Source organism: Mytilus galloprovincialis, chromosome 10 (assembly GCF_965363235.1).
Source record: "Mytilus galloprovincialis chromosome 10, xbMytGall1.hap1.1, whole genome shotgun sequence".
NCBI classification, from domain to species: domain Eukaryota; kingdom Metazoa; phylum Mollusca; class Bivalvia; order Mytilida; family Mytilidae; genus Mytilus; species Mytilus galloprovincialis.
In genome coordinates, this window is record NC_134847.1 from 49889819 (window position 1) to 50033997 (window position 144179).

Consider the following 144179-nt stretch of genomic DNA (forward strand, 5'->3'; position numbering starts at 1 on the left):
ATAAATAAAGGTTTCGTATGACATATAACGTTCGTGAAATATCAAGAAAGTTTATTATTAGACAAATTATATCTCATGAAAAACTTTTGAAAAAGTCAAAGGATATTAAAATTTGTGTCTATATAAACAAAACTTTTGTTTTGTGTTGGGTCTACAACAGTTGTTATCCATTCGTTTGATGTGTTTGAGCTTTTGATTTTATTAGGAACTTTCTGTTTTGAATTTTCCTCGGAGTTTAGTATTTTTGTGATTCGTCTTTTTACTATTATAAATAAATAAATCAGGAATGAACGACGGAAAAGCCAACAGTTTCTGTACCCTAGGTTTATTCAATTTCTATTCATGAAATAAAATATTTCAAAGACATGCTGCTTTGACCAATAAGTCATAGCTATCCATTACAACAGACATACCACGCTACACACGAATGCAATATATATCTTGCCATGCTTATGTCAAAATTTACATTTGGATTTATATCAACGAATACTTTTACATTTCAACAAATCAAATGACAAATGTTCCTCCTAATATACAAGTAGACACAGCTACATACATGGTTATTAGGTTTCTACATTGACGGGTATTGCACTAACATACAGTACATGTGACAAACCGGGTTTGTATTAATATGTCCAACACAATGTTAAAAAAACAACAACATATTTTTAAACTTTTGATGTTCTCACGACTCTTTAAGTTTTGGGTTTTACAATTGGCGTTGTTATTTTAGTTTCGACTTATGACTTCATCTTCCCTAAGACAAGATTTTTGTATTTACGTTAGCCTTTCTTTTTTATGTAACAAAGCGATATCAAGTATATAAATTTATCTTTTAGTTTACATATCATATTACTTTTTATAAAAAAAATTAAATTTGTTCGGTTTGTTTTGAAATTGCTTGTACACTACACTTCTTGTAAATCATAATCAAACTTACCGCTGTCTTTAGGCTTTCTCAAGTTCTTGAAAACTTAAGTAACTGATAGAATCAATAGCAATATCACACATAGAATATCAGCCTGTGAACTTTGTTTGGCAAAATACTGGAATTTTATGTTTGCAAAAAAATGTTTAAGACGTACCATAGCAACCGCAAAATTTTGTTTTAAACTTGATGTATATCTCAATTGTTAGAAATTTTTTACAATTCTAATCTTTTAATCTATCTTATTTCATTTCCAAATGATGTTGATGCTTAGATAGATTTGATTGTTTAACTGTTTTAACTTCTTTTAAGACGAAATGCACTTCTTGGGCACTAAATTATAAACAAGATAACATTGGGAATGGAAATATATAAAGGCTACTTTTTGAAGACCGTACTTTGGCCTATAATGTTCTACTTTTTTTTAATATTGTGAATTGGATGGAGAGTTGTGTCATTGGCACCCATGCCACATCTTGTTATATCTTAATGAAATACAATTGAGAATTTGTATATAAAAAAACCATTTTACTGCATTAAACCTGAGATATAGAAGAAAAAAAAATTAATTGTTTTTTTTTCGTGTGCATTCAATCAATCAATGTTGGATCTAATAACTTTTGGTGTTAGATTTATCAGATTTTTGTTATATTCAGATTGAAACTCAATCATTTCCGATAAAAACAAAAAGGATGTGTTGTCTTGTTTTTTACGGTCAATGCTTGGTTAAAGTATTAAACAGCAATGCGCGTTATTAGGTTTTCAAGTTGATTGTATCTTTTTGAAACTCGCGAGGTTCTTTTTTTTTATACGAAAGGCCTTGCCAATGAGAAGTAAACAAAGGAAAAGAAATGATAACAAAAAAGAAAATAGTAGATGTTTAAAGGTAACAGTAAGTACCAACACTATCAAAGAGTGCAATAGACCGCATATGATAATAGTAAGGCATGCATAATTTTACTTTGAAATGATTTAAACCACCATGGGTGTTAATTTTATTAATGTGCAAAAGAAGTATTATTTGATCATACAATGTTAGCAATCAATATTATAAAACCTACCTTTTCCCCATATCTTTTTATTGACAAACACTATAGCTATAAATGAAGATTTTTAAAAGACAGCAAAATTTATATTTTATTTAAACAGTGAATTTACAGCCTTTGTTAATATGCATACATACTCATTTCAATACTTAAAGTAAACATTTTAGTCATTTAAAACGTCCAAATCTAAGATAGGGATAAGTTTATTGATTTACATTTCGTTGTAGAAGGAATGTGTTAGTCGATCGGACTTGCTGATTGACAACACTGATATTTTTTAAGAGTTCTTACTAACTCCTTCATGACATAACGCGCATTGATATATGATGTTGTCAATACAATTACATAATGAACACTTTGAAATTAAGCTGAAATTCTCATGGTTAACTATATGTAGTCCATGAATTGATTATCCTACAAGATAACATGAATCTATACTCGTTAAAATGTAAAATTTTAAAAGTACCGAACGCCGAACGCCGAACGCCGAAGAAATATCAAAACGGAAAGTGCCAGTACCAAGTCATGTCTCTTGAGTTCAAAAGAATAAGCAAACTGTGATTAATGCTACACAATGCACTTCATAAAATTTGTGACATGCTTGAATGACATGAATTTATTTAGAGATCGAATTTGCTGATACATAATAATTAAATACAGTCTCCTGGTTGTCAACTGAAGCCATTGTCTTGTGCAATTTATTGTTGCCTGTTGTTAACGTCAATTGACGAACAAAATGTCATAAATCGGTTAAAAAAACTTACTGTTGATAAGATATTAATAACGAATATTTTGTCAACACATGATTTAGTATTGATTCGCGTCACTTTTTTTAATCTGCAAGATTACAGATAAGATTCATCTTAGTATACACCACACATGACAGTTATTTAAGTAAACATAATTACTTGCACCTATTACATTCCAGTCTATTTCAAACTGTTGAGAGGTACATTTGAAGGTAAGTTCATTACAACTCAAATATAGCATATTAAAATCAGGATGATTCATATGTAAACTTGTCTGAATTACATATTAATTGAACGAAAAAGAAGTATATTTTAATTGTTATAAAACGTTAATGAGACTTTTGTCCAAATGTTATGTTTAAACAAACTTACACTTTTGATTATCATTAATTTGGAAAAGCGGCATTTTTTTCAAAAATTAGTCGCGGTCTGCTGATGTGTTGATTCACATACGTCTTTCTAAATAATCATTGCATACCTTGTAAGGAACTGTAGTTTCTGCAACAATTTACGTGTTAATTTCTTGTATTTGGTCAGTTTTGTGTCTCTTCATTTTTATACAAACGTTGATACTGTGTGTGGTTAAGCTTTCCGTGCATTTAGAATTGCAATTTGTAAAGTTGTTTTATGTACTATATGACTTATACAACCTTAGTCAAAATTCGAATTTCAAATTCAAACATATGATCCATATAATGTATGTATACTCATATCTTTTTTTCAAAACAAATGTGAAAATCATGCAATATACACATATATGATTGTGTGATTCAATTGATTGTCTCATTTATTGTTTCAGTATACAAGGTCATCAACATGCTTTACGTAAGTATTACCAAGTATTGCTAACACTAAAAAAAATACCTGGCATTTCATGAAAAGTAATAAATCGATATATATAAGGTCAGTATATAGACGTCTGGCTATAACATCAATATACTATACAGTTTTGTTCATCAAATATGCATATAACACAAAGGTGTCAGTATTCACCTCAGAAACTTACAAAACCTTTAAATAGACTTATTAAGAAGGGATATAATTACGATACTGTTGTCAAATCATTAAAGATTGCATATTTTGGCGTTAATATTGAGTCACTGATAAGGTCTTTGCATCGGAACTAAACACATTTATTCTAAAAACAGTTGTTGGCATGACACGGGTTATGTTCTTCTCATATATGTTATGATGGTATGATACTAAACCCCTAACGGAAAGGATTGTGCCTGATGTTCATATGATGAAATCATAATCGTTCAGTCAGTTTAATTGAAGTCTGGAGCTGGCGTGTCAGTTAACTGCTAGTAGTCTGTTGTTATTTATGTATTATTGTCATTTTGTTTATTTTCTTTGGTTACATCTTCTGACATCAGACTCGGACTTATCTTGAACTGAATTTTAATGTGCGTATTGTTATGCGTTTACTTTTCTACATTGGCTAGAGGTATGGGGGGAGGGTTGAGATCTCACAAACATGTTTAACCCCGCCGCATTTTTGCGCCTGTCCCAAGTCAGGAGCCTCTGGCCTTTGTTAGTCTTGTTTTATTTTGGTTTTAGTTTCTTGTGTACAATGTAGAAATTAGTATGGCGTTCATTATCACTGGACTAGTATATATTTGTTTAGGGGCCAGCTGAAGGACGCCTCCGGGTGCGGGAATTTCTCGCTACATTGAAGACCTGTTGGTGACCCTCTGCTGTTGTTTTTCATTTGGTCGGGTTGTTGTCTCTTTGACATATTCCCCATTTCCATTCTCAATTTTATATCATTACAAAGGTTAGTATGTATTCCAAGGACTGGATTGTGCAGTTTGAGTCAGCGGTCTTAATTAAACATCAATAACCGATAGAAACATTAACTATAAAAGGAAAATAGTGGAACAGCTCGAACATTTAAATGCAGCATAAATAAAAGCAAACATACATTAATAAAATTGAAAATGGAAATGGGGAATGTGCCAAAGAGACAACAACCCGACCATAGAAAAAAAACAACAGCAGAAGGTCACCAACAGGTCTTCAATGTAGCGAGAAATTCCCGCACCCGGAGGCGTCTTTCAGCTGGCCCCTAAACAAATATATACTAGTTCAGTGATAATGAACGCCATACTAATTTCCAAATTGTACACAAGAAACTAAAATTAAAATAACACAAGACTAACAAAGGCCAGAGGCTCCTGACTTGGGACAGGCGCAAAAATGCGTCGGGTTAAACAGGTTTGTGAGATCTCAACCCTCCCCCTATACCTCTAGCCAATGTAGAAAAGTAAACGCATTACAATACGCACATTAAAATTCAGTTCAAGAGAAGTCCGAGTCTGATGTCAGAAGATGTAACCAAAGAAAATAAACAAAATGACAATATAACATAAATAACAACAGACTACTAGCAGTTAACTGACATGCCAGCTCCAGACTTCAATTAAACTGACTGAAAGATTATGATATCATCATATGAACATCAGGCACAATCCTTCCCGTTAGGGGTTTAGTATCATACCATCATAACATAAATGAGAAGAACATAACCCGTGTCATGCCAACAACTGGTTTTTTAATAAATGTGTTTAGTTCCGATGCAAAGACTCTATAAGTGAATCAATATTCACGCCAAAATATGCAATCTTAAATGACATGACAAATGTATCGTAACTATATCCCTTCTTAATAAGTCTATTCAAAGGTTTGATAAGTTATGAGGTGAATACTGACACCTTTGTGCTATATAAAGAATATTTCCATAAACAATTGGATGTGAAATACCTGAACGTATAAGAAGTCTGCATGTTGAGCTATATTTACGAATGATTTCCTTATACCGATGATAAAATTTAATAAATTTTGACTAGTTTGTGATATCGAAAACCCTGGTGTAATAATTTTTCAGTAATACATAAATTTCTCTCGTTAAAATCTAAAAATTGTTACATAAACGAGCGTATCGTACATGTTGAGATATATAAACACCGTAAGATGGTGACAAGGGAACGTCACCATCTAAAAATAGATAATTAACAATAGGAAATGAAAAATCATCTCTTTTATCATAAATTTTAGTATTCAGCTTTCCGTTAGTGATATAGATATCAAGATCGAGGAAAGGGAAGTGGTCATTGTTAGTATTAGCTTTATTTAAAGTAAGTTCAACAGGATAAATTTCTTTAATATACATACTGAAGTCGTCATTATTGAGAGCCAAAATATCATCCAAATATCTAAAAGTATTATTAAATTTATTTATCAGATGTTGTTTCGATGGGTCTTTGTTTTTTTGGTCATAAATTATAACTCATAGCAATACAAAAACAGGTCCGCAATAAGTGGTGCACAGTTAGTCCCCATTGGAATTCCAAGAATCTGACGATATACGGAATCCCCAAAGCGAACAAAAATGTTATCTAGTAAAAATTCAAGGGCATATATAGTATCAAAGCATGTCCAATTGACATAGTTTTTGTGTTTATTGCTACTAAAAATGACCTAAAAGAGTTTGAACATATATATTTGCATTTTGACTTTTTAAATGCCCAATTAATTAGGTGTGTGAATTTTTTCTTAATGAGAATGTGAGGCAATGTGGTATACAGGGTAGAAAAATCAAAACTTTGAACAGATTCAAAATCACCAATATAAGCATGCAATTTATCAAGTACTTCCAACGAGTTCTTGACACTCCAAAAGTAATTAATTCCACTATTTTCGAAGACCTTATTTGAACAATTTATTATCAGGTTTTTAATTGTACCAAGTGTGCTGGTAAGAAGAATAGGCAATTTAGTAGTGGAACAATGGCTTGAAGACGAAATAAATCTATTTTTGTAAGGTGTGTTGTGTAGCTTCGGAAGCCAGTACATAGTTAGGACTTTCATTGTATTTGGCTCTGCTTGTAAAGCGGTAGCTAAAAGTTTATGTTTGTTACAGATGTCGTTTTCTGAAAATGGAGTCAGTTGGAATGTTGGTGAATTGGTGAATAAGCCTGGTACCTTCGAAACTATGATAAACCTGTATAGAGGTATTTTCCTGTCAGAACGATGGGTCTTTCGTTTACAGAGCCAACTAGAAGATAGGAAGTATCAAATAAATGAGCTTCATGGCGAATCGTTGATTAATACGAAAGCCGAGAAGGATCATTCAAAATTCAAAATTCAAAATTTAAAACTCAAAAATCCTACATTAATCTATCATGATTCCCCGCGCTTACGAAAGCCAAAAAAAGATCGCACTTTACACTTTAATATACTACTGAAAGCTATTTTATAAACTTTGTTAAGAACACGAACCCATTGAAACAAGGCAAAGGGTCCGTTAAACCTTCATAGGGATACATCTAACTTTACCATTTGAAACCCTAGGTAACACAGCGTCCTTGCAAGTAGCAACCCTCTATCAAGAAAATAGGGAAGGAAACCCGAGCCTTATACTACAACAGCTGGAAAGGCTTCACTGAAATGGAACGTTCACAATGGAAACATTGAAATCATCGCTTTTTCGTAAAGTTTTAGATGTCAACCGACCCTCGATGTCAATTTCTGAATGGTATCGTTATTTCAGATTCATTGATATAGATTTAAATAACCTAAGTTGACGATTAATTTACAGGACCTTCCGTCATAGATATGCATGAAATATTTACAATTGGCGGTTAAGCAAACAACAACCAATCTCTTATAATAACCTAGTTTTCCAACAGAAGAATCTAGTTATTAAAATATGTCTATACAAAAGACATATTTTGTGTATCGTTTATCAAATTCTGATAATTTTATGTTGTTATATCAACAGAATTCGTGTTGAGTTATTGACGATTTTTCTTTATGTAATTTGGGAGTTACGGTCTATGATTGACGAAAGATGATACTTTTAGCATTTACTTCAAATTGTCGACTTTAATCTTGGAATTATCAACTTTAATCTTGGAATTTCCAACTTTAATCTTGGAATTATCAATTTTAATCTTGGAATGATCAACTTTAATCTTGAAATTTCCAACTTTAGTCTTGGAATTATCAGTTTTAATCTTGGAATTATCAACATTAAACTTCAAAGATTAAAGTTGATAATTCCAAGATAAGAGTTGGAAATTCCAATATTAAAGTTGATAATACCTAGATTAATGTTGATAATTCCCAGATTAAAGTTGATAATACCAAGATTTATGTTGATAATTCCCAGATTAAAGTTGACAATTCCAAGATTAAGGTTGGCAATTCCAAGATTAAGGTTGGAAATTTAAAGATGCAAGTTGATAATTCCAAGATTAAAGTCGACAATTTGAAAAAGAAACTTCGATTTTTTTTGTGGGGGTGTGCTATGTTTGTCTAAAACAATGTACACATTTTTATATAATATCAACTTATATATTTATATATGGTACCTTTATTTATATATTAAAATAAGAATGTGAACCGCCATGACATTTCTAGGCTTATGGAGGTAGAACGTCATTGTTAGAAAAATTATAAACATGATAAATATCGAGATTCAACGAAATACGTATTTGTGACGAAGAGATAAACACTTTCCTTGGCTTCTTTTTGCGGACTCCGAACTATTCATCATTGAAGAAGTTTTACTTTTTCGTTTGAATCTACATTTTAAATTGATACAAACAAAAAATCAAAATTATCTGCTCTATAGATTTTCTTTCATAAATGGAGTCTGAAAGATATCCATAATAAATGCACCGTATCAAATGCATGTAAGAGAACACCTACTGTTACGCGTCGCATACTATGTATATAGACATGCATAATAAATCTAAATTAAAAAAAGGAAATCTTAAAGCTTACTTTGACAAATTTTAAACTAACTTCGTTTCAACAAGTTTAAATTACATGTTCTAAAATAGAGCTACAAAAAAATGCTCTGCTCTATAGATTTTCTTTCATAAATGGAGTCTTAAATACATTATATATCCATAATAAATGCACCGTATCCAATGCATATATGAGGACACCAAGACTTATAAACTGTAACGCGTCGCATACTATGTTTAGAGACATGCATGATAAATTTAAATTAAAAGACAAATTTAAAAAAAGGAATTCTTAAAGCTTACTTTCACAAATTTTAAACTAACTTCGTTTCAACAAGTTAAAATTACATGTTCTAAAATAGAGCTAAGAATTGTGTGTATTGTAGTAAATTTAATTCTTTGAAATTTTATTCAAATACGCTTTTGAACATTACTAAGAGCCAATAAATACAATAATTTTGTATTTTATATATTAGTGCCTTCAATAAATAAAAGTCGTCACAGAACAGCCCCATTTTCATACCGGTATTCGAAATGACTCGTTTCATTGCTATTAAAACAAAAATGTCATATGACAGAGAGTTTTGTTTCGGAATATTATATAGATAAATATACAAAAAGCAAATTTTAGACAATGTACCCTCCTAAGCCTGGAAGTGGCTAGTCACATATAGTTAACGGCGTTTTTTTCTCACAATGACGTTCTACTACCATAAGCCTGGATATGTTGTGGCTGGTCACATATATGTAAATATATACACTCACACCACATCTTTCTATATCTAAAGAATGACCTTTACTTATAAAGTCCCTGATTGATTCAAATCCCACAATTGGCCATTACGATTTCCATAACATATTTATAAAATATATGTAGAACATACCCCAAATCAATATAAAAACATGAAAGAACAATGTATATCAATATAGAATGTCATTAAAAAAGTAGTGTCATAAATATAAAATCTCGCAAAATTATGGCCAATATTTTTGGCATATCCACGTATACCCATTATTGGGAAGTTACAGCCCTCCCCCTTTCATGGATATTCGGATACGTGAAACTATACAAGACTTTAGATGCACGTCTATTTTTCTGTAACATTTTACAAAAAATGTAGCGAGAAAATAATTATAATTACTTGTAGATTAAGTATACGGAGAAACACAATAAGTTATGGACTAGAAGTAAAATATCAGTCATTTTTAAGATTAAAGTTGATAATTCTAAGTTTAATGTTGGAAATTCCAAGATTTAAGTTGAAAATTCCAAGATTAAAGTTGATAATTCCAAGATTAAAGTTGATAATTCCTAGACTAAAGTTGATAATTCCAAGATTAAAGTTGATAATTCCAAGATGAAATTTGGAAATTCCAAGATTAAAGTTGATAATTCAAAGATTAAAGTCGACAATTTGAAAAAGAAAAGAAAAAAGGATGGCGCTTATACGCTTCCATAATTTATATATTCAGAAAAGATATATACACATTATTTGTAAAGTTGTATATGTCATGTTTGTTGTACCTCTTGGAAGTTGGATTACGCAGGAAAATATACTGTTCTCAGGATTACGCAATGTCAAATTTATCATATCCTATAAAATATATGAAATTGAATATAAATATATAATGGAAGTCTTGCATGTCTTGGGATCGCCCAGAATCCATGAATACTATAGAAAAGTCCAAACAAGCACCAAATTCTTTGATAATAGTTTCATAAAACTGTCACAAGTACAAACTTCAGGGCCGTAACTGAGACTCCTAAACGGAGGAGGCAGGGGTCTGGGGGCCGCCGAATGAGACCCCCTTGTAGTGGGGGCCATGGGGGCGAAGCCCCCTTGCCGAAAATTGTAATATTAGGGTTTGAAATATGTCTTGTAAATTCCATTTTTATATCTAATTTATCGTTTTTTGTTTCATATTTACTGTATGAAGAAATGCATTAGGCAACCAGAGCCGGCTGCTAGACACTTGTCTCGAATATTATTCCATTAAAATGTGTATTCATTTACAGTAGGGTAAAAAACTGTTTAAAAGTAGAAAACTGAAACCAGTTTGATTATCTAGTAAAATAGAATACTCATTAAGATAATCACATAATCACATTATCTTAGACTAGTGTTTAAAATAGAAGTAAAATTTTCCGACCACTGTGTTTCCGACCTAAGATAAATATTTTAAACAGAAAAATCGTTTTCTAAATTTTCCTTTTGCTTTCCGACATATTCTCATGCACAATAACAAATGATAAACGTTCAGAAATAATCAGTTTATTCTGGGTCATTATAAATCAGTAAACTGGTTTATTGTCACACTGCACGACAACACGTTGTTTTAATACACAACACACAACGCGTAGAGGGACCGTCTCAAAGCATAAATTATATGATTGCGTTATCATTATACTTGATATTTTATAAACATTCACATTATTAAAACACATGTGTTTTGTCAAAAGGCAAATAGGTTCTAACATCTGAATGATTTTTAAATGCAACCTAGTCTTTATGGTTTTACTTTCCAATCTTCAAATGAACTTTGATTGTTCAAATATACAATGTCACGTGGTAGCCTATCCACAGAGGGACCGTATCAAAGACATAGATAACTACCTGTATAAATGATCTAAAATTGTCGAGATATTCCGAGCATCTTGATTCCGAGGTATATCGAGTGGCCCATAGACACTTCCAAAAGTCGCCAATATATAAGCGTGAACCCCTCACGCTTAAAATAGTTGAAATTTTATATTACAATCAATTCTAATATGACGTGCTTCTTTCGCTTTGTAAACAACACCGTGATAAAATTCTCCATATATCTATACTTAGCGCAGACTCAGAGATATACATAATAATGGCTGTTACAATATACTTCCCACGCAAATCCACATGTATTGGAACCTATTTGTAAACCATTTGCCGATTTTATTTTTTTTTAAATTGTAGTTAAAAAAGACAAAATAACTTATTCTAATTCGGATGCATAATAAAAAGAAGTAATGCACAAGAGCTCGGAGAAATCAACAAAATAAAAATAAAGTAAAATTCCGCGAAAGTCTTTAATGTTTTTGACGCATTTAAGTCATTTCAAAACATGACGTCATACAAATGAAAACGCTACAGTTGAACGTTTTCTGAAAAGTGAACCATCGGAATTCGTATAATATTGTATTAAAATTGATTTGTAAGGTAGGTTTTGTTTTATTTTCTATTCTATTGCATTTTTCGCATATTTACTGATTTCAGCAAGTCAACATGGCGGCTCCTTAGTTACAAAATGTCAACTTTGGATTTGTCTTTTGTCTTTTTTAACTACAATTTAAAAAAAAATAAAATCGGCAAATAGTTTACAAATAGGTTCCAATACACGTGGATTTACGTGGGAAGTATATTGTAACAGCCATTATTATGTATATCTCTGAGTCTGCGCTAAGTATAGATATATGGAGAATTTTATCACGGTGTTGTTTACAAAGCGAAAGAAGAACGTCATATTAGAATTTCCAACAATCTATGGCTTCCATGAATTATTTCTTAAATATAGTATGTCAAAACTATGTAAGCATCCTCTACAATGAAAGAAAAATTTTCTTTTCGGACACAATGCGAAATGCTTAATTTCTAACAGCATAAAACTCTCAATCTGTTCCCTGTGTGGATATAAAAAAAACAACGCTATGGTCTACATTCTTCGACTGCCTATTCTCTAATTTTACACTTGCCAACAATCATCATTCACTACACCGAAAAGTGGACGACATATTTTTTGTGTTGTATAAATGAGGATGGTGCACATTCTGTATATGCCTGTCCCAAGTCAGGAGCCTGTAATTCGGTGGTTTTTTGCTGTATATCAAATTTTTTTTTTTCGTCTGAATTGTTTTACGGGGTCTTTTATAGCTGATTATGTGGTATGGGTTTTACTCATTGATGAAGGACGTACGGTGACCTATAGTTGTTAATTTCCGAGTCATTATAGTCTCTTGTGAAGAGTTGTCTCATTGGCAATCATACCACATCTTTTTATTTTTATATTATGAAAGATTCTCGGGTCATGAAAAGAAGAAGAAAAAAAAACAATCGAATAAGAATTGAAGTGACACTCGATATCTCTTTCTCCCGGAGTAAAAGTGATAACAAGAAATGTTTCACTTGTCTGACTTAATGTCTGCGCATATCCTTTGAAAAGTGTTATAATGTTTGTTTTGCACAATTATATTATTAATCTACGGTATATTTTATTAGATCAATTGATCAGATTAAGACAATATTTGTTGTGTCTGGATTTCAACTGCAATAAAACTGGATTATCTTTCTTGATTTGCGAGTTTTGAATTTTGAATTCTGAATTATGAATGATCCTTCTCGGCTTTCGTAGATTAACTATACACTACTCCATCTTTAATCATATTTTTAGAAATTTGATTCAGAAGCAATACTTTCCTCAGTATAAAACACTTAAATACTCCATCCCTTTTCTCCAAAAACACGTTGTTAACAATGAGTTTGATTTTCGAAACAAATGATATGTTAATTTATCGATACAAGCTTAAAAACGGAACACTATGCGAGACAAATGTAAAAGTGTAAACAATTTTAAAACACTTTAAAACAAGCCAAATTTTATCACAGATAATATCAGATTTAAAAAAAAAAAATGTATAATACAATCTTGTTGATTCTCGCCGTTTTGAAAATAGTTATCTGACATATAAATGTCCGTTTCGTGCCAGTGCGTGATAGTTTATTTAATTGTAGTCGACATACCTTTTTTCTTCGCTTTAAATTTACAGAATATAACGTATATGACTTATGATAGCTAGGAAATCAGCCAATTATTGTGTTGGATTACATACTATTTCAATACAAAAACTTACCAAAACCAAGCAAATGAAACGGCTTGTAAAATAATGTATGTACCAACAACATTAGAGTAATCTTCGATTTGTGAATATTTATCAATGTTTTAGGCTTTGAACTAGCTGTTAGTTACTGCAAGTACTCTTAGATCTGTTTGTAAAGATATGAACTCTTTGAACCAGAATAATTAATGGGATTTCATATTAAACTGTTTTTTTCTTACCAACAGCTTGATTTATCAGCAGTAGAAAAGTCGCTTGAGGTTGGAAAGTCCGTGTCCTTTAAAGTGAACTGTGACGACAAAAGTCTGTTATCTGTTAAAGGGTAAGTATCGTAATTTTGAATTTCATCTCCTGGTAGAGAAACATGAAAAACGAAAAAAAGTAAAATCACAAAAATACTGAACTCCACGGGAAATTCAAAACGGAAAGTCTCTAATCAAATGACTTAAACAAATGATAAAACACATCAAACGAATGGACAACAACTGTCATCTTCCTGACTTGGAACAGTCATTTTTAAAGGTATAAAATGGTGGATTGAACCTGGTTTTATAGCGCTAAACCTCTCTGTTGTACGACAGTCTCAACAAAAATTCCATTATATTGACAATGATGCGTTGACAAAATGTCACAAATAAGGTTTCAACAACAACACGCACCCTATTAAAAACTGGGGGTGATTTCAGGTGCTCCGGAAGGGTAAGCAGATCCTGCAGCACCAGTCGTGTTGCTCATGTTATGACAAAGCGGGTAAATAGTATGATTCGGTAAGTCAAATTCGTGAACAGGAAACGTGAAGGCAGTTTCGACATAAAGAACATATCCGATATCATTTGTATAACGGACATTCCATATCAAGATAGATTTGCGTTGGGTCGCGTACATGTAACATGTTATTTACGAAGTGTCGTTTTGGAAGACTGCGCAAGATGAACATATAAACACATCAAATGAATGAACAGCAACAATCATATTCCGTATAACCGTTAATAGGTTAACAAAAATGATAACTTTAGATAAAAGTATTGAGGATTATCATTTTGTTATGAAAAAGCCTTGCATTATATATTGAAATACCCTTACTCGTAGTGTTCGCAGAGAAATAATCCTCACGAACGCATGGCATCTATCCAATTAACATTATTTAAACACCGTTTAGAAAAAAATAACAGTTGTTTGCATGTTACCTTTAAAAACTCAGTTCTGGTGGATTGGTTCAAATGTGGCCAATTGCAAAGTAGCGGGTTGCGATCAAACAATCCTACGATTGGGATAAGTAAGTTCCCTCGAGATCAAATGGTAGTTTACTTCATTAACTAGGCTCGTTAAATATGATAGCATTTATTAATTTTATTATTATTTGCATATACAATAACAATAATGAACACATACAATGCAACCATTGTAATAAAAGTGCTTATCATAATTAATAGCATGAATAGAATTGCATAGGTTTCAACCTTTAAATACATGTGTATCAATGATCTGTGGTTATGTTGTTTTCATTACAGGCCACCAGAAGCCTATCTACGGTTGCAGGATTTTTTAGCGGTGTTGAAGAGCCTTTGGTCGCCTTCTGCTGTTTTCTGCCCTAGGGTCTGATTGTTCTCTCTTTGACATATTTCCCATTTCCATTCTCAATTTTATCTTCTATATTTTGTCTTCCTTTCAGTGGATTTTGTGTAAATGTTCAAGCAGACCATAGTGACTACGAAAATATTGCATTTCATTTCAACCCAAGAGCACCGACATCAAGAGTTGTATTGAATACACGCACTGATAAAAAATGGCAAACAGAAATATACATCAAAGACAAAAATGTGAAGAGTGAGTACTTCGACCATCCCTTTGATTTGAAAATTGAAGTCAAGACTAAAAATCACATTCTCATTTCTGTGAATGGAGATTTAAAAACAGGATATGACTGTAAAGACGATATAACAAAAATGAAATATCTTTGTTATTCAAGTGGTGTAAGCATTGCTCTTGATGAATGAGGGACAATGACGTTTTTGATTTTTTAGTTTGATTTTTTTTTAATGTGAACTTAGACTAAGTGAATCTGATATAATAATAAATTTATATTCCTTTCAGTTGTTTTAATTAGTATTATTTTCAATGTAATATAAAGCATACAAACGTAGAATTTTAGACGTCACATTGATAACAAAAAAAATGTCGAAGTAGTGCAAATCTGTGTATAAAGTACAATCACAACGGTTATGTGAAAAGACATTATAAACAGTCTTCGAAAGGCATGACCTTATGCAATGCTAAAAAAAATAAGTACATAAAATCGACGACAATTTTCCCTCTTCAAAATATTGACTTACATAATGCGGTTATGTTGCTTGCAAATTTAAAGCACACGACTACTGCAGTATAGTTTATTGAGACGAATCCTACTTTACAAGTAGAGAATTGTCAATATTTACACATATAAGTTCAATGTATGTGAACCTAGTATCCTATGTGTGCGTAACTCCTTTTAAACGTTTCTTAGTAGTGGATACTTTAAGTTTGTAAAATAATGTTAAAAGCAATCTACCGAATAACCAAATGTTCTACCTGAACAAGGCAAATGTTGAAAGTAAAGCATATTAAATTATACCGAAAACTATTTTTTATTTCAAAATGTGTGCATTTAGTTGGAATGTACGTTGTACATGCAAAAAAGCTAATTCAGCGCATTATATATACAAAGTGCTGTGCTCATGAAATAGCAATTCATGATAACTTTACACAAATTGCATAAATATACTGACTTAAAAATCATAAAAGTTACTCTATGACATATAAGGTAATTTAGATTTGTGGAAGAAGAAAACAAAGATTTGTTATTATCCTTTCCAGAAAGGGGTCTTAGTTAGCATAAGGCATGTACGCTAATGATCAAAGGACAAGAGGTGAACAATAACAGTTTAACCATTTAACATACTGCCTTCTATAATGAAACTGTGTTTGATTTGTATGTGATGTTGATATTTTTCATTCTGATGTTTGATATGAATATATATAAACGAAAAGATGTGGTTTGATTACCAATGAGATAGCTCTCCAAGAGAGAAAAAATGACGTAAAGATTATTACAATTATATGTCACCTTAATAATTAAAAACAAAACTAACTGACAAATGTAATCAATTTAAAAAAAGGAAACTAGCTAACAGCATGATCTGTGTACAAACAAATATAATAAACAGCAACAAACAATAATCACTGAAATACAGAATATTGTATACTTTTAGACTGGGTATGAGTGGAATAGTAAGTTTATTGTCCCCGAGTTGCAACTATTGCCCTAGTTGTATCCGAGGGGACAATGAAATTACTATTTCATGAATATCCAGTCAGTAATTAAGTGTTTTATTATATCGTAGAAGACAACAGACAATAAATGGCGGGGGGAATAAATTATCGTTATATATTAAAATAGAAAGCCAACATATTGTTTAATGTTTACTTCATAAATATTCGGACATGCTAAGTCTACGTCCTGCACTGACTTCAAACCTAGATAAAATAGGTAAACCGCGACGTCGTTACTCCCGCAGTATTTTCAAAATCCTCCAATCACGTAGCTGCATTGAAAATTCCACAAAATATATAATGACGCTTGCGGTGAAATAGTTTTATCGAGGTCCAATAGTTGGAAACTATTGACTGATCCAATAGTTCAACACTTGTAATTTTAAAAAAAATAGTCAAAATATTGTGTTCTTATTTTATATAGAACACGATAACTGAGGAATAATAAAAGGTGATGTTAAACATACTTACACCCTCACAATTCCTACCTTAACCTAGGCCAGTAGTATAAAAACACAACATAAGAACAAACAATTGAACAGACAAGGCTTAACTTAACAGATCGATAAAAAGCAAAAAAATAACTTACAAAAACATAAAAGACACAGATCTGAGAGTTACCAAAACAACTAATTATAAGCTATATATCTAAAACTGAACTAAAGCATCTCCGTAACAATTACATCGTAGGATTTTGAATCCCGTTTGTAAAATGTTTTCTATAAGTACTTCAAAAACAAAACAAAATAGTAACGTTTTTTATTTAATTTGAGGTAAGGAATCCTTGACTTAATTAATATTACTACATACATAACGTTTATTAAATTTCAATACGTCACTGCAGACAACGGCATAGTTTGTTGTACCTCTGACAATGTGTATGCATCACCAGCCCAATAGTCAGCACTTCGATGTTGACATGAACATCAATTATATGGTCATTATTATAAATTTCCTGTTCAAAAAATTATAATTTATCGAAAAACTAAGGATTTTCTTATCCCAGGCATAGATTACCTTAGCCATATTTAGCATAACTTTTTAGAATTTTCAGTGCTCTTCAACTTTGTACTCCTTTGGCTTTCTCACTTTTTTTATTTGAGCGTCAGTGATGAGTCTTATGTAGACGAAACGCGCGTCTGGCGTACTAATTTATAAGCCTGGTACCTTTTGATAACTATTTGAAAAAATACTTTGTAAGAAATATCACAACCTGTAAATATAACTTAAGTAAGGAGGCTATATCAAAAGCAACCCAACAATGCAGTAAAAGAAAGGCCAATCAAAATATCAGATTTCCAGTTGAACATACAAATATGAATACATACACATAGCTAAGAACATATCTTACATTTAAACTTAATATTGCACTTTTGACACTACAGAGACCCTGTTCTAATTTGACATTCAAGGCCAGGAGAAAGCACTGGCAAACATACGAACACTTTTACAATCATATGCCGGTACTATCCAAACGGAATATATAAGTACATGTTTTACGTTATTGAAAGCATTTTGTTTATTAAGACATTTTGAGGCATGGTAAGTGGCCGGGTCGGCGGTTTCAGGGTTGTATGTGACGGGTTCACATATCCTATCTAGGAAATATTGCATTCACCTAGGGTTATATAAGCGGATTTAGATCAAGCTGTCCAAAAAAGTTTGGTTCATGTTTTATAAGGAAGATCAGCAGATTGGCGGGTTAACAGAGCGTGCAAATTATTAAATTATTAAATGCTAGTAAAGCTTTAAAACTGTGGTACAAAATAAACGTACAAGATGGTATGAACCAGTTAAATTAACAGATAAGACAAATATACTAGGAGAACTGAATGCTTTATTCTGCATTGTATGGTAGTGATAGACTGTCCGACTCGGAGGACACACTATGTATTCAAGTGATGTCAGGATGTGCAATCAGATGTATTATATTTGTACATATATATATATTTGTTTGTTGTTTCATTTTTTTCTGCAATGAGATAGTGTTTATAGATTAGTTATTGTACAAAACATTAGTCTATAATTTTTTGTTGTTATCGTCGTTTTGTGTATGGACAGCTCAAATTCAATTAATAACGGAAATGAATCGTTTACGTCAACAATCCGTTTACAGCTCGTTACACATTACACTAGATTGATAGCGTCAAACCCTTCCTTAACCTATGTTAGGGATGTAACAGTACAAAATAAGAGTACACTATAAAAATCAATGAAAACGGCTCATCTCAACGGATTGATACAAAGCAAAAACAAAAACACACACTGGACGTTGCAGAAATTACACACCACATCAAAAAAGACACTGCGAAAAGATCTCCGAATACTTGTCCATTTCTTTGTGTGTGTATAATATATATCAATTAATACATGTTATATCCACCTGAAAATCACAGTTTTTGGTAGGGTTTCTCTTGATCAATCTTTGGTTTTCTGTAATGTTTTGTTTTGTTTGTTGCATGTTTGTATGTGAGAAATCTGTTTAATGAATATAACTTATTAATTTTTTTATCAGTAAACCGCATATTATTCTATGTATCATATTATTGTTTTTTTACCAAACTAGGCATTTAAACTAAACAAAGAAAGTGATATCACTTATTAAGTTGGAAATTATAAAAAAAAAAACATTTTCAACGGTTTTGCCGCCATTTTAGAACCGGAAGTCACTCTTTTTGTTCATGTATGTGTTTTTTTTGTTGTACTTTAGGAACTGTAATTTACGTTTTATCAAAACTTACATAGGATTATACCTATAACACAGCTTTCAAGGATTTACGAAATGTAGCCAATTGGATATGACGCCATTTGCAAAATGAGCGGTTGCCATCCTGAAAAAATGAAAGTTTTTATGGCCAGCAGCTGCTTTTTTCGTTAATTATCATTTAGTCAACCTTTATACCAAATTTCATGCTTGTATCACGATTTGCACAATTATTTCTATAATATCTCGACGAATCGTTTACGATATAATTAGTTATCAAAGGTACCAGGATTATAATTTTGTACGCCAGACGCGCGTTTCGTCTACATAAGACTCATCAGTGACGCTCATATCAAAATATTTATAAAGCCAAACAAGTACAAAGTTGAAGAGCATTGAGGATTCAAAATTCTAAAAAGTTGTGCCAAATACGGCAAAGGTAATCTATGCCTGGGATAAGAAAATCCTTAGTTTTTTCAAAAATTCAAAGTTTGGGAAACAGGAAATTTATAAAAATGACCACATTATTGATATTCATGTCAACACCGAAGTGTTGACTACTGGGCTTGTGATACCCTCGGGGACGAATCGTCCGCCAGCAGTGGCATCGACCCAGTGGTGTGAATAGTTATCAAAGGTACCAGGATTATAATTTTGTACGCCAGACGCGCGTTTCGTCTACAAAAGACTCATCAGTGACGCTCATATCAAAATATTTATAAAGCCAAACAAGTACAAAGTTGAAGAGCATTTAGGATCCAAAATTCCAAAAAGTTGTGCCAAATACGGCTAAGGTAATCTATGCCTGGAATAAGAAAATCCTTAGTTTTTTCAAAAATTCAAAGTTTGGGAAACAGGAAATTTATAAAAATGACCACATTATTGATATTCATGTCAACACCGAAGTGTTGTCTACTGGGCTGGTGATACCCTCGGGGACGAAATGTTTTCACCGCTGGTTACACATTACACCAGTTTCACTGGTGCAAATCCTTAACTTAACCTAGGACAGTTGTGTAACAGTACTTGAAAAGAGCTCATCTCATCAGGTCGATACAAATCAGAAAAAACATCTATCAAATACAACTTTCAATTGAAAGGGGATGAAGAAACCTACGCAGTCTCATGATGTTAAACATCCGGATAATATCTACCTATTGTCCAAATAAGGTCATGAGCCATGAAAATGTATTTGATCTAATGCATATAGTATCTTAAAAAAAACTTTACCAGGAAAATTAAACATATGACTTATGAACCACCAAAATGAGGCAAATGTACATACCAGGCAGATCTGTACACCTTTCAATCAATATATGCATAACATATAGTTAACCAATTGCTTAAAGTTTCTGAGAAACAAACTTAACCATAAACACTTAACATTGACCTTCCATACAACAAATATAGTTGACCTATTGCTTATAGCTTCTAAGAAACAAAATTAACCATGAAAACTTAACATGGACCTTCCATACAACAAATATAGTTGACCTATTGCAGTGCTTATAGTTTAAGATCAACTGTTATCTGAGATATGACTCGATTTTTGTAATTTTTATTATACAAATGTTGAAATTAAAATAGCAATGCTTTAACATGTTTCATAAATTATGCAAATATTCCAAGTCAATAAACCATGACTGGGGTACATGGCTAAACAATCTTCATGTAAATGAGATGTGTCAAAGCTAATACAACTGCATACCAAATACCATTGACTTATTATGAGTCGTTCTATTTAAACAAACCTAAACAGAAACATTAACTTGAAAACTATGTAAAAGTTTCAAAGTCAATGAACCATGAAGAGGGGGTTGTCCATATAATATCCACCGAAACGATACTTGCAAATACCAATAAATTTGCATACCAAAAATCATTGACTAAACATTAGCAGTTCATCTTGAAATGATCTAATCAAAATCTAATATATGGGTTTTAAATCGATGGACAATGACTGAGAAGGCGGGCCCAAATATTCTCCATGGTAATAAGATGTGCAAATGCTGAATACTGAATACCAATTTGCATTTGGCTACCCTTAATGGTTCCATTTTAACTGACCTAATCACAAACTAATACATGAACCTCCGCGGTCGGGTTGTTGTCTCATTGTTGGCACATTCCCCATTTCCATTCTCAACTTTATGTTAACTTGGCAAAATTTTCTGTCAATAGACCATGACTAAGGGAGCGGAGCCAAAAAATCTCCACGGAAATGAGATATGTCAATGCTTATACAACTGCAAACCAAATATCATTGACTTACCAATAATGGTTACCCATAAACTATACCTAATCACAAAATAACACATGTCAACCAGGTGCTCCGCAGGGCGCAGCTTTATACGACCACAGAGGTCGAACCCTGAACAGTTGGGGCAAGTATGGACAAAACATTCAAGCGTGATACAGCTCTGACTTTGGATTGTGATCAAATTTTTTGACATTACATGGTTTTTTTTTACACAAAACAAATGTCAAGATTTTACAAATCAATTAAAGATTTCTTCTTCAAACTTTTTAAATCTAAAATTAAATAGTTGACACAGCATAGGTTTCTGACACAGAATGAATGTGGTCTAATGAACTTAAAAGTTTGTTTTTGCCTTTGAGCAATTCACTATGCGGTTGAATATTAATCCTCTCAAAAAAATGTTTGAAGAATTTTTTTTTTATTTATGAAATCTGAAATGAGAAAAATTTAAACCCCCCCCCCTTTTTTTCACATCCCTGTTTCCCTTTTTCCAAAACTAATATCAATTCAAATTTCTAATGGAGTTTGCAACAATAACTACTCTTTTAAATACATCATAAAATATTAAAATGTAAAATAAAGTGCTTGTTATCACTGAATGGTAAAGATTGGTTGGTAGTAAAAGTGAATATACATTGTTTATTGTATAAAACAATAAAAAAAACTTCATCAGCAACATTTTATATTGGCAAATTTCCAATGAAGTTATTTACATAAAGTTATTGGCAAATAAAAATAGAAAATGACATCATAGTCATGTCAAGCAAATGTCCAACATACATTATCTAAAAACATTTTAGATAAGATAAGGAAAAAAAGCTTCATCAGCAACATTTTATATTGGCAAATTTCCAATGAAGTTATTTACATAAAGTTATTGGCAAATAAAAATAGAAAATGACATCATAGTCATGTCTGGCAAATTTCCAACATATATTATCAACTACTATTCTATACAAAGAAAGATAACTCCAATTGAAAATTAGTTACTATTGCACAATATTGTGCAATTAGATATTTCTTGCTATTGTGCAATACTGTGCAATTGAAAATTTCTTGCTATTGCACAATACTTGATATGGAATCCTGATTTGGACCAACTTGAAAACTGGGCCCATAATCAAAAATCAAAGTACATATTTAGATAAAGCATATCAAATAAGCCCAAGACTTTATTTTTTGTTAAAATCAAACTTAGTTTAATTTTGGACCCTTTGAACCTTAATGTAGACCAATTTGAAAACTTGACCAAAAATTAAGAATACACAGTTAGATTTGGCATATCAAAGAACCCATTTATTCAGTTTTTGATGAAATCAAACAAAGTTTAATTTTGGACCCCCATTTGGACCAACTTGAAAACTAGGCCAATAATTAAAAATCTAAGTACATTTTTAAATTCAGCATATCAAAGAACCCCAAGGATTCAATTTTTGTTAAAATCAAACCAAGTTTAATTTTGGACCCTTTGGACCTTAATTTGAAAACGGGACCAAAAATTAAGAATCTACATACACAGTTAGATTTGGCATATCAAAGAACCCCAATTATTCAATTTTTGATGAAATCACACAAAGTTCAATTTTGGACCCTTTGGGCCCCTTATTCCTAAACTGTTATAGTCCAGTCGATTTGTGAAAAAATTGCTCAGATTGTGGTAAAAGCATCAAATTTTGCAGAGTGTTAGTTGAGTTCATAACAAACATTTATAGATATGGACCCAATTTAGAAAATCAAAATGGCGGCACTTGGCGGCCATTTTAAAATAATCTACAAAAAAACCAATAAAGATTATAAAAACAAATATGAAAAAAATATATATTTCTTTACCAATTTTGATAACCTTTCGTATATTCTAATGACAAAGACCAACTGAGGACAATTGAAGTATTAGTGGCCATCTTGAATGGTGGTCATTTTGAAAACGTAAATTTCCAACATATCATTAATCGCTCTCCTAAATTGTTATTTGAATTTATACTAAAAATGTTGATGCATTTACAACAAGTTTTGATAGTCATTTATTTATGACTGTTGCTATTCATATATAATGAATTCACTTAGTGGTCAAATAAGACATGCATATGTTGACAAAATAAATGTATCTAAAGAAAGACATAAATTATTTTACTTGCAGTTTAAATAGCATGTAAGGCTTAGTTACTTTTACCACAAAAAAATGCGTATATACAATATGAGTTATGACCACTTTATATCAAAAAGGAAAAATAGGTATGTATTGAAATCAATGGAGCTGAAAAACATTATAAAAAAATAGACTGGAAAGAATTCCGAAATGCTAAGAGAGGACACGCGAGGTTTTACAATGCCAATCAAATACAAAAAGAGGAAACGTAGACATTTGAGTTGGTAATCAGTCATTTGTTTGTAAGTATACAACTGTTCCAAGTTGATGAAGGCCATGTGATGGGAGAAACACTCCAAATTCACAAGTCAAAAGGGATTAATCCTGTTAAAGCAAAACTTCAGATCGAAAAAAAAAGTCTTAGATGAGTCACTAATTGAAAATACCAGTAAAATAACCAGACACAGATATGATGAATCAACAAGAACAATGATTGCAGGGAGGTTTTTTCTTTTTTTTTTTGTGATGAGGTATCTGACTATCATCATGAAGCATCGACAATTATGATCGACAATAAAGTACGTGACGGACTACTCACCATTGTTCGTTTAGCCAGACTAAGTGCTGGAGATTAATATTTCAGGAGTAGATAACATGCTAAATGTTTGTTAAAACTGCAGGACAAGGCAATACAACAGAATTCAAAGACACACAGTTGGTAAATCAGGAATCTGTTATCCATGAAATGGGGCTTGTCAAATTGATAGAAAATAGTCATAGCTCACAGTCTGGAACAGGTATTGTTTTAATATTTGAAATTGCTGATATCGGTAAATTGTACAGTAAACGATTTTAGTAAATATGAGTTGTCATGGAAGGAATGATTAATACAACACTTCTGAATGTCATCTGCCATAGATTATATGCAAGCACATATGAAAGGTTGCATCTTTCTCCTGATTTGCAAAGAATATGTTGGGGAAGTTTTGAAACAGGCCATGTCTTATAGGGTTGATGGTAAAGGCCTTATCATAGTCAAAGTAACTAGAATAGTTGAAAAGTTAGGTTTGCTACTATAAAAAGGTTTTCAGTGACATTTAATGTAGGCTCCAAAATGAATCAGTTCCACAAACATTGAGACATGCTACTCTCTTTTTTAGGACTGATAAGTTGCAGTTGTATCCTCTCGATGACGAGTTGCACAATTGAACTATTGCTGAGAAATGATAAGTGGTGTCTGCCAATCATTGATAATACTGGACTGTCTTGATGTTTGGTAACCCTGTATCATTCTTACTATGGAAACTTACGTCTGTTGAACTGATTAATGTTAACAGCTGCTTTTGAGTGTCCCTTAAAGCTATGCTTAGTATCGAGCATAAATATTGTGCCTGCTATGGCTATGCGGATGCCTTCATTTTCACCCTTTTATAAAGAGGTCTGTTTCAGAGCTTCACGAATACCTTCGTTGAAAATCAAGAGAACTAATTTACCTTGCTGGTATGCTTGCAGATACCGTATAGCGGGTTATTTTCGCGGATGTAAAATTTCGCGATTTTCTTTAGATAAGGTACGCGAAATATTTTGGCTGTTATTATTTTGACGGATTCAAACCTTTTATCAATACCTTTGCATGTTCACTTTTAATTTAGCGGAATTTATTTTGGCGATTTCGTTCTATCCGCGAAAATTAGCGAACATTTACACCCCGCGAAAATAACCTGCTGTATCGTACTAGTTGTTTAAGGCGTTTACTGTACAATTTTGCGTGACCTGCAAGCTTGGATATTGGTACAACATCTCTTCCAGACCGTGTACCGTCAATGTATTTTATTATTATGGAAAGCACAATTACAATGATAAAAGATTCCTTGCTTTCTTTCTGTATCTTTTATCCTGCCTATTTGCTATGTTGCCAAGTTTTATCACTCAGTGATAAAAACACTTATAATATCAAAATTAAACCATCTATTCCTGTCCATACCTAGTCCAAATAGCACAAAGCTTAAACAATTTACTGAAAAAATATTTTCCTTTATTTGGGATAACAAACCAGATAAAGTCAATAGAGACACCTTATCCAAACCGCACTGTTTAGGAGGACTAAAAATGATTAATATTGAAAACTACATAAAAGGTCTTAAACTAACCTGGATAAGAAGAATAAATAGAAATAATTCAAAACTAGTAAAACTATTCCTCTTTTCAGAAAATCTGAATTTTTTGGAAATGCAATTTCTTGGTCCTTATAAAAAGTTGAATAATCCATTTTGGAAAGAAGTATTTGATGCTTGGCAAGATCTTCAAAATGTACAAAATAACTCTCAAATTAAAACATGCCCCTTATGGAAGAATGATGGAATAAAGATTGGTAACCATTCAGTATTATATAAAGATTGGACAAAAAAAGGGGTTTGGCTGATCAATGACTTGTTACAGGAAGATGGAAACTTTATGACTTTTGATCACTTTAATAATGTATACAATATTAAAACTAATTTTCTCACATATCAAGGCCTAATTTTGTCAATAAAAAAGTATTTAAAAGAATATCAAATATGTCCAAATGACTTAAAGAGAGAAAACGGTCCAGTTTTGCCCTCAGTATTAAAGGTTTTTTTTAAATCCCAGAAAGGTTCAAAAGATATGTATAATATTTTGAATGGTAAAAAGTCAAATCCTAAACAAAAATGTGAACAAAAATGGTCATTAATTCTCAATGCGAACTTCAATTGGAAAAATATTCATGTATTGCCCTTTTATATTACAAAAAATTCAAAATTGCAGTGGTTTCAATACAGAATAATACATCGAATTTTAGGCACCAATGAACTTCTCCTTAAAATAAAAATTAAAGATACAAATATTTGTAGTTTTGGGTGCGGAGGGGTCGAAACAATAGAACATATATTCTGGACTTGTCCATATATATCAAAATTATGGGAAGACCTTGACTCCTGGATATTTGAGAAGACAGAAATAGAACTAACTTTAAATATTGATTTGGTTTTATTTGGTATTTTAACAAAAACCGATAAAAATGATATAAGAAACATAATACTTCTGTTAACAAAATTCTACATTTATAGAAGCAAATTAGCTATGGAACAAACCAATATAATAGCACTTAAAAATTATTTAAAGGAAAACTTATTAATAGAAAAAAATATATTCTATAAAAATAAATTACTCAGTAGGGCAGAAAACTGCTGGAACCCCTGGACTCCTTTATTATCATAAAAACAAAAAACAAAAACCAAATAGACTCCACATATAATGTATATATTTCGTATCCAAACAACCTCTGTCTTAAAATCATTATCTGCAATGTATCAAACTAAAACTACTGTGTCTATTAAATAATATATTATACTAGAACACACCCGTGATATCACGGGTACGTGACTGAATTATAGTATATAACTATGAGCAAGCCTTATTTTAGTATTAGTATTGTCATCTGATAAAGTCATGCCGATTATAAGATACACAGTTTTTCTCTGCTTTCAAGTCTTTCTGTTTGAACCCGTCGAACTGAAACAATAATATTAATTATTTGGAAAACAAAATGTCCTGGAATGGAGTATTTTTTAATCAACAGCATTGTCCTATATAAGTTATAAATACAGTTGAATTCTTTGCTTCGCTGTTTTACGTCATGCCCACTAACAAATTGAAAACTGTACCTATACGCCTTATTTTTAGTCCAGATTTTTAGCATTCGTATTGTTATCTTAGAAAGTCTTACTAATTAAAATACTACAATAGGTAACAATTTGACAATTTAGTAGTGTCAACCCTGTGGTTATGACCCGTGTATATAGCATATTAATCCTGAAAACAACGTTTGGTGGTGCGCCTGTCAGATGCGGAACGTACATATAAGGTAATTATAGGTAACAGGTGAATATACTATTGGTATCGGTAGCGGACTCGACCCGGAACTTCTTAATTATTGGCAATATTAATTACATGGAAAACAAAAGGGCCTGGAGTGGTGTAATTTTTAATCTACACCTTTGTACTATATTAGTTATATATAAAGTTGAATTCTGTGATTCGTCGTTTTTACGTGATGACGGCTAACAAATTGGACCTCGTAATTTTAGTATTATAGATATCTTCTTTTTAGTGTATATAACTATTATGCATACAAAAGTGTGTAACTTATTATGTTTATGTGCAAATAAGAAAAAAAGAAATTTAATACAAAAAACAATATATATATATATTTTTTCTAAACCTGTTCATTTGTTATACAGATAATTATGTTTGGAAAAAATCTTAATAGTAAACTTCTTTCTTTTTGAAATTACTGACATGGTATATTTTTTTATTTTTTTCCAAATATTGAAAATTGAATGTATAATACTAACAAATACTAACAACTGTATAAATATGATATTTACTAATGTTAACGAGGCCGGGATAAGGTACCGGTACTTGATGTTTTAAACTAACAAATGTACAGATTTCAATAAAATATGATAAATTTAAAAAAAAAAAAGTTTTAAATATCACTCATTAAGCAAGATACTAGTGTTTTGACTTATCCAGCACTTACTTTGGCTAAGAGAACATTGTCTTGTAGCACAGGTGCACAGTCATGTCCTACATAATAATGTCGATGCATCATGGTGATCTTCAGATACATCACAACAGAAAAAATACACTGCAGTTATTGTTTTAAGTGATCCAGTACCACTTTACCACTTTACAGTGTCGTGTTGCTTATTGTTTTCTTTCAATTGGCAACTTCTTGACGTTTCACACATTCCTTCCAGTCTATTCGTCTATTATGTTCTTCTGATATATGGCTCTAGTGTTTTCGAAATCTACCATTTTTATCATTTCCAACAACAACTTTGGGTCATAAATTAAATCATATATACGTAATTTCTGTTTCAAAAAGTTACTTAGACAAACGAGTAGGTACATGTAACAGAAATTCTGATACTTAATAGTAAACTTCTTTCTTTTTGAAATTACTGACATGGTATATATTTTTTTTTTTTTCCAAATATTGAAAATTGAATGTATAATACTAACAAATACTAACAACTGTATAAATATGATATTTACTAATGTTAACGAGGCCGGGATAAGGTACCGGTACTTGATGTTTTAAACTAACAAATGTACAGATTTCAATAAAATATGATAAATTTTAAAAAAAAAAGTTTTAAATATCACTCATTAAGCAAGATACTAGTGTTTTGACTTATCCAGCACTTACTTTGGCTAAGAGAACATTGTCTTGTAGCACAGGTGCACAGTCATGTCCTACATAATAATGTCGATGCATCATGGTGATCTTCAGATACATCACAACAGAAAAAATACACTGCAGTTATTGTTTTAAGTGATCCAGTACCACTTTACCACTTTACAGTGTCGTGTTGCTTATTGTTTTCTTTCAATTGGCAACTTCTTGACGTTTCACACATTCCTTCCAGTCTATTCGTCTATTATGTTCTTCTGATATATGGCTCTAGTGTTTTCGAAATCTACCATTTTTATCATTTCCAACAACAACTTTGGGTCATAAATTAAATCATATATACGTAATTTCTGTTTCAAAAAGTTACTTAGACAAACGAGTAGGTACATGTAACAGAAATTCTGATACTGATTTCTTAATTTTGTAAACAGGTGCATGCCTTATCTGACCACTTTATGAATATCCAATTTGAATTAGCAAAAAAAGCGTAGATGCAAACAGTGAATTAATAAAAAATACCGAATAATGATATATTGGAAATTCATATTTTCAAAATGGTCATTATTCAAGATGGCTACCAAAAAAATCAATATCTGAAGTCCTCAGATGACTGTCCTTGTCATCTGTGGTGAATATACCACATGACTATATAATACCTTCCAACAGCAAGCGCTTAATTTATCAGTCAAAGTAAACACGGTTTCCAAGGAAATGCAAATGTGTAAAGGCATTATTAAGTTGTAATTCTATGTGTAAATGAGATCATTTGAGCAGTTGATTTTCTTAAAACATTACTTCAATGATATGAAACTCATTATGTCTGCAATCAAGGTTTTTGAAAGTTGTTTCAAATGAACAATATCAACAAAACGAATTATCATGTAATGTAATCAGCCAAATATTATAAATGACAGGTATACAAACATTTTTTTTTTGTGCTTTATTTGTATTTTGAAATAAAAACCTCCTGTTATTCTTTGTTGAACAAGCGGTAGTATGATATTGCTTTTAGCATAATAGTTTATTTTAGGATCCTCTTCGCGGTCCGCGTTTTAACTATGTCGATAAATTTTGGCCATTAGAGACAATGATTCAGATTTTAACAACTGAAGTTTCATGTGTTGGCTTTGATAATCTAGATAAAAACAATAATGTATATGTCGGAAAATATATAGTAGTTTGTACCCGCTACGAGACAAGAGAATTATCTCTGGGGAAAAGGGATTTGGGGGGGGGTCTCGCTTTTTGTCCTGTTTTCATAGCTCATACAAATACATTTGTATATTTACAAGAATGTACATGTAATGCATATTTATCTTTACCGAATTATGACTTAATAGCTCTACCATTTTTGCCATAAAAAGTTCAAGATTCTTCAAGATGGCCGCCATTCAATATGGGTAACATTTAATAAAAATGTTGTTCAACAAGACAATTGGAATCAGCACTGTTATTCTATTGACTAGGTTTCATGTCAATAGCTTCTCTAATATAATTTTCATGATTTTTTTTATTAATTTATAGAGGTCAAACGTCCGCCATTTTAAAAATGGCAGCCATTTTCGACAATTTCGACTTTCAGAGTGGGTCCATAGCTTAAAATGTTGTCAATGACATATACTACTATGCCAAATTTCATGCTTTTACCACAATCTGAGCAATTTTGTCAAAAAATTGCACAAACCGACTGGACTATTAGGACCAAAACTCCCAAAATCAAACCCAACCTTCCTTTTATGGTCATAAACCTTGTGTTTTAATTTCATAGATTTCTATATACTTATACTACAGTTATGGTGCAAAAACCAAAAATAATGCTTATTTGGGCCCCTTTTTGGCCCCTAATTCATAAACTGTTGTGACCTCAACTTCAAAAATCAATCCCAACCTTCCTTTTGTGGTCATAAACCTTGTGTTAAAATTTCATTGATTTCTATTTACTTATACTAAAGTTATTGTGCGAAAACCAAGAATAATGATTATTTGGGCCCTTTTTTGGCCCTTAATTCCTAAACTGTTGGAACCAAAACTCCCAAAATCAATCCCAACCTTCCTTTTGTGGTCATAAAGCTTGTGTCAAAATTTCATAGATTTCTATTCACTTAAACTAAAGTTATAGTGCGAAAACCAAGAAAATGCTTATTTGGGCCCTTTTTGGCCCCTAATTCCTAAAATGTTGGGACCAAAACTCCCAAAATCAATCCCAACCTTCCTTTTGTGGTCATAAACCTTGTGTTAAAATTGATTTCTATTCACTTTTACTAAAGTTAGAGTGCGAAAACTAAAAGTATTCGGACGACGACGACGACGACAACGACAATGTGATAGCAATATACGACCAAAAAATTAAATTTTTTGTGGTCGTATAAAAAGCACAAGTTTTAAAGTAAGTCAATTGACCATGACTGAGAGGCCAAGGCCAAATAATCTCCATGTAAATGGGATGTGCTAATGCTAACACAACTGCATACCAAATATGATTCACCTTCTTGTGGTTCACCATTAACTAGACTTTATCACAAACTAATACATTGTTGACGATGTCGACGCCAACGGAAAGGCATACCAATGTCTCGCTTTTTGACTCCGTCAAGGAGAGGCAAAAAAACAGAACAAAAGACAAAAAACTTAACACTGAGCAATGAACAGTTAAAATGAGGTCATGGTGAAATAAACCTGAGAGACTAACATGTACATCATATAATATTCCTGTACACCAAATATAGTTGACCTATTGCATATAGTATTAGAAAAAACAGACCAAAACGCACAAATATAACTATAACCACTGAAACATGAAAATGAGCTCAAGGTCAGATATCACATGCCAGATTGACATGTACACCTCACAATCCTTCAATACACCAAATATACTTTACTTATTGCTTATAGTATCTTAGATGTTAGATCTTAGATATGGACTTGATCACTAAGACTTAACCTTGTTCAATGATCCACGAAATGAGGTTGAGGTCAAGTGAAAACTGTCTGTCGGGCATGAGGACCTTGCAAGGTACCGATATACAAATACAGCTATCCTTTTACTCATAATAAGAGAGAAATTAACATTACACAAAATATTAACAGACAAATGAACTGATGACCGAAGGCACACACAGACCAAAAAACATAATGCACCTCTACTATAGTAGGCATGGCATAAAAACCCACATAATACAAATACTAGGTTCAGTAAGCTGTCTTCAAATTGATCAGTTGATTGTTGCTTGTTAAGTTATTAACTGTCAGTGGTAATTACCTGTACATGTAGGATACTTAAACCAGGAACATATATATATATATATATATACTGTTCCCAGCTTAATTACTGATTATTTTTTATCATGAACAACATTGCATACGATTTTTTTTTATTGGTACATTGTAATAGACAATAACAACATTGTTACATTTATCTGATCCTTCTAACTTTATGAATGAAGTAATGCCACATAAAATTGAAAAAAGGATATTACAATTTGTTATTAATTTAATAGTACATTGTAATATGTCTGCATAATATCAACTTATTTTTCTTCTTTGATTGGAATGCATATCATTTATACATGTATATTCCTGTTTCTTTTTTGTACATTAAAACAAATGAACTTAACTGATCTGTATACCATAAAATATCTAGGACCAGACATAGAAGACCCTGAAGTACATGTATGACTATCCTATTACAATTTGCATAATTACATGTTTCTACACAGAATGTCAGACAAAAAGTCATAGACAAAAATGAAAGTCACAGGACAAAATATCACAATTTAGTTTTGAGATTTTTTTTTTGGGTATTATTTGAATAAAAAAACAATAATTTTCATAAGCATTTTTGTATTTTCTTGAACTACAATGTATCCGATGTATAAACATGACACAAATGCATGATAAAGCAACTTGTAAAAAAATTTCATTTATGAAAAATCAAGTATGTAAGGGAAAAAATTATCAAAGTGGCTTGGTACTTATATAGCTTTATCATGTTTATGCATGGTGCAAAGTAATATACAATTTTGCATACTTTGTTTGATGAAGATTTGATCAATCTTCATTTATCATGGGTTATAAACTATTTCCTAGCTGTAAAATGAATATTTACGTAATAAAAAGAAAAAAAATTCAAAAACAGCCATAATTCTTACAATTGAGCTGCGTGGGATAGAAATCGGCTTTATGCAAGTGCACATAGACATATACATGTATACAACTTTGATTAGTTTTCGGAAAACTTAACATGTTCAACTTCAAGTACAAAATAAAAGATGAATTTTGGTCTGAGTTATAGGGTTCTTATCACAACTCAATTTTCAAAAATTTCCAGACTTTTGATTGAGATTTAATTTCAAGCCGAAATAGGATAACAGATATATTGATAGTCACTTGCATAAGGTCGATTTCTATCGAGTGGAGCCCATATATTGACATAATGATAAACAAATTATTTGTGCCTTTTTGCTCTGTGACTTTCTGTCTGCTTATAATATAATTACCATCTACATAATTAAAAAATCTTATTTATATAAATATCATTTTTTAAGATTTATAAAAATTTATAATAAAAAAACAACCAAATGCATTAATAGAACAAAGAGATCTAGACAAGCTTACAATTATGAAAACAAAACATATTAACAGTATAAATTAATTTTTAAATCTTTAACAGAAACGTTCATTGCACATTGCTAATTGGAATATATTTCTGATAATCTTTATCACGTAAGTCCTCCATCAAACTCATCCTCATCATCATCTATTTGAACCCTTGATTTTCCTTCTGTCTCTGAGACTGGTTTACCACTACCTTTCTTTCCTATGCCCCCTGGTATTACCATAGACTTGGCTAATTTAGCAAAAGCATTATCCATAAATTTAATGTAAGGTCTGGTTAAAACCTCTACAGCACTTTCCTCATCCCCATCATTATAAGCAGACAATAATTCATCAATAATCCCAGCTTCCTCGGAAGCTCCAAGTGTACCATGGCTCATCGATTGTTGAAAAAATTTCCCTGCTTCAACTGGATCCCCATTGTACAGGTAAACTAGAACTACACCAACCATACATCTGTTAATCTTTGGAAAGTTCTCACTCTGAGCATGGAAATCAATTTCTTTCTTCAAAGCCTCTAATGCTTCTTCATACCGTTGTTCCTTAATTAATAATAACGCTGATTTCCCGATAAATTCAGCACATCTTCTTGGATTATCTTCAAGCTCAGAAATATCACAAGCATTTCTGTACAATTCTGCTGCTTTAACAGGATGTGACAGTTCTACCGATTTTGCTGCTTTCTCTAAACATAATGCCGCTGTATCGGGAGTGCCATTCTCTTGGAACAACCTTGCTGCCTTGGTTAGCATATTGACACAATCCTCAATCTCCTTGTTTTCTTTAGCGATAAGTCCTGCTTGTTCATATGATTTTCCCGCATGGAATGGTGAATTCATTTTACACTGTATTTCTGCTGTTTTGACATATGCTTGTTTAGCTTCTGTTAACATCTTGGCATTTCTATAGCAAGTAGCTGCTTGAGTATACTCTGATGCGGCTCCATCTAAATCTGGAGTCCATTTCATAAAAGATGTCTTGAGACATTTTTCAGCTTTGCTTAAATGTTCTTGTGCTTCTTTTTGTCGTCTTTGTTTTGCATCGGTCATTTTTTTCCTATAAAATAAATAAACAAAAATAATATAAGCAATAAATGAATGAATGTACATGTGCAGTAAGTTACATGTACATGTATTAAAGAAAAAAAATGTCAACCAATTCAAATGAAATTAAAAAAAGTCTGAATTGTGTCAATAAAAAATAAATAACAATAAATGTTATATCAGGAATGTATATGGCAGCATTTTTTCAAGGATGGTTGACTTTCTGAAATTGTTTATTATCTGACCCCTTATTTTATTGATTTAGTATTTACATTGTGTCATAGATCAAATTTATTTGTTCAGTGTATATTCACTTATTTGTTTTCATCATGTTCATATGTTTTTTGATTGAGTTATTAAGCAATTTCAATTTATATTTTATATTAGTATACTTCACCTCAAAATGCCATATTTTGATTGGCTCATATGAGGGTGTTAATTTACTCTGTCACATATGGCTGAGCGGGTGAAAATTATTTTGAATGTTATCATTTCTTCCAGACCAATCAAAAATCGATAATTCAATTTTTGTTGTTTTTTCTTATGTCTGTAACCTTGTTATGTACGTCACGTCATAGAAAATACTTTTAAAATAAAATTAATCTGTAAAAGACAATAACGATATGATATGTAGGACATTCAGTATAATAAATTAAATAATACATAGCTGACAGGGTGATAGAGCAGATTGGTACCCCTCGTAAAGGCATTGTCAACCTTGGCTTTATCGCGGTTGAAAATGTTTTCTCTAGGTAACAATCTGCTCTATCACCCTCTCATCTATGTGTTATTTACATGTATATAGTGTGTCTTTCTATGTTGTGATGTTACACTATTGTGTCAGGTAAGGGTGAAGGTTGGTACCTATGAAAAGGTTTAAACCTGCTGCATTTGTTTGCAACTGTCCTTAGTCTGGATGTGGTTCATAATTGTTTCTCGTTTTTTATTTACATTAGAATGTTGGTTTTCTTGTCCGAATGGTTTTACACTAGTTATTTTTTGGGGTCCTTTGTAGCTTGCTGTTTGGTGTGAGCTAAGGCTCTGTGTTGAAGACCTTACTATGAGCTATAATGGTTTACTTTTACATATATTGAGACTTGGATGGAGAGTTGTCTCATTGGCACTCATACCACGTACATCTTCTTATATCTACATGTATGTACATAAAAACAATATGAGAAACAACAACTGAATACTTCGAAAAGGCATATACAGAATGTGGCTGGTTATTCATATTAGTGATACAGTGTTCTCCCAAGAAATTCAATACAAGAGAAATTTGCTCATAATTTTTTTATAATCACTTATACTGGCTTGACTGGAGTGTTAAACATTTTTATTTCTGAAATTGCTTGTTTCTGTGATTTAAAACAAAAGTATCTATATATGTGAAAACTTTCAATTTTTCAAAGCGGAATCACTTAAAAATGTGATTTTGAAATCACTTGCATATAAGACATATTACCCTAACTGGCCTCACTTATCATGCTTATTAGCCACAAGAAAAATTTAAGCAACAAGAAGAATCAAGTAGAAAAACAGTAACAACAAGAAAGTTTATCATGTTTATTTACTATTCAAGCAATAGATTTATAAAAAATGAATCATCTGATTTAAACTAATAAAGGGTCCATAAAAATGGAGAAAATGGCAATTATTTTTTTTTAATAAAAGAAATGTGCATATTAACAGATTCTTTTTTGGCATTAATGATCATGATGATTGTATACATTGTATATACTGTTCATCGCAATAAGTCAGTCTGTTGTGCAGATTTACTGTATCTTTTATCATTATATAATCTAAGGGAGTTCATAATCAGTTTACATGTAAAACAACTCGAACAATTTTTTATGGGGTCAAATTAAAAGCTGGAGGAGGGTTACTTAAACATGTTAAATACTAATTCTGTGTAAACCTTGTTTAATCCTGTTTTGTTTACCAGTCCCTGGTTAACTAATTTTTAATACTCTAACATTTATAACTTTGACAAAGTAAACAGTTTTTTTTTTTATCTTAAATCATTTTGTCAACATGGTCAAGACAAAGACTCGTCCCAATAGATAAAAATCTATTTTTTGAATTTTTTGTTTAAATTCTGTTTCACATTCAAACTAAATCCTGAAATCTCTACGACATTTTGCTCATCATGCTCATTCCTGAAAATCCTGAACCTAAACAGTCAAGGGTCTCACTTAAATAAGTTATTAGAGAAAATAACATACATGTTATTATTGTGGGATAAATTATCAAAAAATATGAAATAACATATGTATGTTACATCATCGACAGTTTAGAAGGAAACATGCTTTTCCAGTATGCAATGGTATGAGGATAAAATGAGTTCAAATTAAATAATATATTTATATATGGGTCTCTTAATTTGCACAATTTCATTTAAACTGCAGTTTATATCTTATCCAAACAATATTGCCTGTTCTGAACATGTTTCAAAAAAGCAAAATAATGCAAATCAAAAATTCTTCTAGTAAATGTTACCAACTATCCTTGTAAGACATACAATCTAGACCAACAGCTAAGAACTTTAAAGTGTCAACAAAAATAATCTAAAAATGTTGGTTTTGGGCATTTTTTAAGTTGAAACAGAAGTCATGGAAGTTATATGACATTGAAGCTTAAAAGTTGTAGAGTGCCTTTTGATCAAATTTTAAAGTATTTTTTAACACAGGGCATTGAAAATGTACTTTTTCAACGTAAACAAATTAAAAAACTTGTGTGGATTCTTTCTTGTTAGTTGATTGCAAAATTATATATACACTTCTATTGCAAAAACCATATTTTTATTATATGTATTTTGAATCATAATGTCGGACTACAAAGAATTCGATACCAAAACTATATCTATATTGAACTCTGTACTTGCTGTCGTGGCAGACCTCCAGACACAATGCGGAAAGCTTGAGCGCGAAGTTACTAGGATATCGCAACTTGAGCGGAAATTAGATCTAATGGTAACACGAATAGAAAACGTAGAACAGAAATGCGAAATTGTGTTTAACCGAAATAAAATGATCGAAGAAAAGGAAAAACAAATGGGTACGGTTGTGCATAAAATTATAGATCGCTGGAAAGAAAATATGTCTAAAATATCATTGTTAGAGGAAGCAGAAAATGTTAAAGAAAACACATTCGATATGAAATGCGTCAATGAGCGATTGATTAATATTGAAAGCGATGTCGATGAGTTACAATGGAGATCAATGACTAACAATATCGTAATATCTGGAATAAAACAGGAGCCAAATGAGAATACAGAAAACATTGTAAGAAATTTTATCCGCAAAAATCTGGGAATAGGGGAAAATGTCAATTTGGTTTCTGTACATCGTTTTGGAAAACAAAGTCAAAATACTAGTATTCAAAGAATAATGACTAAATTTGTATCTTTGAAAGATAAACAATTAGTTATGAGGAACTGTCACAAATTAAAGGGGACACATATTTCTGTCAGAGAACAATTTCCGGTAAAAATAGAAAAGAAGAGGAAAAAACTATATCCTATATTAAAGCAGGCAAAAAAAGACAGAAAGAAAGCTATTGATAAGAGATAAGCTGTTCATAGAAGGGGAATTATACGAACCAAGTGATGACAGTGAACCAATACACACAGATAACAAAGAAACGAAGAACAGAAACACTCAAAATATCGATGCAGATAAAAGTCCGTTCATTAATTCAACGCAACCCAGTGATTTCTACCCATGGAAACAGAAAAATCAGAAGCGGAACAGAATTGATTCTGACGAACCTTATTCGTACAGCCTGGCCAATATTAAATCAATCCGAAGTGCATGAACTCTATCAATAATCTATCTTAAAAATTTAACTCTACGCTAGTACTATCCTGAACTTGCTTCACAAAAACTGAAAACCTCTTTTTCGATAAAAGGGTTGCGTTATTTTTTATTTGTAACATTTATTGACCAATGTATTATTTTGTATACTACATTTTGTTGCTCTTGTTGCACACAATGTGCCTGAGTGTATTAATAAACTTGTCTTGATGTAATTGATGTATAAAAAAAAATCAAATGACTAAAATAGACATAATGATTGATGGGGAATGAACTAATAAACAAATTAACACAATGGTTTGTTATAATTGAAAGTTTCAAAATTTTAAAACTGTTTCAAGCCAATTCCTGATAAAAAAAAAAAGTGAACTAATCTAAATTGTTGACTAATTACAAGATTCAAGCTTGAAATCTTGAATCTTGATAAAAAAAAAGTGAACTAATCTAAATTGTTGACTAATTACAGATGATTATTGGAAAACTTGTGACATGGGCTGGATGCCTTGTAAAATCAAACAGTGGACTAGCGTTTTTAGAAACTGGACACGTTTTAATAAAATGAATGATGATAGAGTAAATAAAAAAGTGTTTATATGGGGTAACACATGTAAAAAATTTTAAAAAATTGGCATTTTAGAGTAAAACATTTAAGTTTAAAGAACTTGATATGGAATATTTGTGCAATAGTGCTATTTTGAACAAGGATTTAGTTAAGAATATTGAAAATGTATGTTTTGCAAAATTTAAGGAAGAATGGTATGACAAGATTATTTCAGATGATAAAAATAAATTACGTTCATATAGAATATTCAAAAATGTATATGGCATAGAAAATTATTTAATTTTTAATATACCAGGTAGATACAGGAGTGCTTTAGCAAAATTTAGATGTGGTGTAGCACCCAACAGAATTGAAACTGATCGTTATCAGTCAGAGATATAACTCTATAGGGTTATTACAGAAAATAACTTGCGTGTGTTATTACAGATACGTTTCCTTAAATTTTCTAAATCTGTAATAACATATGTTTGTTATTTGTAAAATTATTTAATCTATAGTGGACTCTAGGGAACTCTTGAGACTTTGCGCAGAAACTAAATGCATAGCCTTGCTAATTAATTTTTAAATGGAATTAATACATTTTTGATTAACCATGGTTAATCAATGAGACAAGGCTATTAAGGAATTAACTTAGCTGTGATAACAAGGCTTAGTTATTAAAGGAATGTAACTTATTATATAAGACACTTGGGAATTACTGAGAAACTTGCGCAGAACCTCATTACATGCTCTGGTCATTATTTCTTACAATAAATTAAAATACATTGTAATTAAGCATGATTTATGTCTGAGCAAATGATTTGAAGTGATATAGAGAAGCTGTGATAACACCCTTTAGTTATTACAGGCATATTTTTTCTGTAATAACATATAGGTGTACTATTCAAAATTGGAATACTATGAACTGTTACATCTTTCAATAGTTAAGTATACATAAAGACAATAGTAATATCAATAGAACTTGTATACATTTTAACTAAACTTATGAAGTATATTGTCCCTTTGAAACATGTAACATACGTATGTTATCACATTTCTTTGATTTTTTAGTCCACAATAACAAATGTATGTTATTTTCCTGTAATAACCCTATAGAGTTATATCCCTGACTGGTTATGAGAATATTAATATTGAAAATAGATTATGTTTTAACTGTACTGATGACGTTGAAGATGAATAACATGTTTTGTTAAACTGTCCTGTATACATTCAGATATTCGTAATGTTATTTTTAACCATGCTAGTATTGTTGATGAGATTTTTTTACATATATATATATGTCCGATAATGAGATATTTATATTTCTTTTTACAAATGAAAATATGTTATTTTATACTGCCAAAATCTGCTTTGAAATTTTAATAAAGCGAAAATGTATTTTATATTCATGATAGTTGACTTAAGTTGTATTTGTGTTATAATTTAAGAAAAATTGTTTTATAGTCTCTCATAACTCTTTATAGAGTGGCTCTTGTTGTTAATTTGTGTTTTAAAAAGCTGTATATTTTATATGTAACAAGTCATTGCAAGTGTTGAATAAAGTATTTGTCTTGTCTTGGAAATTTGTCTTGGAAATTTATCAAGTTAATTATAGGCCATACTGGAATACCTTTTATATTCATATTTCATTTTTTTTAAGATCTTGTTAATCCATTAATCATTTATCTTTCAGATATAATTTACAGAATCACTTTAAGTAATGTAGATCAAAAGTAATAGGCAATAAAAAAATCTATCATCTTTATATCAAACATCTAATATTTATACATTTGTATATCGAATTATGAGGTCAAATATTTGTCATGTTTGTATACTAAAATGTATATTGCAGGGTCAATATAATTATGTAAGACTGAGGTTGATAAGTAATGTGATCAAATTGATTGACAGTTTAGGTGGTGGGGCATTGTAATTAAAGGTCTACCTTGTCTTTGATTGTTTAGTGATAATGACAGTTGTCAATCATACTAGTATTGTATTAATACCCAATTACCTAATCAAAATGTTTTTAAAAAAAGCCTGCACATCAACACACCTTTTAAAATAACATACATTCTTGAATGAACTGCTCCAATAGGATACCCATTTTTTGCAGTTTATATACATGTGTATTATGTGCACATACATGAGAACCATGAAGGGAACTATATTTCAGTGTTAATACATTTAGTAACAGTAGCTAACCTTTCATGTTGTTAGGGAGGCCGGTGCCTTAGTAAAGATTTAGAACAAGTTCTAATCTTTCCAAAAACGTACATGTATGTGATATCAATATTTGAAAAATAAATATAATTTTTTTAATTTATATTATAAATATAATTATTAAACACAAATCCTTATCTTAACCACCATAAAAGTACATGTATGCGTACTCCTACCCCCCTCTCTGTTGTAATCTTAAACGAACTATTATCATTTTCAAGTTCCCGTTCAAATTGATATGTTGCGATTCTTTTAATTTAAACATGAGTTCCTTACAGAGATGTTCATGTTGAATTACTAGGATATTTAAAATTAGATCATCAGCAGGGGTCACCACACTTCAAAATTATAGGGAGAAGTCACTTCTGCATGGCAGCCAAACAGGGAGAAGTGAAGACCCAACAGGGAGACTTCAGGGAGAAGTTTAGGCCCAACAGGGAGACCCACAGGGAGACTTCAGGTAAAATCTACAGATCACGTTTATACTTTTTATGAATAAAATTTTCTAAGAATCTATACCTTTTTGTTACTTTTCTAATCATTTTTGCATGACAATTGCTAAGGAAGTACATTTTGTAAGTCCTGGTGTGGTGACCCCTGTCCAGTAGTTAAGGGCATACAATACAGTTTTGAACCTGTATTTACAAGTTGATGGAAATTTGCATATAGGCTATTTTTTACCTGATTAAATCATATGTAATAAAAAATATACCTTCATGTGCTACTTTTTGAGTAAAATGAGGTCGAAATTTTGTATATTTGCTCAAAATTCAAATTTGTGTCCGTATTTTCTTTTTCGAAAGAAAGACATAACTTTTTTGTTTTAAAAGATAAACACAAATTGTTTTTTGTTAAATAATTGGTAATTTCTGTATTTTATCAGTATCATTAAAAATTATGCAATTTTTATTCCAAAATAATTCTATATTTATCAAATGTTCATAAATAGAGGAAAAAACATCATTTTTTGCTGCATGTTTATCAAAATTAAAAAAATTGCGCTATTTACAGTTTTATAAAATTTGGGTCACATAATCTCCTTGCAAAATGAAACAAATTGCTGTTTTAAAAAATAGGGGTCCATGCATTCGTTTTCAAATTAAATCAGTTTGAATGATAAAAATCAGTCGAAAAATGCATCTTTTCCCGATATGTCATAGTTTGACGTCGCGAAAATAACATTTTACATTAGCAACTTCATTACCTTCCCTGTAACTGTATCATATGCCCTTAAATGAATACTGGTAGTAGTCCAAATTATTATGACGTCTTGAAATGCTACAATTGTGTATTACAGGCAGGATTAAAAATTTAAAATAACCTTCCAAGACGTCATAATTATTTGGACTAGATGAATAGAGGTCTTTTGAATCTGGGACAATCATGACAATTATACTACTCAGGGCCTTAACTACCTATGAGGCAGGGGAGGCAGTTGCCTGCCCTGAATTTTCTACACCATTTTTTTTTGAAGTAATAAAATGAAATATTGACAATATGTACACGAAGAACTTGAATTTATATTACAAACAACACAAGTTTACAGTTTTAACAGTGTTATCATAATATGTGATATATCTGTTATTTTCCGGATTTTTTTTACCGAAAGTGAACCGTTTCAGTAAAAAAAATTTCGTGTGGCCGTCCGTCTGTTATTCAGTATTCGTACGAGAACACATATGAAACTTTACTTTCGACAATTTTGAATAAAACTTAACTATTCACATTTATTTAGGGGCTTCATTAAGCAGAGGAAGTTCCCTTTCATCTTTATGATATCGGAAATTTGTTACCGGAAGAATCAGCTGTTGGGTCATTTTTTTAACGTCTCCCGGCCGATTGTACGAGAACATTATGGTCAATGCCTTAGTAGTTAAACACTCCCATTCATTGAAGTAGAGACTTTCTAATATAAGTATAAACTAGTTTAGAAAGTCCTTGGTTGTAGTTATATACATGTCTGTTCAGCTTTCAACAATATTGAAATTCAAGGTCCTTGACAAAAAAAAAAATATCTTGCTTTCTATGATCTTGCTTTATATGTTTTTTTTTAACTTAACAGTTTGATTTCTAACAAAAATATCTTTAAATACAGATAATAATTATTTGTATAAAAATTGCTTCAATGATCCAGCAATACTGATGTTTCTCAAAGTAAGGAAATCGAAGGAAAGCGGGTGATTTTTAGCCATATTGAGAACTAAATCTGCGGTCACAATGTATTTAATGTTGATAATCATGATAATTATAGATCAAACTACGGCCTTCAAGACAAAGCCTTGGGTCACCCCGAACAGCAATCTCAGTTTGTTTTTTGCATACAAATTACTTCCAGGTTCAAGCAATACTGATGTTTATTAAAGCAAGTAAATCGAAGGAAAACAGGTCATTTTTAGCCATTTTACTGCGAGAAAAAAAAACGGCAGGGGGGCTGTGCCCCCCAATCCCCCTATCTTTGGGCCTCAGTCTGCGGCCCCCAAACCGCTGCCTCCCCTGAATTCGAACCCTAGTTACGGCCCTGCTACTTAGTATATTAATTAGATCTAATTAGTCCAAGTTTGAATATATAATATACGGAGACTTGAAACAGTCAAATCTGTGCCAGAAAAAAAATTAAATAGCCTTGCCAGACGTCATTATTATTTGGATTAGTATGTTGGTACTTAGAGTAATTTTCTCAGTGTAAACACAGTAGTTTATATAGAATATAATTTATATTAAGAACCTTTTTAGAGGCTAAAAATGTTGTAATCAATATCAATATTTCAGCTTTTCTCTAGTACATGTATGTTGGTTTACTTTGTTAATTTCAGTCGACCATAAACACTTACAGGTAAATAAATATTTAGTGTGGTCTTTTATAAACTGGAATCGCCTTGTTTTAACACAACACTCAAACAAAGTCTTCTACTTCTTCGTGTTCGTTTCTCCCCATAGGATGTTGAACAGTTACTTCCCTTTATCACTCTTCTGTCACTTGGTCTACTTTGACATTTCCGGAAAGAAGCTTTGCGCAAAAAATCTAAACAAAATCTCTAGAGCAATTTCGCAGTATTTCAAAACAATTAGATTGATAGCCACATGTCTCCTCACTTATTAATTCCTTTATAACTTCCGTTTTGGCAGCTTTGAGTCATAATCATTTGCAGAATTCGTCATCCAAAAACACGTATTTATAAACACATCAGTCACCTGCAAGAAAATTGACATCCTGTGTGCTTTTCGATTCTTTATTTAGCTGTTCAGTCATGTCTGGATTTTTAGATAACTGCAACCCAAGATGTGAATGTATAGAATTGGGAGATAGGAGAAATTTATTAGTCTCAATTGTATCAGGATGCTTGGTAAATTTATTAATCTTGGGTTTTAAAATATAAACAGGGTACATGTACCAGGTCCCTTCGTGCCCAAAACACTTTCGCACCATACTCTTCAAACCCCCAAGGTTTGCCTCCTAGGTCAATACACCTTATCGCTATTCCCGGCTGACCTGAGAATCTATCCGGCTTGAACTATAGACATCATACAACAATCACTTTTCCATTGTGGCGTCAGATATTTTGTATTATTATACTTAATTTTAAAACGCCATATTTTGATTGGCTAATACGAGGGTGTTAATTTACTCTATCACATGGCTGAGCGGGTGACAATTTTTTTGAATGTCACCCTCTCGTCCAGACCAAAAAAAAAAATAGATAATTTAAAAGACAATGAATTGAATGTACATCAAGTAATCAAAAGCAATGCTTAAGTTCCACGTTTTGGCTCAGACTATTATTTGACTCAAAATAAAAAAATAAAACTTCTTGCCTCACTTTTGTTATTTTTTTCTAATACCCGTGACGTTGTTTGTAAATGTATGTGACGTCATAGAAAATACTTTTAAATAATTCTTATATGATTTGCATATCTATAAATACTTGAATTGGATTGGTCAATTAGAATTTTTCTCTAAGTTTACACTTCGATAAACCATGTTTCCAAAACTACTTTTGTAATCTATTCATGCGCGATACACAAGCTTGCAGTGATCCCAGGATTTTCAGAAAATTGAGATTAAAAAACAATTGCATAACAGTTGTGACTATTCTAGTGCATATATAACACCAAAAAAAAAGAAATACATTTATTGCACTAAAGCTTCGAAAATGTACAAAAATTAAATTTAATAAAAAATCCGCGAAATTTCATGAGGGATTTGGCGAATTTACGTCATGGCAAAACACGACGTCATACTAATGGAAATTTTCAAGGGAAAGATTATTTCGTTACGTGTACGCTTCAAATTTGGATAAAATTTAATTAAAATGAAGTGTTTGAGGAAGGTGCTATTTCATTTAAGATTCCGTTGTATTTATCGGATATTTATGGTTTTTAGAAAGTCAAGATGGCGGCGTACTCCTTTGTTACGACTTGCCATTGTGCTTTTGATGGTAAATATATATAGTAGCCATAAAAAAAAAAAATGTTTGGCTGAAGAATTATAAGGATTAAACACATTTTTTCTAGAGGTTATTGATGTGTAAACCGGGGCTCTTACTCACAAACTCAACATAAAAGTCCATTCAGTTTGTGAGTTAATCGCCCCGGTTCACACATCAATAACCTCTAGAAGAAATGTGTTTAATCCTATAATAAAAGTAAACGGTAAAAGACAATAATGATAGGACATTCAGTATAATAAAAAAAATAACACATAGTTCGGGGAACAATCTGCTCTATCACCCTCTTTGCTATGTGTTATTTATACAATGTATATTATGACGTCAAAATATTACGGGAACCTGATGATGTCCAGTAAGTATAATGGCAAACCAATAGCGATAAGGTGTTTTGGGACCCTACACATTTTCACCCAATTTTTATTCAAATTATTGCAGATGATTATTAGATATTTTTTTTATAATTTAGTAATGTTCACATGGTACATGTATGTACAATGTATATACTGTACCAAAAAGAATATATATTTTCCTGATTAAAATTTTAGAAATTATAATATGAAATGTAATTAGTTTTATCTATTTGATGATTAATTATTAAATGTTAATTATGTACATGTATGATTACTGCTATAATAGAGGATCAACTGAACTTGGCGACCACAATTATCTTATACTTGTATTGTTAACAATACTTATGTATAACTAATGTACTAGTACACTGTATTTAAAAAAAAAATCAATAGGGGTTTGATATTTTCATATGTATGCGTTTTCTGACCAACTTGTTGGTGTTTTTTTTATTCTAATGCATTAAGCATTTTTAGTCAGATTATGAGATATATAAATTGAGACTGTTGCTATATATACAAATGTTATACATATATTTCTCTAATTCTATAGAAATTTATACCTTTCCGAACCCATTGTATAAAAAAATTTAATCAATGTGAGGTTGCGGGTGATCTCAAAAGATCATAAAATGATTTTAAGGGTCATAACCTCTTTAGCTAACTGGATGAATCAAAATATGCTAACAGGTGTTAATGAAATTGACAACTTCGTGGAATGTGAAAAGCACTCGAAGGGGATTTTCGTTTAACCAAAAAATAAAATTTATTTTTTAATCATTAGAGAAAGAGATTCTTACATAGTTACTCGTGGATTATTGGATTTAGCCAAGGCTCTGACTTTAAAATTGATAATTTAACTATCTCGATTGGATAAATCTGATAATCCACTCGTATCAATGTTAGAATCTACATGTATATTTATTTGTGATAACAAAAACATACTTAAATTACCACAGAATAAATTACACATGAAATATACATTTTTACATACATAATTCATAATCATTATAATAACAAAAACATACAAAAATGTGCACAAATGACATCTGTTCTAAAAATACAAATGATGTCATTACACATGTTAAAAGTCATATTTATATTCGGAGTTATCTACCTTTTTCATAATTTTGACCAGCTGAAGCACTCCAATTTTCCTGCATCCTTGAAAGACTCATTGGGAGGCCTTGAGCTTTTTTCTGCTCGTTAGTCCAGTACTGGTTGTTTCTCTGACAATTTCTATGTTTTCATTCACAGTTTTATATAATCACATCAATTGGTGCATTCTTGAATACCAACAAATATATTTTGCTTGATTTTTTTGTTTTCTATTAAAACAAAGTGAATAAGAACACAAACACTTAAAGGTGTACAAATGGTGTAGCAAAAATTTTTATTAATTTGGTTCCTTTAATTTTTCATAAAATTTGGACAAAATATTTACTTGGCCCTATGACAAACATATAAAAACTTCAGAAAACTTGAACCACACACATTTTCAGAAATTTTTGGTGGACAGATAGCAGTTTTACTAACACCAATTTTGATAATTGAGTAGCTTAATATTTCACGAGCAATAGAACGTAATTAAAACGTTCAGCTGATTTTTAGAGAGTTATCTCCCTGTAGTATTATGTACCACCTTAATATACATATTTACGTGTGTATGTACAAATGTATCTCATGACTCTGTTTGTTGTGTTAATAGTTTACATTTGATTTCAGTTTTTTACTGGATGGTGGATTGTTATAGATGCTGCAGCAATTTATCCAGATGAAGAACAATTGCACAAAGCCTTTCACACATGTGGTGCGGTAGGGACTATAGCATTTTTCATGTAAGTTTTAAATATATATGTAAAATAGAGGTAAAAGATAACAGAGAGACTTCAAAACTCGTAATTGGAAAATATACAGACATTGTCATGGCAAAAAACAACCAGAGGACAAACAACAGTAGACAAAACACATCTTAGAAAATTAAAGACCACAGCAACATCAACCAAAATCCTTCATTACAAAACACATCTTAGAAAATTAAAGACCACAGCAACATAAACCAAAATCCTTCATTACAAAACACATCTTAGAAAATTAAAGACCACAGCAACATAAACCAAAATCCTTCATTCAAAACACATCTTAGAAAATTAAAGACCACAGCAACATAAACCAAAATCCTTCATTACAAAACACATCTTAGAAAATTAAAGACCACAGCAACATAAACCAAAATCCTTCATTACAAAACACATCTTAGAAAATTAAAGACCACAGCAACATAAACCAAAATCCTTCATTCAAAACACATCTTAGAAAATTAAAGACCACAGCAACATAAACCAAAATCCTTCATTACAAAACACATCTTAGAAAATTAAAGACCACAGCAACATAAATCAAAATCCTTCATTACAAAACACATCTTAGAAAATTAAAGACCACAGCAACATCAACCAAAATCCTTCATTACAATACGCATCTTAGAAAATTAAAGACCACAGCAACATAAACCAAAATCTTTCATTCAAAATACATCTTAGAAAATTAAAGACCACAGCAACATAAACCAAAATCCTTCATTCAAAATACCATATGAACTTTCATGTATCGGTTCAAGTGCATAATTTTCAAAACTCAATGGACTAATCATTTACTTGTCCTTAATCTAAAATTTAATTATACATGTATGACTACAGATTAGTACATGCAGCTGTAAATTGTGTGTCCCCCCAAACAAAATAACTTGACATTTGTTCCTTTACTGTATGTTTTAACATGTTTAAAGATTTAAAACAGTTTTGGATTCACCTTATTCATGAATCATGTTATTTGTGTGGTACAAATATTTTGTTGATATGAAGGATCAAGGCGAACCACATGTTTCTGTGTTCAGTAAATATGGTGAAAACAAAAATTTGAGATGACAAACACATTATTTTTGTGCTTTCAGGATAAATTCTGTATCAAATGGACAAATTAGAGGAGATGCCTACAGCACTGGATGTATGGGACAAACCGGTAAATATTATTCATACTCTTAGCACTTTTATTATGGGGGATGACATCTAATCTTTGATTTGACAGTTCGATATATTTATCTTCCACTTAACAATTTCAGTCAACGAAAATAAATGTCAATATTATCAAAAGAAGGTGTGAGGTAAATGTCAATGAGACAGCAACCGAATCATATAGAAAACCAGTTGACATCTCAATATAGGTTTCACCTTTACTATGGATTCTTTATAATTTGTTGGATACCCATTTTGTGGATATTGTGGGTACAGGTAGCCACTAGTTTGACTTTTCAATGAATTGTGTATTTTCTGTAGGGTTGTATGCAGACTTTGCAAAACCATGAAATCAAATATCCACAAATATGTTGGTTTTTCTCATCAGTCCACAAAAATAAATGAATTCACAGTTCGCATATTTCTGTATAAATGTCAGGTGTAATTCTCAATAATTTTTATCAATTTGCACATTTAACTGTCTAAATTGGAATTATCAGCCTCAACTCACTGAATATGTAGTACTCTACACATGACATGGTCGTAAATGTTAAATATATCACCACTGCTCACCAGCAATGATCCCTTTGTTTCACAGTCAATAATTAAACACCCTTATAATGTGTTTACTGTAGTTATTTTACAATATTTGATAGATTGGTCCAATCTTTCTTTTTATTACAGGAGCTAGAATTTGGCTGTTTATTGGGTTCTTGCTTGGATTTGGAGCGCTGATTGGTGCTTCTTGGATCCTGTTTGGATTTTACGTGGTTAACAACAAAGGTATTTATTCACAAATAATTTAAAATATGACATTATCAAAAGTTATGCAGAATATTTATTGCAAGCTTTGTATTTATAAGCATGTTGTGTGACCTTCACAGTAAAATTTAATCTGTTTAAGCTCACTTGGCCAATAGGATTCAATGTACAAGGTGAAATATTTTATTTGTGGCCTTATGCTGTTTTCTGCTGTTTGGTTTGTTTGTTGTCTCTTTGACACATTCCCTGTTACCATTCTCAATTTCATTAGGGAATTTCGAAAAAAGCAATCTTTCAAAATTTCAAACTTTGAATTATATTGAGATGTGCTTAAAGTTCAAAAGATTAACCTTGAGGTATATATATATGTACATGTATATATGCTGGCATATTTATGCCCCACCTACGATAGTAGAGGGGCATTATGTTTTCTGGTCTGTGCCTCCGTTCGTCCGTGCGTCTGTCCGTCCGTCCGTTCGCTTCAGGTTAAAGTTTTTGGTCGAGGTAATTTTTGATGAAGCTGAAGTCCAATCAACTTGAAACTTAATACACATGTTCCCCATGATATGATCTTTCTAATTTTAATGCCAAATTATAGTTTTGACCCCAATTTCATGGTCCACTGAACATAGAAAATGATAGTGCAAAGTTCAGGTTAAAGTTTTTGGTCAAGGTAGTTTTTGATGAAGTTAAAGTTACATCAACTTGAAACTTAGTACACATGTTCCCTATGATATGATTTTTCTAATTTTAATTCCAAATTAAAGTTTTGACCCCAATTTCACGGTCCACTGAACATAGAAAATGATAGTGCGAGTGGGGCATCCGTGTACTATGGACACATTCTTGTTTTATACTTATTGTATAATGAATGAACAAAAGCACCATATTCTTTCCTTTCTGCTGGTATATTACTTTAGATATTCTAATGATTTATTCTAAAATATAGATATGATAATGCTGATGACAACAAAATATTAGAAGTTTTTAATTTTGGATAAAAATAAAAACAGATTTTCATATTTTGCATTTGGCAAGATTTTATTGCTTGAACATGTTGAAAGTCAAAATCTTGTACAAATAGAACATGGGTTTTGAAATTACCCAAATATTAAAGTTCAGAAAAAAGGATGGATTTAAAAAAAAAAATGATGGATATAAAAAAAAAAGATTGATATTTTATCAACTTTACTCTTTAATCAGTTGACTAAAATGCAAAACGCACCAATGATTTCTACTTAAAAGCTATCAGTTTTCTTAAAAATAAAAAATTTCTGATACATACTGTTATTGGGATAATTTGCTCATAGCGGGTTTTTTCAATCCTGTATTAACTTTAGTTTTTGATTTTTAATAAGATATGTATAGGAATGTAACTGTCACAACTACACCTATTGGTAAGTATACAAAGCTATTACATGCATGAAAGGTATTATCCTTCCTCTAAAGAAATACTATTACAAACTTTTTTTAGGACATATTTTATTGCTTCATTTATTTACAGGTATATTCTAAAATATAAATCTGATGTTCAGTAGTTGTCGTTTGTTAATGTGGTTCATAAGTGTTTCCTGTTTCTCCCTTTTTATACAGATTAGACTGTTAGTTTCTTGTATGAATGGTTTAAAGCTAGTTTAGTAATTTTTTGGCCCTTTATAGCTTGCTGTTAGGTGTAAGCTAAGGCTCCCTGTTGAAGACCGTACTTTGACCTATAACTGTTTTCTTTTACAAATTGTGACTTGGATGGAGAGTTGTCTCATTGGCTCCCATACCACATCTTTATATATTATTAAACTTATTTCAACCAAATATACCTATTCTTTTTTAAATACCATAAAGAGGTCAGTGATGTAAAGTGACAAGATTCTGTGATTCTGTCTGTCTGTCTGTCAATCCTTGGAAACGATCTTGTAACCACTTCCTGTTTGCAACATTCTATGTACAAGGAACATTTTCCTCAAACTTTTTATGGCTTCTTTCAAAGGGAATGATTTAAATTTGGTCTGCAGCTTGATAATATAGAGTTATGTGTAAGAAATTTTAACAACATAATGTAACCACTTCCTGTTTGCCGAAAGTTTTATATTTGTACAAGGAAAATTTCCTTCAAACTTTTATTGGCCTCAATTCTCTTGAAGGGTATGATTTTATATTTGGTCTGCAGTCTTATAATGTTGTGTTGTAGTGTGTTAAGCAATTTAATTGTCTGTCATGACATGCATGAATTCATTTCGTATGTGCCGATAGTTTGCAATTTTACAACAATGAACATTCAACATACTCAATGTTCAAGGAAAATATTTTGACAAAGTTTTCTTGGCTTCAATATGATTTAAGGGAATTGTCAGTTAACTTTTTAATATAAAGCTTCAGTGATGCATGTTACCTCCATTAATTGCATCCAGTGATGCATGTCCCGGCATGGTATTGGTCTTGTGTTGTTTTTTATAGGGAGATTTTTTTTATTTTTATCTTAGTACAGAAGAACAAGATGCTTTTATTCTCAATTTTGTAGTGGAAACACAAAGAGCATAAAACTACATGTAATATAGTATTTTAGATAACAAAAAGAAATAATCAAGTATGCATACACAGAAAAAAACTATCTTAACATTATAAACTAAAAGATATATATATATTTATAATAATACAGCAACAATCCTCAATCAATCTACAATGTATCTAGGCATGAATCAGTTATATATATATTATATACATGTATGTAGATGTAATACCACTTAATCATAGTGCATAACATCAAGTTGCATACGGTATATTTTTATAGCAAATTGTGTCAAAATTATGTCCCAAAAAATCAAAATCAAGATTTTCATTGTAAGAGTGCATTATTATGAATAATGATATCATGATTTATTTTAAAATGAGAAAAATGGAACTTGGTGATTATTGCAATAAAAAAAACCTCACATCACAATCATTTCTGAATTTACAGTTGTCAAAAATTCATTTAAGAAAATAAAATTTATATCAACTAACACAATGTTTGTTTTTCAGATAAACCAGAGTGGGCAGGTGTAGCAATATTTTTACAGAATGCATTGATATTCTTCAGGTGAGAATTGAAAAATTAAACAATTTTTTTTTAATTGGATCCAAAGCTATTACTTAATGTAGTCTAGAATTGGCATGATTTGGAGTATGAATATGGTATATATATATTCCTTTGTCTTTCAATGTAGGTCTTATGTTGATTTTTCAAGATGTACATTTTTTTATCTATGCAAAAAAAAAATTGTGGTATATACACATCGATTCAGTCTCTCTTGTGTCAAAAATAATCTGACTAAATTTGTTTTTAAGCTGTTTTGATTTCAGGATGATTCCCAAGTGACTTTCCTAACATAAAGCCTCACTAAAATTAACATACATATCATGTATGTTTAAAAATGTATATCATATAAGTTATTTACATGTAAGTTCTGACCAACTCAGTTAAGATATTAATTCATATTATACTTTTTTTTTGGGTATAATGTACCACATATCACCTAAAGGGGTAAAATTCAAATTCCTTACATCATCATCATTGACATGCCAACTAAGATCATTGAATAACTCTTTAAAACAAGTGTATTGACTCTTTTGACATGTTTAAAATCTTAATTTGATTATGCTATGGCTATTTATTAATAATTACATTAGCTGTTAGTGTATGTTTCATTATTATACATTATTCTGATTGGCTAACTGCACATCACATATAAAATCACAATAAAACTTATCATTCATGATAACACAAGGTCCCACAATAAAGTGTGCAGGTGAATTAAATTAAAAAACTATAAAACTCCTGTTTTCATGATCCTAGCTAAAAAATGTAATAAGTTTTGAATGCTTCTTTTTGTAACTTCATAGGCTTCCACGCTTCATACAAAATGTACTTCGGTCAACACCTTTATACCCCAATGAAGTTACAAAAAGAAGCATTCAGTTCTTAAATGTGGTACATATTCATTATTGAAATTTCTTATAGTGAAAATATGTAGTTTGAAATTGTGAATTATTCCCCTTTGGCTGAAATTGCGAATTATTTCCCCTTGGTTGAAATCGTGAACTATCACCCTTTGGTTTAAATTATGAATTATTTCCCTTTGGTTTAAATTGTGAACTATCACCCTTAAGTTTAAATTGTGAATTATTTCCCTTTGGATTAAATTGTGAACTATCACTCTTTGGTTGAAATTGTGAATTATTTCCCTTTGATTGAAATTTTGAATTATTTCCCTTTGGTTTAAATTGTGAATTATTTCCCCTAGGTTGAAATTGTGAATTATTTCCCTTTGGTTAGGCCTTTAGATTTGTATACAAAAAATAGACCAGAGAGATTTGACGTTTTTTACTGAACCAAACAATATCTGAATCAACAATTATTGAATATTTAAATTGTAGTTGGGATGCTTACTTTACTTTAAAAACAAAGATTTTACATACATAACTTGATATAGACACTTATATATAGCTGGAGACCTAATGTAAACCTTTACATGTTGTTCTGTCTGAAATGGTGTCTCATTGATGTATACTACACTTCTCTCTACTTGTAAAAGTATATAATAACTTATATGTCATTATAATTTTCAGTTCCTTGCTGTTCAAGTTTGGGCGGACTGAAGATCTTTGGGGATAGAGGAAGCTTATGAGGAAGGATAATTGATGTTACTGTTACCCATTTTTTTTATAAATTGTGGCTTATTTTATGTCATAAAGCTATCACTAGAATCAGTGGAGAGATATTAATTCTCACGATTTAAAAACAACAGTGAATGTCAGATCAGTTTCATTTTTCTGTTCATGTTACTTTTGCATGGCAATGTCATTGTATACATTATTGTGGTGTCTTCAATATTTTGGAAGCTTTGTACATAGTGACATGTAAAGTTTTTTTGTGACAATTTGTATGATGTACAATAAATTCAGAAATTATTGCAATGTTTTAGCAATGCAAATAATCCACATAGTTCGGTATTGCAATACATATTTTCACTTAGAACTAGCATTGTGATATTTGATCCATATATTTATATCTAGATTTTCCTGAAATGCAATATTTGATCTTGCAGTATTGTCCTTACTTTGAAAATAGTAAAAATTCTGAATTTTTAATATTGGGGATGGAACCAGTTGTACTTGCTAACATACCGTGCATTCCTGAGAGATTGCATTATGTTTCTAAAGACAGCTTATTTCAACCATATTCCATCACTTTATTCAAAAGTAGATCTATTGAATATTGATAAACACATTTTTTTAGCCCAAGACAACTGTTAGAGCCATTTGCTACTTATTTCTTTTCTAGATTCCATCCCTGTTATATAAAATATATAATCATAAAGATTAAAATCTTATTGTGTCATGTGATAATGTTTTAATATACATTTACAAACTTGCAGTACATGTCTCTCATTTTTTGTTTAAATAGTTACCTACTACCTTAATATATAATACGCAAATTGCAGTGGAGGATTTTTTTTATTTCTACATTGGATGTGATAGAGGCATTTACACTTTTGGATATTTATGTAAATTTTCTGGAAATGACCCTAGATATTGGTCTGAAATTTTCTGATAATGATATGTTGTACAAAAGCAAAAAATATATAAATTCAAATCATATTACTAGTTCTAAGTTCTTTGACTACAGTTATTCTGTTTAAGAAACCTAATATGTGTCAAATATTTAATAACAACCCAAATTCAGACCGGTATCAAGCACGAATATTGTGTCCATTTTTGCCCCAACTGTTCAGTGTTGGACCTCTGCGGTCTTATCCAGCTGTGCTTAGTGAAGCAATTTATTTAAATTGTGAATTTAAAATAAAACTATTTTTTTGTTATTTTGAGCAATGGCAATCAAATTTGCATACAAGTATAATATACCTCCTGAAAAATAGTTAAATATCGAAATGTGGTCCTGCAACTTATGGCAGTATTTGTCAGATTCATTTTGCCAATTAAGATATATGATGTGATCAACATCTTATGAAGAATTTTGCTAAAACTAATTCTATCAGCCACCTGGAAATTCCAGAGAGATCAGAGTTGATGGATGCTCTATGTTGAAGGATTCACTTAAAACTTTGACATGAAGAACAGCTATAAGAGTATTATTCCAGCACTTTAGATTTATATTGTGCTTAGTGGTTTTATGTCATGAATTAATATTCTTTGGATTTTCATTTGCAATGTTACTGATAATGATTTACATTGAAATATATATACATATTGTTATATAAGCATTGAAACTTACTCAAATGGGAGTAGAATAGCTGTGAAGAATAATATGCCATATTTGTTTGTCATGGTTTGCACATTACTATTTTGATGAACAAGAATGAAGCTGCATAGTAACTTATTAAATCTCTAATTTTTTGCATGTTATTATATTAATTGGATAAAAATTTTATCAAAAGAAATATCTCATGAATTTGATGTAAATATGCTTAAGAATTGTATTTATTCCCTGACTGTTTAAAATGTATTTTCATGTAAATATAATATTCAAGTTTATTAAGTAGATTTTTTTTTTTAAAGTATGTATAGTTCAAACCTTTTGAGTGCTAATAGTAATAATAATGTATTATTCAAAACCCATTGTCGCATTATTTTTACTTTTACTCTCTTAAATGATATTACTCATTGATACAATTTATTATTGCTTAAGTGTAAATTGTGTATTTTCACATTTTTTTCAATCAGCTCGAAAAATGCAGTACATAGATTATTCAAAAAACTTTTATCAAATCATTTTTTTGTAAATGACAAAAGGTTTGGCAGAGAATATGGATGGCCTCACAGATACAACATATTGTTCAGGTCACTTTTCATTTAAATAATCAACAAGCTAATAAAAAATAAGGTCTTTGTTTGACAATCACTATCCCACCAGCTTAATTTCACCTTCACATTTCAATGACCCTAAGTTATGAATATTCATTACATAAAGTTTTCTCCAATCAGAAACCAGTATGTGTGCATTCAGAAATTGACATCAAATTATATATCTCATTGGGCTGTTTCACTTTTAAAGATGTAACCAGAAAAAAATGGAAGCTTAAATATGATTGGTTCAAAATGTTTATGTCTTGGGATTATTGAAATGTGACCCAATCTGCAAAATTATAAAATATTTATGACAATAGTGTAGTGAGTGGAAAACTGAGATGTCATTTTGATCAGATTAATAGATCAAATTATATTTCTTATCATTGACCACTCATGTTTACATTGATTTTTTAACTAAATGTTTGTTTTAATATCCATAGAAAATAAATAATTTATGTTAATGAGCTTGTTTAAATTTATTGGTTATATTCAGTTAGTCCCAATGCCTCAAAAAGCACTAAAAAGGCTTTAGACGTTCCAGCATTCTGGGACTTTATTATGTGTAAGGTAAATAGAATATAAAAAAGATGTGGTATGATTGCAAGTGAGATAACTCTCCACAAGAGTCCAAATGACACAGAGAATTAACAGTTATAGGTCACCGGATGGCCTGTAACAATTTCCAAAACCCATACCGCATAGTCAGCTATAAAAGGCCTTGAAATCAAAAAGAGAAAACTAAAGGCCTCATTAATGTACAAAAAATGAAAGAAAAACAAATATGTGGCACAGCAACAAATGACCACCACTGAATTACAGGCTCCTGACTTGGGACTGGCACATACATACAGAATATGGCCCGGTTAAACATGTTAGTGGGATCCCAACTCGCACCCTATTCTGGGACATAGTGTGACAGTACAACATAAGGAAAGACTATAAAATTCAGTTGAAATAGGCTTAACTCATCAGATGGATACAAATAGAAATACATATAACAAAAAAATGTGGACGTGACGGTGTACTTGTACCTCCCAACAACAAAAAGTCTCTAAGTACAGATCTCAGAGTACTTGCAGTTACTGACAGCTAGCTTGTTCATAGCTAATAACAACTTATATAAATGATCATGCATCTTAGACTAAATTATCAATAAGTACACATCCAACATCCAAGGGATTAAGACTGAAAGTCATAAACAGTGAGAAAAACATGACCTTGTACATGTGCAATGCCAAGATTCAGGAGTTAACAGATTATTAGATTCATGAAAGCGCATATGAACATAACAATACTATTTAGTTTGCTTAAAATTTACTGATCACAAAGTCAATATTAATACCAATAACAACAATATTCAAAGATCTAATTACGGTGTTGAATTGGTAACCTTTTAGAATAAGTTTGTTTAAATAAGTTATGACTTTACCGGTAAATGAATAAAAAGTCACAGAAAAAAATGTCACTGGGGAAAAAAGTCACAAAATCCAGAGGAAAAAAAATCATAGGAAAAAAAGCGTCAATATATGTTTGAGTAAAATAATTTATCAGAAGTATGTTGGAATGCACATGAAAAGTCACTATGTACATGTACAGTACTGGTACATGTAATTGCAATAAATAATTAAAACTGGAGTTTTTGAATTCATAAAAAAAGTCATAATATATATCAGTATCAGATCAATTATTTTAAATGGTACATTTTTATACGACCACAAAATTTTTGCGGTCATATATTGCTATCACGTTGTCGTCGTCAGCGTCATTTGAAGACACTCGGTTTCCAAACAATAACTTTGGTATTTATAAGTGAATAGAAATCTATGAAATTTAAACACAATGTTTATAACCACAAAAGGAAGGTTGAGATTGATTTTGGGGGTTGTGGTCCTAACAGTTTAGTAATTAGGGTCCCAAATAAGCATTTTTCTAGTTTTTATACAACTGCCAAAAAGTTTTTGGGATTGTATAATGGTATGATGTTGTCGTCGTCTGCGTCTTCGTTGTTGTCTGCATCATCTGAAGACACATTTGGTGTCCAGTCAATAACTTTAGTTGAGGTGAATGGATCTCTATTGAATTTAATGAAAATGTTCAATACCACAAAAGGAAGGTTGGGATAGATTTTGGAAATGATGGTCCCAACCGTTTTGGAATTAGGGGCTCAAAGAGGCCCAAAACAAGTATTTTTCCACTTTCAGGTTATTAACTTGTGTATAAGTATTTCGATTGCTCTGAAATTGTACCACAATGTTTAATACCACAGGTAGAAGGTTTGAATTGATTTTGGAGTTTATGGACCCAAAGGCTTATGAATTAGGGGCAAAAAAAGGGGCCCAAATAAGCATTTTTGTAGTTTCCAGTAAATAACTTGTGTTCAAGTGTATAAATCTTCTGAAATTATACCATAAGTGTCCATAATACAAAGGGATGGTTTGGGGGCGGGGGGGGTTATGGCTCAAATCATTCAGCAATTTGGGGCAAAAAAGGGGGAAAACAAGTTTTTATCTGGTTTAAGGACAATTTTGACAATTTAAAAGCAGTGTAAGGGAGATAAGACAATTCTATTTAAAGATTATTGTTATATATTTGTTTGACTACCTCCCTTACACTGCTTAAAATTTATGTATTAAGAAATGATTATAGTCTTGAGACGATCAGCTGTAAACTTATTTTTAGAAGTTACTATAATAATTAATTAATACTAATTTGAACCATGATTGTATGTTATTTTATATTTTAATATTTTATGATGTATTTAAATGAGTAGTTATTGTTGCAACTCTTTTTGAGGGAATTAATATTCAACAGCATAGTGAATTGCTCAAAAGCAAAAAATAAATTTTAGGTTCATTAGAATACATTCATTCTGTATCAGAAACCTATGCTGTGTCAACTAATTAATCATAATCCAAATTCAGAGCTGTATCAAGCTTGAATGGTGTGTCCATACTTGCCTAAACTGTCCAGGGTTCGACCTCTGCAGTCGTATAAAGCTGTGCCCTGTGGGGCATCTGGTTAGAAAATATTTTATGGAATGGTATATGGATCTCTCTGAAATTATACCACAAAGTTCCATACCAGAAAAGGATGGCTATGATTGGCTTTGGGGAGTTATGGCTCAAACAGTTTAGGAATTGGGAGCATTGAGAGTAAAAACAAGGGTGTCCTGGTAAATGGACCATTACTTTTAAAAGTAAGATTTGGATTACCTCCCTTACAATGGGTAATTATGGTTGCAAACTCCATTGGAAATTTGAATTGAGATTTTGACAATATCTTGAGGGAAAGGATTTTTTTTGAAAAAAGGGGAGGGGTAGTGAAAAGAAATTATAGGGGGGATTGTGGGGGGGGGGCAATTTTTTCTGAAGAATTCAAAAGAAAATTTCTTCAAATGTTTTTTTTTTACCAAAAACGGGTTGTGTTTGGGGGAGAGGAGTAGGGTTTGGAGGATACAAAAATATTGGGGGAATTTTTTTTTTATTTTTTGGGGGGAGTGGGGTCAATTCACAACAGCTTAATATATTGCACAAAATCAAAACAAAAGGGGGGTACAAAATTTTAACATTTTTTTTTTGGGGGGGGGGAGGGGGTCAATTCGCAGCAGCATGGTGTATTGCACAATAGCAAAAATGAATATAAATTCAAATCATATAACCAATTCTAAGTTTTTTGACTACAGTTATTCTGTGTCAGAAACCTATTATGTGCCAAATATTTAATTCCAATCCAATTCAGACATGTATCAAGCGCGAATATTGTGTCCAATTTTGTCTAACTGATCAGGGTTGGACCTCTGCGGTAGTATCCAGCTGCGCTCGGCAAAGCAATTTATTATATGTATATGAAAAGGTAACATTATAGAACAATTGAACTAAATCAAACAAATGCTATGATTTTTTTTCTTTCTTACATGTAAAGTAAAAATGTAGGTATAATTGTGTGTGTTAAGGATCTTAGGAATTAATATAAAATAAGTGGATGATAAACCAATGGAAAATAAGGATGTCTATAATTTTATTAACTAATCATCTTTTCATATTAAATATATATTTACCAGTGTCATTTTCATAAATAATATAAAAGATTGATGAACAATCTATTTATGATATTTCAAATAGATTCCTTCAAGTACATTGAAATACTGACTATCATGACTATATATAATAGTACTATTGAAACTCATGGATCAGTATTTTTTATATTTTACTTTTTCGTAAGTACTGACTCTTGTAAAATATCTATTTTCAATGTTCATTATTGAATCCTACAACATTGACACAGACAGAGAATACGATAAAGTTCACTATGATTGTCTAAAAAAGAATTTTCTGAAAAAGAATTAGATTAATAAAAGTTCACTTTCATTGTCAGAAAAAAAAATAAGATAAAATTGACTATCATATCTGAAATAGAATAAGATAAAGTTCACTATCATTGTCTGAAAAAGAATAAGATAGAATTCACTATCATTTTCTGAAAATGAATCAGATAAAGTTCACCATCATTGTCTGAAAAAAAAACGATAATTAAAAGTCCACTATGATGGTCTCAAAAGTCATACACTTATTATTATGTCAAAGATATGATGCTGTATCTGCATCCATAACTGGTGTCATGTTTTGATCCTATAGAGTCCCTGGTTCAGGTCAGCTAGTCTGTTATCATTTTCAATATATACTTTCTTTTGCGTTGACAACATTTACCACCTGCTTATTACTGGATTATTCTTAACTCAATAACTGCTTGCTTTGTCTTTAGTAATTTTACTTGTGGTTGTCATGATTGTGCCCATTCCATTAGTAGTTTTGTAGACTATGTTATTGCGAGTATTTGATGTAGCTGGACAATAAGTGTGGTGCATATCATGTATATTTCATCATATATATACAAAAACTGAAGAAGATTGTAGTATGATTGGCAATGAGACAACTCTCCACAAGAGACCAAATGACAACCATGCACTGAATGATAGACTCTTGACTTAGGAAAATGCACATACATACATAATCTAATCTTGATTTAATTCTGAGCTGGTTCCCACTGTACATTGGATTCTGCATTTCGGTAAACTGAATTTGATTTAAAATTATTAGTTTATATGTTAAATCATGGGCATTTTTTGTATATAATATTGCTTTTTTATTTGCATGTTTCATATTTAGTTTAACAAAATTTATCATAAAGAATTACAAATAAAATGGCGTTTTAACGTATGTTTTTCCTTCTCGCCTTTTTGTAAAAAAATTAGCTTAAAATTTTTATTTTAAAACCACAATATGAATGTGCGTTAGTTTGATGTGGGTTTTTTTCTGATGTCAACAAAATAATGAAGACTTTTGAACCGCGCTGGCGGTGACTTTTGATTAATAATGTATGTGTTTTATCAGGGACTATTATACGGCTTAGTATTAATAGTCCCATACTAACTTCAGTATAATAGTCCCAGGTTTGATATGGAAATCAACATCGTTCATCTGCGAAACAAAACGAATTCTCCGGTTACAGATTATTACAATTAATTTTTATAAGTCAAACTTTTTCTAATAGACATAGGCGGATTTGGGGGAGGGGGGCACCCATCTGTGGGAACAATTTGATTGAGTTTACAGGGAATCACTGAGTATGACTTGAGAGGGCCCTCTCTTAGGCAGTCAGTGTGCTCCCTCTAATGAAAATTTCTGGATCCGCCACTGTAATCATTCCATGCATTGTATTTCGAGAATAAGAAGCACGAATACCCTCCATTACGTTACGAAAATCTAATCTAATTATCAAATACATGTATGTACATATAACGGTACTTTTTGTCTACATAAAGATGCCGTCAATCCGTCATCTAACGGTAAATACATGGGAACTTCTTGTGTAAGGACAGGTGTTAATCCTATCGTTTTGTCCAAAGTGGTAATTTGGGATTACCACAACAATACTTAATATTTACATTGATCCTACCTTACAAATTGTCGCACACGTGATAATCCTGTTAACATACAATAAAAATAAATTAAATCTTCATATAAAGAAACACTATTCATTAAATCTCCCGTTACTGTATAAGAATTTTGTAACTTTTTATTTTAAGGATTTTCACCTTTTTTCTATGTATCGCATTTCTTTGTCATCTCATTACGAACATCAACTATTTAATAGAGGGACACCTGTATTGCGGTTTCTAGTTCTTCAAAAGGTAACACCTTTCCTATTTAATTTTCTAGTCGCAAATTAGAACAGGTGAAACTGTGACATAATTTTATTTCAAGTTTGAAGAAATATAACCTGCTATAAAATTCTCCTCTTTTAGTTGACACAGTTTTGAATTGTTTTCCTCTTTTTTTCTAAATATATTTATGAGATTTGTACAAAAGATTGAACATCTCCATCCTTTTAGATTTGTCATTTCGACAAATTAAATGTTCAGTAAGAAATAACATTGGTTTTTATTTACAAAAAAAATCCGAAATTTGCATCCATCCCAGCTCTCCAAAAAGTTTGTTGGACGATATTATATCATTACGCTAATTTATAATAATTTGAATTATAATTGATGCTACACTTTTTAAAGCTTAATTATATCAATCTTTTTGCACCTGACAAATTAGTAAAACAATAAATGAAATGTTGTAAACATTTGAAATTCGGTTTCAGAAAAATTTGGCCTGACTTCTTTTCTTACTAAAGCTAAATCATATTATGGAATCAGTGGACATAAGAACAAAACTATAGTTTATATACTAGTATCTTAATTAAATTTCAGCACGATAATAATTCTGTGACAATTTAGTTTAGCATGCGATTTATTTTTTATGTATAAGATAATGTATTTATTAGTACAAAATGTATTATACATGCATGTAACAGACTGTATGTAGTACAGTATGTTAACTGTTACTCCTTATTTTGTGTTAATTTTTTGGTTAAGAAAAAAGATGCAATCTCGCGTCCTTTACATTCAGTTTATACAGTAGCATTAAAATATGTTTATTTTTTTTCTTTAAATAACATAAAATTATTTTTATTTAGTCTTTCGGCGATATCATTTAAAGTATATTTTAACACTATAAGGTATGGGGGAAAACTGGTGTCAGGATATTTCTTATGTCATCTACTTGACCAGAATTTTTTTTTTCAAATTGAATTGGGGATCAGTACTTTTTTTTAGGAAAATACATCCCCCACCCCCAACCCCCATGAAATTAAATGGTCGTTTCCCTAAAATATGTGTTATGCACGTCGTTCATAGACATCCTTTAATGGGGCGCATTTTTGGTGCAAACGAATTTCTTCCGCGTAATTATGCGTTTGCGATGAAAATATTCTTTCGTTCCAAGATATTGTTTCATACTGTCTTTTTTTTTTTATATTCAACGGAATTGTTTCATACAGTTGGTTTTTTTATTTTATATTCAGTATGTATCATGTTTTGAAATATTTTATTTCAAATGAATATGAATCGATTTTATATCAAGAAAGGCACCCGATGCAATCGATGAATTAACTATAATATATAGATGACGGCTGTAAAAAAAAAATCATAAATAAATATATCTTCCAAATATATTCGAATCGTAATTCGTTTTTTATACAAGTAAAATAAATTTTCATAAAAAAATTAACCTTACACACTTCATTAGTTGCTCGTTGCTGAACGTCCAACGTCAAATAATTCATGAATATTCAGAGCAAGAACGGGAATTTAAAGGATTGTGAACCAACTAAATGGAAAACCAGACATTTTTTTTTGGAATACTTGAAGTATTTTTTCCCTAGTATTTTGAAATGCACGGATCATTATAATTTACGCTTTGAGATTTATCATCATATAAAAAAGAAGATGTGGTATGATTGCCAATGAGATAACTGTCCACAAGAGAACAAAATGACACAGACATTAACAGCTATAGGTCACCGTACGGCCTTCAACAATGAGCAAAGCCCATACCACATAGTCAGCTATAAAAGGCCCCAATAAGACAATGTAAAACAGTTCAAACGAGAAAACTAACGGCCTTATTTATATAAAAAAATGAACGAAAAACAAATATGTAACTCATAAACATCCGACAACCACTGAATTACAGGCTCCTGACTTGGGACAGGCACATACATGTACTTAAATAATATGGCGGGGTTGAACATGTTAGCATGAAAAAAATCCAAAAAAAAAAAAAAAAGAACCACAAAAAGGCCATTCCTGTGACCCAAAAAGTTAAATGTTTGCGTCCTAACACGAAACTATAGGCGAAAAACAAACCAAATTCAGGAAAACAAAAAAACACTGCTTGGATAATTTTTATGGTTAAATGTCCATCATATCCAATCAAAGACGAAACTGAACAGAGAGGTGTGAATTAGACACATTCAGTTAAATGGTCAATTGTCCACTTTGTAATGACCGCTGGTCTGAGAAACCTAATTATGTCAAAGCCACGCCTTATTAAAATTGTACGAATTTTGTTAAAATACTTTAATGCAGGATAAATATCGCTACAAACAAGACGTAACATTTGTAAGAAGTGTACAGGCCTTTTTTAAAGTCTTATTTAGGTGATATTTGTAAAAAAAAAAATAAATAAACAAAATGAGTGATTCGGATGAAAGCAGCAATGCCTATATTGACATAATCGGAGAAGGAATAAGCAGCAAAAAAGACGACAAAAATGTTCCAGAACGGAGGAAGAAATCTAGTTATACATTGAGAGGGCTAAGTTCTGATGAAATTCAAGATCTGCGAACGAAAATTAATAGAAGGGAAAGAAAACGAATGCATGACTTGAATTCGGCCTTGGAAAGTTTACGAGAAGTGATGCCGTATGCCAAAGGACCATCAGTAAGAAAACTTTCTAAAATAGCAACACTTTCATTAGCAAGGAACTATATTCAGATGTTGAATAAATCGGTTGAAGAAATGAAACAATTATTGGATGAAATATACAGATCAAGTGCTGCCACACACAGACTTCATGGTGGCACATTGCCACCTTATGGTCACAGCTATCATCAACTGAATCGTCAGTTTACCATGATGCCTTCTGTTCCGCAAGAAACTGGCCAGATAATTTCGCCAATTAGGAATGCAGCGACATCCGGGTGTTCTGTTGCTTTTTGTCCGTGCAAAATAACGACACAAACCCAAGGATGTGGCAATAACATTTTGAAAGACTCTCGAGATCCTGCACGCGCAAATTTGTATGATGCACGAAATATGAACTTGGATTTGCACAATTATTTTCATTACCATGGACATAATCCAACTGTTAAAAAATCAGAGAACATTTTTATGGGACCCAGAACTGGATTGTGAACTTAATATATTACTTGTATTTACTCTGTAAGCTACATAATTATGTATATAAATCTTAGTGAATTAAATATGCAGGACACATTTAAAAAAAGGCTTTTAATTATCATTTATATACTAGGAATAATTGTAAAGTATGTTTATTTTCGAAAACTTGTTCTTGTTATTTTTAAACAGATGCTTTTCTTATCTCATATTAATGTTTATACGTAAAATAAATTTCTAAATTCTGGAATAATCAGGGGCGGATGCAGGAATTTTCGAAAGGGTGGGTGCTAACCCAGGGCAAAAGGGGGGGGTGCAGGGGGTGCAAAACATATGTCCCGATACAAATGCATTGATCGGCAAAAATAAAGGGGGGGTGCGCACCCCCGGGACCCCCCCCCCCCCGGATCCTCCACTGATAATATTATTTTGCATCAGAAACTATAATAGTAATAGCGATGATAATAATATATTCATAATAAAAATGGTACCTTAAATAATGCTCTCGTAAATAGCGATTGTTTTATATATTTCAGGTGAATACCGGATCTTGTTATAATTTTTTTTTAACAAAACACGTGTCTGAGTTAAAGGCAGGTGAAGTTGACACGGTAGTATTTCCTGGCCCATAAGGGATAATGATAGATTTTTTCACCACTTTCTAAGACTTCTAACATTGCAAAAAATTCTACATTCACAGTTGACTGAACTTGAGTACTTTCCTTTTACTATTCAGAAATGAATTTGAATGTGTATCATGACCGTTTACTTTTTTTGCTATTCTTAAAAAACCTAAGGCCACTATAGTGCCTTCAGGTTTTTTATCATGCAGTGAATACACAATTAAAAAAAAGTCTCAAAAATTCATTTTCATCTGTTTGTAAAATTATTTCATATTTTTCTACACCTGATTTATCCCTGAGTTTGAGAAATTGTGTCCAGTTGATACTGTATTTTTTTTGTCCAATCACACTGTTTAGATACATTAACACAAAAGAGCAACCTAAATTCAGGAATGCAATTACTACCGTGCCACCTAAACACGCTCTCGTGGTATTTTATTGTTCTGATCATAGGAAGATATCTATTTCCCTTCATTAATCATTTTAAATAATTTCGACCGGATCCTGACGCTTTTAGGGTCGTATGCGTTTTCCCTTCATTAATCATTTTAAACAATTTCGACCGCATCCTGACGCTTTTAGGGTCGTATGCGTCTTTCGCGTGAATACTCTTTTTTTCTTAAACAAACGAAATGAAGAAAGACATGCGGCATGATATTGTCAATGAGATACACATGTGGATGTACTAAGTCAGAAGCCTGCTCAGTGGTTGTCTTATGTGGTATGTTTGATTTGTTTTATATATTATTATCTAGAGAATAAGGTGTGTCCGATATCTCTGAGGATCTGATGAAGGATCTTTCATTTCCGTATTCTTTGATTTATTTTAGCCGCTGTTTTTCTCTATATTTAATAGTTTGCCCATTTTCTCTATTCTTGATTTTTTAGCACCGTTATTGATCGTTATTCTCCTTTAATTTTTTTTTGTTATCCATGTTTCTGTATATAGCCCAGATATATTTCAAAATTCAAGAGTCTATCCTAAATTGCGGTAAATTATATGACCTTCCAAATCAAACTCCGGACAGTGATCGTTTAATATCGTTTCAATTCATAACATCACTGAAGAGACGTTATTGGTCGAAACCGATCCGGATATGGAGTTCCAATTTTTTGCACATTATGTTTGCGGTATACCATGTTTTTCGCAAGTTTATTGTTTTCTGTTTGGTAATAACTTATTAATTAGGATCCATTTTTTTACATCTGGTGATCCGTTTATTTGGCAATCGATTCATTTCAATTGTACATGCAATGCCTTTTAAAAGATGGAAATTATATTAATTCCGCCGACTCTTAACAAAATTTATAAATAGATATAAGACGATGTGGTATGAGTGCCAATGAGACAACTCTCCATGCATCTCAATCACAATTTGTTAAAGTAAACCATTTTAGGTAAAAGTACAGTCTTCAACACGGAGCCTTGGCTCACACCGTACAGCAAGCTATAAAGGGCTCCAAAAACTATTAATGTAAAACAATACAAACGTGAAAACTAACGGTCTAATCTATATAAAAAACGAGAAACACTTAAAAACCATATATCAACAAACGACATCTACTGAACATCAGAATCCTGACTTAGGACAGGTGCAAAACAATTGCAGCGGGATTAAACGTTTTAATGGTACCAAACCCTCACCCTTATCTGAAACAATAGTGTAACATCACAACATAGAGAGACACACTATAAAATATCAATTGAAATGGCTTAACTCAATCAAAAGACATATTACCAAAAGTGAACATACACTGAACAAATATATTTGGTTTATGATACAATGGAAATAAAAAATCAATCAGGATTGATTATAAAATTGAAAATGGAAATGGGGAATGTGCCAAAGAGACAACAACCCATCCATAGAAAAAAACAACAGCAGAAGGTCACCAACAGGTCTTCAATGTAGCGAGAAATTCCCGCACCCGGAGGCGTCCTTCAACTGGCCCCTAAACAAATATATACTAGTTCAGTGATAATGAACGCATACATAGTGAGTGAAAGTCTGAAGTAATTTATAATGAATTCCTTAAAAATGGCTTTATTGCTAATACAGTCACTTCTATTTTCTCTAATAATTTGTCCAGATCCAGATCTACATGAAGGATAATATTTATCATTAATTTTTCTATGACACACCATCATTGAATACATATATTTCAACCCACATCACCGAAAAAGCCAAGTTTCTATTCCGGTCTAAATCTACATTGCATAATAATAAATTAAACGTTATTACATTTATTTTCCTAATGCTTGTAATTTAAAGGTGTGGTTGATTAAACTACAAAAAGGGCAAAGATGATTGGCTGTTACACTAAACGCGACCGTGTATTTTGTGATTTGTTGTTGTAAAAAATACATAATATGAATGAGAAACCCGTTGTTTTAATTATTTTTGAAGACCTCAGAGTTTTGGTCATGTTTGATTCATTCTTTCTTTAGTTTGTTTACTTTCTTCAGTTTCGTTCGTTGTACTATTCATTATTCGAAAGTCTATCAATATGATAGAAACATGCATGGCACGGCGAGACAAATTTTAAAAACTGTTTTAAGCGAGTTATAAATCTAACTTTTTAAGGGAAATTCGACACAGTAAATTTCGGATCCATGACAAGCTACTAGCAAAATCAGCAATAATATTTGAATATCATGCATGTCTGCTTTATGGTTGGGTTGTTGTCGCTTTGACTCATTTCCCATTTCCATTCTCAATTTTATGATATAAACGTGGTTACTAGTATACCCGTGTATATTCAAGTAACCATCTATGAATCGCTTGCATTTTAAATTGTAAATATCATCAATATTAAAGTCATTTAAAACTATTTTCAGTTGTTGCATTCTACATCGGAAATGATTGCACTTACAGTAATAATTCATCGCATTTATAGTTAAAATTAATCACATTCAGTAATCAATATTATAGATTCTGCTGCTTTAATTGATGTTTTTTTTTTTACTTTAAGCCTGTTATCATACATTAACAAGTTATATTCTAATGAAATTGTGTTAATACGTATACATTTAAATCAATTATTTTGTATTTTTAACAAGTAAACAAATGCAGTTTTTCTCATCATCATCTATTCTTCAATAGACATACTCACATATACAACAGTGAAAATAAACTAACTGGATTCGGAATCGCACTTTACATAAACTGATATTCTGAATCCAGATTTTCCCAATACCTTATAGTTTTGAATTCAGAGAGAAAAAAATGACTGATAACGTCGAAAAACTAAAAAAAAAAATTTGACTCAGACAAAAACTTTACCCCCCCCTTTTTTGGAGTTAAATGGTTGCTGTGTCTGTTAAATCTTTAATAGCCATTTTACTGGCGTTTACAATTTTAAACCACAACTATGTTTTGAAATTAAGACAAAACACTTGTCATTGACTCGCATGTATTTTGTATATTAAGCGTGTATAAAATCTTGTTAAATAATATTGTTCAATATAAGTAAACAGAGACATGAATTGTACGTCAATGAGGCAGCAACCTATCGACCTAACAAGTCTATGAGGCAGCAACCTATCGACCTAACAAGTCTATGAGGCAGCAACCTATCGACCTAACAAGTCTATGAGGCAGCAACCTATCGACCTAACAAACCATCTATACGGTCTTTTTCGATATACAAGTGTGTACATGTATACAACTTATGAATTCAAAAATCGCCAACAGTCATTAATTTTGCAAGATACTATCAAAGATCTAACATTTGAGAAGTTGTAATACTAAACATTTTGGTATAGATTACAAAACTCTTAGAAATTCACACTAAGTTAGTGAATATATTCAGGGGAAATTATACCCTACTACTTTATACAAATATGTTTGATCATAGGTATATTAGCATGAAAAAGTCAAATAACAAAACTACTGAAATTCAACACGAAAAGCCCATTATCAGAAGGCAAAATTAAAAGCTCAGAAACATCAAACGAATGAAAAACGTCACATAAACAGTACTAGTACTATTACTTCAGTTAATACGCATTTCTAAAATGAATATAAGATAGAGAAGTCGAAATTACGTAATCTAATTGAGTAAAGCTAAGGTTGTTAACCGTCATGCAGTCACGATCTGAAACTTGATTTATCTATTCTGTTTATAAATCTTTATAAATCTTTTGTGATGGGCTCCTATCTTTTACTCATTAAGCATATTAGATGAGAATCGAAAAAAAGAGCATTATTAGCGTGTATTGTTTGTCATGAATTGATCAACAATATCATGTTCCATCAAGAAAATTAAATTCATTTAGCTTCAAAGTAAATTTAAATTTCTAAAAGTTTTTCCAAAACATTTACCATGTGGACTAACATCTTTGTAATGCTATACAAAAAAATAGTCCATATTCAGGAACAATTCCTACATATGCTAATTTTGTAAAAAAAAATATGTTGTCATAGTTCAAAATTTACCATGAGTAAAACGATACGTAAAATTACAAACACACAAAATGTGGACTGAAATTTCCATCTTATATATTTGCAATGCTATACCAAAATTTTATAACCAGGAACGACCAGTGTTACATATGTTAGTTTTTGAAAAAAAATAATACTTTACTTGTCATGGTTCAAAATGTGGATTAAAACAAAACAAGTTAAACGTAAAGTTACAAACACACAACATGTGGACGTTTTTGAATCACAGTTTATCACGTCTGTTAACGCGTCGGCGTCATGCTGACAAAATTAGCATGTCCATGTTCAGAAGGTGTCGTAGTGGCGCTATAAGTGATTTAAATACCAGCTTCAACCTTTTAAATACTGAAAACATCAATTATTAGACTAATTTATCCATTAAGCACCGCTGTTGCATTTGAGCAATATTTTCATCTTGATAAAAACATGAAACTATCTGATGACATGTTTGTGATATGAGAATATTTGAAAAATTACAAGTGTCAGTAGTCCATATGTCAAATATTTGACCGAAATCATAAAAAAAAGTTATGCTGAAAACGATAAAATTTTGATTTTTGTACAAATGGGTTGAAATGAAAATTTATGAGTACAGTTGCAAACTACAATGTCAACAATGTGAACAGTAATTGATTGCTAAAAAAATAGATCTACTGATTTTCTAGTTCAATTCCTGAAATTTAAGTACTACAAATATATCACAGTATTAAACATCACTTTTGAATGTGAAATACGATTACATTGGGAAAAAATATTAAAAAAAAAGTTATCAAATATTATTCTAATCTTACTAAATGTTCTATTCCTGTATTTTTAAGCATCGTTTTATTTGAAAATATCAAGCTAAAATATTGTTACAAGCACTGTAGATTGTTTGTTCGTGGTATGGTATGGTTGGCAATGATATCTATCTACCAAAGTTCAAATGATGTGAATGCAAGCAGTCATATGCAACCATACGGTCTTCAACAATGAGAAAAACGCATCCCGCATAGTCGGTTGTAAAAGGCCCCGGCATGAAAAATATGAAACAATTCAATGAAGAAAACTAACAGCCTAATTTTACAACAAAACAATTTACGAAAATCAAATATATAACAGACAATGATCCAACAACAACAACTGAACTTCTGTAAAAGGCTCCTGACTTTGGACAGGCACATACAGAATGTACGAGTTATATAGCACAACATAAAAAAGAACTATAAAAATCTGCTGAAAAAGTCTCAACTCATCAGATCTAAGGACAAAACATGTATTTTATTCTATTGTATTTTAATTTTCGAAACGATTTACAATGCATGTTGAAACTTTGTTCTTTATCAATACGTTGCTGTATCGAATAAAAATAATTAAAACATATTCAATGACAAATTTGATAACGACATAAACAAACAAAAAATGTATATAATACGTCATTGTTGTAGTACACCTATAAATAAAAACAGATATTTTTGTAAAGTTTGTGGATATTCGTGGTCGCTAAATTGAAGAATTCACTAAAGGCCAAATTGCAGAAGTTTAAACTTGAAAACCTGCTGACCGTACATATTATTGAAACAATTCGAAAGAAAGAACTTCCGAGATTCGATAAAACGTTTTTGTAAACAGAAGAGGCAGCACAGAAACACTCCAAACATAAATGAAGAAGGGATGGCACAGATTGTTATTCCGCACTTCACTACAAAGTTAAATATTTTGCCAACAGCTATTTCGGCCAATTAAAATGTTTAACTATTTGTGTGACTCTTGACTATGATACAAACAAACATCTGTTCAAACTCTGTTCAAACTCTCGGATGTCCTATTCAACATCAAACCGCCAGAGCCGTTACTACCTGTTTAACTGATTATTTGTTGGATAACATATGGTATCCAGCCTTGAAGTAATAAATAAAATAAAGAACTTGAGAGAATATTGAATGCGCATAGACGGTCCGAGTACGAATATAGTCCTTAGTGTGGACAGTGTGTTACTTGCCAATTTTTGTTATACCCCTTCCAAATTTATTTCTCCATGTTTTATGCCTCATATAGCAAGTTGGGGGGCGAAATGACACTGTAAAAAAATTTGGGTCATAAATATTAATGTAAAGTAGTGATTAGGTCCAGCTGAAAAAGGTCAAAAATTAGCACTTCGGAAGCTGTCAAAAGATTTCAAGACCCCATTAACATAAGATTGTCCATATTTTGAGTTAGAGCTGATGAAGTTTTCTATAATTTTGATATAATTTGTCCCAAAAGTAGTACAACACACTGTAAAAATATTATTGAGAAAGCGCAGGTGGGATTTTTTTAATTTTCATTTATTGTCTAAAAGAAATGCACTACGAAATAACTGTGTACTCGGACCAGACGACCTTGATTTCATACCATAAATGTAACGTTTTATTGTACATGGTTTTTTTTTCAAACTGATCGAAGTGTTCTGACTATTTTTGAATAAATCACATGTTTTACATAAAATTGTATATAAGAAATTAACATTGAAAATATTTTAAGATACATCTATTGCAATGATTAAGATTCAAAAATATGTATATGTATAAAAAAGAAGATGTGGTATGATTGCCAATGAGACAACTATCCACAAGAGACCAAAATGACACAGACATTAACAACTATAGGTCACCGAACGGCCTTCAACAATGAGCAAAGCCCATACCGTAAAGTCAGCTATAAAAGACCCCGATATGAAAATGTCAAACAATTCAAAAGAGAAAACTAACGGCCTTATTAGTATAAAAAAAATGAACGAAAAACAAATATGTAACACATAAACAAACTGAATTACAGGCTCCTGACGTGAATATTTGACTAGCATATAGTGCGTTGATATTTTAAACTTACCGCTGTAGTTGTAGCAAGGGTTTGTTATAAAAATAAGAACTTAAAGATAAATATCTCTATACATAAAAGTTTGTATTTTGATTTGTGAGAATAAAGATACATAGATGTTGTATGATTTGAAATGAGAAAAGTATTCCCGAGAGTTCAAATGATTAAGTCTATATGAAGGTATGTCACAGTATAGTCAGCTATATACATTTTGAAAGACGCCGGCATAAAAAATCGGAAACAATTCCATCAAGAAAACTAACGACATAATATATATAATAATACAATTTAAGAAAATTACAAATACGACAGAAATTGCTTGATCAATGCTGTCAACACTGTGTAGTTTAAATCATTAATCTTGACAAACAGTTTGTATTCGGAAGTTTTCTGTTATTTAGAACATCAAATATCCTTAGTAATGATTAAATACGCACAGTTAGCTTTTAATTAAGAGTGAATAAATGTAAAAATGATTAGTATAGCTTTCGGTCGTGTTGTTCGTTGCTGACAAACAATGATTTGTCCCTTAAACGTCCACATGCTATCTATAAAGTCATTTTAAAGGCGTTTACTACACTCATTGTTCAAAAACAAAGATATAATCCCCTTCCCTTTATTTTTTTTATATTTTTGTGTTGCTTCTTATTCTATGAGAGAAATTTTGAAGCGATTATAACAGAATTCAAAACATCATAAAACACATACAATACTTTTATACTATTATAGTACATGATAAACCGGATAAAGAGGAGGTAAACGGAATTTTCTTTTTTAACAGACACATCTTCAAATACTGAAAAGAATTTGAATGTATTTCAAAAATCCTATTTTACGCCCGATATCACCACAAGGATGTGCAACATGGCCATGACTGTGTCATACGCCTTAATTTAGGTATTAATATCCTGTGGAAATAAGGTGTTTAATTAGGGTTGGTAATCCTTCTCTGTTCGATTGAACAAATTAGGGTACTACAACATTTTCAGATTTTCCTTTAGAGAAGATAAGAATGAATATGTTGTCTGTCGCCTTATCATATAATTAGAATTTTACGTGCTTTCTAATCATGCAGCCTTTGGAATGGAATAGATATTATTTGATAGAGATGCGTTCTATTCACGAATGGACTGTGTTTACTTGTAAAAGAAAACTACGCTTACAATGTTTATACCGGGAGGGGCGCTCAAATTGTACCTATTTTGACAAGTTTTTCACCTCTGTTTTTTGTAAGAAAGAAACATAATAAGTTTTCATTATGTGCAGATTTTTTTATTTTATTTACCATTTGCAAATTTCATTTTGATTTCATACAGAATCATATAGAAAAATGAGATTTTAGCCTAGCACTAAACGACACAGAATTCTGTAATGAGGAGTATATGAATTGAATACACAAATAATTGATGTATTGTTTTTCTTCTCTTTATTTTGAGAATAAATTCATAGAGATTGATGCTAAATGTGCATTTTTAAGAAATGAAAGCATGTGACATATTTTAAATGCTCGTTTTGGAAATTTTATTTGTTGACGACGATGCATGCGACATTTCGTACATAGAAAATTGACAAAGTCGGTATACGTTAGTTGCACGCCAGAGAAACGCTAAGCAGTCGTTGCATAAGTTTGAAGTACGTCGAAATATTAAGGTAAAACTATACGCTTGGTGAACGCTACAACAAATTTTTAAGCAGCATAAAAATTTTCATCCATCTCAAGCGTGTGTCTAGCGTATACCTGTACGCTACACGCACGTAATACATATACGCTACAAGCGCTTTGAAAACGCTATAGATAAGTTTGAGACACGTTGTATACGCTTTAAGGTCGTTCAACGTTAACTAAAACGTATGCGTGTACAATAGAACGTGCAAGATACGACCGGGGCGAGTCTCAAATATGTTCAAGAAACTTTTTTCCTTCGTAGCATGCATTCTATCTACGTTAGACAAACGCCAGGCATACGCCAACATTCGTTTTTTGAACGCCCGACAAACGCTTAGGTACGCTTCTCGTACGCCCAATACACGCTTATAGCTCGTTGTGCACACGTTACAGATATGATTGGCAGGTTGAATGTATCCAAAATTACTAGCGTGTTGGTAGCGTACATGCTTTTTTAATACGCCCGGCGTACGTCGGAGCTATACGCTGATGTCTGACGCCGGTATTACATAACGACTTTAAAATATACAAACACCCAAAAATAAATGTTTTCTAAGAAAAACTAAAAGACTGTAAAAATGGGTGGATATTGGGTTCTGTAACGTTACATGGGGATATAGAATTAATGATTCGATCCATACAAAAATAAGATATTATATTTATCAAATCAACTTTGGAAAAATATATTTGTCGGATGGGAATTTTGGAAAAAACTTTGAAGTACCGTATATAGGTATATGATTTTGAGAAACTTTATACGTTGAGAGATGTTTATACCGATGTATATATATATATATATATATACATAAACCATTTGTCATATTCATCAGTTTTTTTAACGTTACACACGCTGTTCCTACAACCTTTATGATTTAAAACAGAATCTTCAAAATTTCCCCCGCACAACAAAAATCAAATGTTGGCAAACACTAACCACTATAAAACAAATTCAGTATATGTTTTTAATTATGTTTTTATAGCTCTTAGTCATATATTTAGTAATATCTTATTCTAGTATATTTGAGAATTAAAATAACAAAGCTATGTGAACAAAACGAATGTCCAACATTACATTTTTGAACAACTGTTTTAACTTTTACGTATGTTGATCCTATTTTTCATTCTCTGATCTTCCTGAAACTTGGCGAGAATAACGACGTGTGTCGGTTCTTTGTGGCGTTAAAGCCGTTAATTTGCCCAATTGCATTTGACTCTGTGGCTGCATATTGAGCTGGAATAAGAAAAATGTCCAACGACGTTTTTCGTTGACTCACCGACTGAAAGTGACTTTTATAAGTAAATACAGCAGGAAATGTCTAAAAACAGCAAGACAATAATAACATCCACCAAAAGTACAAATATTTGCCTCATTGTTCGTGAGTTCCAAAATTGTACATTGAATTCTATAAAATCTGTCAAAGCAATCAATGCAGACTTTTTACATGATATTTCAACAAGTTATTTATAATTTATCAAAACAAAAGTTAGGTACACGAAGAGTACAACATGTCTAGTTTCTTTTTTGTTAACTAATTGTTTGGATCTCAAAGGAATGAAATGCTACGAAACATTACAAAACGGTAGTCATTTTGTCCAAACGTCTGAAAACGTCGGAAAATTCGAAAAAAAAACGCTTATTTCCAACGTAAGATGTATGTGCTTTTTAATTCAATTACTCGGAAAAGAGATTCGATAGTTATCAAAGGTACTAGGATTATAATTTAATACGGCAGACACGCGTTTCGTCTACACAAGACTAATCAGTGACGCTCAGATAAAAAAAGTTGTGCCAAATGCGACACAGATTAAAATTTACTATTTTATAAATCTTTTTTTCTTCTTTTTTTATTTTCTTTTTTAGCTTTTATCGATTTATCTATCTCATTACATGAAATTAAATTGGTCAATTGAAAAAAAGAAATGCGTAGCGAAGCTAAAACACTTGTCCATAAATAAGAACAACTATTTGTTCAACGAAGTATATTTGACATTTGTTTTCGTCTTGGCTGATATAAGGTTTGTTTTGATTAATAGTTATCAAAGGTACCAGGATCAATATGCAAACTCATAAGGTTTCAATTATCCGACTTCTGGAAATTGCCTGGGAAATAAGTTTCTAAGTAAACGATACAGAAACGTAAAATGTCGTTGTCAGGTGAGTAATTTTGTTATCTCCGTATTTTGATGACATCTTGTTTTTAATTTCCACTTCATCTGAATATCATGGACACTTCCTCTTAATTTCGTATTACTTAATATGTTGCATATTTTGTTGCTTCGTACAGCGTTTTCACACATCGGAAATATATTTATATATGACAAAGCCGTTAGTAAAGTATAACAATGTTAGAGAATCTCATTTACTAGAAGTAGGACAAGAAGCTAGGCGGTGTCACAAATTAATAATTACTTCGATTTTTACATCTTAGTTTGTAAAAAAGAACAACGGTTTAACGGATTATCTGCTCACATGTTATTGAATGTTACTTCTTTGAATATGTGCTATTTTGAAAAGAGGTAAAAAAAACCCGCCCTAATATTAACATGGAAACCAACTTTCTTCAACATCAAAAACATATATTGATTTATAAATCGATCACTTTATTTTGCAATACAATGTCGAGTTTTAATGACATGATTATTTGTTGAAAACAAATTTGTTCTTGTAGTTTTAGGTGAAAATTTATTCCAAAAGACGAAATAAGCTATAGTTATCGTTTTAACGCTGATGACAAAACTCATAATTATTGTAATTAATTCATATATTTTAAGAACGTCAAAGACGAATTCAATGTTATGATTATTTCATATGAAGTAAAGAAAATTATTGTTAAGAAAAAAAACCTGGTTTGCATACGTCGATTAACGCTAAAAGAAGAACAATAAAATAACTGTAAGAAGGTGATCATGATCTACGAATTTTCGCGCAGTATATGATTACATATTGTGCATTTATGAAAAGATTTTAAAGAAATCAATGATAACACAAATTAGATAAAATTGATTGAATGATTTTTTTTTCAATGTTTACATAATCTTACAGTATGACAGCTGCATATTTTAAGAATATAATGAATGCGTGTTTCTAACGGGACGCAAAATTGTAAATGCCAAAAGATGGAGCAAAACCGCTATTGTTGACACATTTTGGCAAAATTTTAGCATTTGTTCAAATAAATGTACAAGTGAGTAAAATCATATGTTTAGGGACATAGTGTGCGCTCGTTTACTTCGTACTTTGTTTGGCCTTTTAAACATTTTTTGATTCGAGCGACGAAACGCGCTTCTGGCGTATCTATAAAATTTTAATCCTGGTATCTATGATGAGTTTATTTACAACCACTGAGTCGATGCCACTTCTGGTGGAGATTTAATTCCCCGAGGGTATTACCAGCTCAGTAGTCAGCACTTTTGTGTTGACTTGAGTTATCATTGATATGTTCATAAAAATAAATAAACTGTTAACAAAACTTTGAATTTTTGAAATACTTAGGCTTTTCTACCTCAGAAATAGATTACTTAGCTGTATTTGGCAAAAATTTTCGGAATTTGTGGTCCTCAATGCTCTTCAACTTCCTACTTTAGTTGGCCTTTTAAACATTTTTTGATTTGGTCGTCACCGATCAGTCTTTTGTAGACGAATCGCGCGTGTGGCGTTTATATAAAATTTTAACCCTGGTTTCTATGATGAGTCTATTTACGTGTTTAATCCAAACACATTCTGTATGTGCCTGTCACAAGTCGCTAACCTATCCTTCAGTGGTTGTTGTTTGTTTTTTGTTTATTGTTTTGTACATATTTTCTGGTTTAAATAATTTAACATTTGTTATTTCGGGGCCTTTATAGCTTGCTATACGATATGGCTTTGTTCATTGTTGAAGGCCGAACAATGACATACAGTTTGTAAATATCTACTTCATTTGGTGTCTGGTAGAACAAAAAACAACCGAAAAAGACCGAACGACAATCAATAATATAAAAAACACAATATAGAAACATGAAGACTAAACAAAACAGTTCCAAACAAAAACAGGGTGTCGTCTAATGTGCACAGGAAAGCAGGTCCTACTCCGAATGTTGCAATAGTCGTGTTACTACTCATGTACGATCATGTACGATCAAATCGGATATTAAGTCTAATTCGGTAGGTCACTTTCGGATAAAAGAAAACCGGATTTTGTTTACACCAATTGGAAAATATCCGTCGCCATCAGTGAAACGGTTATGTAATTACAGTAAAACAACTTATAACTGCATCAGTAAAATAATCTAAGGAATGATTTCAACTAATCTTATATTTCAACTATTGTTCGCCTCTCATCTTTCAATAACTTAAACTAGTGACTGATTATCTAGCACATACTATTTATAAATTGCCTTACAATAATTGTGTTTGGTTGGGCCAATTGAGTTGGAAAATGCCAGCATGGTTGCGATGTAACATTTATTTGTATTTAGTACTTTATAATGTAATCTGATAGATTCCCACCGAGGATGATAAACTGAACCGTCGCTTGAATAGAAATACATACATGTATTAGAATATTAGTTAACTGGCTCCCGAACTGGGACATGCACATTGTACTCTCGAAGCACACATATTTTTATAAAATTTAAACGTGTGTGTGAACACTAAATCCAATGAATGTAACAAACAAACAAACAAACAAACAAATAATTTATTAGAGTCTCACCTCTTTAAAACATTTGATATAAAACACAATATAATATGAACAATTTACAAAAGAGCCACTCTAAAAAGAGTTATGAGAGACTGTAAAAACACAGATTAAAATACATTTATATTACATCTATAACATATATCAATATATCTTGGCATAAAACACCATACTATTAAAAACAATTATACAAAAGAAAACAAACAACATTATATACACTTATTACGAGTATAAAATACACTTTCTTTTAAAAAGTACTTCATGGCAGATTTTGGCTGTAAAATAACAAACTCTATCGTCATGAAACATAAATAAAAACCTTTCTTCACTACTTAAATTACTAAAACTACTTTCTATATTACATACACTGTTAAAAAATATCGTTCGCAAATCTGCATATTCTGGGCATTCTAATAAAACATGTTTTTCATCTTCAATTATATTTAAATCATTTTTTCTACAATTAAAACAAAACCTTTCATTTACATCTTTACCTTCATATCTGCCAGTTTCAATTTTAATCGGAGCAACACCTGCTCTAAATTGAGCATATGCACTTCTATATTTACCAGGCATAGTAATACTTAAATATTTTTCTGTACAATAATTTGATTTAAATAACCTGTAAGTACGTAATTTACTGCTTTCATTAGCTAGTAAATTTAAATGCCAATTATTTTGGTACATAATAAATAGTTTGTTTTCAATATCTTTAATAACAGACTTGCTCAAAATACATTCAATATTACAATACTGATTTAGATCAAGTTCTTTAAACTTTGTATTCACTCTACAGTTCCAATTTTTTACTTTATTAAAACTGATATTATTACTCCAAAGAAAAATTGTCTTATTAAGTCTGCAATTAGACATCTTATTAAATCGTGACCATGTCCTAAATATGGAAACCCATTGTTTAACAATACATGGTTTCCATCCCATATCTCCATAAAGTGCTAAGTTTAGGGGTATATCTACCCACTCCCATAAAAAATCTCATAGCCTTATGTTTAACAGCGTTTATACATGAAAATTCTTTAGAACCCCAAATAGAGGCACCATAGTCAATCACTGACCATACAATTGAATTGAACAAATTTGTAAATACATCATATTGAAAACCACCATGAGCTTTACATTTTGCTATAAGTAACCCTAATGCCCTATTGGCAGATTTGGCAACTGCTTTTGCCATATCCTCATAACTCAAATGTTCGGTTAATAATAAACCTAAATATGTATAATTTGATACTTTATCAACACATTTTCCATTAAAAACAAAACGAAAATTAGTACATGGCACAGAAGGTGTTCTAAAATGCATAATTTTTGATTTTTCTAGATTAACCTTTATCATGTTTCTATCACACCAACATTCTAAAGTATTCAAAATGATTTGTAATTCACCTTCACTTTCTGTTAAGAAAACTACATCGTCTGCATATAACATTATACACACTTTTTCTTCACCTATGCTAATACCAACATTTAACTTTTTGACTTCATCAATTAAATCATTAATGAAAAAATTAAACAATAATAGTGAAATTATACACCCTTGTTTCAAACCAGTATTAACAGGGAACCAGTCAGATAAAATGCCATTCAACTTAATACAAGCCTGAACATTATTATACAAAGATTTTAATGCCTTTATCATTTTAGAACTAACACCAAGTAACTCTAATTTGCTAAATAACAATGCTCTATTTATAGTATCGTATGCCTTTTCAAAGTCAATAAAAGCAGCATATGTAGACTGTTTACGCAGTTTTTTAGACTCTATTATACTAGTTATAGACAAAAGGTGATCAATGGTGTTACTATCTTTTCGGAAACCGTTCTGCTCATCATGGATAATATCTGATGCATCAAACTTTTCTCGCAACCGACAGTCAAGAACACCACAATACAACTTGTAAGTAGCTGGAGCTAAAGTTATTCCACGATATGAAAGAGGATCTCTGGGGTCAGACGACGAACATTTCGGTACTGGTACATTTGGTCCATATAACAGGGACCTTTCCCGTATTGTAATACACATTAAACATACGAACTTAAAATGATAAAGCAATTTGGTTTTTCAACACTTCTACTGGTAACTCATCAAGACTGGGCGCCTTCCCATTTTTAGCCTTTTTTTATTACATTAGATATTTCCTCTCTTGTAATTTCGCAATCCAATAAATAATCACATTTATCTTGATCTTCAGAGTCGACATTTTCAGTAGGCTGTATACAATTTTCTACATTTAACATTGAAGAAAAATCATTTTTCCATTTATTCAAAACTGAAATTGGATCTGTTGATACCGAACCATCTTCTAATTTTATTTCCTTCATGTCACATATTAATACATACTTGAATTAAAAGGGTGCACAACAGATCAGGGAATTAATTAGCTCTTAAAAAGTCCTATACTGTTTTAGTCAAAGTATTGAGTACCCCTTAATTATAATGTAAGTTAACAGTAAACATTTTTGTGTCATGAAGTACTTCATCACCCAATTACATTTAAAGAAATATAACCACTAAGACTCACAGATCTGCAAGCAGCTGATCAATTCGAATAAGTTAATTTATCCATAACCACATCAATCAAACTTCCTTTAAAAAAATTGTGATATATTACTTTGCTGGAAAAGTCTACAATTTTTTAAGTCGAAATATAACTTGTAACAATGAAATACGGATTAGGGTTTGTTTGCAAAACGTAATAGATTTGCACCGCAAAAATGTGTCCACAGAGTAATTTTTGCCCTGGGGTTATATGAACTCTTTTAAAATATTTTTTTTATTATCTAATGGTAATATAAATTAATAGTTATCTGAGGATTCAATTTATATAGTCTGGAGCGTGACAAGTACATTTTTTAGGTATATATCTGACAAGGCAAAATAATTTACTCCCTAAAAATAGAAGTGGGGCAAATATTTGTTTTGAAAGCATAAACATTCACAGACAAAATGCAAATCATTTTACAGATTTTGTTTACAAATTGTTCAAACGCAAATATATTGATATTTGTATTCATGAAAGAGATTGATTGTACGCCTTTTATTTCTACAGAATAATTTAAATTTTATATTACGTTGGAGAAATATGTGAAGACATAAAATTGCTATCTAATATAAATGATTCATCATTTTGTTTTTATGTATATGTCTTTTTCAAATACAATCAATGATCTATTTGTTTCAAACAATATTTCTTTATTATTGTTGAATTGATAAGCCACGAATGCCTTACGCATGTTTCATGTGTCAATGTTCTTGCAATATTCTAATTTAGATTGTTTTGATAAACACGTACTTTTTGTACTTTTATTTTGCAATAACAAAGTAATCCGTGCAAGAAACATATTTAATGTCTTTAGTTGACATACCAACGAATTTTACTTTGATCATTCTAGGTTATTGCATTGGTTTAGTATTTTTTTGCGTGTTACAAAAACATGTCTTTTGTGTAAATAGATATAACAAGATGTAATAATAGTGTCAATGAGACAACTTTCCATCCAAGTCACCATTTGTAAAGTATACTGGTTCAATGTAAGACTATACTTTGACAGTATGTTGATTATTCATACTAACTTGTTTTACACTATAAATAAAGACAACAATAGTATACCGCTGTTCGAAAGTCATAAAGACTGTTTAAGACACAATACCACTGTAATGAAAATAAATCAATATACACATGTATATATGTGTTAGAAATTATTATCCATTTAAATCATACAAATACAAATGTGTTGCACTTTAGTCCAATTTCTGCACTACAGTTAGCTGTTACTTATGTTTCTGGATGCTATCTCTGAGATGTATACTCCAAACCCAGTAATTTATACGGTTACGTTTAAAACGGAACCAACAAACCCTCTTCACTCGGTTAATCATCATGGAGTATATTATTAGTTACATGGTGTGTTATAGTGACCTAATACGGTATGTATGGGGTCAGTCAATACCATATGGGGTGAGAGCGAAGCTCGAATCACCATATGAAATTTACTGACCCCATATTTATCGTATCAGGTCATTAGCACATCGTGTAACGAATTTATATTACCGACTATCTTCACATGTGGTTTTTTTAATAGCGGTCTATCAAAGTGACCAAGTCTTTAATACTTAGTATTAAGATCCTACTTCCATTTGTAGATACAGAAAACAAATGCCAACAATAACAACTTTTTAGCTTGAAATTTGTTTTTATGAATTTATTTCTATCTATCATTACATATATCAATTTCTTCGTCTGTTGAACATGTTGAATTCTTTCATATTTCTCTTTGTTTTGTTTTGAAAGGGAAGTAACTCCGTTATGCCAATTATAACAACTTGTTAGCTTTGATTATGTTATATGAACTTATTTCAACCTTTCATTATCAATTTCTTCGTCTGTCGAATCCTTTTAGATTTGTCCTCATCACCGTGTTGTTTTTATAAAGGGTTGTGTTATCTTTTTTGTTTTGAAAGGGAAGTAACTCCTTACTAACCTCATATGGTAACTAACCATGTATGGTAACTAACCCATATTCAAATATACATAGTCACCACGTGTAGTCATTTAACCAATCATATCTCTACAAATATATAGGACGTAAGATAAGTGTCACATATGACCTTACCGTATTCTTTTTGCCGAATGCATATTCCTGTCGTTTCTTTGTTTGGCTGGGTTAATTATAACGAAGTATATATATGTGTCATATATGATGGTATGCTCCTTTTGCCGAGAACATATTCCATTCGTTTCCTTGTTTTTGACTTATTTCTGAATATGACATGAATTCACAAAAAGCACCTGTGATATAGGGACTTTCATTCCATCTCAAATATGAACAAAGTTTTATCTGATTGGAGATGGTAAGTCTTAACTCGCTGTATACTGTTTTATCAAGTTGTTTGTCTTTTTTATTATTGATTTTCCTTTTGGCAATTATGTTGCGTATTCCTCTTGGATCTATATTGCATTCTAAGAGTGTGTCAAATATTCTTTTAATAATCTAAAATGACTACTCATTCTGAAATTAAAGTAAATTTTTCTTTTAACCCCAAACTCTGGTAATGATAATGTAGCAGCGAGACTCACGAAAAGTGATGAATGTGCGGTTGTCTATTTGTTTTTGTTGTTTTGGATTGAATTTGGAAAGGTTCATTTTCAAAAACAGTTGTAGATGTTTTCAAACTGATAGTGATAATGCATACTTTTGATGTAGAAAAGGTTTTAGATATGTATTTGATAAATCTTTGTTTTATTCTCTAAAACATGATTGCAGTATTTTCTTTAGTTTAGAAATGAAAGTAAAGCGGTTCTCATAATTTATTTTTTTCAATGTTTTTCTTCTGCGCAGAGTTTTATTTTAATTATTGATTCAAGATTTGGGATAAAATTGCGTTGACCAGTATTGACATCCTGTAGTGTTTAGTTTAATAAGCAAACATGTTGTGACTAATTTACTACTAACCTAAATATAACAATCATTCATTGTTATCAAGTACTTGACAACAAAACTAAACATTTTTGCCGACAGCTATTGAAGCTAATTAAACTGTTCAACAATGTGGCTGACTCTTGAATTTAGCACATGAAACGTCTGTCGAAGGGTACAGCATGTACAAGGAGGATATTACCAATGTTATTTCAACTGATCGGGCGGAGCTTACGTTTTAATTTGCATAGGGACAGTCTATTTGAAGATGTGTGTGATAGGGATGATTGCCGTTATAATCATTACTGATTTATAATCATCTATTAGTGTCATCAAAGGAATTAACAAAACAATGACTGGACACTTCATTGATGAGTGTATCATAAAACACCTATCTATAGATGGACTGGTTTATTATGAGCGAACCGGTTGAACTCCGCCCATTCAAGTGAAATAAATCGAGTAATACTACAGTGCCACTTATTATTAAATGTGCAATAATAAAAGTTAAAATGGGATAACTATTTGATATTTATAATTTATCTTTCGGCCTGTATCGTGGAATTAATTCTTGCTTTTTCGTGTTCTCAGTCTTGGGCTTTTAAAATATGCTTGGAACATCATGTCTAATAATAAAAGTAAATATGGGACAACCATTTGATATTTATAATTTATCTTTCGACCAGGATTGTGGAATTAAATTAATTCTTGCTTTTTCGTGTTCTCAGTCGTCTTGGACTTTTAAAATAAGTTTGGAACATCATGTCTAATAATAAAAGTAAATATGGGACAACCATTTAATATTTATAATTTATCTTTCGGACTTGATTGCTGAATAAAACAATACTTGAATCTAGTGTAAACAATAAGAACATGCATGCAATATTCATTTTAAATTGTTCACTATTAATTATTTATTCAAATGTGATTAATATGTATAAGCTATAGACAAGACTAAAACAATCATAATGATATTAAATAAAAGTAATGATCAATAAATTATTGATTCAATCAAACACTGTATGTTATATTTTTTCACTAATGCTATTTCATTTGTAGCTTTTGACGTTTAAAATTGGTAAACTTTTAATCATACTGCAACGTAAGAAGTAATTAGATTTTTAGTCTAAAGTATTACAGCACAGTTATTATAGAAGCAGGCCAATATATGCTATATACAATCAGAATTTAATTTTTCTGTTACGCAAATTTTAAATAGATTCTTTCAGTACCTATATCCAATACTAAAGATCCGAATTAGTTTGCAAATGATTCGTTTTGAGAAGTGAGTGAAATGCATGAGTTAAATAAAATAAAATGAGTTTCATAATTATCTTGCAGTTGATATTTCACAATATTAGTAACTTAAACATCTCACACTAAAAATCAATCTATCGGGTTTATTTTGTGTTTTACAATCAACTAAAGTTATGTTTCCTTCAAACTTTTGACTTACCGAATCTCTTTAAAAAAACTATTGTATCGGACAGTGTAGCGATAAGGTAGTAGCTATGTTATTTTGAATTCGACGAACGATATACATTTTATTTATTACTAATAACTGACAATGTTTATCTAGAGGAACATATGAACGTTTGAAAGGTTTCGCTAGCTATGAAGTCAAGATTAATCCACTATTTACTGCACACGGAAATATCCGTAACAAGTTAGGAATAGTTATCAAAGGTACCAGGCTTACAATTTAATACATCAGTGACGCTTAGAAAGAAAGAGTTATAAAGCAAAACAAGTACAAAATTAAAGAGCATCGATGACCCAAAAAATCCAAAATATTATACTAAAGGAATATGAACACTTGTTTCCATTCGAAGATGTGTTTGAGCTTAAGGTTTTGCGATTTGAATTTTCCTTGAGAGTTCGGTATCTTTAGTTATTTTACTTTATTTAGCAGAAAAATCTATATTGAGGCAGCTTAATCTTTGTCAGCTTTTATATGACTTAACTGCATTACTCTATCCAACAACATTCACATTTTGAACACAAATACTAATATTATACTAGACAAAAATAGTTGATCATCTGTCGAAATGCAATATATGGAAAGGGTGTATTAGGGACAATACAACATAAAAAGAATAAAGAGGAAGACACAGCTAAAAAGAAAACGAAAGACGAAAGAAGCCTAGACAACTGCATTAACAACAGAAAACAGTGGAACATACAAACAACAGTTCACAAAGCATGTTACATAATTGTTTTTCGTTCATTTTGTTTTTATATAAATAAGGCCGTTAGTTTTCTCGTTTGAATTATTTTACATTGTCATATCGAGGCCTTTTATAGCTGACTATGCGGTATGGCTTTTCTCATTGTTGAAATGCCGTACGGTGACTTATAGTTGTTAATTTCTGTGTCATCTTAGACTCTTGAGGAGTGTTGTCTCATTGGCAATCATACCACATCTTCTTTTTTCATACCTAACAGTATAAGCATACAAACCGCACAAAGAAAGAATAGCAATTATCGTTCAAGTAAAAACAGACAGGGTGCCGCTAATGACGAGTTAAATACAAAAAAAACGCAATTAAAGACACACGAGAACAAGGAAAAAAGTTGTTGAAACGACAATTGTCGTTAATTGTACATTTATTATGTCACAGTCTACCAAGTCGCAATGGTACCCGTGAAGTTTTAGTTTAGATGACTTAATAACTACGATAGGAACGTTCAATCTAGAAGCTTCACTTTAAAGTGATTGCAAAAGATATATATACATTTCACTAGTGGTCCTGAAACTAACAAGCAATCAAATTCTCAAAGAAAATCATGATATAATGCAGACATGGTTATAGATATGCATTGTTATGATACAGATTTCACTACAATCAAATTCAGATGCTGATAGACATTTCGTCTATGGTTTATTTTTAATATTCCACCTTTTCTGAACATTGCGCCCCCTCCCATTTTAGTAGTTGCACATGACATCCAGGCAGATGTTTATATCACCCTGCTATATCTGTGATCTAATGTACTTGATTTCTTAACACTATTAACCTTAAAAGCTATAATTATGCTTTTGTTTAATCTGGCATCTACTGATAGACGTTTAATTCGTCCCCGAAGATAGTTGTGTTGACATTAAATATAAATATAATTGATATGTTTATTTTTTGCATATTGATTGCTTCTAAATATTAAACTATTTGAAAAAACCCCAACTAGGATTATGCAGTCCCCAGACATTTATCTTGTGTATTGACTCGTCCGTTTTTAACACAGTTTTTTGTAATTTGTTGTTTTTAATGCCGTTCAACTTTGTACTTGTTTGGCTTTATAAATATTTTGACATGAGCGTCACTGATGAGTCTTATGTAGACGAAGCGCGCGTCTGGCATACTAAATTATAATCCTGGAACCTTTGATAACTATTTACACCACTGGGTTGATGCCATTGCTGGTGGACGTTTCGTCCCCGGGGGTATCACCAGCCCAGGAGTCAACACCGAAGTGTTGACATGAATATCAATAATGTGGTCATTTTTTATGAATTTCCTGTTTACAAAACTTTGAATTTTTCGAAAAACTAAGGATTGTCTTATCCCAGGCATAGATTACCTTAGCCGTATTTGGCACAACTTTTTTGAATTTTGGATCCTCAATGCTCTTCATCTTTGTACTTGTTTGGCTTTATAAATATTTTGATATGAGCGTCACTTATGAGTCTTATGTACACGAAACGCGCGTCTGGAGCACAGGCACTTGTCTCAGAAAAAAAATTTCATATATACCTGTATAAATGAAATGTTTTTTCTGAGACAAGTGCCTGTGGTCTGGAGTACTAAATTATGTCACGGGGCTGTTATAAGGCACTGGCTTTTAAGACTGTGTTCAGATACACAAATTTATTATAAACAGGTTCAAATATATACCCTTCAATTAATTTACATAGTTCAATACATAGACACATACATTCACTCTCATTAACTATCCTCAACTCTCCCGCATCTCAACATTTACCAACTTTTATTATCGTGAAGGCCTTCACTCCTTTCATCACTTTCTCACACATAAAATCGTCATTCTGAATTTCATCCCCAGACCACACAACTATAGGGATAGAATATAAACAAATAGAGACATAAATTATACGGCTTCTAATTATAAATGATTACAGTTAAAACACAGCAGCATCATACATTAAATTTAACGGTCAATCAGACAGTCTGCTAAAGTTCATTAAAGCAATAAATTTACAAATACTTCACACTCTTTACAATAGAAAATTAATGTGTGCAATTAAATACCGATCTTAGATAAGAATAAATATTTGCAAAGTTTCACCCTATGACATACCTCCCCAATTAACTGTGGCGTCCCGACACACAAACACACTCTTACTCATACATCAAGAATATATATACATACACAATAATTTTTTTTTAATTATCATATCTTTTTTTTTTCTTTCTGAAACGCATTTAAACAAATTCAAAGTCTACGCATTCTCATTCGAAATATGAAAATCATTTATAATTATAGCAAAATCTTTAATATCATTCTCTTTTACCCACTTGGTTTCACCATTCTCATACTGTACAAACTGATGTTTTTCTAATCTCTTAGACTCATTTCATGATCGCATTGTATTTAAGATTATTACCATTGTATTGTCATTATTTTCAATTGAATCAATGTTCGAACCAATATCTCCTTCATCTATAATGGGCCTATCATCAGGATCAACAAATTGTTTGATACGATTAACAATTATCGTTTGTTCAGATTTTTTTTGAATCACACATTTGAATCTTATAGTTCACATCTGAAATAATTATATATGGTCCATGCCAATTATGTAACAGTTTTGTTGATAGTCCTGGTTTTGTACTTGGATAAAAAAAAACCATATCTTTTCACAAATAGCATAATCAATAACATCAGACTTCAAGTCATATTGTTCTTTTTGCTTCCGCTGCGCTGCCTGTAAATTATCTTTGGCTAGTGTAAATGCCTCTTGGAGTCTAGTTACCATTTCTGATTTGTAATCGTCACTCGAGGTATATTTTATAGTAGGCGGACACATCACTGCTTCTACTGGTACTACCGGATAACGGCCATGCATTTAGAAAAACGGAGTCTCTTGTATACTTTCGTGTAACGAAGTTCTGTAAGCGAACAAAACAAAAGGAATAAAGGTATCCCAATCACGCTGGTGTCCACTAACATACATCGATAACATAGCAGTTAATGTTCCATTAAAACGTTCCACTAAACCATCAGTCTCAGGATGGTACGCTGTTGTAAATGTTTTCTTTGTGTTCATAAGTTTACAAATTTCTTTAACAAGATTTGATCGAAAGTTTTTCCCGTTGTCTGATAGTAGCTGTCTCGGCGCACCATGACGACAAACTATAAATACTTAGCGGTAGTGGTAGCATCGGCATTAGGCACAGGAATTGCCACATGCCATCTTGTCAGATAATCACTAAATATTAATATATATTTATTAGAGTTATATGTTGGTGGAAAAGGTCCAAGTACATCAACTGCAACACGCTCGAACGGTCCTGAAACTGAAGGTATTGAATTTAATGGCGCTTTAGGTCGGTGTTTCGGAGTCTTCTTAGTCGCACAAGTCAACACAAGATTTGCACCAAAATTCTACATCAGAATACATTCCTTTCCAATAAAAACGATCTTGAATCTTAGTGTACATTTTATTTAGAGATAGATGTCCCGCTGTGGCATCATCATGACACGCATACAGTATTTCATCAATTAAACATCTCGGTATTGCTAATTGTCTTCTTAAACATTGTCGTCGCTTTCTGGATCCCGGTGTGAATAAATGATATAAAATACCACTATTGTCTAATTCATAATTATCTGATAAAATCACAGTTTCTCGCGCTTTCGATGACTGATCCGGCAGTTCTCCTTTTTCCAAGTAGTTTATTATAGCAAACAAATTTGCTCTGCATTTCAGAAGGTCTATCGATAGAATGTCTTGGAATAACATCTTCAATCTTATTGTCTCTTAATGCTGCAATAGGAGGAATTCTCGATAATGCATCTGCGTTTTGATGCTTTCGGCCGGCTCTATGTTCAATGTATAATGTTCATGAGCCATTTCAATGGATTATGATCAGTTATAATTGTTACTTTTCTTCCATAGAGATAATGTCTGAAGTATTTCACACCCCACACAATAGCTAGAGCTTCTTTTTCTATCACCGCATAGTTACGTTCGTTCGGTTTAATTGTTCTACTTGCATACACGATCACCCTTTCATCTTCTGGTCCCTGTTGAGTCAAGACTATTCCAAGGCCTGTATCAGAAACATCTGTCATCAATAGGAAAGGCAAATTAAAATCCGGATAGTGTAGTATGGGATATTGTGTCAAGGCCTGTTTAAACATGTCAAAGGTTCTTACACAATTTTCGTCCCAAATGAATTTTGTACCTTTCCGTAAAAGCTTATGAAAACTGTCTGCTTTACTTGCAAAGTCAGGAATAAATTTCCTATAGTATGATATCAATCCTACAAAACTTCTGAGTTCACTAACATTGTTTGGCTTCGGAAAGTTTTTGATTGCACTTACTTTCTCTTTATCAGGTGAAATACTATGTTCATTTACACAATGTCCTAAGAAAGGGACTTCCCGTTTTGCAAAGAAGCACTTTTTCGCCTTGAGTTTTAATCCTGATTCTTGAAATCTAGTAAAGACACTTTCTAATCTATTCACGTGTTCTTCAAAGGTTTCAGAAAAGATTATAACATCATCAATATATACAAGACAAGAATTCCACAATAATCCAGAAAGGAGCGTATCCATAAGTCGTTGAAAGGTTGGCGCACTATTACATAATCCAAACGGCATAAAGTTGAATTCAAAGTGACCACCAAAATATGAAAAGGCTGTTTTCTCTTTATCGGATTCCTTAACAGGTACCTGATGATATCCTTGGCACATATCTAGAACGGTATAGTATTTCGATTTGTCCAGAGCATCTAGCATTTCGTCAATTCTCGGAATCGGATATACGTCCTTTTTCGTAACTTCATTTATCCGACGATAATCGATGCACAGTCTTATTGTTCCATCACGTTTGGGAACGAAAACTATCGGAGCAGAGAACGTACTTTTAGACTTCCGAATAATCCCTTGATCACATAAAACTTTAACATTATTATCTATCAAACCCTTTTTACTGAATGGGATTCTAAACGGACGTTGGTAGATTGGTTTGCTATCACCAATATCAATCGAATGTTCCATCAATGTAGTATTCCCAAGCTGATTATCAGAAAATGCGAATTGGGACTTGTACTTTTGCAAAAGAATTTCTAATTTCTCTTGATCACTATTATCTAATCCTTCATCTATATTGAATGTATTGGTATTGTCATTAATACTTTCTTCTATATCTATTCCATTCATAGAATCATACTGTAAATTATCTCTTTCAGAAAATTGCATATCTTCTAAACATTCAAAATTGATAGATTCCTCATTATTAAACACAATACAATTATTTCCTAAATCTACATTGCATGAAAAATCACACAGAATATCTAATCCTATTATACACTGATAAGAAAAATTACTAGCTACGTAGACACTATACACAAAATTACACTTATTTCCAATCTTGAATTCTACATTTGCTTTTTCAATAATTTCAATTCTATCACCTGACGCCGAAGTGATACATACATTATTTACTTCAGATACATCCCTCCTATTAACAAAACAATCATTCGCAATACTAACTGTTGATCCCGTATCAACTAACATTAAAACACTTTTCTCATTGACTAATCCTTTAATTTTGGCGACACAAAGTTTTGGATTTAATTCACAGGAAATAACATTTTCCTTTACAACATCGGAAATAACCACATCATTCAGAATAGACGTTGCGACAGACGAATTTCTTACTTTTCTATTTCCACGTATATCAGTAGGATTCATTTCATTTTCCTTTACCACATCTGAACTAACCTTGGCAAGACAAGATTTTTCAGTACTAATATACCAATCATTCAGAATAGACGTCGCGACAGACAAATTTCCGAATTTTCTATTTCCAAATACATTAGGAGGATTCTTTTCCTTTCCTGCTGCCTTCCCTCCTATTAAGGAAGCAGCTCTTAGTTATCCTCGTCCTCTTCCTTGTCCTCTTGATTGTTGGAATCTATTCCTACGATTTCCAAAACCACCTCTTCCTCTCGTAGGTATATTGTTCATTTGCATTGCCAACACTTTCATTTGTTCAGAAAGATCTTTAATGTTATCCTCCAAATTGTTATTACTTATTGCGCATGCTGCAACTGTTTGTTTGTCCCGATTTGTTAAATTATTGTTGCATTCTTCTCTTTTTGCTGACCTAAACGCTTCTTCAAATGTTGTAGGATTCGATAACCTGACGAATCGTTTAATCTGGTTTAATGTCCTGCTTGAGTCTTTGAATAAAATGTTCTTTAATCAGAACGTCTTTCTGGTCTCTTTTCATATCGGAATATGCGCGTGTTGCAAGTTTATTAATTTCCGAAGCGAAATCTTCAACATTTTGTCCTTCACGTTGTCTTGCCTGAAAAAAGGTTACTGTAATACAATGATTGTAATTCCTTGGGAATAAATCTTGTCCTTAGGGATTCACATAATTTTGCTATATCTTTCTTTTTGTCGTCCTCTAGAGATTCGTAGAATTCCGCTGCACGGTCTCTCAAAAATGCAGGAAGCGTATTTAATTTTCTTTCACGGCTCCATTCATTTGCAGTAGCAATTCTATCAAAATTTTTTCAGCCAACTGTCAATATCTTCTTCCAGATTTCCATAAAATATAGTAGGTTTCACAATGTCTTTAGTAGGTGATGGTTTAAATGTACTTAAGTTTGTCCGTATTTTAATTTCGTCATCTTCCGATCTATTTCTTCTTGATCGTCCTTTGGGCGGCATATTGTAGAGTTGAAAATTAAGTCCGAAATGTTAAATTAAAATCCAAAATAAATCCAAAATAAATAAATCCCGTCGCTGGCCACCATAATGTCACGGAGCTGTTATAAGGCACTGGCTTTTAAGACTGTGTTCAGATATACAAATTTATTATAAACAGGTTCAAATATATACCCTTCAATTAATTGACATAGTTCAATACATAGACACATACATTCACTCTCATTAACTATCCTCAACTCTCCCGCATCTCAACATTTACCAACTTTTATTATCGTGAAGGCCTTCACTCCTTTCATCACTTTCTCACACACAAAATCGTCATTCTGAATTTCATCCCCAGACCACACAACTATAGGGACAGAATATAAACAAATAGAGACATAAATTATACGGCTTCTAATTATAAATGATTACATTTAAAACACAGCTGCATCATACATTAAATTTAACGGTCAATCAGACAGTCTGCTAAAGTTCATTAAAGCAATAAATTTACAAATAATTAACACTTAAAATTAATGTGGGCAATTAAATACCGATCTTAGATAAGATATAAATGTGCAAAGTTTCACCCTATGACAATCATAATCCTGGTACCTTTGATAACTATTTACACCACTGGGTCGATGCCACTGCTGGTGGACGTTTCGTCCCCGAGGGTATCACCAGCCCAGTAGTCAACACTTCGGTGTTGACATGAATATCAATAATGTGGTCATTTTTATGAATTTCCTGTTTACAAAACTTTGAATTTTTCGAAAAACTAAGGATTTATTAGTTTGATCTATTGTCATTTTAGCACCACTAATAAGTATTATGTAGACGAGACGCGCATCTGGTTAAAAACATTATAAATCTGGTATCTATGTCATGTTTTTGAAATTTTACAACAACCGAGTCGATGGCACTGTGGTGACTGTCTCGTTACTGAGAATAGCCCATTATTTTGGACGTGCTCATTTGATGTATATCTATTGTTTATAAAATGTTGAATTATTGGAAACAATAAGACTTTTCCTTACCCTGATATAGATTTCTAAGCCATGTTTAGCACAAGATTGCGTAATTTTGGTTTATTTTCATTGCCTTCAACCTCGTATTTGATTTTGTCTTACGCCCTTTTTGATTCGAAGACCATTACTCTTTGGACGGGTTGTTGTCTCTTTGACACATTCCTCATTATCGTTGTCAATCTATTGTGTAGAAGAAGCGCATGTCTGGCATACCAAATCATGACTCCAGTATTTCTGTTGTAAAAAGGTTTTAAAAAGGTCAGTAACTTTCAGCATTTTAAGCCAGACCGTAACCTCTTTGTTTAAAGTTATAATTGACATGACAACATTAAAGAGTGTTATATATGCGCAACAACTCCCTCTCCTGTTCTCCTGTGTCATTGTATGCATATTACTAAGATTGTTATAAACAATAGAACTATTTCTAGATAAAACAAGCCCATAGACAACGGAAGTTTGTTTGATCATCACACATTTTTAATCCAACTACATGTTGTTACCTATACCAACACGATTAGACTATGCGATGTTTGCTGTTGTGTGTCTTACTTGAATTGTTTTGTATGTCTAGGGACGATGTCAAACCATTTCTTTTTCTTGAAACATTTTTTCCAGGAAAAATATTTCAATGGATTCATCTATTGTTGATGTTAAAAACCACTTTCAGTACTCTTTGCTTTTTTTGGCTGTCAGTTATGATTGATCGCACTTTGGCATGAACACTTGCAATACTTGTCGATCTTTATTAAATCTGGTTGCATGTTGCAATGTTCCAAGGATCAATCTAACAACATCAGTTTTTCGACTTCGAGCAGTCATTTCGATATTACTGCGCTACTAGTAATTGCTGTTATCATTTGCCTTTCTTGTGTTATACAAATGTGTTTATTTAACATTAATGTTTTATTTATATGTTTGTTTTAATTTTAACAGCACGCTACTGCAGTTTACCATGTAATGAATAAATGCTCGCACTAAGAACTCCGATTAATGGAATAATGAATGCAATGAAAAATAAATCGACTAAGGCATATTGATACAAAATGAATAACGAAACTTAAATAGTATTAACATGCACAGAATAATTGCCACAATCTTTATGATCTCGTTCCATTCGTACTTATGACGATAAGTGTCGAAGCAAATATTGCTTCAAATTTCTTTAAAAAAAACCTTGTCATACTGTGGGCAGACACGCGCGCTTCTATGAAAAAACTGATGTCGTGTATTAACACAAATACGAGCGGTAATATAAGTATTACGTGATCAAATCCATTAATGTCATTTACCAGTTCAAATGGAACAAAATAATTTCGTATCGCGTTGAAACAAATGTTTATATTTCATATGACACCATTCGATTGCATTATATGCTTGACAATGCAAAATGTGAACTCATTTGTGTTCAAGATAGTTTGGATTACGCCTTAATTAAGTCAGGAACTCCTATTTCTTTTTCACAATTTTTTAATATCTTCCAATACAAATTGATTTTGAATATCATAGTGTATAATTTAATGAATATTTGTTATATCTCAAAATTGTTCACATTTCAATGGAATTTACTTTTAATTAAATGAACTTCACAAGGAGACAATCTATTACTGCTCAACAACAATTTCAAAATGAACCTAATCATACACTCAAACGCAAGAATAACTAGTACATGTAAATGTTTATTTTGATTCCTTATTGTTTGAGAACTATTATATCAATCTATCACACTGCTTTTATGACATAAATCTGTCAGAAATGATCTCGGTTTATTTTTTATTTTTAAATAATACTAAAGAAAGATGTCTTGAGAAGTAATCTTTCGAAGCATTACATAAATGGATCAACATTCAAAGTTAATATGCAACTTATGTCATGGAATAGTTTTGTGACAGCAAATGCTAGTATTAAACTGTATAGCCTAGATATATACTGAAGCGATATTAAGTTATGCGAGTAGATAAAATAACGAGTAAACCTTAAAACTTTAGTATCAACCTTTTAGCATCAATACCTAGAAAAAATCCACAGCACACTTAAAACTTGTTCATAGTTTGTTAGATTGTTGATACTGTTACATCTGCATGCTTCTACATAAATATTTTTTGATGATTGTGTAACGTACAGTGTGGTTTTATTGTTTTCGTAATCAATAAATGTTCTTGGTCAGTATTTTTCTGTCATTTATCCGAGACAGTTTATGTATCATCATTGATATTTTATCAGCATTACAGTGAATTGTTGCTTTGTTATGATCCTTTACATACAGTTTTACAATTACTTGAATTTTCAAAAGGTGATAATGTTTGAAAATTAACTTACAAAGTAGATATTTTGTTTGTCTGGTTATGTTTTCGCACGACTGGAATGGAATGATCAGTGTATATTGAACTGAAAAGCAAATGCAGTGTAGACATATGCGACTGAAAATAAATACCAAATGATGCTAGCAGATCAAATTGACCATTTGAGTCTCTCATAATAATCATGATTGTTGAAATGCAAAGAATGTGTTAATATCACGATATGCATACTATTTCTTAGATCTATACTAACTCCAGTTTAATATACTAATATCCGACATAACGTTCAAAAATAAAAAAATAAACCGAGACCATTTCTGACAGATTTATGTCATAAAAGCAGTGTGATAGATTAATATAATATTTCTCAAACAATAAGGAATCAAAATAAACATTTACATTTTAACGTTGCGTCGTTTGTTTTCTCTTATTTTTGAGTGTAATTTCACATTGCGATAGACCTGTCACGGTACTTGTCTATCCCAAATTCATGTATTTGGTTTTGATGTTATATTTGTTATTTTCGTGGCATTTTGTCTGATGCTTGGTCTGTTTCTGTGTGTGCTACATTTTAGTGTTGTGTCGTTGTTCTCCTCTTATATTTAATGCGTTTCCCTCGGTTTTAGTTTGTTACCCCGATTTTGTTTTTTGTCCATGGATTTATGAGTTTTGAACAGCGGTATTCTACTGTTGCCTTTATTTAAAACATCATCTTCCGAATTAAGATGCATTTGATGACTTTAAATTTAAAACAACCTTTAATTTAATCAAGGAATTGAACGTTACATAATATAGTTTTGATGAACACAAATACATTTTTAAGAATACTAATATATATATTTCATTAATGACTAAAATGTGACTTCAGAAAAAAGGTTAATGATAGGGTTTTAAAAGAATAGATCAAAGGGATCTTAAATATGTTTGAATAAGACCATTGATGTAGATTGTAGTGAAATGTCTTGATTATTCGAATTCATCCATATAAATGAAGTCGTCAATGCAACAGCGTAATAGATAATAAGCCCCTTTAAGGCATATCTTTGAATATATCATTAACGACTGATGTGGAAATTATATCTACACCTTTTTAAATTCAAAGAAAATCAAAGTTAAGATTAAAGAACAAATGATTAGCAGTCTTTAATTTACATAAGGTTACATCGACAATCTTTCAATTTAAGCTTTGCGGTAGAGATAGTTGATAGATAACTATGTATTAAAAGGATTAATATAAAAGGAAAATGTCATCAACAGAGTGATCGTCTTACTATCAAGTACACGATGGAATGAAACTGGTTTTGAGAAGATTCAATGCTTTAATGTTTTGCTTTTGTGTTGATTTCGTACGTACCAATCTGATGACTTGACTTCCAATGAGACAACTATACAACAAAAACATATTACAAGGTGTAAACAGGTACATTTCACCGCAAGGTATTTGACAATTTGAAAAATATAAGACAAAGAGAAAACAAATGGCATAGTTTATATTCCAAAAAAGACAAGATCAACGTTTGTCTATATAGTGTAGAAAAATGTGGATATGATTGAAATTATTTGTTGTTAAGACTGAATATCTTACTTATGGTTATCTTCTTTTTGCGTATCTTCAGTTTAACTGAATATATCTGTTGATTTGAACGTCAGATACATAGTGCACTGTTATAACAATAAATTACAATGAAAGAGATATACTCAATAACTACTTAATGCGTTTTATATATGAATAAAAATGGTGTTTTACCATAATGGCATCGTCCAAAACTATACGCTGCTTCATTTTATGCATTTAATATCTACAGGATAAATACGCTGCCATGTATAGTAATTTAGTCAGTAAGTTTTTAAGTTGGCATCCTTTGGAGTCAGCTGTATCTGAGGGACCATATTGCTCTGTTACTTGATGCTGACACTGGATTGACTATATAATGCTGGACTTTCGGAACCAGAGAAACCCAAAAACGAGCAACACTAGCATTGTGTTTAATTCAAGCTTGAACTGCTAATATATTTGCTTAAAAAATTAGTTATCAAAAATTTTACATTATTTGATTTTTTTAATGTGATTTGTTTTAATCTTGCGTTATTGATGTTATTGTCATGTCAAATGCGTATGGCCCAGGGTACCTTAACGTGAAATACAATATGAGTTTTCTTCTATAAAAAAAGTAAAAGTATCGGGAATGGATAAATGTTGTAGTCACTGGGATAAAGGGGTGTACACTGTTTATGAATTTCGAACAGGGGTATACTAAAAATGTACTGTTGCCTTCATTTATCCCAGGCAGAAAACCCTAGCCGTATTAGTCATTATCTTTTGGAACTTTTTTTTCTCAATTCTCTTCAACTTTGTATTTTTTTTGGTTTTCGAACTTTTTTTCATCTGTGCGTCAGTGGTCAGTCTTGACGAAACGCGCGTCTGGCTTTTAACATTTTAAACCTAGTACCTTTTGTTAGCTATTATTCGTGTGTTTCTCTGTCCTATATGTTCTCCCATTCCATTTATTTGTATTGTAGTCCTGTCATGTAATGTCGTCATTTTAATGTTAAATTTAACATTGTCATAAAAGTGGGAGGTTTTGGCATGCCACAAAACCAGGTTCAACCCACCAATTATTTTTTCTTAAAATGTCCTGTACAAATTCAGGAAAATGGCCATTGTTATATTATAGTTCGTTTCTGTGTATGTTACAATTCAATGTTGTGTTTCTGTTGTGTCGTAGTTCTCCTGTTATATTTGATGTGTTTCCATCAGTTTTAGTTTGTAACCCGGATTTTATTTTTTCTCAATCGATTTATGAATTCCGAATAGCGGTATACTACTGTTGCCTTTATTTGCGTTTAAGGTCACCAAAGGTCAAATTACCTGTGATATATATTTTGATATATTTGAAGATATATAATGTACCGTTATATCTTCAGTCTGTTTTATAATTTAGGGGATGCATAAATAAAGGCAACAGTAGTATACCGCTGTTCAAACTCATAAATCCATGGACAAAAACAAAATCGGGGAAACTAACTAAAATTGAGGGAAACGCAACCCTATCACCATTAGACTTGGTTCCTAAGAAAAGTGTGTTTAATGAAAAATTGGCCTTTTTAATGTTTGAATTTGCTGTTTTTGTTTTAGAAAAACTCGTTGATCAAGTTAAAGGAGTCATAATTCAGATTGCAAATATTGATCTTGCCTTTGTTCATATCCTCATGAATTGTCTCTTTGAATCGTTTCCATCTGCGTCTTTTTTTTCACTGTTATCGTTTAGCATAAACATATATGCATGTTTTTTAATGATTTGATTTATGGTGTTTAAACGCCACTTTTAAGCATTCGGGCTATTTCGTGATGGTTAGTTTTTATTGGTGGAGGAAGCCAGAGTGCCCGTAGAAAACCACCGACCTTCGATAGGAAAACTGACAATCCTAGTCAATTAAGATTGGAGTCGAGTGCACCCACACGAGCGGAGTTCGAACTCACAACCTAAGTGTTGACTGGCTAGTGATTACAGTAGTAACTACTTAGACCACTTGGTGTATCATAATGACATCGAACACTAGTGACATAGATAGAGTAAAGAATATCCAAGTTTACAAGCCTGTCGATCAAGTAATAAATATACTTAGAATCATTCACATACCTTTTTTCAACTGTAAGCCTTATCATTTGATTAATATATAATTCAATTTAAATAAACATGTCCAACCAGTAAAAGTTTAGTCCACTTCTACTCAATTCAGTGAATTTATGTAACTCCAATTACAAAAACTCAAAATCACAATCATTCCTACCAAAAAGCAAAAAATTCATTAACACACGCTCCTTGAATTGTTGCTCCTAAGTTCTAATAAACAATTTGAGAGTCAAAAGCAATTGCACTTTTCGGGAAAATGACTCAATCATATTTTTAAAATTTATTTAACATAAATAAAGGGAATAAATCAAACTAAAGTATAGGATGAAAAACAAATCAATCATAAGTATCACAGACAATTTAATAAATAGCTTTATCATTACATACATTTTCATATTATCATCCATAGAAAATAATATTTTAGAACGGTTGTATACAAAAATAATAAAAAGTCGTTGTTTCTTCAAGTAAACATAATCTTCGTCAATCTAAATGTCTAGGTATCCGCTACAGAGTTCATTACATCATTCATAAAATAAAAAGATATACATGTAGTAGTTCGACTTTAACGTGCAGCTCACGCAATTGTTACGATGCTTCCTTTCCAATAGTTTGCAATGGAGTCGATGTTTAGATTTAGAATTTAACAGATCATAGAAATATTCTGTATATTGTACATATTACGTTTTCATGAAACTGTTTCAATGAAATTGAAATATAAGTATTAAATAAGCGAGCACACTAACTGTATTCAGTGACTCTTAGGTACATTATTTCCATAACTACCATTATACATTAAACTCCTATAGATAAACGGAACTACTTTCATTCTATAACCTATCGGATGTCGCTAAGGTTGGGAAGTATTCTGTGTAACTGTTTCTTGCTGATTATTACTTTTAAAGCACCTAAAGATTTTGGTACATTCTTTTGTAAAGTCTCGACGTTTCCAGGCATAGATAATCGGATTTATTATACTGTTTAATAGGCCAAGAAACACTAACCAGTTCATAACGGTATATTCTGTCATCGTGATTTGATCAATTCCGATTCCTTTCCGGAATTGAAACGACGTAAATGGCAGCCAACAAAACGAAAATGCCAACGTTACGATACCTGTAACTTTTGCACTCCGCACATCACGATCCATGGTCTTAGATTTCGCAGTTTGTTGATTGTTCATAGAACCACCACTCACTGGTGCGACTCTAGAATAAAACCGCCAAGCCGCTTTTAGTATCAAAATATACATTACAAAGGTTATCATGCTGAAACTATACATAATAAGTGACGATGCCAAGTAGAAACCCCTACGAAATAAAAATAAGTATTCACATGGAAAACCAGGGCTCCAAACGTGCAAACCCCAGAATGGGAGGACAACAAAAAATAAACAGAATATCCATGGAAACAGAGACAAAATAATTGTTGCATTCGTTGTTAAAACTTTTGCGTACTGATGCGGATGACATACTGCAATGTATCTGTCTAACACTGCGAACAAGACTGTCAATTGGGATACCAGTGTCGTGTAACTGATTAGCAGGTATCGCAGAAAACAAACTGTCATGTTATTTGAGATACTTGGATACATGAAATAAAATATTTGTATTCCTGCTACTATTCCAGTCAACATGTCTGCAACTGCTAAATTAACCACAAACTTGTTTGTATTGGTTTTAAGTTTAAGTTTACTGATGAATATAAATATTACAAGACTGTTTCCAAAAAGAGCAGTAACGAATACTAGTTGTTGCAAAACAATAAAAACTATTAAAATAACAGGAAAACCAGTGCTCTGGTCCAGTGTTGAGTTAGACATGGTAACAAGAGTCATTCATGGAAACGTCGATGTAAAAATCCAGAATAGTTATCAATACTATGTCTGCATAGGGTCACCAATGAAGTTTAAATTGCTGGAAGCTGTTCAGATTTTCCTTTATAAGCATTTTGAATGATTTTAACTATTACCAAAAGTCGTCAGAATTAACAAAGATCGGAATCTGATATCTTCTTGATAAGTATCTACAATGAAAAATAACTATAATTAGAAATATATGTATACTCTAGCAAAGTAAAAGACACATAGGAATACTAAGTTTGCTACTCCAATAGGCAACATAACAGACTATTTTGGCTGTTCCATTCAGAAATATTTTTAAGTTAAATTCTTGTACACGCTCTATAATTTTTATAAAGAGGAAATTTGTAAGTCACAAGGCAAGTTATGATATAAATGTTCAAATTATACATCAGTTTTACGATGTAATGAAATATCATCGTCATGCAATACTTAACTCAAATAACAGCAGACAGATTTTGCTGTTTTATTTTATTTACACGATTATAGATTTATTGTTTTGTTTTGTACTTTGGAGGACGTAATGATATCTATAATAAATTGTATTAAATTTGTTTACATACAGGGGGTTTACATATAAGGAGTTAAAATGAACACAATACTACATAGATTGCATGCATTCGAAACATTCTTCCGATTTTATCATCAACAGGAACAATCAAAGCCAATATTTTGAAAGTTAAGGAAGCATCAGTTCAAACCGAAACTCGCAAAGAGCAATATGAGCATATGGAACATAAAGCTCTTAGCAAAATTCATACCGGGTCACCTTTGTCAACTTATGTCTTTTTTTTTAAATTTTAAAACAGTATTTGTTATGAATCATTCCAGTACCAATATACTACTGGAGTGCTTGACTCCCTCAGTGACTATTATCCTCCTTAAATGGTATTCTCCACGTCCTTAAAATTGGATGATAATACTATATTAATGTTTTTGCATAAAATGGATTTTACATTATGAATTTGTAAACAAATCGATTTAAGCAGATATGTCGAGATATATCGCGGGAGACGACTTTCCCACCAGTTTAGACTGATGATTCTTTTGTAGAAGTGTAGTCTAGTGTACACAGATTGAAGACTGGCATGCATGTTGTCTAAATAACTGAACATTACATTTATTTTAGTGTTTTTATGATTTTAAGAACTTCTTACTCCATATATTAATTAAAAATTTTTGAAGCTGAAAAAAACACATTGATTATTACATGAAAAATCAATTAACATCAATCTGTTAAAAAAGCGAAGACTTATATTTCAACGTTTAAAACAGTATTCGTTATGAATCATTCTTGTACCAAAATACAAATGGAGTGCTTAATACCCTCCGCGACTAATTGCCACCATAAAAGATATCTTCCATGTCCTTTAAAAGGGATGATAATACTATATTAATTTTTTTGCAGAAACTAGATTTTACATTATGAATTTGTTAACAATTCGATTTGAGCAGGGATGTCGAGATATCTCGCGGGAGACGTTTTTCCCACCAGTTTAGACTACTGATTCTTTTGTAGAAGTGTAGTCTAGAGTACACAGATTGAAGACTGGCATGCATGTTGTCTAAACAACTGAACATCAGATGTCAAAATCACTCAACAAACATTCCGATTTAAAAAAGCAAATTTGAGAAATATAGTATCTCATTCGATTTTACCAACGGTTTTGTACAACTAATAAAGAATTACAATTAAATTGAATAAACTAATTAAATTTAGTTAATTTATATTATTACATAATAGTTATCAAAGTTACCAGGCTTATAATTTGATATCCCAAACACGCGTTTCGTCTTCAAAAGACTTATTAGTGACTCTTTGATCACAGTAGGAAAAAAGCCAAACACGTATAAAGTCGAAGTGCATTGATGACCCTAAATTACAAAAAGGTGTGCCAAATACGGCTTAGGTCATCTATGTCTGGGATAAGAACATCTATAGTTTTTAGAATAATTCATACTCTTGAAAACAAACATGCAGGACATGAAAACGAAATCCCGAAAACAAAGAAATTTGAATGAGTTGAGTTGCCCTGTATAAATTTTAGTGTCTTTATGATTTTAAGAACTCACTCACTCCATATATTCATTTAAATTTTCTGAAGCTGAAAATATCATCTCGATTATAACATGAAACATCAATTTACATAAATCTGTTAAAAAAAGTAATGACTATTATTTCAACCCTTACTGAATACACTAATCAAGCATTATACAATTAAATATGTCGGAATAACTTTATTTATGATGAACATTAACCATAAAATGCCTCCCGTAAGGGACAGCGCAGCAAATAGTATATAATTGGTGCATTATCATGATTATAGCTTTTGATTATATACATTTTCGTTCATATAGTGGGATTTCTTCAGGAACTGTGCTCACTAAAGTCTTCTCGCTGAAGTATCTCTTTGAATGTTAAGTGATTTTCGGCATTTTCTATTAGAGATGCAATCGATAGATTTAAAAAGAGAGACTAAAATTACTAAGTCATAACTATAAAAATTAAATATGTAAAATACAACATAGAAACTAAAACAGGAACCCAACCAAAAACCGGGGAAAAACTGAAAATCTTTGGAAGGGTAGTCTGATCCTGTTTCACATGTTGCAACCGTTTATTTTTACATCCACTTTCATTCCTATGCCCTGCTATACTTTATAACAGTGGGGCACGTAATACTATAAACCAATAATTATTGCCTGCAATTAATAAAACATTAAACAAAAATGCTAGTTTTATTATTACGATTTTAGAAAAAGCTTAAATATAGATATATATTTGATATCTGTTGTCGTTTTTGCGTTCCTTAAGTAGTCCCATTTTACGCGATGATAAAACCCGAGCAGTAATTTCCTAATTTACAGTAATCGAATTAAAAACCTGAGAAAAAATTGTTAAAAATAATTGAGTAGCTTTATGAACTAAAGTTTTGTTAACATCAAACATAGTGGCAATGAAGGATAACATCATTACTAAGATAAAGATGTATTCTGCCACTTTATGCAACAAGTTGCTTCATTCGTCAGTTAGTTATTTTCGCGCTGTATCGAGGATACAATATACTTAATCAAACTGTTAATTTATTCACTGGTATTTCCGAGTAAGTTTAATTCGTGTGCTCTGAATTTATGGTAGACATCATTTGTCTTGATGTTTGATTACTACTTTTGTCTCCTTTTTGTGTTCTAACCCTTCACATGTTATCTCTTGTAGTTGGGAAGTTGTAGTCTGTACAATAGCTTATCTAGATCAAGAACATAGCTTCAGAAGCTTCAATTTTGTAAAAGCCTATTATTTTTCCTTGATGCGTATCATTGAGCAGGTACCAATCGACTACGAAATATTTGACTAGATTAATTAGTATATAAAAGGACATATTGACAAAACAAAACGGTAGTATGCGCCTTTTCATGTTCATCTAGATTTTTTGTTCAAACCTTTAAAGTTGCAAACATATGTGGACTACGTGTACATGCTGAATTTAAAAGCAGATATTTAAGGTGACCTAATTCAAATAAGATATCTAAAATTTGGCTTCATATGTTACAAATGATAAGGCACTAAAATTATTTTCTCGTGTTTGTCAATTGCTTGTTGTTGATACTTTATATATATCTGAATACCCTACTGTAACACAAAAAACACCACCTTTAAACATCGAATAAACCACGATTAATAGAAACTATATATGAAAAGATTCGACCAAGACAACTAAATGTAGAACTTCCAGGTAAATGAATAAATAGTACCAGGATTATAATTCAGTACGCCAGACGCGCGTTTCTTCTAAATAAGACTCATCAGTGACGCTCATATCAAAATATTTATAAAGCCAAACAAGTACAAAGTTGAAGAGCATTGAGGATCCAAAATTCCAAAAAGTTGTGCCAAATACGGCTAAGGTAATCTATGCCTGGGATAAGAAAATCCTTAGTTTTTCGAAAATTGTCAAGTTTTGTAAACAGGAAATTTATGAAAATGACCACATTATTGATATTCATGTCAACACCGAAATGTTGACTACTGGGCTGGTGATGCCCTCGGGGACGAAACGTCCACCAGCAGTGGCATCGACCCAGTGGTGTAAATAGTTATCAAAGGTACAAGGATTATAATTTAGTACGCCAGACGCGCGTTTCGTCTACATAAGACTCATCAGTGACGCTCGTATCCACATATTTATAAAGCCAAACAAGTACAAAGTTGAAGAGCATAGAGGATCCAAAATTCCAAAAAGTTGTGCCAAATACGGGAAAGTAATCTAAGGCTGGGATAAGAAAATCCTTAGTTTTTCAAAAAATGTAAAGTTTTGTAAACAGGAAATTTGTAGAAATGACCACATTATTGATATTCATGTCAACACCGAAATGTTGACTACTGGGCTGGTGAAAACCTCGGGGACGAAACGTCCACCAGCAGTGGCATCGACCCAGAGATGTAAATAGTTATCAAAGGTACCAGGATTATAATTAAGTACGCCAGACGCGCGTTTAGTCTACATAAGACTCATCAGTGACGCCTATATCAAAATATTTATAAAGCCAAACAAGTACAAAGTTGAAGAGCATTGAGGATCCAAAATTCCAAAAAGTTGTGCCAAATACGGCTAAGGTAATCTATGCCTAGGATAAGAAAATCCTTAGTTTTTCGAAAAATTTAAAGTTTTGTAAAAATTTAACAATATGACAATCCCTTCGATGAAACTTATCTGATTAAAGTAAAGATCAAAGCATTGGTTACAATGATCTAAAAACTCGCTCTATTATACTTTCTGTCTTAATGACATTTCAAGATCTTCTAGTTCAGTCGGATTCAAAAGTATGGATGCACCAGAAATTTCATTTGCCGATGTGATAATTCTCAGAACAGAAATTAAAAAAGTGATGTAATACTTTTGCAAGTAGTTTTTTGACACACAATATGCTTTTATTAGCTCCCGACGAAACATGCTAAATAACAAATGTTAAACTAAAGTTATATCAATATCTTTAATTGTATATAAGTTGAGATTGAATGAATCATCCCTTTTAAAAAAGATTCTTGTTAATTAATGGGTCAAGTGATTGTCAATATACTACATTCAAATTTACGACAATTTTAATATTTATACACGGATTGAGTTCACACTAACGTTTAAAGAGGAGAACTGCAACACACAAATATCTTTGATTTCGATATCGTTATCTGTCTTGGTGAAGTATTTAGTTTACGACTGTGATGAAAATGTACAATTTCATTTAAGGGCATACGATACAGTTTTAATCCCATATTGAAATTTTGCTGCCAATTTGAATATCGGCTATTTTTTGCCTGATTGAATCCAATATGTAATAAAAAATAAACCTTCATTATACTTTTTTTTCAACTGTTTTGATTTTTTTTTATAAAATTGGCCTGGTTAAAAGCGGACCGAGGAGTAAACTTCACAATTATCTGTGATGTAAATCGTATTTTAAACTTTACAATTTTCTTAATGATTAACATGTGTATACATGTATTTGCGCAATAGTTGTTAGAATGCGGACATCATTTAGAGTATTAATATCCAACCAATAAATACTAGAATATAAAATAATGAATTATATCCATTAGATATATAGTAAAATACAAAATCCGTTATAAAATATAGAATATTGAATTACATCTAAACAACTGTTCAAGTGTAAATGGTGTAGGCTTACCTGGATTGTATAGTTTGCAAACACATCAAATAGTTATGCTTTGAATTTAGTTTTGTTTTGAAAATATATACCTATACACATGCATACATTTGTACTTAAAGTCTTCTGTCCAATCAAATATCCCGATTCCCTGCAGAAATAAGGTAGATTCATCTGAAAATACTAATTTATTTAGTTTTAAATAGATCAATACTTCTCTTTATTTTGCTTATTATGCACAAGAGATGTTATCATCTGCTAAATTAGATAATTTGCATTTATTTATTACCATGACAACTCAAACAAAGGGGGCTTTTAAATGTCTTTTTATGACAAAAGCATACCTTTTGGTGAATCAAAAATTTGTAATTAAAATGATAATTGGCAATTCGAAATGTTCATGACGTCATTGAAATTAATATTGCAACATTCATATGATTTTTACTCAAGGCATTGCTTTATTAGTCACAAAATAGGATTTTTGAATTTTATTTTGCTTTGAAAGTTACTTTGTCATAATGTCGTAAAGACTCACTATAAAATACATATACTGCTACGTTACCAATTATATGATAGCAATTTTCTTTTCTGTAAATTTTAAACAAGTATTTATATGACAATATTACCTGGCACTGCACTAGAGAGATTAATGTTAAAATGCAGTATCGTTTTGAATATGAAATTTAAGCATGCAGTTAATATAAAACAATACTCATCATAGATACCAGGATAAAAAAAATCGATTTTCCATACAATTCGTTTCTGATAAACTGTTATTTCAAATATGTAATAAAAGCTATAACATACGTACAAATTGTTGTTTTCTAATAATATATATAATCGTCCCTTTGGTTGATATAGTATTACGTTTTACTTTGTTATTTTTCGTGGATTTCCTGTTTTCAAATTGACCTTTGAGTTTAGTGTTTTTGTTATACTTCTTTTGTGATATGCTTTAAGGAATTCAACATTATTTTCAAATCATATTGCTATTATTGCTAGATCTTTCAAAATTTACAGTGAATGAATATAACTAATTACTTTGTAATTGTGAGAACAGGATTTCTTAAGTTATTTGTGTGTCATAATACCAATGTTACAAACACCAATATATACCATATAACTATATTATTAACCCTGGAGAAGAGAAGATGACAGGTCTACTGTCTGTTTGCTATTCAAATAAATCAATATTTCTAGGAAATGAAACCCAGAACTTTCTGTGATTATGTTAATAAGGACTTACACAACTCTGGTAGGGTTCATAAATCTGTCAAAACTTTTCGGAATTGTCTGTCGGAAAGGCTCTTCAAATTCGTACTTTATTATGACTCATTAACTTTTTTTATTCGAGCGTAACTTAGGATTTTTAAAGAATTGTGTTTCAAATTTAGTATGCGTAACGAGTAAATATGCATGTGTTATTGAAGTGTATAGTCGTGTATATAGGATAAGGTATACTTTCACATTCTATTTCCTTGTATTAACCGGGTGCATGTATTGTTTATTATTTGTCTGCCTCATGAGTGTTCAGATTGGATCTAAAAGTCCAAAGTTCATATTGATTTTGTTTGTATTTATTCAATTAAATTTATTGTTTTTTTTCTATTATTATTGGAAATATTGTCATTAATTCCTGATTGAAAATAAACTCGTCAACAGGTTTTTAATTAGGTACGCCAGACATGCGTTTCAACTACTAAAGACGCATCTGAATCAAAAAGTTAAATATGCCAAATAAAGTAAGAATTTGAGAACCAAAATTATCCGAAAGGTTTCTTACAAATACAGCTACGGTAATGGATACTTTAATTTGTATTATTATATTTGTGTGTGCGTTTCTCTGTGATGAATGTTATTGCGTGTGTTTGTACGGTTTTTCTGTCACGTATTGTTATAATTTTAGCTACATTTTTTATCATTGTCATAAAGCGGGGGTGGGTGGACGGGGGCATTCAACTAGGTTCAACCCTCAATTTTTACTTAAAATATCCTATAACAAGTCAGGAATATTGTTATCCAATAGTTCGTTTCTATGCATGTTAGCGTTTGTTTTGTTGCACTTCAGTAGTGTTCCTGTTGTTCCTTTGTTTTCGTCTTATAGTTGATGTGTATCCCTCGATTAATGTTTATATCCCGGATATGTGTGTCTCATTCGATTTATGACTGTTGAACGCAAGTATAATACTGTTGCCTGTATTTACTCTATAACTTGATATAGAATTAGATTGATATCTAGGCTTAATAAATTTCTCTTCAGGACTAGAATAGTTATTTTTTCAATAAACATTCAAATTAACTCGCTTCAAACCGTAAGTAAAATGTATGTAATTTATTGCACATGTAAACAGGTGCCACTGTTAAACAAATTCGTTTTGGCAATTATAGGCAAGACAAATATTGTATTGTGAAAATACCCTTACAGTGGTGAAATGAACGAAATTTAAATGTTTAAAAAAAATGAAACATTCTATATAGCTAGAACTGTCAAACATTCCAACTGAATGTTCTTATATTATGTATACTATAGATATAGTTTACCCAGTCTTAGATTTCAAAACAAATATTAAATTGAATTATCGAAAAATGTGCATGTCTTATCTACAATTCATTTTATGACATTAGTAATACATGACATTTAACTTTACATTGATTGATAGAGTTTGATTATATAAGTTTCTATGGATTTCCTCTTTTTTGAATTTACCTTGGAGTTCAGTCCTTTTTATACTTGATTAAAATACAGCTGAAATAAACCAATGGGATTTTCAAACACATGAGTCAAAAATAAGACTGACAACACCATGGCAAAAAAAAAGAAGAAAAAAGCCAAAATATAAACAAGCCAAGATTCCCAAAGATTAGATTAAATTACAAATATTATAAATTATAATCCTGGTACCTTTGATAACTATTGACTCTTTTGAAACTTGACATGCATGTATACTCTTTGCACAGTCTGTATGTTTCAATATGTGTTAAAGATATGAAAGTTAAGGATTTGGCCAAAATTTTAGGAATTTTTGGTCCTCATACTCTTCATCTTCGTACTTTATTTGGCATTTTCAACTTTTTTTCGATTCGAGAGTCACTAGTTAGTGTTTTGTAGACGGAACTCGCATTTGGGGCACATATAAAGTTTCAATCCGGGTACCTATCAAGAGTTTATCTACTCTTCAACTTCGTAATTGATTTTGCCTTTTTGAATTTTTTTCTTATTTAAGCGTCATGGAAATTATTTTGTAGATAAACAGCGTCTAGCGTACAAAATTGAAGGCCCGTATCGATAATGAATTTACATTGGTATACTACTGTAACTGTTGCCTTTATTTATTGTCATTAAGCTTGGTGTTTGGTTGTGCTGTAGACAATATAATGCCAATATTCCTATGGCACAGCTGACATTTAAAGTAAAGGTTTTAAAATAATTCATGTAATATCAGTCAAATCTTGAATATAAGATTAAAAAGAAACTAGAATACTGATATGTTAAATTAAAAAAAAACAAAAAAACAAACAAACAATAAGGCCTAAAGTTATCAAATTCTGAATATAGGCTCCGATGTGCTAGTTTTTAAAATTCTATATTTGAAAAAAACTGAAAAAGAATCTTGGTTTAATTGTAGTGAGTCACCCTTTTTCTAAGAGGCAATACCTAATTAATGGTTCCATATTTAGTTTTAATATGTTATGTACGTATCAAACTGTTAATAACTAGTTATGCTATTTAAACATCAAATTTATAACGATATTGAGTTTTTCCAATTGAAATGAAATTGATGAAGCCGCTAATAATTTACAATCGATGAAAATCTAATATCATTTAGTTTTCTAGGAATAAAACAAAACAAATCAGTTAAAAAGAAGAGACCTGTTTACATGTAAGTAGGCATTATTGAGCAATATTTACCGTATTTCACAATTTCTTTAAGGATGTATTCTTCTGACGTTTCAGTCTCGTTGAAATCTCGTTCTGAAATTATTTCCAAAACATGTGATACAAGTGGAAAATATCAATGAATTTTTAAAATGTTATAAACGAACATAACTCTGTGAAGAAATTTCGTATTTTCAATGAACAGTTTTTGAGTAACCGAGTTTTCAAATTTTACGACCAATCAAGTCAGTCTTTTTAGCCAAAATTTTGAGAAAATGGGTGGGGGTGCAAAAAAAAAATCAATTTGCAAAAATTATGTACATCCCAAATCAATTTTGTCTTTTCAAATATATGTATTTTTTCAATCATTTATTCAAAAAAGTTGAAATGATGTACATTTTGTTTTTAAAACTTAGAAAAATTATAAATTTATAAAATTGACAGCATGGTAAATTTGACACAAAAAACATCACAATATGATAAAACTTTCTTATATTAACACCTACCTTTAGTTTTTTCAAAGTTAAATTTATTCAGATTGGTCCACTTCATCTTTATAGAAAGTATGAAAAAAGTCTAATTGTGGAACTATGACTTTTTTTCACAATAATAGGGCCAGAATAGGTTGATGAAAAATTGGAAAATCATGAAAATTTGGTACTTTCAAAGGGCCGTAGCAAAACAAGAAGTGCACCACCATATGAAATGTTCTTCACCAATTATTTTTTTACAGTCATATAAACCCAAAAATCAGGTTAAGAAAAAAAGTTTAATTCTAGAAATGTTTGGCTCCTCAGAGGTGTACATCCTTAAAGTCATTTTTTATTTCTATATTTTCTTACGTTTCTTCGTATTTATATATTCCTGGCTTCAAAATACTCATGATGAAGGTATATCTAGACAAGTGCTTCTGACACATGGTTTTTATGAATTAACAACGCAGTTATTACTAATTTTCATAATGCATGTATATAAAGTTTAGATTTGATGACAAACAATTCTCATACTTTTTACAAATACTACGAAACTAATTCTAAATTATAACCCTAGTAATTTTGATAACTATCAAAAATATATACTTACAGATTAAAAAGTTGAAAAGTCGTACCACTGAGTACACTTTAAGATTTCAAAAAGAGTACAGGAGTGTCCTTTTTTAATAATCAGATTTCATGATAATTCTAGTTTGGACCATGGTTGGTCAGGTATTTGTCCATGTTTTAAGTACATTAATTGATTTTTTACTGATTCTACGTCTTTAAGTTCAGAGACAACATTGCACATTTAAAGTACAACTTTCCCTTCCCCTCCCTTTTTTCATGTATATTTGACCCGGAGTGAAATGTGCGCTTTAATTCTTTGTTCGTGTATAGTCGATAGCAAACCGTTCATCAAATATTCCAAAACGACATGACATTATTTGTTCCTGTCCTGCAACATCTAAAACATCCTTTCAGCCATTTTTTCAATACATTAAATAGTTGACTTGATCATGTAATTCAAACCGGGTATACATCCTCGAAGACTCGACTCTCTTACCTGACTCAGCTCTAGCCCTTCTTTGAAATCTGAGACTTTGAAATTACATCTCGGACTGCAACCACTGTCGTTCAAACCGAAATAACTTTATCTCTACCATAGACTAGATAATGGCTGAAATTAAAATGCATGTCCATGGGTGTTACGGAAAGAATGGTATAAAGAGGCACACATATACTTCCGTTGTTGATTCTAAATCTGACATTGATAACCCTAGTATTTAAATCCTAATCTGACATTGATAACCCTAGTATTTAAATCCTAAACTAATTCTTCCAAAAATGAGAGAAAAAAAAACCGCCAATAACAGTTTATTTGCTATCAATATCAGCAATGTTTTCAACATAAATCTGTACAAAAATCTCTACCTGATTACTTCAAAAATAGAGCTACACCTGTAATTTCATATACTAACACTAAGTATATTGTAATCATAAGAGAGTTTAAGAGTCCTTCTACTTCATGAATAGATTACCTTAGCTGTGTTTGATTCTTTTGTAGACGAAACACGGGTCTGGCGCAAATTTAAAGTTCCAAGCCTGATATATATGATGAGTTTATTTACAACCACTAGGTCGATGCCACTGCTGATGGATTTTTTATTCCCCGAGGGTATCACCGGCCCAGTAGTCAGCACTTATGTGTTGACATGAATTGATATATTCATAGTTATAAATAAGCTGTTTTTGAAAAAGTAAGGCCTTTGTACCTAAGGAATATACTACCTTACCTGTTTTATCAATTTTGAAAGAACATTATTGGTCTTCAATACTCTTCTTCTTTATACTTTATTATGCCTTTTTAAACTTTTTTTAATGCGTCACTGATGAGAAATTTATAGACTAAACACGCATATGGCGCAGATATAAAATATCAATTCGGGTATCTATGATGAATTTATTATAAACTGCAATGATGTGAAATCAAAACCTCCGGATTGCTCATGTGCAGCGTCTAACCACAATCATAGTTCAGCAGATCATTTTATTACTGGCGACCTTGACATCGTTATCAGCGAACAACTAAGAGCGTTGTTATCTAAGTGACCAAAATATAGAATTCCCTAGCCCATCAACTGGAAAAACATTTCAGGTAACTGATTGATGCAGCTGAGTACTATGCTAGAAAATGGATAAAGCGCGAACCAGACGAACGAGAACTGGACACTTTGTCTGAATGGATCAAAGCTATTCGATCATGCATTTAGAAGCGCAATTTAGAAGGTACTATATACTATTAGCACAAAGGTTTCTAACCCATCCAAGAACCCGAGGGTTATGGATGCTTTATTCTCTTTACGTGACAAATATGTCGTTGTTCCAGCAAATTAAGCCTCCTATAATAGTGTATTCGTATGTAAAACTCATTATTTGCAATTGATACGATATTCCCGTGCTTGCATTTCCTATCATGATTTTCTTGAAAGAGGGTTGCTGCTCACAAGGAAGCTGTTAAACCAAGAGTTCCAAATGGTGAAGTTGAAATCATCCCTTCGTAAATTTTACGGACGCCATCACGAGTTGGTTGACCATTATGGAATGACCGTTTCACAAATGATATTGGATATGTTCCTTACGTCGTAACTACAATCCCCTTCCCTTTTATGAATGAGACCTACCGAATTAGACTATTTACCGAATTTGTTATCACATAAACAACACGACGAGTGCCACATGTGGAGCAGGATATGCTTACCCTTCCAGAGCACCTGAGATCACTCCTAGGTTTTGGTGGGGTTCATGTTGTTTATTCTTTAGTTTTCTATGTTGTGTCATGTGTACTATTGTTTGTCTGTTTGTCTTTTTCATTTTTAGCTATGGCGTTGTCAGTTTATTTTAGATTTATGAGTTTGACTGTCACTTTAATATCTTTCGTCCCTCTTTTGCAATGTCTCACAAAAGAGCTTTAAATAAACACCACAACTTGTAATCATAAATGACCGTTAACATCATTTACAAAGGATACAATTTTTTTAATCGACGATATACATGTAGTTATTGAGTTTGAAGCATTGATATTTCAACAGACAGTCGGTATTCCAATGTATTCTAATTGTTCACCCCTTCCAGCTGACTTGTTTTTGTTCTCGTATGAAGCAGAATTTATTCAGAACCATATAAAAACCAAAAAGAAAAAAACCCTTGCATATTTCTATAATTTACCCTCAAATATATAAATGACGTCCTATCACTGTATAACCCATATGTCAGTCAGTTAATATGTTAAGCTCGTGCATATACACTTTATAATGACTCTATATACATGAGTGTGGTCCTTACGCAGAAACTTCTCCAACAGAGTTATGAGGAGGACAGATACAAAAATGACCTTCCGTACATTTTATGGACATCATCACGAATTGGTTGATCTATACGATGAGTCTAATGATTAACTAATTAATGACATTTTACCACGCCATAGATACTAGAATGACTTATACCGAGCATGACGTGTGAACTTGCAATTGCTATACGACGTGTCTCTGTATTTTGTACATTCAACATTCATGTATTCATTTTTTATGTTTCTGCTATGGTTTCGGTTGGATAATGTGTTACGTCTTATCGTTGGTAGTTCAAAAAATTAATTTTAATACTATCAATGTCATGAAATTGTTCGGACTGATATTGTGAAAATAATTGTATAAATGTTTAAAGTTCGAGATTGCATGTTTGTTACGCAAGAGCGTCACTATTTTGGTGTCTCGTTGATGGAAGATGTTCGTTATTGTACATAGGTTTGCATGTTGTGTCTACTATTATATCATTTGTTTGTGCGTTTCCCTATGGTGAGTGTTTTTGTGAGTGTTTGTGCTGTATTTCTGCCACGTAGTGTTGTCATTTTGTAACTTTGACATTCTATAAGCAGGGGGTTTGACTAGCCGTGAAAACCATATCCTGTACCAAGTCAGGAATGTGTGAGTTGTTATCAAATATTTCGTTTCTATGTACATGGTGTATGTTGGCCTTTGGTTTTGCTGCACCTCAGTGTTCCTGTTGTTCCTTTGTTTTCTTTTTATAATGACTGATTGATAATTGCTGTGTTTCACTGAGTTTAAGTTTGTAACCCGGAATTGTTATTCTCCATCAATTTACGAATTGTAACACCGGTATATTACTATGCCTTTATTTACCCATGCAAGAAACAATAACGATTTGATTGTCCAATGACTAAAAGATATTTATCAATTTTTTTTTTTATGTCTTTAGAGATTGAAAAGGTTTAAAGTCGTTTCACAGCTGGGTACAATATAAGATTACGAAAACGTTCAGGCGTGTCATAGTTGAAAAATTTGATTTCACGAGTGGTTCAAATAGAGACTATGTTTGTGCGCCCTCCTTTGAATATACTTTTAAGCAGACAAGATAAAAATAAAGGATGCACATTATACTGCTGCTGAACTGAAAATGCATGTATACAGGTGTAACGAATATAATTTTCGAAGAACGATTCCAGATTAAGCACCTTTATCCTTTAACAGAATTTTAAATGAATTAATACATGCATATACGATAAAATTACCACATGCTATTAATGTAAATATCCGTGAACATAATAAGACCGTTGATGAAGATCAATTTTCGTGTTTTGTATCTGTATTTTACACGCACATGTGTCATTTCCTGGGCGGAGATTCTAAGTTTATTTGAGATTGTCGGTTTGAACTAAGCAATGACAACGATCGCTCCTCTTCAAACGGTTCTGGTGAAGTTGTGTTGACTAATAAGGTCGCATACTGCTCTATCGCTAAGATTGTTTGCAGTCGTTATGCTGGATCTTGATTCTTTTCGAATTCATTAATACATCGCTAGCGCTAGTGTTGACAGGTCTCGATACCGGATTGTTAACCATGGTCTGAGCTTGCTGGTTTTTTCTCCTTGCAAAAGTAATGCCACTTGATTTAGACTCAACAACAATTTTTCCAAACGTTGTGAAACCGGTATTGACATTTTTCAAATCAGAGCTAATCTTCCAAGACAAAATAGTGTGATTTACGTATTTGCTGTTTACTAGTGTTTGAACAAATTTATCTTTTTCGTCTACATCACGATCGATTTGTTTTAGCGCAATGAATGCCTGCAGGTCTGATGCATGTTGCTTATGCTCGCTATGTTATTTTTACGTCTTTTTCTGCTTGTTGTACTGATGTTAACAATTTGTTAATTTGGTTGCTCTCCGATTTCTCTGTTTTGTTGAGTTCTTTCAATAGTTTATCTTGCAGTTCATCAAGATTATTAACAATCTTTAACTTAGTCATATTTATTGCTGACTCGACTTTATCTCTTGTTTCCTTGATTGAGGTCAAATTCTCTTCACGGTCTTTTCGAATTCTTTTAAGATTTTCAGAAATTTCTGCCAAGGTGAGTTCGACTTCCAAGAAAGCATTTGATGATTTTACATCTTTTACCGCATCGTCAATATCAAAGAGTTCTTTGCACTCGTTGTGGGTCTCAACGATGCACTTTTTACAGCATGGGCTATCGTGCTTATAACAGTATATATGAAACTTTTCGTTGTGTCTTTCGCAAGTTTTTGTAATAGCTAGAATTGATGGCGGTAATTTCTTGTATGTATCGATAGAAACTGTACTATGTCCCCTAGTTGCCTTTGAGATGCTGTGATGTTCGGTACATTCTTTACAAAGGCCTTCGTCACATTCGGAACACCAAATTACCGATGGATTAGTCACCTGACGAAAATCACATATACTACAAATATTAGTAGTCGAATTAGTCGCCATTCTCCTGAAACAAATAAATGTTAAATATTGCATTAATAGTACAAAATACTATAAATGCACAAAGTGCAGGAATTATATAAAAACAGGAAACGATATGTGGTATCGATCAATTAAACAAATTCACTTCACATGCATAGAAAATATAACGGTATTAAGGACACATCGATTCTATTGGTATTCCGCGTTTCATACCTACAACATGGAGATACTTTTTAGTTATACGCCTAAATCTGTTTAATTCCAATTTGTAGGACTATATACTTGGTCATTATCTGCTATTATGTACCATCTTATTGTGGATTTAGTGGTTTAGCTAACTATAAAACCATGTTACATCCATCGTTTTCTACACAAGGAAATGTCTTTACAAAGTCAGTAAGATGATAATTGTTTTCCATTTGTTTGAATTGTATTTGAGCTTTTGATATTGTCATCTGATAAGGGACTTTCCGTCTCGAATTTTCCTTGGAGTTTGAATGTTTATTTTACTTTTTTCCCTATTATTTGAGTAACAATTTTCTTGGAAATTCATTGTAATAGATGAACCACAAATTTAAGTGTTGAATGAAGTCCACATTTCCTATCAGCTTGAATACAAACTTTAGAAAAACAACGAAATCATGTATTCAAGAAAATAAAATATTTCCTAAATTCAGCAAAATAAGTACCCACGAAAATTAATGAATTAACAGTATTTTATGTTATTTAATGAATGGCTGTTATTTATTTTGAATGTATTGACCCATAAAATCTTCACTCTTCACATCGAACAATCCGCGAAGCGGATTATGTAAACTGTGGAGAGTAAAAAAATATTTTTATGGTTCAATAAATTCAAAATAAATTGTTGCCATTCATTATAAACAAATTTCTATCAAAAATAAGGCTCAAAGAACTTTTTATATTATTTATTTTTACAATAACAACTTACACACATGTTGGCGTATGAATACACAACGAAAGAGTGTGCGTGCCGCCATAATAATTGACAACATTGAAAATAAAAGTAATACTTTTAAGCAATCAGGTAAAGGTTCGAGGTAAACTAAAGTTGGAGAAGGGAAACGAAAAATTCAGCATTTTTAGTTTTGTTTATAAAGGGACATAACTCTAGATCGGGTTAATTGATGCTCCCAATATCCAATCTTCATCTGTGTTTTGTAGTACTTTGTATTGTGTATAAGTCTCATTTCATTTGCTTGAGACAAAACTCATGTAAGAGAACGGAAACAACTTTGGGACGTACAGACGGATAAGGATAAAACAGTTAAATTAAAAGCCTCCTCCGCTACGGCGGTGGCATAAAAAAAAGAAATCCTTTATAATCCGATTGCGATGTGTGTGTGTGTATGCATGTGTTATGGTGCTAAGTACATTTTTATATAAAAAAGACGATGTGGTATGATTGCCAATGAGACAACTCTCCGCAAGAGACCAAAATGACACAGAAATTAACAACTATAGGTCACCGTTCAGCCTTCAACAATGAGCAAAGCCCATACCGCATAGTCAGCTATAAAAGGTCCCGAAATGACCATGTAAAACAATTCAAACGAAAAAAACTATCGGCCTTATTTATATAAAAAAAATGAACGAAAAAAAAATATGTAACATATAAACAAACGACAACCATTGAATTACAGGCTCCTGACTTGGGACAGACACAAACATAATATGGCGGGGTCAAACATGCATTTGTATATATTCTAAATGCATATGATAGACCTTTGTACTTTTCGCACTTTTACAGACCTTCTAAAATTCAAACTGACCACACGCACGATACACGCACGCACGATACACGCACGGTGAATGCACGATACACGCACGGTACACGCACGATACACGATACACGCACGATGAGCGATGAGCGTTACACGGAGGATTAACGCAAAATGAATGATGAATGATGAACGCACGATACACGCACGATGCACGATGAATGATAAATACACGATACACGCACGATACACGCACGTTGAATGATTCATTGACGACTAAACAACGAACGTTTTTTACACGATTCTCAAAGCTATTTTATTTAGAATAGTATTTAAAATTGATATGCATTTTCATTAAAGGCAATACTTGTAGCTGTTTTGCCGATACCACCATAATAGATAATATGCTATTTTTCCAGCTCAGATTCAAATAACTTAATTAAAGTCGGCTATTTTATAGGCACCGGAAATATTTGTGAACTTGGACAGAAGCTCATAACAATCAAAATATAGTGTCTTGATTTTGTTCACCCTCACCATGAGAGTTCAAGTTTACGGCAAACGAAGGCGAGACATTGTGTTCCGCGAAACTCTTTAATACTAATTTTATTTCATACAGTTAAAAACCGAGATTTTATTTTTATGCATACAACATGTACAATGTCCGACGCATTATATCTACAGAGAGTGACTGGTTCTAGAATGTAGAAATTATTTTAACTAACATGTTTGATATAATTGATTGCAATAAATGAATGATCTATGTATTTTAACATGTTATATATTTTTTCACTTTGACGGATACATTTTATAAACGATTATATATGTATATATCTAAAAAATATTGTAAGCTGTTTTCGTTTTCACTACAAGCATAGCAGAAATTATTTGATACTTTTATGTTAACATTCACTGCAAATTTGTGTAGTTCTGTACATATATACTTATCAACAGGACATATTAGGTTATAATTTCACCAATAAATGAGTAGTTGAACAATCTTTAGAACGTGTCGGTTTTTCCTTGATATTGCCGAAAATCAGTGATCCGACTGACACAAGCGAACTGACATAACACCTGATTAAACAATCATAATTTCTTTTTTTAAGTTACAAAGTTCCTTATATTATCCATTGTTATCAGAATCGTATGTGTTAATTGAGAGCAAAAGATATTATTTTGTCAGAAAAAATTTGATTCGTACAAATTAATTAGAACTACCTAAGAAAATGACATTTACTAAATAATTAGAAAATTTAAACATTTGTAATACCAAACACTTCATTATATACTTCTGAAACGACTTTTCGTCCTGAATATATGCATGAAATGTTTGCCACTGGACGTTTTGAACAACTACTGAATAATCAATTAATCAAATTTTGCTCTCAGTAAAAATGACTTCAACAATATAAGACACAATTGGTGTCTTTTGTTTGTTTGTACAGTAAACATACTGAATGTGTTTATATTCCTTTTCAATTTCAAGTATGTAAGAAAATTCATACATATTTTCAAACATCTTAGCTGACACTTCAAATTTCTAGGAGGTGAGATTCACGGGTTTTTACATAAAACTCTTTGGGAAAATGCAATTTTAAATTCCAATTTGAAACCTAACGGTAATAGATATCCCAAGGGTTTTTATAAATGCATGTCTAATTTAATAAGGAGATTTGAAAAATCTATCTCAATGGTAGTTGAAATTATTCAGTGCAATCATTTTGTGTCCGTCGTTGTCTTTCATACATATCAATCAGTGTATCCACTGTTTGCTGTTCGTAATCTGCTGTTTATGGCAGTCAGGCCTCGCGATTGATTCCAAAATTTAAGCTCCCACTTAGGTAAATTAATGATCATTTAGAGGGAAGGGGCTATTTTTTCTCGATGCAAACATTATTTTCCTTCCTGGAAAAAAACCCAGCTTAACAATTTTCTATATGTTTTCATTAAATCATAAACCGATGCATATTAAATGATTTTTTAAAAATTTAAAAACATATTTTTATGGTAAATATATCTAAATGTCTGGGTAATTTTCCTCTCTAAATATTTTTTTTCTTTCATTTTTTAAGGTAATAATGTTATCAGTTATGTAATTTGACACGTGTCTTATAGTTCAGTGATTTTCGGAAAAATTAACGAAAACCGGCACAGGCATTGTTTAATTATTACAATGTATCAGTGATCTTTTATTGATTAAATTTGAATATATGCATTAAATATCAATCTCAATCTAGATAAGAAATTTGTTTACACTGCACATCACTCTTTTAGTCCTTAGTAGCATATTATAACATATTAGTGCACTTATGTGTCCTTAGCCGTGTTTAGACGCACCATTTTCTGCTCTTTGGTTGGATTGTTGTCTCTTTGACACATTCTCCATTTCAATCCTCCATTTTATTCAATTAGTTGTGATTCTCTTTATCTCTCTGTTTTATGTTTTTGCAGACAAAAACAATTCGCAGAATTAATCTAAAATAGCAGACATTAAACTCTTCTTTTTAAAAACTTTTAGCATTTTAACATTTTTTCGAGATTTAACCATTAGCTTAAGAGCATATTTCCCTTCTTTTTAGAAATTTGGCTTGAAACCGTATGGAGATTTTTGTTCCAACTATTATGAAGAAATTAACGACTTTTTTTTAACTAGATAAATATTCAACCAAAATACCGTTTTTTCTTAAATCAATTTCTTTTAACAAAAATCAATTATTAACAAAGAATTGTTACACAAATGTAGGAAGAACCCAATTTTGTAACGAAGATATTCCTTATCTCTTTACCGAAATCTGCATATCTTTATATTTTGAAACATAAAATGTTAAGGGTGTCTGCTCAAAGGACAGAAATGTCCAAGAAACCGAAATATTAAGTGCATGTAATATAAATGTCGAATAATTCAAACCCATTTGTCTTTTAAATTTAGCCCATGAAGATATAATTTTTAGCACATAATATACACATGTACAAATTGATTTTGTAAAATAAATCACTGTCGGTCTAAAACTGTATCGCATAAATGTCCTAAAGCTTTAAATGTCAGATCATGAGGGTCTGAATGGGGATTCAGTATTTCTGTATTCTATATTTTTAGGCAATTTCTTTTATAATTCGTTTTACCTTTAGCCGATCATTCTTTATTCCATATATTCTAGTACCTCATCATTTTCTTTTCTATTTGTCTGGTTATTTTTTGTATTCTTTATTTTTTTGTCTATAATTTCCTTCTATAAACCCCCATTCACACCCTCATGTATAATGGAAGACGATAAACATTTTAGTATACATACCACCCGTTGTCACTTTCACCTGACATACAAATCACATATTGTTATTACGGCCCGTTATTTCCACCTGGACACAGGACTTATATAATATATACATTGTGTATATTACGTAATGATAACGGATATAGTAAATTCAGTAGAATATAATATGTATCAACGCACTGACTTCTTAAATGTATTTTGAACTGACAATTGTATTTATTTTAAAACTAAGAATGAAAATCGGGAATGTGTCAAAGAGACAACAACCCGAAAAGAACAATTGACAGCCGAAGGCCACCTGTTATATTTGCTAATGTTTTTGTTTCGAATAAGGCAAAAGCCATTGTATTTTCAGAAAATCTCTAAACGGGTAATGAGAGTTTAGCGACCTTGACTTGCTAACAGCCCTAGCACTGTCTCTAAACATTGTCGAATTTAAGAGCCTATATCAATTAAGGGATATGCTACCTAGCTTTTAGAGTTTACAAAAATATACATTTCAGAACTAAATTTTGGCTTCTTTATATTTATACCAAAATTGAGTTCAAGGCAGTATTTTGTCGAAGAGAACTATTACCCAAAGTGCAACATACGAGAAGAAGTTTCATTTCCCTTATTGTTTTTAGTGATGTGACTAATCTTTCGAGGTTACGTCACGTAAATATATATTAAATGAAAAGATGCAACTGGGTGCATCCCTAAAAAAAACAAATTAAAAAAAATGCTTTCTATACTGACATTGAAACAAATATACTGCTCATAATAATTGCACATATGTAGACTTTAATTAAGATATCCCGCGTTTTATATACCATCGCACTCCATTGCGCCAAAGTCGTCAGCTTGAGTTGTTCGTGGAGCGTTTTCACAAATTCTGGTATTAATACTTTGTTGTTTCCAGTTAATCACCATTTTGAATACGTGTTTTAAATATTTGCAAATGATACTTGTCCACACATGAACATGTTGAAGCCGGTTACGAGGTTTCAATACATATTCGTACAATCGTTCTTAAAGTTTTTGAAAATACGTGTTGAAGTTTTCATAACAAGAAACTGATGTGGTATGCTTGGGGATGAGACAACTCATCGCAAGAAATAAAATGACACAGAAGTTTTCACCATAAGTCACCCCACGGCCTTCAACAGTGAGTAATGAACACACCACAGTAATTATTTCATAAATTTTCCCATACAATATGTTAAACAGACAATTTGTTAAAAAAAATGAGGAAATAAATCAATAAAATATTCCTGTTGATACTATCTTTTGATTGAAAAAAGCTTCTGTCCAAGTTTGATAAAAACCCAGGACAGTTTATGAATCTAATAAGTGTTTTAAAACTTCTTGATACTATCTTATGATTATTAACAAGCTTCTGTCCAATTTAATAGAAATCCAGGATAGTTTAAGAAACGGTCATTAAAATTTCAAAGACGCCGACGGAATGTAGGATCGCTTACTCTCGCTTTTTCGACTAAAGTCGAAGACTCGACAAAAAACATACAAATCAGATTTCTTTCTGACATACGGGCGCACTACGCTTTTTTACACGCCCGTCAATATTTTGACGGGACGTTTTATGGTATACAAATGTCCGGCGTCCGTCCGTCCGCATGTCGCACTGTAACTTGAGAACTGCTTATCCATTTCATGAAACTTAACATAGTTGTTTCTTATGATGGTTTTCGGAATTTACTCATATTTTTAGTGAAACCATTTGTATTTACACGCATCTTTGTCGGAATTAAAATAAAAACAAAACACTTATAAATATATATATTCCTTTTTTCTCCGTATATCTTACATAAACATTTTAACAAGCTGACCACACTCTTATTTATAAGTTGGCGCACATCAAAGTCGTGCTCCTATGGCAAACAATTTTGTTGCAAAAGAAATGAAACAACAGCAAAATTATTTGTCCTTTTCATCATTTTAAATAAGAACAACACATTAATTAAATATTTGAAGCATAAATCTTTTCGATACAATTGTTTTAAATTACTTAAAATAAAAAAGATCGTCATTGTTAAATCAGTTGCTATATATATATATATGTTATTTGGCACGTGTCAAACGGTTCATTGATTTTCGGCATATCAAAGAAAAATCGGCACGTGTCTAAATAATGTTGAATATCTCGTTTATTTATGATTATTTTTCTGTAAAATTTGAAATGTATGCATTAAATATCAATCTCTAACATGATATATAAAAATAATACATATAACAGCACTCCTTCTATTCCTTAGTGGCATTGTATAGTCAAAGCCTAAGTGCACTAAGGATTCCTTAGACGTACCGAAAAAAAACATCCGTCATTCTTTAATATTCATAGAAGGTTAACAACTAGTTTGTTTCCCGGCCGTTATTGAAATTCTTGACAATACCTTAATATTTGTATGTTCCGAAGGCATACTGAATGTTTTACGGAGGGGACCAACCTAGTCAGTAACAACGTTTTATTGTGAATTATTTTTCGGATAATAATCTTTTAGACAATACATTAAAAACGGTGTCATTGATAGGCAACCATTATTATTTAGATTATATCTTAAACTTGTAAATCCAATTTCAAGTTTTAAAAGTTCCTCAATTTAAAATAATACATGATATATTTGCGTGATCTTATATTTGTTTAATTAAAATAATGCCTTCAAATACATGTAATGTTTATTTTTATTCAATTTTCCACAAAACATTTTAGCTTAGTTTAAATGAAATTCAGAACAGAGAATTCAAACACTGTTGAAGAGAATATACATATTTGTGTTAATTCGCCTCAGTTTAATTTGTTAATTCATGTTTGACATTTAACATTTTAATCCGCAATCCACATTTACCCGACAATCTTGTATATTGTATTTTCTCAATGAAATAACATAACGTGCATGTGACCATCAGAAACTAAGACAAACATGATATTTATAATGGTATTTATCAAAACTTAAATATTTCGAAATATCTTAGTAGCATAGGAATTTGCCAAATAAGCGAAGAATTATAATCTACCTAGGATTTACAACCAAGGATTTGTATAGTTTCTTTTCAATAAAATATTGTTGGTGTTTTTGGCGACTATAGCAGCAACATTGCCGTAATTAAATAAAAATATTAAATTTTCGCTATCTGATAATTATAGCCGCGGGTTAAAATGTTCATTAAAATGTATAATATTATACTATAATGGGCATTTTATAATGACATGAAGTTCATCTTCAGTAGTAGAGCTACAACACATGTCATCTCGTGGACTTCTTTTCTTTCATACTTTCCAGTTTCTATTTTTTTAGTGGAGCTACCCCACATTTAAATTTTGCAAAAACACATTTGTTTTTAATTGACAGAATATTTTTAACAAATACCAGTTGGCCAACAGTATATTTTTAAGTCCATTTTCGCTCAGTTGAATAGAAATTCCAATTTTAACTCTTCTGTCGTAGAAATGTCAATATCATGTTATTGTTTGAACGTACAACATTTTCATTATATCAAAATGTGTCAGTCCCAGCCAAGATTCACCGAATAACCACAAAATCTTTACAGATGATAAAATATTTACACAAAAAGTCATGAATCTGTATGAACGTTATGTACTGATGAAGTTAATTAAGAATCTACAAGAAAGTAAGTATGACTGTAAATTTTATTTAAAGTCGGAACATACATATATATTATATATATATACATATACTTTAACCGCTCTATAACCGACTATCATATAAAAACCGCAATGTATGAACGTTACACAATTAGAGATGAACGTTTCACAAATGCACGTTATCTGATCTACACAATTATACACGATTGACGAACGCACGATACACGGTTAAGAATGAATGATTGATGAACGCACGATACACGGTTAAGAATAAATGTTTGATGAGCGCACGATACACGCACGATACACGCACGATACACGATTGAGAATACACGATGCACGCACGTTACACGGAAAATACACGGAACGATGAATGATGAACGCACGATTGGTACACGCACGATACACGCACGATGCACGCACGCAACACGCACGATACACGATGAACGCACGGAATAATGGTCAGTTTGAATTTTAGAAGGTCTGTAAAAGTGGGTTTGCGGGTCTTAATCATTTTTTTTAAAATTTAATATAAGATTTCGTTTTATTTTTCTGTAAATGAAACTTATTTTATACTTAATAGAAAAATAAAATAAAAAAATGGTGGGACTGTTCATTTACGCTCACAATCTGCTATCGAAAGAGGCATACATTTTTGTAAAGGTACTTTTTTTCTATTGAACTAATGGGAGAAATAGAGGTAATATCGAAATAAAAAAAGAACTTGATTACAGAAATCGCTCAAATTTTACAATAGTTTAGTTTAAGTACAGCTTATTTGAAAAGTTATAATAAAAAGTATAGTTCACCGATGAGTTAAAAAAAGATTTTTCAATTTTAATGCCAAAAAAATGGCATTTTTGCACCAAAGGGAGATAATTTGGAGCTTTTTCAATGATATTTACAATTTAAAAGTCATCTGGGGCCAACACGAATTGATTTTTTTGAATGATTTTTATCCCATATGATAAAGTAACAACTACTAATGGTAATAAATAAATTTTATCTCAAATTATAAAAAAAAAAATTAAAAAAATATAGTTGGAACCTCGATGGCAGAGTGGTCTAAATAGTTACTACTGTTATCACTAGTCAGTCAACACCGAGGTTGTGAGTTCGAACCCCGCTCGTGCAGGTGCACTCGACTCCAATCTTAATTGACTAGGATTGTCAGTTTTCCTATCGAAGGTCGGTGGTTTTCTCCGGGCACTCCGGCTTCCTCTACCAATAAAAACTGGCCGCCACGAAATAGCCTAAATGTGGTGCTTAACAGTGGCGTCAAAACACAAAAAAAATCAAATAAAAAAATATAGAACTTAAAAATTTATTCACGTTTCATTATGATATAATTCTTTTGGATTAATTATTATCGAAACTTCGTAGTAAAAAGGGCACAGTTTTAGGCTGTAAAATTATTTTAGTTTCATTTTTAAAATAATATTTCTTCAATGTTTTCATTTCGGAGATGTGAATATATAAGAACTATTTATGCTTCATGCTTTTCAGAAATCTGTACGAAATCATTAACATGATTAATGAATAACATAATATTGCTGAGTGATCATGGTGATTGCGCCCCACTTTCATTTCGTATTTCCAAAAATCGGCTTATCAAATTATCAAGTTGTAGCATGAACATACAAAATCTCCTGTAGAATACTTGATACAAGTGAAGCACATCTTCTTTATAACGACATACATATACACATACACACACACACACTAATTAACTGACCAATTATTGAGGGGCTGTAAACTAAAAGTAAAAAGAGCTCATAACAACCATATTACATCTACGCTACAACAATCGTCATACTTCCATAACCATGATGACTGTCTGAACTTTCGTAGCGTAGACTAGTGATGGAAGTAGAATATCGATGGAAGAATATATTTTGTATCGAACATATTTTTAAAAATACATTTCAATATCTGTCACAATAAAACTAGTCTAACCTGTAATATATGCGGAAGTACAAATATACAGAAGATAAGTCTACTCCTAAATATACATACCTTTACAACAAAGTCACATTTAAATATGCGCACGCATATACTATGTAGTTCGTCTATTTTTAAAATACAATAATAATATACAATGGTAACAATGTAGAGGTATATACGCGGTTAAATTTGAATTATTCATCTTCATTGTTGGTAATTAAGCGCAATAAACCATAAAAATATCATAAAAAACCAGGACTTGTTTTTAAGGTGGGAATGTTTTTTTTTTTATATAGTTGATTGTTGATAAGTTAAAAAAAATAAAGAGAGAGGAAAATGGGATGTGGGGGAAGGAATGGGGTGGGGTGCGGGCGGGGTGTCAATGAAACTTAGAACACTATGATAAAAACGACATTGAGGTTAAACAAAAAATCTACGGTTAAAAATTGTTGGTTTATAAAAAAACTTGTCCCCTCCCTTACAAAATATGCATTGTCGGTGCAAAATAAATTATTTGAAAGAAAATATTGCCAAAATGCTTGTCTTTGGAGGTGGAAAAGTCGTACCGCTGAGTACTAATCAAGATTTACAAAAAAGTTCATACGTGTCATTGTTGATAAAACTTATATCAGGGTCGGTCATTTATGGGTAGACTTTACATAGATAAATTCAGCCGTATTTGACGTGAAACTGTACTTATGTGTCCCGTCATACTTTGAACCACACCATTATTAGGTCTTTCCACCTTTCTTGTGGAAAGACCTATTGAATTTGTTCTGATTATTTTTTTTTTCTTCCGCCTAATTTTTTTCTTGCGGTGTAAAAATGTTTCAAAAGATGTCGCTTAGTTTTTTTGTATATGATATCATACAGTCTATACACTTTTGAAACTGACCCTGTTTAACCGAACACTTTTCTTTGTAAGAGTTATCTCCCCAAACACTGTTTTTCTTGTTATCAGATCTCCTCCGTAACCGTAAAAGAAAGCGACAAATTTATTTTTCCAAATTGCTCGTTATGTCCTCAGGATGTTACGTTTAATTTTCATCGAAGCTTTACGAAGACTCCATATGAGAGTTATTTCCCCTTTTGTATTGAAATAAATGAAATAAATTTGTTACTGGAAAACCATTAGTGATAGAGGCCTAGGGTCTTTGATTTAAGGTCTTTGGTCCAACAAAATGAAAATGAGGTCAAGGTCAAAGGTCAAGGTCATGTTCAAAAATATGATTTTGGCTTGTTATCTCTTCTTTTCAGAAATCCTTTAAGACATTGACAAAATGTTTGCACAAAATGTGTGTTGCGACATGGCGTAACACGTAAATTTTAGTTAAAAGGGTACGTAAACATTTGATGCGACTTTTCCCCCCTTTTATATCTTATATTAGTTGTATGGTAATATAACTCATTAGCAATATAAAGTAGAGGCCTAAGGTCTTTTGATTTTAGGTCCTTGGTTGTTGACCTTGAAATTGAGCTCAAGGTCATAGACAAAATTCACGTTCTAGATTTTGACCTTTGCTTTTACCTCATATGTATACATGATAAAGTCATGGGACTTTTTGCATTAAGTTGTAAGCAATGTGACCTTAAAAAACACAACCGGAAGTGACCTTTTGTAAACAGGAAGTAGCTATTTTTTTGTACTAAATCAATGTAAAAGTATATAGAACCATATATTTTTGGAATCAGTGTCAAGTAAACTATCAAACAATACCGGAAGTAAACTTTTTAAACCGGAAGTAAAAGATTATCTCCCTTTTCTATATATTTTTTTTTATAGAAACCATATATCTTTTTAATAAGCGTTCAATAAGTTGTCATTTGGCCCTAAAATTGACATTTAAAACCAAATTTTAATATTTTTATATAAAAAGGTCTTAACTGGTGGAAAGACCATCAATGGTTCTTTGAACAATTGGTTTTTAATTTTATTTATTATTTTTACTGTAAGTCTGTTTTTTGTTATATCTACTTTACGTGAGTCTGCATTTATGTATGCCGTCATACGACAAAATTATTTTTATGTCTACCTGTGCGAATTTCAAACGCGCAATTTTACACCAGTAATGAAAACCTTCTTTCATTTATGGGTAGACTTTACATAGATAAATTCAGCCGTATAAGAAAAGCAAAATGAAAATGTTAAATTTGATGTATGCCTTTTTGTGCTACTTTGTTACATTTGTTGTTTATGTAGTGATATTAAGATGATAACACAATATTGACTGTTGTACCCCTATTTTTGACATTTTTACTCTTTGAGTATGTTTGTTTTGTTCATGCATCGTTGACAATGTAATGGAATTTGATGCGACTGTCATACAAGTGAGAGGTTTAGCTAGCTATAAAACCAGGTTCAATCCACCATTTTCTACATTAGAAAATGCCTGTACCAAGTCAGGAATATGACAGTTGTTATCCATTCGTTTGATGTGTTTGGACTTTTGATTTTGCCTTTTAATTTTTGATTTTCCTTTTTGAAATTTCCTCGGAGTTCAGTATTTTTGTGTTTTTACTTTTTCCCAATTGTCCTCACTTGAAATGAGTTATTAGACTTACGTTTATGGGTAGAATTCCTTGTGTTACAGAAGAAAGCCAAATGTTAAAATTTAAACCACCGTATTTTTCAAATACGCATTGAAGATTTACTATTTATCTTCCTAATTTTTTTCTTGGTCAAATACTTACATGTATACGAGGCAGTTTCATCATTCAAGTTGCCTCTTATTGAAGGAAACTACGCCACTGAAAATGTTTAAATAAATGATTATAATTTTGTTATGTCTAGTTTTTTAAGCATACAAGTGACATTTTTACGCTGACACAGATAAATAACACCAACAATAGACCATGCCAGTTTTAGATTATTCAAAACATTTTTCTTATTTCTTATTTTCAATGACATGTGTACTGTAAAAATAAAAAGATGTGGTATGATTGCCAATGAGTCAATTCTCAAAAATAAACCAAACTGAAACAAAAAAATAGTAGGTGCCAACCCTCCCCTAACCTTGGACAGTGATGTAACCACTACAACATAGATGTAAGTCTGAGTTAAAATAATGTCCGACAATGTGTGCAGTTTATGCGAGGTCCGACTCTATAAGATGTTCATGCGAGGTCTATTTTTTGGTGCAATTCACGGAGGACCGACTCTCTATGCAAATCATGCTAGGTCGAGTAATTTACGTAGTTCAGGAAAGACAGGACTCTAGATGAGCATTTCATTCGCAATTTTCACTCTTCATGTAGTTTATGCGATGGCAACTCGCGGTAACTATAAACAATGAAAACAACACGTCATGCGTCCAAAGCCCGTGTCCAGATTTTGCCGTCATCAGGATTTTCTTTTTTTTTCATCTGGCACTTTCTAAAATCTTAATTTCCAAAATAGAATGCACATTAATTCTGTCATAAAACCACTTATTACCGAGCTTGCAGTATCCAGACTGCGCTGCAATTTATTGCATTGACTACTTTATGCACGCGGCATTATGTGAGTACTAAGTAAGTGTAAAGACTGGTCGGCTCGATGTCACGTTAAAGGGGCATGTCTTCCTGTGTACTGTTGCATGGTGATCCAGAGGTTTTAAACATTTGAAAAGTGTGTTGGTCTTAAACAAAATTGGGTATCTTATATTCATATCAAATTTTCAGATGCTCGTTCTTTATACATGTTGTTTGTGGCACTGGATTTTAGACTTCAATTCTTCCATCAAAATTACTGGAGCACTAAGTCTATCGAGATGCCAATGATTCGTATTTCATACAGAAACACAATCAAAATGTTTAAATTTTAGAAAGCGTTGCCAAGTTGTTTTATGTAGTTGGGTTTCTGACTCAATATCATAGACTCTAATTTCTCTATGATATGTGATTTTACGAAGAAAAAATGTAATCAGACGTTGTTTTTTTTTATCTTATCAGGTAAAAGTTTAAAATTTAAAAATGCTGTATTCTAAAGCGATAAATCTGTTTATTGATATTGTTGCAGTAAGTATTTTGAACGACAGTTTCGACGTTTTGTTAAAAGAGGGTGAAAGATGTCAGCGGAACAGTCAAACTCATAAATCGGAAATAAACTGACAACGTCACGGCTAAAAATAAAAAGACAAACAGAAAAATGAGACCACGTTCACACTAGGACATTTTTATATAAAAAGACAAACAGAAAAATGAGACCACGTTCACACTAGGACATTTTATTAAACTAGACCGATTCACTTTAGATCGGTTTAAGGGCTAATGTAAACGCTTTGAATCGACTCTTCAAAAGAGGTGGTTTTATTTGAATCGATCTAAAGTAAACCGTTCTTACGTTAAATGTGAACGCACATATCGGTTTAAACCAGTACGATTGAATCGAAAATAACGTATGCGCATGAATAGCGGCAAAACTATATCAGAGGTTCGTTGTTTTACCATTATTGCGTTGTTAACAGACCTTTAAAACAAACTGGCAACATGTTGTCTTCGCCGTAGCAGAAATTTGCGAATTTTTTGTCTTTTTTTCTTATGTTGATTTTTTTTTCTTTTCAGGAATCGCAGCATTTCGTATGTTGAAACTTTGTAGCTACAATTTTTTTTTTCAAAATTAAAGAAAACTGCAATAACACCAGTATCAAAATTTTAAATTGTGATTGAAGAGTAACAATAACTTTATCCATATTTTTTTTTCAAGTTTGTGTATCAGTAATAGTGCATAGACACATGAATTTCATAAATCAGTTCTTTTTATATTAGACCGATAGAGATCGTTATGATTAAAGATAATGTGAACAATAACTGGTTTTATTTTGATCGATTCAAATTAGATAAATTAAAAAAAAAGCTAGTGTGAACGGGGTTTAATAGTAAACACGAAACAACATAGAAAACTAAAGACTGAGCAACACGAACCCCACCAAAAACTGGGGGTGATCTCGGGTGCTCCGGAAGGGTGAGCAGATCCTGCTCCACATGTGGCACGCCGCACCCGTCGTGTTGCTCATGTTATTGCAAACCCGGTAAGTAGTCTAATTCGGTAGGTCACATTCATGAAAAGGTTAAAATGCTACAGTATACTAGTATTCTGAAGAACAAAAATGCAAAATTTTAGTTTCGGATATGGTACGATATTAGTTCTAGATACTTTCTGGTAAAAAGAAAAGAAGACAATTCAAATAGTGTGCGAGTCTCATAAAAGCATTCCTGTTGCTCTTTTAGTGAATTCATTAGTATAATATTTAAACAAACTCTGGTGACGTGATGATATTTGTTTGGTCAAAGGAAGACAATTCAAATAATGTTAGAGTCTTAAAAATGCATTTAAGATTACAATGTAATATGTTCAAATAAACATATACACACACTTAACTTTGCGTTATAACTAACGTTATGTGTGAATTATCTTACAACCAACTTTTCGATTTACCCATTCATTCAAATATTCAACCTACAGCCTAATTTATGTATTTAAAAAAAACCAATAAAAAAAATGGTATAACGCCTGTATACATGACTGTGTTGTGATCGCTTGGAATCAAATCCGAGAACACAGTTTTTTTCGCATTGCATTCCTTTAGGCACTACATTCAAGTTATAAAAATATCACTTGCTCCATCTCAAAGAGTTTGAAAATGTAGTGTACTGTTAGTTGGACAATATAATGTGAAAATAATTGAAAAGTCTACCAGTTCTAACTCAAAATATTGACAATTTTACGCTAAGGGGACAAAAATTCAGTTTGAGATTAGTGTTATGAAAGGATGTGGGACGTTTTTAGACATGATTAGAAATTGAAATAAATTAGATCTCAGTAAAACAATAGTATATGTTTATAGTTTATTAAGATAATTAAAAGTAAATTGGATATAAATTTCAAATAAATCAGAAGAAAAACACAAGTAAAATAAATACAGATTCGTAAGAATAACGAACTTTATCTTAGATGCAAGATGGTCAATAATAGTTCAAGTCAAGTACCTCATTAAATAAGTTATTTTGGCACGCTAAATGAAAGTTATGTGGTCAGTAAATTGTCGGACAGAGGAATGATGAATTGCTATTAAATCCAAGGTTATAACCATATTCACAGAATTTGTAGATAGTGCAGCATCATGAATATTTAGTAGAACATTAAGGCACACGAGAATGTTATTTAAAACCAATCAAAAAGTTTAGATACGAATTTTCAATTTGACGTACACAAGATACTAATTAAAATTTAACAAATCTTTAATTATCAATTATAATAAAGGTCAGAAATTGAAATTCTTCCAAAAATATTATTCTATTTAATTTTAGAAATAATAGTCCAAATGCTTTTCAAAAACAAATAAAAACATATTGCATATTATGAAGCAATTAATGTCTGGCAACAATTTCCATCGTTTGTAAAAGAAGCTCAATCTCGGTTGGGAACAGGAATGTCGGGTAATGAATAGTGACTACAAAAGCAAATATAAGTCTACTGCCCGTACATTACAATCCTTAAGCTTGTTCCTACCAGCAAATTGAATTGTATTTTTTATTTCATTAAAAAGGTAAGTTATATACTGTTACTTAAAGTTATTTAAAGAAAGAAATTAATTGCAAATTAATAGGAAATAATTCAATAAATATAAATGTAAATATATATAAAGTTTAGTAAATGCGTTTCATGGGGTTATTCACTCCATGTATAACAAATAGGATGAACGTAGTTCATAAGTTAATGTAAGCAATATTTGAAATAGAAATACATGTGTTATAGTCAAATGATAATGTTATTTACTGTTATGCACTGTGATATTTTATGATAAGAAAAGAAAAGAATTACATTACATTACAATCCTTGTTCCTACCAGCAAATTGAGTTGTCTTTTTCTATTTCATTAACTAAAAGGATAAGAAGACGTGAGTCCCACTCTCGCTGCCAAGCTAGTCCATAACAACGACATGTAGTCCCCAGATGTCCAGACATCGTTCTACCTACAAGAACCGTAGGAGAAATAAGCAAACGAAAGGAGGCCAATCAACACCATGAAATCAATTTCGAAACCACCAAAGACAATCATAATACCAACAAAAACAAGTGATCTCCATGTTAAGCCTGCTCCAACAAAAACCATAAAACCTCCGTCACAACATTAGAATAAGAGCATCAATGAAACCACTGTTTCTATGCTTTTTGTGTGTTTTTGCTGCTGTGCATGTACTGATTTTGCTGCTGTGCATGTACTGATTTTGCTGCTGTGTATGTACTGATTTTGCTGCTGTGCATGTACTGATTTTGCTGCTGTGTATGTACTGATTTTGCTGCTGTGCATGTACTGATTTTGCTGCTGTGTATGAACTGATTTTGCTGCTGTGCATGTACTGATTTTGCGTTATCGGGGGATTCCCCATATATTTTATTGTTCTATTATAGTAATGTTTGCCAATGAATTTTTGGAGGGTATGTATGGCAAAATAAACATAATTATCTTGAATTTCATACAAGTACAAGTGCACTGGTTTTCGAAAGTTGCGTAGAACAGGTTATCTCAACTGAGCAACATGGCCCACATCTTTTATGCATTCAGGGGAAACTTTTACCATGGGTTCTACAGTGATTCCGAGAAATGAGCTTTTATTGGATACCCAATATTGTACATATTGACAAAGTTAAAGCTACATGTATGCATAGGAACAATTTTGCTTAAGATATGTACATGTTGTACTACTTTCTTGTACGGTACGTATGTTCTTATGAATGGCTGCATATAAGTGCATGTTTTATACGTAATTTATGACTCCTTGAAGGATAATCATAATTTATGCAATGTGCAGTACAAGTAACTTTAGTTTCATCGGATTAATAACTCAGACCACATCCGTGTATGGTCAATGTATGAGAGTATATAAGCATTAGGTGATGACCATACACATAAGGCCAAAATAGATAAAAGGGAACTAACTTCCTTATGATTTAAAGGGGAGCTAGGATGAAAAGTGTTTTCCTGTATTTTTTATGCTGTAATCTCTGTCCTGCCTTTTCTATTAGCTTCTTCTGACTTTTTTTTTGTTATAAAAAAATTGTCATCCCGTCTTTTTTTCAAATTTTATCCTATACAAATCTGCCATACAAATCAAATGGTAGCTCAGTAAGAAGTTGTGGTATGAGTGTCAATGAAACAATCACGATATTTGTATTCTGCTGAAAACAATTGGATATAGATCATGGGTGTGACTAACATCATGAATGTATGTCATTGTGTAAAAATTAAAATTAAAACATAAAATAAGACAACTTTTTAGCGTTGATTAAACACGTATTTATTGCCGCTAATCGTTTTGTTGTCACACCATTATTCCATTAACAAGGACAGGTGTTATTTTTCAATTCATTTCTCACTTGTAATTGTAGAATGGTTTATTTATTTGTATTGAATGGTCAGTTAAGTTTGTAGATGTTAGTTTTGTTCGGGGGAATATGACCCTTTTTTATTTGTTTTGATGCTGATTTTTTTAACATCGCATCACGGCGAGAAGCTAAGAGTTTCAATCGATATACATGGAAAATAGTAGTATGACATTTTCCCCGGTTTCAGGTTAGCCTTTTATTTCGATGCAGCACCATTGGATATTAGAGTATATTATATATGTTTTTTTAAATGATTATTATGTATTAGCTCATGCCAATGACTTCTTTATATTTCTACCTATGTTTGGGTTATCATGGTTATAACGAAAAACTTTGTGAAATAACGGAAACCTTATGATTTTAATCATATATTAAGTTTTGAATATTTAAAATTCAAAAACTTTCATATTAAATTTACATTTGATGTTAATTGTATCATTTGAAAGCAGTATTTTGTAAATACCCGGCATTTACATGTAAGTCTGCCAGTACAATTTGATAGTAATTTAGTTAAGTCCAAATCATTATAACCAATATACATATAGCAATATGGAAAAACTTGTATAGCAATTATTATATTAACATAAATAAAGGACAACATTGTAATCCATGTGTATGGTATATAGATTATATATTGTGAAGTTGGCTGTTGTGTTGATTCCCGACAGACTCTCAACAGACGAACTACAATTGTGAGAGCTGGTTCTGAGTCTTTACATGTTGTGGGGAAACTAGCTGTGACAATGCCTAGGATGGTGCATGGCATTGCTGTCGATATAGAGGCAGGCCGGGATCGACTGACGCCTAGAATATCAAGAAACTCACTATTAATTCTATAGCGGCTTGATCAGTTTATAGTCTAATTTCTGAACGTCCTAGTAACCCATTATTGACTGCAGCAAATAGGATTACAAAAGTAAACAGGATGAAAAAAAAACATGATAACGAAAGAATTTATAAGTTATTAACAAAAATTATAATGCATAAATGTAGTTATGGTCCAAAACCAGGCCAAAACTACAAGTTACATAAAAATGTTTTTTCTTTAATTTCTTAATTTAAAATTACCAAATTATGTTTCAAATATATTTATTTACATTTTCCTAACTATAATACAAAACAATATACAACTTAAAAAGAACATTATAAATGTTACTTTATATCTCAATTAAAAGTAACTATGGTACTACTTTGTGCGTTATAGCGCTTGAAACAAATAAAGATGCTGACGTACATGTACGTTGGCAGCTTTCCAAAAAAAAAAAAAAGTTCACACAATTGGAAACTATGAAGTCAAGTATACAAAATGGCCTTCGGCTTTAAAATGAATTATTTAAAAAGAAAAAAAAAAAGAGTTTTGATGTAAAAAATCGTTTGTTGAATTCTCAATGTATGATAATATGATAAAGATTCTTTAATGATCTGTCGGCTTAAAAATGAATTGTTTTAAAGAAAAAAAAATGAGTTTTGATGTGAAAATTTTTGATAAAAGAAATAAAAGATAAAACAAGTGTTTGCGCTATAACGCAACTAGTTGGATTATCAAGCAACAGGTTTGTGTAATTTAGCAAACTTTGTTTAAGGTTTGCGTTATATAACATACTAGTAGAAAGAAATGAAGAAAACAAAAATGTGTGGCACTAATACACTTTTGTATTACGGAGTAAAATAAAGTACTATTTAAAATACATACAATTTCTACGTATTTTAAATCAAATAAAAGGTTTCTACTACAATTTGTTGAACAGTATTGCACATAGGAGAATACCAAGAGCCCTTCAAGCACATACGTTCTCTATGTATGATATACATTGTAGGCCAGAACGGACCTGTAACACTTGAGTTATAACCTTTTAGACTTTTAGTGTTGTATTGGAATTGACATAATCCTTTTTTTATTGCGCTTTATTGATTCTATCTAAATTTTTATAAATAATTAATGTCGCTAAAATTGGCATTAATAATGTCGATTTTCGCTAAAAGGGGATTTAAAATCTTGTGCTAATATGGGCATTTCCGGGATTCGGGATTTTCTCGCTGTATTGAAGACACATTGGTGGACTAAGACTGTCTGATCTTTGGTCAGTTTGTTGTCTCTTTGAAACATTCACCATTTCAAATCTGAATTTTATTGATCATTTTACTTTACTGTAAAACGCGTTAAAAATATTACGCTTAAATATTTGAAAACAGGCGAGTGACGTATAATTAGGAAGTTTATTCAATTAAGGCGTCACATCTTGATTAAATCAAGGATTTAGGAAGAATGCCTCATTACTATACTTATCCTGGATTAAACTAGTACATTTTAGATAACAAATCAATACGAATTTCATTAACTTTTTGTAATAACACAAAAGAAGCTTTTCGGTTAATAAGATATGAGGACAGGTGCAATACTGTACTGTACGCATGTACGGAGAAGTTTATTCACAGAGCGTATTATTCATAATCGTGATTCGAACGTTCATTTTTTTTTTACTTTTCTTTATAGCATATGGAGTTCAGCATTTTTTTCCCATTTTGGTAGGTTGTTCTATGCAGATATTTTATTTAATAAAAAAAAAAATGTCGGATAAACTTAATTTAACTTAAGGATGTACACCTCTGAGGAGCCAAAAATTTCTAGAATTAAACTTTTGTTCTATACCTGATTTTTAGGTTTATAAGACTGTAACAAAACAATTAGTGAAGAAAAAATCATATGGTGGTGTGCTTCTTTTTTTGCTACGGCCCTTTGAAAATGCCCAATTTTGATGATTTTCTCACTTTTCATCGATTTTTACCTATTTTTGGGCTATTATCGTGAAAAAAATCACAGTTCCACAATTAAACTTTTTTTCATACTTTCCATAAAGATGAAGTGGACCAATCTGAATAAATTTAACTTACAAAAACTATAGGTAGGTGTTAATATAAGAAAGTTTTATCATATTTTGATGCTTTTTTGTGTAAAATTTACCATACTGCCAATTTTGTAGTTTTATGATTTTTCTCATTTTAAAGAACAAAATGCATATTAATTCACCTTTTTTGTTATAAATTATTGAAAAAATACATATCTAAGAAATTTGAAAAGACCAAAATGAGATGGGATGTATATTATTCTTGTAAAATCATTTTTTGTATCCCTCACCCATTTTCTCAAAATTTTGACTAAAAATACTGACTTGAATGGTCGTAAAATTTGAAAACTGGATTATTCAAAAACCGTTCATGGTAAATACACAATTTTTTCACAGAGTTATGATGTTTGATTATAATATTTTTAAAAATCATTGATATTTTCCACTTCTATCATATGTTTTGGAAATAATTCAAGAACGAGATTTCAACGAGACTGAACGAGACTGAAAAGTCAGAAGAATACATCCTTAAGTTAACTATTACGAAAACATCTTACAAGAGCGTCTTTCTTTTGATTTTTTTCCAAATATATCACATATTTTTGTAGCCTGTTTGTATTGTTTTTGCTTGAATACCAGACCGTGCTAGACCCTCTTGGGTAATCAAATGCCGTTAAAAAACCTTCTTCGTCATCGTCTCTTTTACAATACTATAAAACATTAAAAAAAATAGGCTTTTGATAAACTACATGTATTGTGATTGACAAATACCTCCATTGTTCAATTAATTATACATTAATATACTAGACAAAAAAGAAACGTTACATGCTTGTAAGATCGTTTAATTTTTTTATAACAACAATTAATAAAATAGTTAGCTAACATAATGTTAAAGAGAACAATAAACAGTTTTCTCTATTGAAAACAATATTGCACATTTTCGACATTTCAACAGGACGAATACAGAATTCTGGTTAACATGTCAATACCTAGTATGACCACCTCTTGCATTTATGAACGCCTGCCACCTCCGTCGCATGGAATCAACAAGATGTCGAATAAAGCTCATGTCTTGAGGGATGTTGTTCCATTCCCTGAAAAAGTTCTGTTCGGAGCTGGGCGAGCGTTTCCAGTGGATTTTGGCTATTTCTAATACGTCGTCCAAGTTCGTTCCAAAGATGTTCAATTGGTGATACATCTGGAGACATTGCTGGCCGAGACAACACACGAATATGGTTATTCTCCAAAAAGTAATCGAAATATGTGCCACGTGACAACGGACGTTGTCCTGCTGAAAAACGTAGTTAAAACGATGTCTTCGGAAAAACGGGAGAACAACTGGAGCAAGAATTGCGTCCCTATACCTTGTTGCATTAAGGTTACCAACGATGATTTTGAGCTCGGTGCGTCCCAGGTAGGTTATTCCGTCCCATACATTGATTTTGCCAGCACCGATCTGGTTCCTGCACGCACGCATCAGAAAATCGTTCATTGCGCCTCCTGGCTCTGCCGTCGCTAAATTTCAAGTTGAATTTAGATTCATCAGTAAAAAGAACCTGTCTCCATGTTTGCCTATTCCATCGAATCCGTACCCGAGTCCATTAGTCGCACCATCCTATGACGCTGCATAAAAATAGGTAGTTTTTTTATTTAGAATTTTCACAAAATTCAACATTAACTGTTCTGAATTAAATTTCTTTTTATCTTTAGAAAAGAAAAAGAGTTTGTGTTCAACATTTGGAAGGATAATCACAAATTTGTAAAATGTAATTTGAGCTTTTAAGGCGGATTCTTTTTCATTTTCAGTCTTACATTTCTGGAGCATTTCAGTTACATCTTGGACTGTGTTGCATGGCTGTAAATTGAGCATTTGAAGTGTATCTAATGCAGTCTGTTTATTTTTTATACTTTGAGCATCTTTCCTTGCCTTTTCGGTTTCCTTTTCTTTAACTTTTCAAGACGGTTTTGTTTTAATTGAATTTTACGCTCATGCCATTTACTGATAAAGTCAGGCGCTCGTTTCATAGCTAAAGTAATTTTAGCATTTTTAATTTCAGGATCCATTAAATCAAGCCATTCGACAGTTTTGTTGTTAACCCACATTAAAGTAGCCTCTATGTGTTCAATGGATGCATTTGGTTTAAAGTGGCGAATCTGCTTAAAATCTGCAAAGTTCTTTTCACTTGTACGATTGTGTTTTGGAACCGTTAACGATTCTTCACGTATTGTTTCGTTATCAGCACCATGACAACCTTCGGGTAACTGATTTTTTAAGAGGCGAGACACAGTAAGATACAGATGAGTGGACATTAAACTGGCTGATTCTGAAATCACATCTGTATCTGGTAACAGATGGTTTAAAAATACGGCATCAAAGATGTCATCTTTGCATGGCGGAACTTCAGGGAACAAAACAGTTTCACCTGATATTAAGTCACTTGGATCTTTTGACCACTGTTTTAAATTTATTTGTAATTGTAGAAAATGTTGATTTAAATCCAAAATGTGTGTTGCAACTGTTTTGCTATCAATAAGCCTCAGAAATGGAGTGGTTATAATTTGTCCAATACTTGCCACCGATAAAATCTCCTGAAATATCGTTTTATCTTGAAGATCAGATAGCACAGACTTTTGAAGCATATTAAGGGATGATGATGACGATTTTGAGAAAAATTCAATAATATCATTTCTGTGATAAATCACAGCACCTGCATTTTCAAAAATAATATTGAATCTAGTATGTTCAAATCTTTTCAATCTACAAGTTTTTCCTTTCGAAAAGAGATAAGTTTTGAAATCTTCTGGGCAGCCAGACGATGCATTACCACCGGACACCAAAGCACTATTTTCATACCTTGCAAGCCAAAAGCCTGTCCAGATTATAGCACAAATACCAATACCAACAACAATGAGAATTGGGGGAGAGTTGCTAGATTTTAAATCAAACACAATTTTCAACGCTTTAGCAATTCATATACATTTAAAGATTTTTAGTTGAAAAGGACATATGACGGACACATTACCATTTCAAGATAAATCTCCAGCAGAAAGTGTACCTTTTTGAAAATAGTATTTTTATCATTTTATTTTGTTAGACTGCTGCCGTGTGTTCCTTTTTTATTGATTTTTTTTAATGTTTTTTCCACTTGGAATTAAGTTGCTTGTCTATGATGAGTGTAACTTAAGATTTGATTTTGTTCATAGTTTATTCTCATTATTTTCATCATTGACTTGTTACAGATCTATTAGCATGCCTATTGACAGACATTGAACTGAAAAATCTTTATTTAACTGTATCTCCAGCAAAAATTATAA

The 144179-nt window shown here is 31.6% G+C and overlaps 4 protein-coding genes and 1 long non-coding RNA gene across 7 annotated transcripts; 3 read left to right on the plus strand and 2 right to left on the minus strand.

The window, feature by feature from the left end:
• The first annotated feature begins 2783 nt into the window (after positions 1-2783).
• LOC143049215 (uncharacterized) lies at positions 2784-15438 on the plus strand. The gene is made up of 4 exons (XR_012970129.1): positions 2784-2935; positions 3523-3548; positions 13573-13667; positions 15018-15438. It is a non-coding gene; the product is annotated as an uncharacterized LOC143049215 (long non-coding RNA).
• Positions 15439-32282: 16844 nt separating this feature from the next.
• LOC143047739 (gamma-soluble NSF attachment protein-like) lies at positions 32283-44143 on the minus strand. The gene is made up of 2 exons (XM_076220970.1): positions 43993-44143; positions 32283-34595 (listed from the first exon to the last, which is right to left on the minus strand). Exon 2 carries the CDS (start codon positions 34586-34588, stop codon positions 33644-33646), a length of 945 nt encoding a protein of 314 aa, XP_076077085.1. The 5' UTR covers positions 34589-34595; positions 43993-44143; the 3' UTR covers positions 32283-33643.
• Positions 44144-44160: 17 nt separating this feature from the next.
• LOC143047740 (transmembrane protein 50B-like) lies at positions 44161-57036 on the plus strand. 2 transcript variants are annotated; one of them, XM_076220971.1, is made up of 7 exons: positions 44161-44505; positions 47682-47794; positions 48910-48977; positions 49655-49753; positions 51091-51129; positions 52748-52805; positions 54335-57036. In XM_076220971.1, the coding sequence occupies exons 1-7, from the start codon at positions 44410-44412 to the stop codon at positions 54378-54380; spliced, it is 519 nt and encodes a 172-aa protein (XP_076077086.1). In that variant the 5' UTR covers positions 44161-44409; the 3' UTR covers positions 54381-57036. The 2 variants fall into 2 exon arrangements, with proteins under 2 accessions (XP_076077086.1, XP_076077087.1); XM_076220972.1 differs by lacking the exon at positions 51091-51129.
• Positions 57037-65156: 8120 nt separating this feature from the next.
• Positions 65157-65879, plus strand: LOC143049510 (class E basic helix-loop-helix protein 23-like). The gene has a single exon (XM_076223119.1). The coding sequence runs from the start codon at positions 65157-65159 to the stop codon at positions 65877-65879; it is 723 nt and encodes a 240-aa protein (XP_076079234.1).
• Positions 65880-101946: 36067 nt separating this feature from the next.
• Positions 101947-114498, minus strand: LOC143049216 (kappa-type opioid receptor-like). 2 transcript variants are annotated; one of them, XM_076222927.1, is made up of 2 exons: positions 114366-114497; positions 101947-103449 (listed from the first exon to the last, which is right to left on the minus strand). In XM_076222927.1, exon 2 carries the CDS (start codon positions 103259-103261, stop codon positions 102275-102277), a length of 987 nt encoding a protein of 328 aa, XP_076079042.1. In that variant the 5' UTR covers positions 103262-103449; positions 114366-114497; the 3' UTR covers positions 101947-102274. The 2 variants fall into 2 exon arrangements, 1 of the variants encoding a protein (XP_076079042.1); XR_012970130.1 differs by lacking the exon at positions 101947-103449 and adding an exon at positions 112859-112922 and having other exon boundaries at positions 114366-114498.
• Positions 114499-144179: the final 29681 nt, after the last annotated feature.

What these genes read in the sequence shown, in the direction of transcription:
- LOC143049216 (XM_076222927.1), bottom strand. Translation starts at nt 103,261, where the DNA reads ATGACTCTTGTTACCATGTCTAACTCAACACTGGACCAGAGCACTGGT.
- LOC143049510 (XM_076223119.1), top strand. Translation starts at nt 65,157, where the DNA reads ATGAGTGATTCGGATGAAAGCAGCAATGCCTATATTGACATAATCGGA.
- LOC143047739 (XM_076220970.1), bottom strand. Translation starts at nt 34,588, where the DNA reads ATGACCGATGCAAAACAAAGACGACAAAAAGAAGCACAAGAACATTTA.
- LOC143047740 (XM_076220971.1), top strand. Translation starts at nt 44,410, where the DNA reads ATGTCTGGATTTTTAGATAACTGCAACCCAAGATGTGAATGTATAGAA. An exon ending in GGGACTATAGCATTTTTCAT is followed by an intron (nt 47,795 to 48,909) that starts GTAAGTTTTAAA and finishes TTGTGCTTTCAG; the next exon opens with GATAAATTCTGTATCAAATG. An exon ending in TGTCACAACTACACCTATTG is followed by an intron (nt 51,130 to 52,747) that starts GTAAGTATACAA and finishes TTTGTTTTTCAG; the next exon opens with ATAAACCAGAGTGGGCAGGT.